A 121,340-nucleotide genomic window follows, 5' to 3' on the forward strand; every position below is an offset into this window, starting at 1 on the left:
CATCACGACTGGTCTGCCGACGTAATTGTCCGAGGTGGTTTCAACAGGCTTTTCCATTGCGACGTTTCTGAATACCCATCTGCTAATTATTAGCTGACTTATCGGCTGCTATCTAAATAAATATACCGGACAATTTTTTTATTTAATTTTTTTTATTTTTTATTTTTTTTCCTGGGTCACTATATCTATTTTGCCAATTGGATCGATCCCCTCTACCACACGGAACCCCACTAATCTACCGACGGAAACGAACGAGGTGACAAAAAAAATAAAAAAAATGAATAAAATAAAATGTAAAAAAAATAAAAAAAATAAAACAGACCTCCATCCTATGTTATCTTGCTACCGATAGCCAGCTACCCGGCCAGCTGTCTGGATCGCCGTGCCCCCAACCAACCTCTACTCACTGGACCCTTATGATCACTCGATTAAGCATGCCTCTCCTTAATATAAATATGCCTTGTCCATTGCTGTTCTGGTTAGTGTTTATTGGGTTATTTCACTGTAGAGCCTCTAGCCCTGCTCACTATATATCCAACCTCTCAGTTCCACCACCCACATATGCGATGACATCACCTGGTTTCAATGATGTTCCTAGAGACTATATCTCTCTCATCATCACCCATTACCTAGGTTTACCTCCACTGTATTCACATCCTACCATACCTTTGTCTGTACATTATTCCTTGAAGCTATTTTATCGCCCCCAGAAACTTCCTTTTACTCTCTGTTCTAGACGTTCTAAACGACCAATTCTCATAGCTTTTAGCCGCACCCTTATCCTACTCCTCCTCTGTTACTCTGGTGATGTAGAGGTGAATCCAGGCCCTGCAGTACCTAGCTCCACTCCTATTCCCCAGGCGCTCTCTTTTGATGACTTCTGTAACCGTAATAGCCTTGGTTTCATGCATGTTAACATTAGAAGCCTCCTCCCTAAGTTTGTTTTGTTCACTGCTTTAGCACACTCTGCCAACCCAGATGTTTTAGCCGTGTCTGAATCCTGGCTTAGGAAGACCACCAAAAATTCTGACATTTTCATCCCTAACTACAAGATTTTCAGACAAGATAGAACGGCCAAAGGGGGCGGTGTTGCAATCTACTGCAAGGATTGCCTGCAGAGTTCTGTTTTACTATCCAGGTCTGTTCCGAAACAATTTGAACTCCTACTTTTAAAAATCCACCTCTCTAAAAACAAGTCTCTCACTGTTGCCGCCTGCTATAGACCACCCTCTGCCCCCAGCTGTGCTCTGGACACCATATGTGAACTGATTGCCCCCCATCTATCTTCAGAGCTTGTGCTGCTAGGCGACCTAAATTGGAACATGCTTAACACCCCAGCCATCCTACAATCTAAGCTTGATGCCCTCAATCTCACACAAATTATCAATGAACCTACCAGGTATCACCCCAATTCCGTAAACACGGGTACCCTCATAGACATCATCCTAACCAACTTGCCCTCCAAATACACCTCTGCTGTTTTCAACCAAGATCTCAGCGATCACTGCCTCATTGCCTGTATCCGTAATGGGTCAGCGATCAAACGACCTCCACTCATCACTGTCAAACGCTCCCTGAAACACTTCAGCGAGCAGGCCTTTCTAATCGACCTGGCCGAGGTATCCTGGAAGGATATTGATCTCATCCCGTCAGTAGAGGATGCCTGGATATTTTTTAAAAATGCCTTCCTCACCATCTTGAATAAGCATGCCCCATTCAAGAAATTTAGAACCAGGAACAGATATAGCCCTTGGTTCTCTCCTGACCTGACTGCCCTTAACCAACAGAAAAACATCCTATGGCGTTCTGCATTAGCATCGAACAGCCCCCGTGATATGCAACTTTTCAGGGAAGCTAGAAACCAGTATACACAGGCAGTTAGAAAAGCCAAGGCTAGCTTTTTCAAGCAGAAATTTGCTTCCTGCAACACAAACTCAAAAAGGTTCTGGGACACTGTAAAGTCCATGGAGAATAAGAACACCTCCTCCCAGCTTCCAACTGCACTGAAGATAGGAAATACTGTCACAACCGACAAATCCATTATAATTGAGAATTTCAATAAGCATTTTTCTACGGCTGGCCATGCTTTCCACCTGGCTACCCCTACCCCGGTCAACAGCACTGCCCTCCCCTCTGCTACTCGCCCAAGCCTTCCCCATTTCTCTTTCTCCCAAATACAGTCAGCTGATGTTCTGAAAGAGCTGCAAAATCTGGACCCTTACAAATCAGCCGGGCTAGATAATCTGGACCCTTTCTTTCTAAAACTATCTGCTGAAATTGTTGCCACCCCTATTACCAGCCTTTTCAACCTCTCTTTCGTGTCGTCTGAGATTCCCAAAGATTGGAAAGCAGCTGCGGTTATCCCCCTCTTCAAAGGGGGAGACACTCTAGACCCAAACTGCTACAGACCTATATCTATCCTACCCTGCCTTTCTAAGGTCTTCGAAAGCCAAGTCAACAAACAGATTACCGACCATCTCGAATCCCACCATACCTTCTCCGCTATGCAATCTGGTTTCAGAGCTGGTCATGGGTGCACCTCAGCCACGCTCAAGGTCATAAACGATATCTTAACCGCTATCGATAGGAAACAGTACTGTGCAGCCATATTCATTGACCTGGCCAAGGCTTTTGACTCTGTCAATCACCACATCCTCATCGGCAGACTCGACAGCCTTGGTTTCTCTAATGATTGCCTCGCCTGGTTCACCAACTACTTCTCTGATCGAGTTCAGTGTGTCAAATCGGAGGGTCTGTTGTCCGGACCTCTGGCAGTCTCTATGGGGGTGCCACAGGGTTCAATTCTTGGACCGACTCTCTTCTCTGTATACATCAATGATGTCGCTCTTGCTGCTGGTGAGTCTCTGATCCACCTCTACGCAGACGACACTATTCTGTATACTTCTGGCCCTTCTCTTGACACTGTGTTAACAACCCTCCAGGCGAGCTTCAATGCCATACAACTCTCCTTCCGTGGCCTCCAATTGCTCTTAAATACAAGTAAAACTAAATGCATGCTCTTCAACCGATCGCTGCCTGCACCTGCCCGCCTGTCCAGCATCACTACTCTGGACGGCTCTGACTTAGAATATGTGGACAACTACAAATACCTAGGTGTCTGGTTAGACTGTAAACTCTCCTTCCAGACTCACATCAAGCATCTCCAATCCAAAGTTAAATCTAGAATCGGCTTCCTATTCCGCAACAAAGCATCCTTCACTCATGCTGCCAAACATACCCTTGTAAAACTGACCATCCTACCAATCCTCGACTTCGGTAAAGTCATTTACAAAATAGCCTCCAAAACCCTACTCAATAAATTGGATGCAGTCTATCACAGTGCCATCCGTTTTGTCACCAAAGCCCCATATACTACCCACCACTGCGACCTGTACGCTCTCGTTGGCTGGCCCTCGCTTCACACTCGTCGCCAAACCCACTGGCTCCAGGTCATCTACAAGACCCTGCTAGGTAAAGTCCCCCCTTATCTCAGCTCGCTGGTCACCATAGCAACGCCCACCCGTAGCACGCGCTTCAGCAGGTATATCTCTCTGGTCACCCCCAAAACCAATTCTTCCTTTGGCCGCCTCTCCTTCCTATGGTTTTATGCATGCCAGCAAAGCCACTACACAACACTAAACCATACATTAATTGTACTATAATGGTGACTGTACACCAAGTCAGAACCGTAGGATACATAAAGGGTGCATATAAGCAGACAATGAAAGCTCTTACAATATTAAATTATGACATTTCTCTAAAACAGGCTATAGGCTATATGTGCACCACCAAGTCAGAATAGTAGGCTAAATTATGAGGGGAAAAGGGACCAAATTATTAGGGTGAGGCACATGGGCTACTAACAGCTTACTACACAACAAACACTTAGTATTACTTTCTTAGCTACAGTATATATAAATACATACCTGTAACAAACACAATGGGAGACAGAGAGCTGGTTTCAACCGCAGGGCGCAGCAGGTGTTTATTGTAAAGGACCACAGGAGGAGGCAGGTAGCTGGGTCCAGGGTCAGGCAGAAGGTCATACACAGGGGGTCCAAAAAGGCAACAGTACAGTACAGTGAAAAGGCTAGTAACATCATCCGGGAGATCAGGCAATAGGTTGATAACAAGAAATCCGATGGGCTAAAATGTAGGCAGGGAATAGGCAAAAGGCGTCATTAGAGAGGTAGACCAGGATTAAATTACGGGAAAAACAGAACTCCGACTAGAAGTGTGTCACAAAACAAACAATACGTCACAATGATGGGGTGCAAAGAACTGAAAAAAATACTGTGCGATAATGACATACAGGTGCGTGAACAGGTGATCAGAATTCAGGTGATAGCGATCTGGAGAGTGAGCTGCGTTCAGGGGATCTATGTGTTTGAGAGTGTGAGTTGGAAGCAGATGTTACACTACATGGCATATTACATCATTTATACAACAGTATACAATACATTTTTGGACTCACCTTGTTGTGCTGTGCTCACTTGATCAAGAAGGTGGTGTGGCAGTCCTTCGTGGGTAAATTTTGTCATAAAACTTTGTCATTAAAGTCTGGCATTATCTGGATTTATGGTGCTTTCAAGACAACTGGGGAAAAAACACGGTTAAATCATGACATCAGTGATCTTCAGGTCGGAGCTATGGAAATAGGCTCGAGTTCTCGACTTGGAATTCTGAGTTGGATGACCGTTCAAACATATTTTTTCAGAGTTCCCAGTTGTCTTGAACTAACTTAAGTCTGAGATTTCCCAGTTCCGAGTTTCCAGTTGTTTTGAACACAGCAGAAGTCATGCTGGATTGACAGCATGGCCAATGTTGAATGTTTATCCTTTTAAGCTTGGAAAATAGACCCTTAAACCCAGACTTGGACCACACACCCACTCCACTGAATAGCAGGCTAGTGATTGCTTTGTAATGCTTGCAGTTAGCTACTGATTCCTTACAAACCACTCATGGTTGAATTTACGATTTCCAACTTGTTCTGTAATGTTTATGTCCAATGGCCAATGAGAACCGATCCGTTTTATCTATAAATTATCTTCATATGTCAAGGATTGAAAAGGACTTGCCAGTAGATTGTCGACTTGATTCATGATGATGACTGCTAGCTTGCCATCTAAGATTTTGAAAGTATGAAAGTATCAGTCCAATCAAAGCTACGGTAGACATACGGTACGTACTTTTATCTGTTGCCAATGACCTAGAGACTTCTTAAAGTAGCATGCAAAACAGGCACAGGCTATGCCCCACCTCACCACTGTCATCATGCACGGATATCAACAACAAGTCCATTTGGTGCAAACACAACACTGATGGGAAAAGGTGCATATTTTCTCTATGCGGATTTTTAAAAATCTGTCGCAAATTGGATGGAAACCTAGCTACTGTCTCTAACCAAGTTTCCATCAAACTTTTTTTATGCAAGTAAAGTAGGCTACATGTCAAATAAAAAAATGTCAAGACAAGCCTGATATAAACAGCAAATGTGTCTGTAAACTTTCCTAATGTCAACAAAACAAAATATGCTAGACAAGGTGAGGTGGGATCTTTTTATGTTGGTAAAATTAATTATGTGAGAAATGGCGGTGGAAACGCCAAATATTGCAAATATTGATATAATAACCATCATATCGAAGTAAATTTGGAGTCATGGATGATATGTTGTGTGGTCCTCCCACTATGACTCGGGAAAGCATGCAGTTTATTAGGCTACAGTTGTGGACCACCCATCATAGTGGTGAAGGTGCACGGTGATGAGCTTGATGTTCCTTTTCAATAAATATCAAATGTCTTATTCTGGTGACTGTCACGATCGTCATCTGGAGAAGGAGAGGAGGACCAAGGTGCAGCGTGGTAAGTGTTCATTATTTTAATTAAAATATGAAACACTTGACAAAAAAACGATAAACGAACAGTCCTGTAAGGTGAACACACAAAACAGAAAACAACCATCCACAAACACAGGTGGGAACAGGCTACCTAAGTATGATTCTCAATCAGAGACAACGATAGACAGCTGCCTCTGATTGAGAACCATACCAGGCTAAACACATAGAAATACAAAACAAGGACAACATAGAACACCAGACATAGAATGCCCACCCAAACTAAAGCCCTGACCAACCAAAATAGAGACATAAAAAGGATCTCTACGGTCAGGGCGTGACAGTGACATGATGATTGATGCTTGGCTGCCTTTGGACAAGTAAAAGATAATCGCTCTCTTTTGTTCATATTAATCTCATAATGTATGCTATACCTACACTGTATCTGCAAGCCAAGACCAGAGTGAGCACATAACCTATAATGCACAATTTATTGTGACAAAACTGTTAATAGAGTTGATAATGGGATGGAAAGCCATTTAACTTGTACTTTCTATTCAGGAATTTAACCACAAAAGGTATTTTTATGTGCACTTTTATGCCATCACACACAGCCTTTTATCAACAACAAGTCAATTTGATGGAAACACATCTCAGGTGAAAAAAGTCAAATTTTTTAATGCAGATTTTAGAATATTCACACGAAAATCGGTCCTGAATATAATTTTTTAAACAAAATAAAACAACTCTTGCCATGTTTTAACAATTACACATTCAATGGTGTTAGAATAATGTGCATATTCTATGTGAATTGCCCACAAATATTTCCTGAAGTTTCTGCAATCATAGGGCTCCATTCAAACCTGTATTGCAGCATTTAGGCTGTTTTCTGTGGTCAAATAAAATCATAGACAAGTGCAAAAGTATCAAGAGCAGTCTTCTCACAGATGCTTCTGTTCTTAGAATAAATAATAAAATACTTGTATTGTACAGGTATAGTGTCTTGCGCCCTGACTCTAGTACGGGCAGGTTGTGTAAAGTAAAGATACTGCATAAACATTGCTAAGGCAGATGTGACTGAATCTGCCACCTAGTCTCCATGGGTACTAACTCAAAAAAAGCCACTTTAACAAGTAGCAGAAGAATCCGAATAAAATCCTATTCCTATCTCATTTTCATCATGTCTAGATGGTAATTACCACAAACCAGGAGGTGATCACTCTTATGTGGACATGACCTTTCGATTACTCAGCAAATACCCGTGCAGTAACAAATTAGTAGGCTACTGTGGCCTAATCAATGGCAATTGCCTGTTAAACAAAGTCTTACATTCTTGTGCTTCTTGCTTTCACAACAGCACTGCCCAACTTTGTACCATTTCATTGGGCAAAAACTTGTTGAATCAACGTTGTTTCCAAGTCATTTCATATATTTTTTTAATGTGATGACATTGAATCAACTTGTTTTGTATTTGCTAAAATTGTATTTGCTAAAAGTCATAAATGTAAGGGAATGTAGTCTTTTTTCACCCAACTTCTCACCTAAATCCAATGACATGATACATGTTTTTGTTGATTTTATATTGAATTGACATTAATTGACAACTCAAAATGTAAATTCAAAATAGACGTGCCCAGTGGGATGTGTTGTGTGGAGGAAATGGGAAGAGAGTGATACAACAGTAGCATGTGTGAGCTCCATTTTCCCGTTCCATTTCTCACAGACAGTCTAACTCCTCTTTAATGTCACTGACTGCAGAACTGTTTCCTCCATATCAACTGCTTGAGGGTAAGAGGAGGGAGAGAAGAGAAGTGCTTGGCCATGCTCATAATGCATTAAATGAGTATTCAGCAGCACAGGTATTATTCGAGACATGTTATGTGAATGTGGAGTAAATATGGCCATCCGTGAGGCTTGACATTTGCAGCCATTTCTTTATCGAATGTTCAGCAGTCTAATAATGAATGACGAGGGCAGATATAAATTATTCACATCCCCACTACAGTACCTTTTCATTAATCTATGAGGACTCTTCCAGCACTTCACCTTCGCCTTAGCTATTAATAGCTCCTTACAAGAAACGGGGTGGTGGTACAAAGGTCATGAAGAGAATGTATTTTATAGGTGAGGTTTTGGTTTCACTGAGTCTGTGGAGACTGTTCAACCTAGATAAGAGACTTCTGTTGAGAGTCCATTTGATTTGCACAACAGCATACCAAAGAGGGATGGAGCTGACGCTTGACTTAGGTAGTCCTGATGTGACCCATTCTTCAGTATCCTTACACTTACTCCTGAAGTTTGGAAGTGCTTCCTCACTATCAAAGGTATAACTGAAAGCATACCTTTACACAAAGCAATCTGTTCCCCAGCAAGGTCTAGTCATTGTCTGTTTCTCTGTTCTTAGTGGACAGATGTTCCAGGGCCATTCAGCCTTTAGGAGGAAAGCTGGCCCACTTATTACGACATAGCAGTTCTATTTCAAAGATTGTAAATGGCTTCAGTTGCTTTACAAAAGGCAAATGGACTTCTTGTAATTAGGCATAAAATGTGCTTTATTAAAATAAGCAAATATTTGCAATTGAAGCATTAAATATTTTTAACATGTCCCTTATTAGCATAATTGGTCATTTGTTACTAACACCAGAATGACAATGAAGAACCAAAATATAAAAAACACTAACTAATGCATCACACTATGTGCAGTTTGGTGATTACTTATGCAAATTAGACTTCAGTGAACTGGGCAAACAGGCATAGCAAATGATGCTTGTGAACTGTGGGTAGACTAGATACAGTCCCTTAAATACTGTCCCTTACTGATGTGATATGGAATGTTTACGGCTGAACAATGAATGAATCATGGTACTGCCAGGAACCCAAGTACTTAGACCTCTGTATTTGGCGCTGGTGACGAGGTGATGCTGGAGTGGAAGGAGGGACATGCCTGACAACAGCAGCGCTGTTTTTGCATGTTACCGCTGAAGTTTGTTCAAGTCAGTTATAATTAATGTTCTGTCAACACATCATTTAAAAAGGCCCGAGGCCCCCTCTCCTGTAAGATATATCATTTGAGGTTTAGGCTGGATTACTTTGCTGCTCTGCTTCTTTCATAACCACGCATTTCTTTGTTCTTTCATTTCCTGAGCTGGCCAGAGCTCCCTCTTGGTTCGGGAGCTCTTCTCTAGGTTGACACTGTCCCTGGTGAAGGAGTGATAACACCATAATGATTAACTTCAGAGAAACACGAGAGGAGAATGGAGTGAGAACACATTCTCATTTACAGCAACAACCTGGGGAATAGTTACAGGGGAGAGAAGGTGGGATGAATGAGCCAATTGGAAGCTGTGGATGATTAGGTGGCCATGATGGTATAAGGGCCAGATTGGGAATTTAGCCAGAACACCAGGGTTAACACCCCTACTCTTACGATAAGTGCCATCGAATCTTTAGTGACCACAGCGAGTCAGGACACCCGTTTAACATCCCATCCGAAAGACGGCACCCTAGACATGGCAATTTACACATTCACTGCCCTCGGACATTGAGATACACAGTGCCTTCGGAAAGTATTCAGACCCCTTGACTTTTTCCATATTTTGTTACGTTACAGCCTTATTCTAAAATTGATTAAATAAAAAGATTTCCTCACCAAACTACACACAATACCAGATTATGACAAAGTGAAAACAGGTTTTTAGAAATGTTTGCAAATTTAAAAATGAGAAATACGTTATATACATAAGTATTCAAACCCTTTGCTATGAGACTCTAAATTTGAGATGATGTGCATCCTGTTTCCATTTATCATCCTTGAGATGTTTCTACAACTTGATTGGAGTCCATCTGTGGTAAATTCAATTGATTGGACATGATTTGGCACACACATGTCAAATTTGTTTTTTTTACCTTTATTTAACTAGGCAAGTCAGTAAAGAACAAATTCTTATTTATAAAGACGGCTTACCCCGGCGACGCTGGGCCAATTGTGTGTTGTCCTATGGGACTCCCAATCACGGCCGATTGTCATACAGCCTGAATTCAAACCAGGGACTGTAGTGACGCCTCTTGCATTGAGATGCAGTGCCTTAGACTGCTGCGCCACCCGGGAGCCTAAAACACCCGAGGTCCCACAGTTGACAGTGTATGTCAGAGCAAAAAGCAAGCCATGAGGTCGAAGGAATTGTCCGTAGAGCTCCGAGACAGGACTGTGTCGAGGCACAGATCTGGTGCAGGGTACCAAAAAATGTCTGCAGCATTGAAGGTTTCAAGAACACAGTTGCCTCCATCATTTTTAAATGGAACCACCAAGACTCTTCCTAGAGCTGGCTGCCCAGCCAAACTGAGCAAATCGGGGGAGAAGGGCCTTGGTCAGGGAGGTGACCAAGAACCCGATGGTCACTCTGACAGAGCTCTAGAGTTCCTCTGTGGAGATGGGAGAACCTTCCAGAAGGACAACCCTCTCTGCAACACTCCATCAATCAGGCCTTTATGGTAGAGAGGCCAGATGGAAGCCACTCCTCAGGAAAAAGGCACATGACAGCCCGCTTGGAATTTGCCATACCGAATCTCATACCATAAGAAACAAGATTCTCTGGTGTGATGAAACTAATATTGAACTCTGAAGAATGGTGGTGGCAGCATCATGCTGTAGGGATGTTTTTCAGCGGCAGGAACTGAGAGACTAGTCAGCATCAAGGCAAAGATTAACGGAGCAAAGTACAGAGAGATCCTTGATGAAAACCTGCTACAGAGAGCTGAGGACCTCAGACTGGGGTGAAGGTTCAACTTCCTACAGGACAACGACCCTAAGCACACAGCGAAGACAACGCAGGAGTGGCTTCGGGACAAGTCTCTGAATGTGCTTTAAGTGGCCCATCCAGAGCCCGGACTTGGATCCGATCGAACATCTCTGGAGAGTCCTGAAAATAGCTGTGCAGCTACGCTCTCCATCCAACCTGACAGAGGATCTTCAGAGAAGAATGGGAGAAACTCCCCAAATACAGGTGTGCCAAGCTTGTAGCGTCATACCCAAGAAGAATCGAGGCTGTAATCGCTCCCAAAGGTGCTTCAAAAAAGAAAAGTACTGAGTAAAGGGTTTGAATACTTGTGTAAATGGGATATTTCAACAATCTATTGTGTGTAGATTGATGAGGAAACGTAACAAAATGTGGAAAAAGTCAAGGGGTCTGAATACATTCCGAATGCACTGTGTATATATATATATATATATATATATATATATATATATATATATATATATATATATATATATATATATATATATATATACAGTGGGGAGAACAAGTATTTGATACACTGCCGATTTTGCAGGTTTTCTTAAAAATCATACAATGTGATTTTCTGGATTTTTGTTTTAGATTCCGTCTCTCACAGTTGAAGTGTACCTATGATAAAAATTACAGACCTCTACATGCTTTGTAAGTAGGAAAACCTACAAAATCGGCAGTGAATCAAATACTTGTTCTCCCCACTGTATATATATATATATATTTTTGACCACAGGAAAGAGTGCCTCCTACTGGGCCTCCAACACCACTTCCAGCAGCATCTGGTCTCCCACAATCAAGTTTACATGAAAATAGCTAAAAAGCAACACATTTGAAGTTTTGGAATGGCTAAGTGAAAGTCCAGATCTAATCCCAATTGAGATGTTGTGGCAGGACTTGAAACGAGCAGTTCACGCTTGAAAACCCACAAATGTCGCTGAGTTCCCATGGAAGAGTGGGACAAAATTCCTCCACAGTGAAGTGAGAGGCTGATCAACAACTACAGGAAGCGTTTGGTTGGAGTCATTGCAGCTAAAGGTGGCACAACCAGTTATGGAGTGTATGGGGGAAATTCATTTTTCACACAGAGGCATTGGGTGTTGCCTAACTTTGTTTATGAAATAATTGAAGTATGTCATAGTTGTATTATTTGTTCACTCAGGTTCCATTTATCTAATATTAGGTCCATAAAAATAACAAGACGTGGGTACAAAACCCGTCGCGCACCAGTCAACACGTGCACAAGCACTTACAATAAACAATCTCACACAAAGACATGGGGGGAACAAAGGGTTAAATACACAACAAGTAATTGAGCGATTTGAAACCAGGTGTGAGGAAAAACACGACAAAACACATAGAAAATGAAAAGTGGATCGATGATGCCGGCCTCGGGGACGACCCGGGGGGCGGGGCGCAGGGCGATTCGGACGGAGACGGTGGAACTCCCACAGCATTGAAGGGTCCAACACGTCCTCCACCGGGACCCAGCACCTCTCCTCCGGACCGTACCCCTCCCACTCCACGAGGTACTGAAGGCCCTCGCCCAACGTCTCGAATCCAGTATAGAACGAACGGAGTACGCTGGGGCCCCCTCGATGTCCAGAGGGGGCGGAGGAACCTCCCGCACCTCAGACTCCTGGAGCGGGCCAACCACCACCGGCCTGAGGAGAGACACATGGAACGAGGGGTTAATGTGATAATCAGGGGGGAGTTGTAACCTATAACAAACCTCGTTCACTCTCCTCAGGACTTTAAATGGCCCCACAAACCGCGGACCCAGCTTCCGGCAGGGCAGGCGGAGGGGCAGGCGGAGGGTCGAGAGCCAGACCCGGTCCCTCGGTGCGAACACCGGGGCCTCACTGCGCTGGTTTTCTGGCGCAGCACGGCCCGCTGGAGGTGAACATGGGCGGCGTCCCATGTCTCCTCCGCGCGCCTGAACCAGTCGTCCACCGCAGGAGCCTCGGGTCTGACTCTGATGCCAAGGCGCCAGAACCGGCTGGTACCCCAGTACGCACTGGAAGGGGGAGAGGTTAGTGGAGGAGTGGCGGAGCGAGTTCTGAGCCATCTCGGCCCAGGGCACGAACGCTGCCCAGGGCATGAACGCTGCCCACTCCCCCGGCCGATCCTGGCAATACGACCGCAAAAACCTGCCCACATCCTGGTTCACTCTCTCCACCTGCCCATTACTCTTGGGATGAAACCCCGAGGTAAGGCTGATCGAGACCCCCAGACGTGAATCCAAGATGGCGTAGCAGTGTAGACGTCTTTGTCCTGTCGTGTCCCGTGTCCCTTGTATATATCTTTTTACATCTTTTTCTTCGCATATCTTTTAAAAATATTTTCTTAAACCTCAACTTCTAAATACTCTCCTGCAACCCGCCTCACCCAATGTGGCGTGGATCTGCTTTTTTCTAAAGTATTTCTATTTACTTCTGATCTGGAATCCATCTACTGAAGATAGCCAGCTAACTGCCTACCAGCTATCAGTTAGCAAACCATTGCTAGCGGTCATCAGCTAACCTTTAGCTCGGAAAGCTCTCGCTAGTTCGAACAACGTGACTAAAACCAGAGCATAACGGACCTATTTCTCTCCATATCCCCGGATTCCTACCGCAAACTCTGAACATTTTCATCTGGATCTTCGCAACTAGCTAACCACAATCCCGGGTGACCACTCCTGGCTAGCATTTCCATCCCGGAGCAAGCACCAATTAGCCTGAAGCTAGCCCGGCTAGGGCTCCTGTGCTACCACTGAAGCCCACTCCTGGGCTACAATATCCGGACCCCTTTACTGCCGGTACGGAGCACGGAACCCCGCCGATCCTCTACGACTGGAATACCGACATAATCTGCCCGAGGACTCCAACAGGCCCCTCAGGCGTGACGCCCGCTGAAGGCCCATTCAGCTAGCGCAGCCAGGAAGCTAGCACCAGTTAGCAAACACAATTCTACAATTCACAACCTCTCTTTCGCCATCGCCATCCGGCTTGGATTCTCTGTCGACACGACCACGTCTGGTCTGCAGACGTGCCCTCAACCGGTGCCCTCAACCGGCCTCCGTCTGAGCAGACCCCCTCCGTCTGAGCAGACCACCCCCCGGGCTACTAACTTTAAACGCGTGCTAGCTTAGTGGAGGCCTCACTGCTCCATCTACGGCTGCCCCCTGGACACTATGATCACTTGGCTACATAGCTGATGCCTGCTTGACTGTCCATTAATTCACGGTACTCCATTCTGTTTATTTGTGTTTTATCTGTCGGCTCTGTGCTTTAACTCAGGATCTGTGTGTAGTTAATCCGACCCTCTCTGCCTAGTCGTTGCCATTTTTACCTTCTGTTGCTGTGTTAGCTGACTAGCTGCTGTTATCTCACCTGTTGTTTTAGCTAGCTCTCCCAATCATGACCTGCAATCACTTTATGTCTTATTGTATGTCTCTCTCAAATATCAATATGCCTTGCATACTGTTGTTCAGGCTAGTTATCATTGTTTTGGTTTGCAATGGACCCCGTAGTTCCACTCTCCGTACCTCTGATACCTCCTTTGTCCCACCCCCCACACATGCGGTGACCACACCCATTGAGACCAGCATGTCCAGAGATACAACCTCTCTTATCATCACCCAGTGCCTGGGCTTGCCTCCGCTGTACCCGTGCCCCACCATACCCTGGTCTGCACATTATGCCCAGAATCTATTCTACCACGCCCATAAATCTGCTCCTTTTATTCCTTGTCCCCAACGCTCTAGGCGACCAGTTTTGATAGCCTTTAGCCGCACCCTCATCCTACTACTCCTCTGTTCCTCGGGTGATGTGGAGGTAAACCCAGGCCCTGCATGTCCCCAGTCACCCTCATTTGTTGACTTCTGTGATCGAAAAAGCCTTGGCCTCATGCATGTCAACATCAGAAGCCTCCTCCCTAAGTTTGCCTTACTCACCGCTTTAGCACACTCTGCCAACCCTGATGTCCTTGCCGTGTCCGAATCCTGGCTTAGGAAGGCCACCAAAAACTCTGAGATTTCCATACCCAACTATAACACTTTCCGTCAAGATAGAACTGCCAAAGGGGGAGGAGTTGCAATCTACTGCAGAGATAGCCTGCAAAGTTCTGTCATACTTTCCAGGTCTATGCCCAAACAGTTCGAACTTCTAATTTTAAAAATTAATCTCTCCAGAAATAAGTCTCTCACTGTTGCCGCCTGCTACCGACCCCCCTCAGCTCCCAGCTGTGCCCTGGACACCATCTGTGAATTGATCGCTCCCCATCTAGCTTCAGAGTTTGTTCTGTTAGGTGACCTAAACTGGGATATGCTTAACACCCCGGCAGTCCTACAATCTAAGCTTGATGCCCTCAATCTCACACAAATCATCAAGGAACCCACCAGGTACAACCCTAAATCCGTAAACATGGGCACCCTAATAGACATTATCCTGACCAACTTGCCCTCCAAATACACCTCTGCTGTCTTCAATCAAGATCTCAGCGATCACTGCCTCATTGCCTGTATCCGCCACGGGTCCACGGTCAAACGACCACCCCTCATCACTGTCAAACGCTCCCTAAAACACTTCTGCGAGCAGGCCTTTCTAATCAACCTGGCCCGGGTACCCTGGAAGGATATTGACCTCATCCCGTCAGTTGAGGATGCCTGGTCATTCTTTAAAAGTTACTTCCTCACCATATTAGACAAGCATGCTCCGTTCAAAAAATGCAGAACCAAGAACAGATATAGCCCTTGGTTCACTCCAGACCTGACTGCCCTCGACCAGCACAAAAACATCCTGTGGCGAACTGCAATAGCATTGAAGAGCCCCCGCGATATGCAACTGTTCAGGGAAGTCAGGAACCAATACACGCAGTCAGTCAGGAAAGCAAAGGCCAGCTTTTTCAAGCAGGAATTTGCATCCTGTAGCTCTAACTCCAAAAAGTTCTGGGATACTGTAAAGTCCATGGAAAACAAGAGCACCTCCTCCCAGCTGCCCACTGCACTGAGGCTAGATAACACGGTCACCACTGATAAGTCCGTGATAATCGAAAACTTCAACAAACATTTCTCAATGGCTGGCCATGCCTTCCTCCTGGCGACTCCAACCTTGGCCAACAGCCCCGCCCACCCCGCTGCTACTCGCCCAAGCCTCCCCAGCTTCTCCTTTACCCATATCCAGATAGCAGATGTTCTGAAAGAGCTGGAAAACCTGGACACATACAAATCAGCTGGGCTTGACAATCTGGACCCCCTATTTCTGAAACTGTCCGCCGCCATTGTCGCACCCCCTATTACCAGCCTGTTCAACCTCTCCTTCGTATCATCTGAGATCCCCAAGGATTGGAAAGCTGCCGCTGTCATCCCCCTCTTCAAAGGGGGAGACACCCTGGACCCAAACTGTTACAGACCTATATCCATCCTGCCCTGCCTAGCTAAGGTCTTCGAAAGCCAAGTCAACAAACAGATCACTGACCATCTCGAATCCCACCGTACCTTCTCCGCTGTGCAATCCGGTTTCCGAGCCGGTCACGGGTGCACCTCAGCCACGCTCAAGGTACTAAACGATATCATAACCGCCATCGATAAAAGACATTACTGTGCAGCCGTCTTCATCGACCTGGCCAAGGCTTTCGACTCTGTCAATCACCATATTCTTATCGGTAGACTCAATAGCCTCGGTTTTTCTAATGACTGCCTTGCCTGGTTCACCAACTACTTTGCAGACAGAGTTCAGTGTGTCAAATCGGAGGGCATGTTGTCCGGTCCTCTGGCAGTCTCTATTGGGGTACCACAGGGTTCAATTCTCGGGCCGACTCTTTTCTCTGTATACATCAATGATGTTGCTCTTGCTGCGGGCGATTCCCTGATCCACCTCTACGCAGACGACACCATTCTGTATACTTCCGGCCCTTCCCTGGACACTATGCTATCTAACCTCCAAACGAGCTTCAATGCCATACAACACTCCTTCCGTGGCCTCCAACTGCTCTTAAACGCTAGTAAAACCAAATGCATGCTTTTCAACCGTTCGCTGCCTGCACCCGCACGCCCGACTAGCATCACCACCCTGGACGGTTCCGACCTAGAATATGTGGACATCTATAAGTACCTAGGTGTCTGGCTAGACTGCAAACTCTCCTTCCAGACTCATATCAAACATCTCCAATCCAAAATCAAATCTAGAGTCGGCTTTCTATTCCGCAACAAAGCCTCCTTCACTCACGCCGCCAAACTTACCCTAGTAAAACTGACTATCCTACCGATCCTCGACTTCGGCGATGTCATCTACAAAATAGCTTCCAATACTCTACTCAGCAAACTGGATGCAGTTTATCACAGTGCCATCCGTTTTGTTACTAAAGCACCTTATACGACCCACCACTGCGACAAGTATGCCCTAGTCGGCTGGCCCTCGCTACATGTTCGTCGTCAGACCCACTGGCTCCAGGTCATCTACAAGGCTATGCTAGGTAAAGTGCCGCCTTATCTCAGTTCACTGGTCACGATGGCTACACCCACCCGTAGCACGCGCTCCAGCAGGTGTATCTCACTGATCATCCCTAAAGCCAAAACCTCATTTGGACGCCTTTCCTTCCAGTTCTCTGCTGCCTGTGACTGGAACGAATTGCAAAAATCTCTGAAGTTGGAGACTTTTATCTCCCTCAACAACTTTAAAAATCTGCTATCCGAGCAGCTAACCGATCGCTGCAGCTGTACATAGTCCATCTGTAAACTACCCACCCAATTTACTTACCTCACCCCCATACTGCTTTTATTTATTTACTTTTCTGCTCTTTTGCACACCAGTATCTCTTCTTGCACATGATCATCTGATGATTTATCACTCCAGTGTTAATCTGCTAAATTGTAATTATTCGATTTATTGCCTACCTCATGCCTTTTGCACACATTGTATATAGATTCTCTTTTTTCTACCATGCTATTGACTTGTTTATTGTTTACTCCATGTGTAACTCTGTGTTGTTGTCTGTTCACACTGCTATGCTTTATCTTGGCCAGGTCGCAGTTGCAAATGAGAACTTGTTCTCAACTAGCCTACCTGGTTAAATAAAGGTGAAATAAAAAACAAAATAAATAAAAAACGTTCCATGAACGCCTTCCAAACCCTCGAAGTGTACTGGGGACCTCGATCAGACACTATATCCTCAGGCACCCCATTGTACCGGAAGACGTGCGTAAACAAGGCCTCCGCAGTCTTTTTTAGAGAATACTGGGTTCTGAGGACCAAAGGGGGAAAGTGATCCTGAATAGCCTGCCATATGAGGTAACAATGTCAAGACAGTCAGGGCTTTAAATACCTCTCTTCAATCACTGTGTCATGGAAGGATAATTACCATCATCATCCCCACCATTTAAGAGGAGAAGAACAGACAAGGAAAAATACTGATTACATAAGTCTGCTGTTAACTGCGGCCATATTGATATAGCACGCAGTGAAAGGTATGCTGCTTGTAAGTAGGCAGACATTTGTGACATAAATGTTCATATAAATGATTCTCCATAATGTGTCATCTCCTCCAGCTTGGCTAGCACAATTAATTGTCCTATTTAGGACAGAGATGAGGAGGCATGAGCCATCACAGACATCTACATCAGCCTGTCAGTCAAAAGGAGATTTCCCTAAATGAATATAATTAAAGGTCCAATGCAGCCATTTTATCTCAATGTCATATACTGTCTGGGTAACAATTGAGTACCTTAATGTGATTGTTTTCAATTAAAATGGTAAAAAAAAAAATAGTAGAGCAAGCAATAATTTGTCTAGTACTGTATGGGTGTGATCTGAGTGGGGAGGAGAAAACTGAAAACTAGCTGTTATTGTCAGAGAGGTTTGGAACTCTCATTCTTATTGGGTCTAACTAATTTACAGCATGATCACCAAAACAGGCTGAAATTTCAAGCGGTCTTTTCAAACAGCTCTTACACTAAAAGGGCATTATCATAATGTTCACAATTTCACAGTATTATTCGAACCTTATGGTGTGGAAATATATGCAAAAGACATGAAAATCATGTTTTTGACTGCCCTGGGCCTAGTCCCTTAGCACATACAACTGTCAACGGGGCTGTAACTGGTTTCTGGTTCGAATCCCTGAGCCAGCAAGGTGGAAAAATCTGTCGTTCTGCACTAGAGCAACAACAACTGCTCCCTGGGCGCCGTGGATGTCAATTAAGGCATTCCTCCACACCTCTCTGCGGAAGACACATTTCGGTGGAATACATTCAGTTGTGCAACTGACTAGGTGTCCCCTTCCCTCAATATGTAAAATGTATGCTCTTTAAATGTGTCTTTATATGATAGTATTTCTGAGTATCATATTTAGCAGTGCACAATTGTTACAATTCTCCAGCTTTCGGATGTAATATTTCCGTTTTCACTGAATAGTCTATTTTGATTTCTCCCTGTCTGCATGTCTGTGCTGTGTTATCCAACAGGACACATGCTGTGCCATGGGGTTACACAGCAGTCAGATATTATATCACAGTGTGATTCATCAACCTGACCTAGGAGTGTGAGATAGGCCCTAAGGGCACCTTAGCCATACTAAGCTCAGTGCAGTGAGCACATCTCTCTCTAAGCAACTCTGCTCTGTATTATGCAATGGTTTCTCTCTCTCTCACACACAAGTTTTCTGTTAACTGTTGTCTCCAGACCTGAACAACCTGTCCATCAAAAATGCTTAACTTAGAACCAGAGATGACAATATAGGGCTGATCCACAGCCAGTTCAAATGTCCACACAAGTGACCTAAAGTTACACTATGGTGCCATCTGGTGGATGTATTTTCCAATGCTCAATTCTCACATGGACAGTTATACGGGCCTTTTTGGCCCTGTATGGAGTGGCTGTGGATCCAACTTCTCTGGAACCCTCTTCCTGACAGCAAAGGTACAAAGCTTCTGCACATGTGTGGGATGCTCTACTGTTCACACAGGGAGAATCTCAATTGCATACTTCTCGTGTCCTTGCTCCTCGCCTTCTTCCCAAAACCAATTGGAGGAGAAGGCCAAAGGGGAGGGATCTGTGGCTTTCTCATCCAATGGGTTTTGAGAAGAAGGCGTGGAGAGAGGAGTATGCAATTGAGATTCTCGCACAGTCTCTGCTCTAGCCAACTGTTGGGCTGCCAAGAGAACAGGCTATTCTGACAAATGTTGCTTGTTTAATAAAGTTAGATCAAAGCTGAATCAATGTCAATGATAGTCTCCTACATACTGTAACAGAGCCTCGGCCTAAGGTCTGTACACGTGTCAGCAATTTCCTTATCCTGCAACCCTGGCTGATATCCTATTGAGTACAATGGATATTTTGTAGGAATTTTTATCCTGTGTTAACGTTCTCAAAATCTACAGACCTACTACCTACTATGCAACAATCTTGTGTTGGCAGATTTACTGTATTTACTGTATCTTCCCAGTACACAACACAGGCCTAAACTGTTGCATTGACAGCATGGATTGATTATTGCTGTGCAAATACATTAATTATTTTCTTTATCTCGTAAAATCAGGTTTGAATAGGCATCTGTAGGTACTAAGCATTGTCTTCTGTCCAGTAGAGACTGCTCTGGTACAGTTGTGGAAAGCATGCAACCTGGACTCAGGGGTAGACTTAACATAGTTTAAAAAAAATCCAGGATATTCAAATTAGTATTATATGTTACATTTGGTATGGTATGTATTCATTGTGGGATGTCCATCATCCATTTCATATGATACACTATATATACAAACGTATGTGGACCCCCCTTCGAATTAGTGGATTCGGCTTTTTCAGCCATACCCGTTGCTCCAGCCATGCAATCTCCATAGTCAAACAGTGGCAGTAGAATGGCCTTACTGAAGAGCTTAGTGACTTTCAACATGGCACCATCATAGGATGCCACCTTTCCAACAAGTCAGTTTGCCAAATTTCTGCCGTGCTAGAGCTGCCCTGGTCAACTGTAAGTGTTGTTTTTGTGAAGTGAAAATGTCTAGGAGCAACAACAGCTCAGCCACAAAGTGGTAGGCAACACAAGCTCACAAAACGGGACCGCCGAGTGCTGAAGAGTGTAGCGCGTAAAAATTGTCTGTCCTTGGTTGCGACACTCACTGCCAAGTTCCAAACTGCCTCTGGAAGCAACGTCAGCACAAGAACTGTTTGTTGGGAGCTTCAAGAAATGGGTTTCCATGGCCGAGCAGCTGCACACAAGCCTAAGATCACTATGCGCAATGCCAAGCATCGGCTGGAGTGGTGTATAGCTTGCCACCATTGGACCCTGGAGCAGTGGAAGCACGTTCTCTGGAGTGATGACTCACCCTTCACCATCTGGCAGTCTGACGGACAAAGCTGGATTTGGCAGATGCCAGGAGAAAGCTACCTGCACGAATGCATAGTGCCAACTGTAAAGTTTGGTGGAGGAGTAATAATGGTCTGGGGCTGTTTTTCATGGTTTTGGCTAGGTCCCTTAGTTCCAATGAAGGAAATCTTAACGCTACAGCATACAATTATATTCTTGATAACTCTGTGCTTCTACCGTTGTGGCAAGTTTGAGGAAGGCCCTTTCCTGTTTTAGCATGACAATGCCCCCGTGCACAAAGCGAGGTCCATACAGAAATGGTTTGTCGAGTTCGGTGTGGAAGAACTTGACTGGCCTGCACAGAGCCCTGACCTCAACCCCATCGAACACATTTGGGATAAATTGGAACCCCGACTGTGAACCAGGCCTAATCGCCCAACATCAGTGCCCCACCTCGCTAATGCTCTTGTGGCTGAATGGGAGCAAGTCCATGCAGCAATGTTCCAACACTCTAGTGGACTGCATTCCCAGAAGAGTGGAGGCTGTTATAGCAGCAAAGGGGGAATCAACTCCATATTAATGCCCATAATTGTGGAATGAGATGTTCGACAAGCGGTTGTCCACATACTTTAGGTCATGTATTGTATGTTACGAATTGCAATTCATACAATATGTTACGAATTTGTAATATGTTGGATATTTCTTGTGGCTAATGTTAACTAGCTGGCTTGGTGGCTAACGCTAATGTTAGCTAGGTGGCTAACATTAGTTAGACTAGGGGTTAAGGTTTGGGTTCAAGTTGGGTAAAGGTTAGTGGAAAAGTTAGCTAGCATGTTAAATAGTTGTAAAGTAGCTCAAAAGTAGTAAGTAGTTGCTAATTAGCTAAAATGCTAAAGTTGTCCGTGATGAGATTTAAACACACAATCTTTGGGTTGCTACCTGTTTGTGTTATACACAGTCCTTCCATTTTTGCCATAAGTAACCTTCTGTCTTATATAACCATACCACTTCACTGTTGTTTAATGGGCATTTAATTTCTATTCATGATACTGCCCATCTTTTATATTTATTCTTCTGGAATGAAACACATGAATGCTAAGTCGCAGAGAAAGCTATTTGCTACTCATGCTACAACTGCATTTTATGAGTAAGCCTAGACAACCATAGGCCTATAAGCCTACAATCATCATTGTGTTTTGATCCACAGGCAGAAGAATTTGAGTATTCTCAAGAACTATGATCATCAGCTGGTAAATTATTAGCCAATTTGTTATCTCTTAAATAGCCAACTGTTTTATTTTAACACAATCTCTTATTGATATCAATGCTGCATTATTTCATGATGTGACCCTAGCACTTTGTGCCCACTTGTCCTCACAGGGTAACCTCAGGGCAGATAGCCCTTTCCCAACCTATGTGCCAGTGATCTCTGACCATCTCCCCAATACCACCAACCAAATGTTTGGCTCTGGGCAGGGAGCTGTTGAGAATGGATTAGCTCTTAACTAGCAGCTATGGTAAGTGCAAGCAGGGTACAGATAAGCAGCCTTGCTACCATCAGCAGGACATAAGACTTTCCCAATATACTATCAGCCACACCTTCCTAAAGAGTGCATATCAGATGGCTATGTTCCTTGAATTGAGGTTTTACTCATATTCTTTGGATCCTTGCTTGACAGTAGGAGCACAACTTTTATTAATTTCTTCAATAAATCAATTCTAACTGATAAATGTGTTTCACCAGTGAATAGTTTGCAAATTGCCAAGATATATATTATAGACTCTATGTTGCTCAGAAAAGTATGCAATTTTTGTAACATTTCTGTTATATTCCTAAATAGATCAACCAGCCATATGCTTCAACCTGAAGATAATGTATAGGCAATATTTGTAATGAAATTAGATGGTGCTATTTTCCACATTCATTTGGGATTGAGGCATACCTGGAGTTACACAACAGATGATGAACTGAATTATCAATGGGCTTGTAAATGATGAACACATCAAAGCTATGTGAACATGATGAGCTATCTTGAGTAGCCATCTTCAGATACAGTAGAACATACGTAGACTCATCTGACACTGCCTGGAGATAGCGGTCTGCAACTCAATAAACTGCCCCTGCATGTTGTTCAGCTGCCCCTGCATGTGGGTCATCAACTAGTTTAAAATGTTCAGCAGGACCTGAATCTCCGGCATAGATGAAATCAGGTGGCTCAACAGATTTAGATGAAGACAGAGGCTTAATGTCCATTTGACCATCTTTGGGATTCTTTCTCACTTTCTCACCAATCAATAATCTGGTGCCTCTGGCTGAATCCCAAATCACCCCATCCGCCTCGGCCCACCATTTGCGTGTCTACGCGCGCATATGATAAGAGCTGAGGGGGTGAACATTTCCAAAGCTGGGGGGGTGAAAATGATCGAGGTGGTGTAGGGGGTAGTTAGACCCTCAGATAGCTACTTAGACCAGGCCAGCAAGGCTTCAGAGCAAAGTGCTATCCTGACACGCACTGCGATATGTTTGGAGTTTGCGCAATTTCATATAAAATGGAGAGGCGTGTCTAATTAAATGCCGCGTGGATTTTTTTATGTCTGATTTCGAGACTTGACACATGTAACAGATTAACTACCTCCCAAAATAAATGTTAAAATCAAATCAAAGTTTATTTGTCACGTGCGCCGAATACAACAGGTGTAGTAGACCTTACAGTGAAATGCTTACTTACAGGCTCTAACCAATCGTGCAAAAAAAAGGTATTAGTTGAACAATATTTAAGTAAAGAAATAACACAACAGAAAAAATAAAGGTTATATACAGCAGCGAGGCTATAAAAGTAGCAAGGCTACATACAGACACCGGTTAGTCAGGCTGATTAAGGTAGTATGTACATGTAGATTTGGTTAAAGTGACTATGCATATATTATGAACAGAGAGTAGCAGTAGTGTAAAAGAGGGGTTAACTGTTACTGATGTTGATATTGTAATGATACAGCCGGGAGCAGGTCCGGCGCGCTATCGACTATGCCGCAAAAGCATACTCGTGCGGCAGAGTCGATTTCCGCGCTTATAAACCCATGGTCGTTACAATATCTTCTAAAACGATAGGGGGATTTGATCATTTGAATTTCATGCTCGTTTTATTATTTAAAAGTGGAACATGAATTGCATAATTCAAGTCAGGAGTGTGTCCCGAAGTTGATGGGTTTATTGAGCCCATCGCCACTCTCCGGAAGTCACCCTATGAGTTTCGTTAGCAACATGTGACAATGTAGGGCTCTCTGGTAGGGGCAAGGAGGTGGTTTCGGATTCACCCAAGGGGCCAGGGTCAGTGTTGCTAACTAATTTTCAGGGTAAGTTGCTAGAGGCAGGTTGATTTGTTGCTAAAAGTTGCTAAATTACGTTTTGATGTCATTGCGTGATAACTTAAACTGCGTCATTACGTAAAATACACAATAACGTTACTCAAATTGACTGGCCATCTCAGCGAAAAATATGATCTGACATTTGTTCAGGTACAGACTCCCACTCTTTTCTGTACAATTTTGATTCAGACATGTTGATTGATGTTGTAAATTCTGTTCAAGATCAAACATTCGTGATCAACTATATTCATTGGGTTTGGCTCGTCGAACAGTACTGCTGCTGCAGTCAGCCAACAATGATTTGCAATTTGCTGAAATTGCTGCTGGCCTGCTGCTGACGTCACTCACAATGCACTTTTGCAGCATGGCACGTGTGTTGTGACGGAGAAAATCGTTTTTGTGTCATTTAGAAGGAAAATGTGTGCATTTTAGCGTTTGAGTCACTTTTCAAAAGATGCTAAAAGTTCAAAATCCATTTTTAAAAGTAGCTAAATTTGTCGCTAGGTGCTGTTTGAAAAGAAAGTTGCCAGGGTAGTCTGAAAAGTTGCTAAATCAACCAACAAAATTGCTAAATTCGCATCACTGGCCAGGTTTCAGGTCTGGAAGCACGGTTCGGACTGCTCCTACAGTTTTGCTTCAGTACTGCATTTTAACTGACGCCAGGCCCAGAAAGACAATTTCCATAGATGGCCACATAGAGAAGTCAGATTAGAAAATTCCAAATAAGAATCTTTAGTCAACAGTTTTATGCACAAAACATTAATTGAATTATTAAAATAATCATCGCTGAGGCCGATTTTACTCCATCACACACCCGAAGATATTAATATTTTATATTCACCCAATGTCTGACATGTTTTGGATGACGTGAAGATGTAATTTCTGCTAGCGGTGCTGCCTGTGTGCACTGAGTGCTAGTGCGCATGTGATGTTGGTCCATATAAACCGGATGCAACCCGGATATGAATCAGTGAATGCGAACATGAGTAGATTACTTTCAAAACAACGGTCGGACATCTTGGACCCAGTCTCCAGTTCTTATCATATTGTACCTCAGGGGATTCACCGCTTGAGTACTCACAGGAAAGGTATCCATGATGTTCAGTCAATGAGCATTATGGGTAATGTAGTCAGATTAATGGAGTGACTGGCAAATGCTGATTTTGGACTGAGACCCAGCCAGGATTTATGCCAGGATGAGCCAAATAGATTATGCATAAACGCAATTCATCAATCAGTGTCTGTGTAAATATCTATCTCCGTGGTGGGAGACCAGTCAGGCCACCTATCCAGGTCGGAATATAACGTTGCAAATATGGTAAACTCAAGTTCACTGAATTGATTAATTACAGAGTTCGTTTTTTGACTGAGTATTCCAAACTAAAAGCAAAAGTAGGCAATGGTTTGTCTTGACAAATCCCACTGGGCACAGACATCAGTTCAACTTCTAGTTTTGATTTACATTTGTTTGAGTTGTCAACTAACGTGAATTCAACGTGAAAGCAACAAAACATGTCACCATGTCAATGGATTTAGGTTAAAAGTTGGGTGAAAAAAAGACAAAATACTATGTTGATTACTTTTTTGCAAATCCAATCAGTTCTCCATGTTGATTCAACGTCCTCACATAGTTTTTCTTGGTTGAAATGGCGTGGAAACAACAATGATTCAACCAGATTTTGCCCAGTGGAATGCTTACCTTGCCAACTCGCAGTGTTGGAAAAATCACTCAAGTGTCATCTTGATTAAAAGGAAAGATACCTTAATAGAAAATTACTCAAGTAAAAGTGAAATACTACTTGAGTAAAAGTTTTTAAAAAATATCTGGTTTTAAATGTAATTAAGTACAGGGGTGGAAAATCACAAAATTGTCATACTTAATTTTTTGGTCTTTTACCCCCTATTTTGTGATATCCAATTACGATCTTGTCTCATCGCTGTAACTCCCCAATGTGCTCTGGAGAGGAAAAAGTCGAGTCATGCATCCTCCGAAACATAACCCGCCAAACTGCGCTTATGAACACCCGCCCGCATAACTAGCTGCACCAATGTGCCGGAGGAAACACCGTTCAACTGACGACCAAGGTCAGTCTGCAGGCGCCCAGGCCACCACAAGGAGTCGCTAGAGCGCAACGAGCCTTGTAAAGCCACCCCAGCCAAACCAACCCCTAACCCGGACGACACTGGGCCAATTGTGCGCCGCCCTATGGGACTCCCGCTCATGGCCGGTTGTGACACAGCCTGGGATTGAACCCCGGTCTGTAGTGACGCCTCAAGCACTGCCTTAGACCGCTGCGCCACTAGGGAGGCCTCTAAATTGTCATACTTGAGTAAAAATTGAATGTAAAAGTAAATACTATACATCAAATTCCTTGCATTAAGCAAACCAGATGACATTCCAACAGTCAAAGAAAATTTACAAACGCATTGTTTGTGTTTAGTGAGTCCGCCAGATCAGAGGCAGTAGGGATGACAATGCATTAAATTGATAGGTGCATAAATTGGACCATATTGCTGTGTTGCCTGAGAATTCAACATTTTAAAAGTACTTTTGGGTGTCAGGGAAAATGTATGGGGGAAAAAGTACATATTTTGTTTAGAAATGTAGTGGAGTAAAAGTTGTCAAAAATATAAATAGTAAAGTACAGATAACCAAAAAAACTACCGAAGTAGAGCTTCAAAGTATTTTTAATTAGTTATTTTACACCACTGCTGACGTGTATTCACACCCCTTTACTTTTTTCAAATGTTGTTGTGTCACTTGCCTACACACAAAGAGATGAGGAATAGAGCTAACACAGGCTAAATCCTAGAGGAAAACCTGGTTCAGTCTGCTTTCCAACATACACTTGGAGACAAATTCACCTTTCAGCAGGACAATAAACTAAAACACAGGCCAAATATACACTGGAGTTGCTTACCAAGACAACATTGAATGTTCCTGAATGGCCTAGTTAGTTTTGACTTAAATTGTCTTGAAAATACATGTCAAGAGTTGAAAATGGCTGTGTAGCAATGATCAACAACCAACTTTACAGAGTTTAAAGAATTAAAAAAATAACAATATGTTGTACAATCCCAGCTCTTAAGGCTTGTTCACATTGAAATTTTGCAATTAGCACAATTAGATTTATGAGGTAAAATTGTTTTTCTTTATCCTTATTATAGTTAAGGAAAACGAGCAGCACATTCTCCCCCCAAAAAACAAAAGTCATCAAGAATATTAACAATAAAAAAACTATGAATATCTTTCCATAATTTCTTTACATGTAGACAATGCCAAAATAAACCAATACTGTTTCTGGATGCTCAACACAAAAAGTACAGTTAACGTTAATGTCTTTTTTGAGTTTCTTCAGGTAATGATTCGCAGGGTAATACTTTTGGATCATTCTGAAAGAGAGCTCTATGAACTTGTTAACAAGCATGTATTTTTGTGGTAAAAAGAGGGTGGTGACATCTGCAAGCTGACATGATAATATCTCTGTCAGCAATAGAGATCCCTTTTATATCGTTGGATTTAACAAAACTTGTAAGACGTTGGTTTGCAAGCAGGAAGAGGTAAGGCGAAATTGGGCAACCTTGCCTAATTTCTCTTATCAAATCAAATCTAGGAGAAGTGCCATGCTTTAATTTTAATGGAACTGTTCCCATTCATATAAAGAGTTTTAATAGTACCACAAAATAATTTGCCAAAACCACATTTCTCAAGGGAAAGAAATATAAACTCATGTTCCACTGTATCAAAGGCTTTATAAAAGTCTAATAAAACAATTAAACTCTTCGGAGATTAGATCAGAATAGTCAATAATGTCTTACACCACTCGGATATTATTAGATATACACTACCGTTCATAAGTTTGGGGTCACTTAGAAATGTCCTTGTATTTGAAAGAAAAGCAATTTTTTTGTCCATTAAAATAACATCAAATTGATCAGAAATACAGTGTAGACATTGTTAATGTTGTAAAAGACTGTTGTAGCTGGAAACAGCATTTTTTAAAGAAATGTTAAAGATCTGTCATTCTCATTGAAAGCAAGTCTAAGAAGGATAGATCTGTTCTATGTTCGCTATTTATATGCTTCCCGTTCTTGAATTTCATTTTTGTGCCTTTTACTTTCGGGTTGTGTACACCAGCTTCAAACAGCTGAAAATACAATATTTTTGGTTATTGAAAATATATTTCACAGATGGTTCAATGATGCTTGTTTTGTGACAAAAACTGAAATTAGGCAAACTATTAGAATTTTAGCAACCAGGAAATGGCAGAGCGATTTTTGCTTATTGCACCTTTAATTTGTGGATGTCCATCATCCATTGTGTATGATATGTTGCGAATTACAATTCGCATGATATGTTACGAATTGCAATTCCTACAATATGTTACGAATTTGAAAATGTATGAAATGTTACCAATTCCAATTTGTTGTGGCTAACGTTAGCTAGGTGGCTAACACTAACGTAAGCTAGGTGGCTAACGTTAGGTAGGCTAGGGGTTAGGGTTGGTTAAGGTTAGGGTTAGGAGTTAGGTTAAAGGGTTAAGGTTAGAGTTAGGTGTTAGCTAACATGTAGTTGTCTGAAGAGGTTACAGAAGACATAAATGCAAAAACTGTCCCACTTTTTCTGAATTCACTCAAATAACACTACTAATGACAGTATTACAAGAAAGAATTAACAGGATATAGTACTACAAGATACAGAGCCCTGACTAACCTAAGTACAGGGGGTCCCTTATGTAAACTGGATCTCTTTCCTTCATTGGAAAAGCCTATAAAATTGTCCCACTTTATCTACTCCATGCTGTCCTACTTTAGCTAGCTAAGGTTGGTAAAGTGGGACAACAAAAAATGACAATTACTAAATATAAACATAATATTGGCAACTTGTTTATGTATTTTGATGCACCAGTACATAGTATGTACATTTACATCACAATTTGGGACAGTGCATTATTTATGACAGTTTTATAATCTTAACATCAAAACAGAAAAAAAGCTATGTCACTGATCTTACTGTGAGCTTCCTGAAGTGATGTGGCTTGAACATACGGTTTAGTAACAATAGTTTAGTAACAATAGTTTTGATTTGTTAGACCAAAAAACAAATGGGTCAAGATTAAGCTGTCACTGTTTATATGATGTCCCACTCTTTTTGAATTCATCCTAGAGGTTTGATTGATGTGTGGTTGTGTTCAACTCCCCACTCTGAAATCCATAAAAAGGCTTAAAGCCCATCACGTTCCACATCAAATTGAATTGAGATTACATGTACTGCACCACTAAAACTACAGTATGTAGCCTACATTATCCTATGAGGATCATATTTCCAATACCAGAATCATGGCAATGGAAAACACAATTAAAACACTGAGTGTACAGTAGACTTTGAAATCCACTGTAACACAATACAATGACTAATTAAAATGTATTGAATAAACCCCCTACATTAGGCTACAAATAAAAAAAAATTCTGAAAGAGTGTAATTAAATTATAATTGTCTGTTTGAACGATGCTGAGTGAATGACGTTTCAAGCGTCTCTGCCTCACACTAGAAAACAATTAGGATTTTCTGATTGAAAAATGTGTATACATTTTGCGCAAAGTTCATAATATTGGAGAGAGAAAATACTCTCCAAAATATCGATTTAAAGCCACCGTCTACAATATTCATATTAATTAAAATGATAGGTACCAGTAATTATAATAACTTTCAATTTCTAAATTTGTTTTACTACGGATGGGATTTGGGGTAAAAACAAACAAACATAGGGGTGGGGTAATGTGTGCGGAAGTGAAATCAAAACTCCGTGCAAGCCACCTCGATCCTGTGATAGTTAGTAGTCGTTAGTGATCTGTGAGCCAAAGGTCGATAGATCTTCATATAATTGTGAAATCATGGAATCAGACAAGTTACTACATGCCGCTAACTTTAGCACACTGTTTGTGTGCATGGTGCTAAAGTTTCCGCAAATATTTGTTTTGATGCGCGCGAAATCGACAACGGGTGTCAGCCTCAACAGTCTTCTGCTGGAGCTAACCGGGTATGTTTTACAAAGCAGCGCATGGTTATATTATACTCCGTCCTAATATCTGCCTTTTTAGGTTCTATTAATGTGTAATTGGTTGTTGATTGATGTTTGCATGGTGGTTTAATTGTAGACTAGAAATCTAATTATATGTGATAATACATAATTGCAACGCTTGCGGATACAGTGTAGCCGACAACATCATGCATAAATTAAGTTGCATTGTATCGAGTAAACCCATGATATGCAATAAACTTCCTGCGTTCTATGGTTGACTCATGTAAGATGAAAGTAAATAGACATTCAGAAAAATTACAACAAACCATACATGAAATCATGATGACTGTACAGACCATGTTGCAGTGTTGCTCTGAATTGAAATATCCTTGTTGCGGGCAAGTATTTATCAGATTTGGTTCAGGATCAGATTAAAGATGGCCCAGGGAATTTGACCTCATCCACCCAGATGGCAGTCTGCCTATTTTGTGATTAAAAAATCTGTGTGTTTGCTTGTTCTAATGGACATGGAGAAGCTCTATCTTTGTGAGACAGTAAATATATAAATGTGAAGAATATCAGTTATCATCCTCCACAGCTCACTGGATCCTGACACTCTGCCAGAATTACACTGGCTCTCAGGCATGGAAGGAGTGGTAGGCCTTCAGCATGGGTATTTTACCGTCTGCCTGCTACTTTACATGACTCATCATGGTTTGTTGACGTTGCAGTCCCTAATCTCTCCTTTTAGCAACACATCCTTTCACTTCTCTCATATCCTGTTGGCTCGAAGCTCATTGCACCATATCACGATACACACCTAACTTTGTTATTGTTCTAAGGAACATTCTCTAATTTGGATCCTGAAGCATTATCGTATGAAAATGCCCTTAAATACAGCGCATGGTTGGGTCAGGTGTGAATATTCCATCATCAGGTTGCTCCCTTGCAGATCCACGGCTTGCTTGTTCACTTTGTGTTCCCTGTTGTACCTACACGTAATTCTTTATCTTCCATACACTTAATAACACATCTTGTTTTAGGTTCATTGTGTTTGTCACCTACCAGATGTACTATGACTACCCACCCCCAACCTACTTGGAGTACCCCATCCTCATTGCTCAAGGTGGGCCATCTTTCTACCCTTTGGTAAAGATGAAATTTCCTGTTCATTCATTTAATGAAATAGTCCTGTTTCCCTGTTAACAATACTCTCCAGAGTTATTTTGCATCCCTTCGGGGTTGTTGCTAACCACAAATGGTAAAAAATTCAGATAATCTATTGTGGTTGTAACTCCGGGTATTCGTCCCCCAAACCTACAGTGGGCGACAATGCACTAGCCTTGCATACCTGATCTCTGTATAAGTGTGTTACACAGTGAGTTACAGCATGTTCTTTTAATCCTGTTGTGTACCATTATTTGTCCCAGATGTCATCCTCCTGCTCTTGATTCTACATTACAATGGCAGCCTGAAGCAGAGTCTGATCTATGCAGTTGTGTATCCTTCCCTGCTCATGCAGCAAAACAAAACACACACACACGCCTGATTTACATAATGCTAACCTTTTGGAAATTGGTAGCAGATCCTTGACATGGCTTGATCAGGTTTATGGGGGGCTGGCAACTACTCACTGTGCAGAAGTGGATAATTGATTTGGCCATGGTAAGTAGAAGACTGAGGAGAGATGTGAAAAAGAGCAGTAGGTTATTCAGACAGTCAATTTCCACAATGCCAGAAAGAATATTGTATTATGAAGAACAGCTTGCAAAGGACTCTTACTAGAGTCACATTGATCAAATTGTTTCCATAGCCAAATATAGATATAGCACCAGTCAATGATGAAATAACTTGCATCATGTCGAAAGACCTTTCAATGTTATCTTAATCAATTGCTTACCTTTCCATCTCTCTCAGAGCCTGTGTACATTCATCAGTGCTGGCAGTAAGTTTGCCCAGCTCCAATGCCTGTGGCAGTCCAAGGACTCAGGCCAGGTTAGCGCCCTCTCCTGGGGTATGGCTACCTACACATGTTTTGGTGAGTGAACCATTCTAAACCATACACACACATAGGCCGTAGCCCTTACAGATCTGTAAGGATATAAGTATGAGCAATACAGCAGCAAATTGGAGCTATGACCAAGTGCCTGCCTAGGTGATCTCGCAACCACAGTGATGAAGATAGTCATGGAATGTAATAATGTTAACTGTCTTGTTTCAGCAAGGATTTACACCACCAGTGTGACAACTGGAGACATGCAGGGTAAGTCAGTCCTGCCACTGCAATTATCAGGTGTTGGCTGGAGAATGAAAATGTCTGTTATTACCCGTCATTACATTAGTGTGCAGCAGCATGTGTTTCTAACATCTGTTTTGTCTTCCGCTGTCCACAGTTCTGGTGCGATTTATTGTCATGGCACTGCTGAATTCATGGGTGCTAGCTACAGTCTTGTACTACAGGAAAAGGTCTGGGGAAGTACAGAAGAAGCAGGATTAAGTCTCCTGTCACAAACAGTTATTACCTCCAATGTCTAAAACTGGACAATTTGTCTGCACTCCCTTTTTCAATGTATAATTTCACCCAGACATGAAGCTGAAGACTGTGTGTGACAAATGGACAGGTGGCAACCCAACCATTTTGATATCAAAAGGGTTATTTTCTAAAAAGTTTGGTACCATTCTTTTTAACATTAATGCTGGTTATAAGCCAGACAATTAAACATTCCATTTGACAACAGGTCAAGTTAGTGCAAAATATTAAAAAATGTGTTGAGCTAATATATTGGGTGTGTTAATCCTTTCTGTTGAGATGCAGATGTTTCTCAGGATAAAACATTAAACAGCTGTAACTTTCAATTTATTTTCTAAAGATTTTAATCAATAAACCATACCACCTTTGAAATAGTGGCCTTCTGTTATTAGCGAATATCGGAAAGCCAAATTTTTCACCATATCTATAAAACTATTTGACTGGTATATGCAGATATCACACAGGACAGTGGTTAATAACTTATTTTTGGTATCAAAAAGACAACATACACCTCAATGACCTAAACCAGAAGGCACATACATTTCTTTATTGTAGCAATATCAAACATGCATTCTGGATGAAGCGCCTTAATACAAAGTGGACAGGGCAGTATAAATAATACAATGTGCACTGTATGTCATGTAAAATACTGTATATTAATATGTATAAAACGTGCTTTTCAGAAGCTTGAATAAAGGAGAGCACACCATCACTCTCCACCTGAAATATGAGCCAGATGCACACCACGTGCCAAGAGGAATTCTTTACAAAAATATCAGAAACATTCAAAAAGCTTCCATTACACATTACTGTTCAATACTTTCAGCTTGTGAATGAATACATTTGTAGAGACTTTTTCCATCTTTATTTAAACAAAGATAAGTAAACTTGATGTTCCCCTCTTCCATGGAGAAAAATAAAAATCTTACTCCGGGTGGACTTCCCAAAAGGCATGTAGGCAACAGCACAGAGACGATTTTGAAGATGGTAGGGGCACCCTCCAAGTAGATTTTGAATAGAAAATAAACAGCATAATTTCTAAGTCATACAATACTCGTGCTTCATCTCTGGTTTGCTCAGATGTACATCCAAACAATGAAGGAGTCAAGCTATGGTATTAATGCTGCATTCAGCTGGTGCATTAAACATTTCCCTCTTATAAATTGTCATGCTGCAAGTACATTAAGGCAATGCCAGGGTGAAGTGCTATTAGGTAAATGTTAGCATCTGAACTTCAGCTCTATCCACCTACCAGTTTACAGTATAGTTCTCCTTGTGGGCATAGTGTTCTGCACTAGATACTTACGATGGCTTGTAATCATCAACTGTATTATTGAAAGAATTGTCTTTGCCACGAACATTCAGGTTGGCAGATCACCTCAAACCTCATCTCTTGATCTCTGCTTTTTCCAATGTGGATTTCTTAAGTGTTGTCAAGGTAAGTGCTTCAGCCCTCTGCTCTCACATGCCGTTTGGCTTAATTGAGGCTGCTGTTCTGTGTTGAGTGAAAATCGGGATACAAAGTCCAAAGCCAAACCCCTTCCCATGGCCTCGACATCCCCTGGCCTCACCCCCTCCTTAAGGAACCTGGAGAGAAGTTGCTCTTCGTATGCACACAGACGACAAGTAGTTGTGTTGGCACATTGTTCTCGGGAGACTAGCAGTTGAAGTGACTGGCAAAAAAGACAAGGCGGAAGTGGAATAGATAGAGAAGTCTTCTGGAAGAGTGAAGTGCAATCAAAGTTGTGCATGGAGGAAATGCCAAGTGGAACATTGTTATCAGCCTTTTGATTGTGTGTTAGGAGGAAACACCCACCACCTCGAACCAGCACCACATTCCCAAGTAAGGTTAACTGGAGAAAGAGAAAGAGGGGGAAAGTATTAGTTTCTCTAAAACCAACCCACAGCTCAGCAACATTGCCTGCATCAGCATGCAGCTGTCACACATACAACCACCCATAGTCGCAGAATGGATCTTTTGATTGCATGTTTTATTGCAAAACGTCAGTCATCGTAAATAAACATACAAACCATCATATTATAACACTCTTCTACATTAAAAAGACTAGTCAATCTGAAACACACAGAGAATATGTAAGTCATGTCTCAATGGCCACTTTTGGAGTCTTCTCGTTGCATCCTGGGGGCGTCGGCTCTAGGGGGACTGAGGTCAAAGGGAAAAGGTCACACAGGGTTCAGTAGGAGGCTGATATAAGAAATAGGATATCCAGAAAGGAAAGAGTTTTAAGGGTCCAATCATAGGAATCAGATCCAGTAGTGTGGTAGGGTTCCTGGAAACCTAAGTGTTTGTAATATTTCCTGACATATTCAACTATGAAGACAAGAGAACACTTGCACATTTAATTTCTTAAATTCAGGTACACAAACCTCTTCCAGAACACCAGGCAATAGATTAGAAAAATATAAGAATAAACAATATTCAGCTGAGAATATCCGAGTTCTATTCCAATACAACCAAACTCACTGCACAACATGCCTTTCTGGGGATTTACCTAGGCTTTTACCCTATCTGCTCATCAGAAATCAAAAGCATCATCATCATCGATATCATCTAACTCCCAATGCCAGTCCTGTAGGCCAAAGTCGAGCAATCTGAAAGAGGAAAGTGGTGTTGAGCATGGCCCCTAACCACAGAGCACTAGTCACATCCTTCTCACATAAGTATTTAAAAGGTGTAAGGTTACCCCTTTTTCTGTCCACCAGAGCCCTAGCTTTACGGTTTATGTCTGGCCTTTGCTTTTACCTGTTCTTGCTTGGGGGCAGCTGTCTGCTGGGCCGCCTCATGGACTGGCTGGGCTGGACCTTCATGGAGACACGGGGTGAGGAGCGGGCAAAGTGCTCGGGGGCCGGCGGCTTCTTTGGGATCTTCTTGACCAGTCGTCCCACCCACTCTTGCTGCTCCTCCTGCGACACAGCCAGCAGCAGCAAGTTCTTGGCCATGGACACATCATAGTTCACTGCAGGGGGACAAAAAGGGTTTATATTGTGTTTAAGACAAAGAACTGTGCAAACAAACTTACGAAACAGCGCTGCACACCTCAACCCCCTAACCATCCCTATATATGCCCCCGACAATGTATTTTTATATGATTATACAGTACCTTCAGAAAGTATTGATACCCCTTGACTTATTCCACATTTTGTTGTGTTACAGGCTGAATTAAATATTTCTCTCACCCATCTCCACACACACTACCCCATAATGACAAAGTGAAAACATGTTTTTTTTAAAATTGCACATTTGTTCAAAATAAAATACAGAAAGCTCATTTACATAAGTATTCACAACCCTTTGCTATGACACTCCAAATTGAGCGCAGGTGCATCCAAATTCCTTTGATCATCCTTGAGATGTCACTGAAACTTGAATGGAGTCCACCTGTGGCCAATTAAATTATTCTGAGAGAAACACCTGTCTATATAAGGGCCTACAGTTGACAGTGCATGTCAGAGCAGAACTATATCATGAAGTCCAAGGAACTGTCCATAGATCTCCGAGATAGAATTGTGATAGTGTAAATCTTGGGAAGGGTATAAAACTATTTGTAGAGTGTTGAAAGTTTCCAAGAGCACAGTGGTCTCCATCATTGGTAAATGGAAAAAATATGGAACTACCCAAACTCTGACCTATTGCTGGCCGTCCGACGAAACTGAGGAACTAGGTAAGAAGGACCTTGGTCATTGGACAAGAACCCAATGACCACTGTGAGAGAACTACAGAGTTCCTTGGCTGAGATGGGAGATCCTGCCAGAAGGACAACAGTCTCTTCACCAATATGAGATTTATGGGACAGTGGCCAGACGGAAGCCACTCCTGAGAAAAAGGCACATGACAGCACGGTTGGAGTTGGCAAAAAGGCATGTGAAAGACTGAGACCATAAGAGATTCTGTGGTCTAATGAGACACATGTAACTCTTTGGCCTGAATGCAAAGCGCAATGTCTGGAGAAAAACAGGCACAGCTCATCCTCCGTCTAACACCATCCTTACAGTGAAGCATGGTGGTGGCAGCATCATGCTATGGGGATGCTTTTCAGCAGCAGGAAGACAGGTAAGGATCAATGGGGAACAATAAATGGAGGCAAATACAGGCAAATCCTTAATAAGTGCAAACAAATTTAGACTGGGAAGAAGATTTATGTTCCAACATGACAATGACCCCAAGCATACAGGCAACGCAACACTGGAATGGCTTCAGAACAAGAATGTGAAAGTCCTTGAGTGACCCAGACAAAGCCCAGACTTGATTCCTATTGAAAATCTGTGGAAAGAGTTGAAGATTGCTGTTCACTGCCGTTCCCCAGCTAATTTAACAGAGCTTACAAGGAAGAATGGGAGAAAAAAACCCAACTCCAGATGCTTCTACAAAGTATTGACCCAGGGGTGTGTATACTTATGTAAATGAGATATTTCTGCATTTAATTTTAAATAAATTAGCAAAAGATTATAAAAACATGTTGTTTTCACTGTCATTATGGGGTAGTGTGTGTAGATGGGTGAGATTAAAAAATACAATTTTGAATTTAGGCTAACAAAACGTAGAATAAGTCAAGGGGTATGAATACTTTCTGGAGGCACTGTATGCAAACCTGCTCTGCAATAAGTAACGACACCACCCTCACCCCAACACCCCTACCTTTGCAGGGCGCGATGATCTCCTCCTTCTTGTCCATGTGGTCCTTGTGACACTTGATGTGGCATCGCCTGCATTCCAGGGCAGGAGGAGGCTTAAACATGTGCCACAGGGGCTTGGTGCACGCCTCACAGTTGGTGGGGAAGTGGTAGAGTGTAGGGATGAACTCATGGCCCTTGTGGCAGATGTAGCTGGACTTCTCTCCACTTGCCAGCTCCACTGGGAACTCAGGCTCCTTCTTACACTCTCCCTCGTTGGCATACAGAATCTGAGGAGAGAAGGAAGAGACCATCATGGTCGATGTCAATCTTTACCATCAACAGTATGAACTAGCCCCATCACATGAATCGTTAAATAAATGCATGAACAAAGAGCCATAAGAAGCAAGGGACCTGGAATATCCTGGGGATCTCTTTGGCGTCAGCACGGTAAACATCTGTTTGAGTGACAGGTCGCACGTGGAAGAGTTTACTGAAAAGGGAATAGAACAAAACGTTAAGGCAAAATATTTTTGGGGACTACAGTTATCTGCATTAGCATGATCATTTAAATGTAAATAAAAGGAGCAGGTAGATAGTCGTTACTCACTCGATATCCAGCACCATGTAAGGGTTGGATAGCTCTTTGTCCTGTTCGCTGTTATAGAACAGAATCTTCTTGCTGCTCACAACCACATACTAGAGACAATTAAAAAAAAATTAACTGTAGAACATCAACAATATAAAACTACAATGTTTGATCAGTAAGCCAGGTTGAAAATCTTTGCACCTTTCTCTCCCATCCAAACTTCTTTGTGTTGTTCCTCACCGGCAGTGAAAGCCATCCCTCTAGTCTCATTTCTGAGAGTGAAAGAGGGGGAAACATTAAAACAGCAGGGCAATGTTGTGATAGATCTACACGCTTCAGTTTGTACATATTCCCAGGAAACATAGCTTTTTCTATTTCAGTCCACAAAAATGATGTAAACAGCAGATGCAGAAAATGTCCACAGCAACTCTGCACACATTATGGATGGACTCAACTGCAAAACATGCAGGTTTAATAGCTGGTGTTTCAGCTGCAGAGAAGTTTTCCTTCATAAATGGACAAAATATCAGTCAACCAGTCAAATAAATCAATCAATGTATCAATCACGCAAATCATCTGAGTCATTAGTAGCCTATTAAAGTGATCCTGTATACATACTGGCAACTGGACAACAAGTCAAAAACCATCACATGCCAAAGACAATAGGAAAGATAGCTGGCACTACAGGACAAGAGAGCAAGTCACCTCATTTCCCCCCCATTTGTTTTTGGCCATGTTCAATAGAATAAAGGCGCAATCTTTCGTGTACTTAAAAAAGGGTGGTTACAGAAGGACTCTGAAGACAGCAGATAGAAAGGCCAAACCAGACTCCAAGTACTAAAACTGTCCAGAGAGATGGGGGAAAAGGGAAAGAAAGGATAAACGAAGACAATAGAAAATGCAAGAGGTATAGAAACATTACTGTAAAAGGTTAAGTGTAAAAATCATTGAGTGAATAAACTGTGAAGACAGAAGCTCAAGTGGTCTTAGTTCTTTATTAAGCAATAAGGCCCAAGGGGGTGTGGTATATGGCCAATATACCATGGCTATGGGCTGTTAGGTGCTCTAAGGTAGCCCAATTATTGTTTTCACTAATTGGTCTTTCGACCAATCAGATCAGCTCTGAAAAATATTTGATGTGATTGGTCAAAAGACCAATTAGTGGAAAAAAAGATGATTTAAACACAGCCTGTTTGCCTACATACTTCAGTCAGACTGTCAACATTGAAGTTGCTTGTGGTGAATAGCAAATGACGGGTGTTGTACATAACAAAGTCATCAGCGATTGTATCATCTCTTACCTATCAGAGAATCAAAGCAAATGGCAAGTTTTCAAAACACTGCATACCCACGTGTGTTCTGGCATTGGCCCAACCCATTGGGTTTTGAGAACAATCAGAACGGTTCGAATGTGTTTGTGTTCTATAAATCGTTGGGGAAGTACTCAGATCCAGCCTGGCGTAGCTTTTGGCCGGAGCAAGGAGTCTGGGTAGCCAGGCAACTGTCCCTAGGCACCACGCAACGCGGACTGCCTGGATACAGCTCTTAGCCGTGGTATATTGGCCATAAACCACAAACTGCTGAGGTACATTATTGCTATTATAAACAGGTTACCAATGTAATTAGGACAGTAAACAAGTAGTTGTGTCATACCCGTGGTATATTGTCTCATACCACGGCTTTCAGCCAATCAGCATCCAGGGCTTGAACAACAGTTTATAATTAGGCTTAGCGTTAAGAAAATAACCGAAAGTAAATTTAAACATACATGTGAGGTACAAGGCTATTTGAACAGGACCGCTTGTACATTGGGTTTTGCACACACATACAGTATAAAATGGGTACTCCTTACCTGTGTAGGCGTCGTCCGCATCAAAGTCTGGTCCACTGTTGATACTGGCTGATTCCAGGGAGGAAACGTTGGCAGAGCTGAGGAGGTTACGTAGCTGCTCTATGTCACTATCCTTACTGTCCAGGGCCATCTGCAGCTCAATGCGTACCTGACTCTCATCCGCTATTTGCTATTTGACACAAACAGGGAGAAAGGAAACATACATATGAAATGTCTGTATATTGTATATTTTGAGGCCCCTGTTAGCTTAGTTGATCTCTCTTGGTGTGACTGACCACCTGCACGTCATTGAGCTCTCTCTGGTAATTAATGATGGTGCTATACAGGTGGTTGTGTAATAGATATGTGACAGTTAGTATAAGGTTGTGTTGCGCTTGGACTGACCGCCTGCATGTCGTTGATCTCTCTCTGGTACTTGATGATGGAAGAGTTGAGTTTCTCCTTCTCCGATCTCAGCTCCAGCTGCAGCTTCCTATTCTCCTTCTCCTTCCTGCGTACGTCAGTGTCGTTGCCGCGCCGACTGCCTGCCGCACGTACCTCCTTCCTGTTCATGATCTCCGCCAGCTTGTTCACAGCCTGATGCACACAAGATAAATCAATAGTCATGATGAAAATTAAAACAATAGACAATAAAGACAAGTGTTTTCAACACGATTTCCTTGCTGTGCAACATTGTAAAAACTTGGAAGAAATGACATTAAATCTGCCTTACCTGGGTCTTCAGTGTTCTCTCTGATTGGAGCTGCTTCTCAAACGTGAGCTTCACCTGGCTCATCTGCTGTTCGTCATCCTTGGACGTCTGCAGCTCTGAACACATGGCAAATAGAATAGAACATTATCTGATGTTGAATGGAAATATAGTTTACGCTTTTTAACCAACCACATGCACACCCGCCCACACAGGCTGGATGCAGAAACTCACCTTCAAGCGTCTCCCTGAGTTTGTTGTTGAGCTCCTCCTTCTCATTGGCTAGGTTAGCCACGTCGCTGGTGAGGGTTCGGTTGGCCTCCTCCAGCTGGGCAGGAAAGAACAGACAAAAAGTGAGACCAATCCAATAGTATTTAGCTGCAGAAAGCATCCTCACGGCCCAGCAGGTGTCCCCTCAGTCAGACTCACAGATCTATTGGTCACAATGCTCAATTACGTTGTTGTTTACTCCTGGCCCTGGCTATAGTCCCAGCCCAATACTACAGTAGCACACAAGCAAACCCGATTAAGCTTATCAAGTTCTTGATGATTATTCAATCAGTTGAATTCTGTGTTTTCTAAAGCACTAAGCAGGGACAAAAGCCCAATCCCACTGCAGCCCTCCAGGAACAGGACACCAGGCAGGGTTCGTACAGACAGTGGCAAGTCAAATTCAAGGACTTTCAAGTACTTTTTCAAACGCTAATATTTATTTTCAAGGACCATCAATTTGTAATAGTTTCTATTGTGCAATTGTTTTTAGTCACCAACAGATGGCAGTATATCTCCACAACCTCATGAAAAAAAAAACTGATGATGTTGATTGATTTCCTAATATGAACTGTAACTGAGTAACATCTTTGAAATTGTTGCATGTTTCGTATATTTTTTTGTTCAGTGTATATAATATTAAATTGACTTCATATTTAAATTGTCTTTATACTGTATTTCACTACATTTTAGGTCCCACAGGCTGTCCCAACACATAATGGCATGAAAGTGAATTCTGACAGTGTAAAAGGACCTCAGATTACCCTAAAATGTTGTATTCTATACCCATTTGAAGAGAAACGAGTTATTAACGTGTTTGATTTAAAACTCTCAGGGGACGCTATTTACATTTTAGGGGACCCCACATGGGTACCAGATCCCAAGTTTGGCAACCACTGTACTACTAACCTCTCTCCCTTCTTGCTTCAATGCTTCCTCTCTCTGTGTATCTCCTTTGCCTCATTCATTGCAGCCTGACTCAGCACTGTCTGTCTCACTACTCTCTATAAAGGAAAGGTATTTTGTTAGGGTACGATAAGTTCTCATTTCTTGATTATAGCTAGCTTAATTTCAGTCAACTGCTCTTGCTGAGTCAGGCTCCGTTCAACGTTAGCTTCTAACTTTATCCTTCTAGCCAGCTAGTTATAGCTAGCTACCTGGCTAATAGCCAGAGCTCTTGAGCTACCTTGCTAGCTAGACATCTGACTGACATATCAGCAACCAGCTGTAGCAGTATTTATTAGAGAGGGGTAAAGAAAGATTTTGTTCGGGCGCCAGGCAGTTATTAACCATGCCGAAAGGAAAAGAGTAGAATAGAGAGAGTACCACTACCAGACCCACACACATCAGCAGAAGAGACTGCCGAGAGTGTAGCCTGTTTACCAGATAGCCAGTGGAGAGAAAAGAGAATACACACATCACAGCACAGGGGTAACCCACCAAGAATACCTCATACAATAACAATAATAATAATAATAGCAGAGCATTGAACAGCAACTTCATACAAGAAAGAACCCAGTCATCAACAGAGGATTGGCAATAATCTGTATTATCTTCCAGTGGAGGAGTGCAGAGGGTTTGAATGTGGGGGGTGTTCATAGACACAACAAAGGCCTTAAAAATGTCCACAATCTTCTCGACCACATGTCATTAGTACACCCCACCTCAATACAGTTCAAATAACAATACACAACTTACAAACAACCTCCCTTTTAACTAAAATGTCCACCCAAATAATTCTGTCAGGGCAATAATAGTCCAGCTCCAATGAACTTCAATGGGAAGTGCATTTGAAAAATAGAGAGTCTGATTGCAGGGTAAAGCACTGGAACGATAGAGGGAAGAGAAAGAGAACTAGAGAGATCTTAGCTGTGGTCTTCAGGCGTGCCGGTGTACTGTATGACGCAATTAGAACTCGGATCAAGATGCCTTATGAGCATTTATCAACGCTGGGAACGCAATAAGTGGGTAAACAATAATTAACAAAATAAAAAAGGTGAATAAACGCTATTTCATAAATAAATAAAATCCCTGGTTGGTCTGGCAAAACCCATTCATAAATATCAATATCCTGCCAGGCAGCATCGAATCTACATTTGCCTGCCATTTTACCTATGGATGTGACGTATGGATGTGACGTTCGGCGGCGCCTAATCAGGCACTTCTGTACCTGCCTGGCTAAATAGCAGTGTCGGTGGAATGAGCGAGCTCACCTGGCAATCAGAGAGCGAAACACGTGAGGAAATAAAACTTGGAGGTCTGCCTGGAAATTAATTCGCAAGACCAATACATTTTTCTAATATTTTTCATATTAACATAGTGGATCATTTTCCGTTCTCCTCCTCCTTTTCAAGTACCAACTTGAGAAAATGTCTGACTTTCAAGGTATTCCAGTATATGAATTTCAGAGTGCCAAATTCAAGTACTTTATTAAGTACCTTGTGCAAACCCTGATCAGAGTAACATGGACCACTGCCGACTCACCGAGCCGATGGTGATGTCCTTCTCGCCCAGCTCCTGCTTGTGTCGTGCCATCATCTCCTTGAGCTCCAGCTCCTTCATGATCTTCTCCTTCTCCAGGTCTGAGTACTGCTCCTCAGCGATGGAGCGAGCCAGCTGCTCCGAGTCTGCTTTGGTCAGCGTGATCTCCAGCTGCGCCGCCAGGGAGTCCCTGGGGGGGGTCAAATATAACGATATTCATTTCAAGAACTCCGTAAAGAGGAAGAAGGCTTAAACCAGGCCCTAGAGAAGCCCATCCTCTTCTGGATATCTGGTCAGATGTTTATAAGTTCAGCAGGACTTGAGTTGTAGACTAATGTCAGTAAACAGTGTAGGGCAACACTACTTCCTTGTACTCACCGCTCCTCTTGTAACTCCTGAAGTGACTGCTGTATGTCCTTGTAGAGCTTGCTCTTCTCTTCGCATTCCTCCTTCAACTCCCGCACCTGGGTCTTATACAGCGTCTGGGCAACACAAAGAGATGGGCATCTTCAAAACACAAATTCACACTTCAAGTGTAAAGGATGCATACAAAGGGTGCAAGTTATCTCAAGTTAGGATTCCACTGTCAAAAACCAACCATTAAGTGTTATAGCTGCAGCAGACCTACCGAAAAATACTGCTCAGCCTCTAGCTGGTCCTGAAGTTCCTTCATTTGGCCATCTGAGTCCTGCCTTTCTCTGTGGTCACAAACACAAATGAATCCTTCGAGTTTGTTTTATTGCTATGCCATTTTCTGTCTGCATTATTATTTGCAAAAAAAGTAAAACATGAAAAAAGGGGAGCGAAAAGAAAGTCAGAATGTTGACTGACTTGCGTAGCTCCTGGTTCTGTTTCTCCAGGCTGCGTTTGATTTCCAGCAGGTGGTTGGCCTCCTGTTTCAGCTGCTTCTCAGAGGTCTTCAGGGCATTTAGCTGCTGGTTCTGGGCCTTCAGGTCGTTCTGGGTAAGACTGCGCTTCTGGGTCTCCTGCTCGATCTTCAGGGTCAGGTTCTTCACCTCCTCGGTGAGCCTCTCCTTGTGCCTGCGAAGCTCGTCTAGTTTCTGCAGGGACTGCTTGTAGTCACAGTCCAGCATGCTGCTGTGTTTCTCCAGCTCCAACATCCTGTTCTCCACACGCAGCTTAGAAGACCTCTCCTCCTGAAGCTTCTGCTCCATATCTGGGGGAAGAGAGCAAGAGAAGTGATTTATTTAATTAGATTTGACCCTGCTAACCAGAGTCTAGTTTCTTTACCGAAGACTGATTCCTGTCCTTTGTCATACCTGAGAACTCAGGAATGGTCTTACCCTTCATGGCCTCAGACTTGGCGCCTTCGATCGACTCAATCTTGCTCTTGTCCGCGAGCCGTGCCTTGGTGGCTTTGTGTGATGCCTCCTCCTGCTCCAGCCCCTGTTGCAACACCTTCAGCTTGTACGTCATGTCTATCTCCTTGTTGTTCTTCTCCTACAGGAGTGAATATGAAAGAGGGTTAAAAAAGTAATAAAAAGTATGGAAATGATAGATGTAGTGATATGAATCAGTGTGGATGTTTACCTTCTCCAGATCAGTGAGTTTCTCCTGTAGTTGTCTCTTCTCGGTCTCTGCCTTGGAAAGGGCCTGTCTCACCTGCCAAACCTCATCCTCCAGCCCCGAGATTCGCCCTACAGAGAGAAAAATGTCACCAAAGACCAAATCATGCTCCGAGAGATGTACATGTGAATACATGCACAGTCTCTCCCACACAAACAAAATCCCCACTCACCCTGCATGTCTGTGATGGTCTCAGAGCCCTGGCTGTGTTCTCTCCTCTCAGCCTCCAGTGCTGCCTGCAGCCCGATGAACTCCTTCTCCAGCGTGAGCTTGGAGCGCTCCAGCAGGCAGCACTTGTCCTGCAGCTCTCTGCCCCCGGCCTCCAGAGCTTGCAGCTGCTTGCCTGTTTCCGTCTGGGCCTTCCTCAGCCTTGTGGCCACCTCCTGCTCCGCACGCAACAGAGCATTGGCCTCGTCCAGCTGAAATATTATGGAGAACACGTCAGTTAGTCACTTGGTAATGTGCATTCCAATCACACACACAAACACATTCACATAAACACTCAGTATACATACGTGGACATATGCACATTACCATATACAAACAGACAAGCACTTAAACACACACATTAAGCCATTTTATCCTAAAGCAGAAACACACACCTGTCTTTGTAAGTGAATGTTCCTCTCGTTGGATATGTGCGAGTTCTGATTTCTCTTCTTCATTTCGTCCAGCTGGTCTCGTAGGCTGTTGACTGCAGACCACATCACAAGTTAGATATGAAAGTATACAGTGTGTGTGTGTGTGTTTTCAGCCAGCGATCCTCACCCTCGTTCTCCAGGCAGCGTTTCCTGTCTGCCTCGCTCTCTGCTTTGCGATGGCTCTCCACAGTCTTGTGCTGCAGTAGAGCCTTTTCTCTCTCCAGCTGCCTCAGACTCGACTCCAGAGCCTTCCTGCTACTCATCTGTCAACGTACCACCACAAAGGAAAGTGTTGGAATGGAATAACTCGTATTCTTTCTTGGTTGCCATTTTTCTCAGTTGTGTGCTATAGTTGTATGCTATATTGCTACTGTAGCTCCAAAGTTCTCACTTCTTCATCAAGATCTTTGGAGGTTTTCTCTAGACGACTGGTGGCAGTTCTGCAGGAAGAGAGTGCATGTCAACTTCCTCATCTCCCACGATCATACATGTAACGATAATGGTTTTTAGTAAGTGTGTATAATGCTTACCTGCACTTGTGCTCCAGCTCATCTTTGGTCTGCAGCTCATTATTGAGCTGCTCTTCCAGCTGGTGGAGTTTCTTCTGCAGCTTGGCTGACTGAACAAGGAGGAAGATGAGGACGGAAGAGAAAGCACAACCGTTACGATACACTTCACCTGGACTCTGCTCTGACACTATAGCGTATCATTTTACCACAATTTGTTCAAAGCCAATTGATTTCAAAACAGAGATTTGAGTCAAGAAAGAGAATACTTACCATCACAATATCCTGCAGCAGATGAGAAATTAATTAAGTTAGTTCGGCAAAACAATTTCAGTCAGCATAGAAGTCAATGACTTCTACAACAGCCTTTCCAGGATTAGCTTGTTGTTTAGCTTCTGGAGGAAATCTCCTTAAAATGTGTCAGCATCGCTAAGAACCTGATAGATTGTGTACAACTCCTCAGCTCAACTACAGGAATTATACTATTATGACCAGTTATGACATTGTTTTTATAGCTTTGCATTAGATTAATACACACAAAATAGAAATACCCACCTCTCCTTTCAAGGCTGTTGAGTTCACAGTCACAACTGTTGAGTTATTCACACCGCTTAGTAACCTGGAGGAAACACATTGGTGTTTGATGAGGAACTAACAGCTCATACACACTTTCATACTCCTTAACACAATCAAAGCTTGGTGAAACTTAGTAACTCATGTGTAGTGGATGGCTGAGGTCAAAATATTGTCCATGATGAGGACGGGGGTGTGATAGGGGGACATGCATTTTCAAGTCTTACTGGTCCTCCTTGAAGTATGTGAAGCCGACGAAGGGAAGCTGGTTGCCCACAAAGGCCTTAGGAGTAGGGAAGGTCTCCACGTCACCCTTGTCATCTTCTATCTCATCAAAGTTACTGGTGTCAATGTCACTGCTCAATTCTGGAACCACAGGAGCGGCCGCTGAACAGTAGCAAGACGGGAGATGGGAGAGAAAAATATATATATATTGTTTGTGTTATTCATGTAATTTCTAAGTATCCATATGTAATATATTGTGTATTGTACCAGGATGATAACATTTGTATGATAAAATAATTACATTGACTTGACAGAGACACCTACTGTTTCTAATGCTGTCAAAGTTCCATTGGTCATTCTTGAAAAAGGGGTGTCGTTTGATCTCCTCCACCCCGTTGCGGCCCAGTCGAACCTCCCTAAACGCCAAATAAAGGGCCATGGACTTCTGTTATGAGAGCTGGGACAGTTCCGTCTGAATACAGTCTGGATATTGGTCGGTTTATTAGGACTACAACAAAATTATTTTTGCAAACTGTAACTTAGTTTTTGTAACTGTGGTTACTTGATCATTTTTTAAATCATTACTACCTGTCTGTCAAGAAGGCACAGATTAAGTTTTTGGCATCTTTGGAGATCTCTATGTCATCTGGAAAGTTGAGGGAATTCTTGTGGTCCATGATCTTACTGTAGGTTCCAACAAGGGAGTCGGCGTAGAACGGTGTGTCACCTAATAGGAACAAACACAGAAATGAGGTGCAAAATAATGACATGTTCTAAGCAATTTGCTTAGAAGTTCTCTAATATATCTTTATAGGCAGACTTTAAATATTTTAGTTCCAGATAAACCATCCAGTAAAAGACTTCAGTTAGTGGAAATGGAGATTGAATCATTATTTTTGAGGCATAAACAAAGAGCGGAAACACACACACCAAGAAGTTAGACAACACCAACTCACCGACTAGCATCTCGAAGATGAAGACCCCTACAGACCACCAGTCACACTCCCGTCCATAGTAACCATCTCCACCCTGTGACTTCAGAACTTCAGGAGAGATGTAGTCTGGAGTGCCAACCGCTGTGTCACAGTGCACCATCCCGGTCTGTAACCAGTCAATCCCTCAGTTAGATACACTATCTCAAGCAAACCAGGTCTAAATCATCAAGTATATACAGTTAAGATATAAGTGTTAACTTAAAGCACAGCGAGACACTAGAGATATTCCACTGGAAGTATTGTGAGTAATGCTCTCTTTAGCACATTGCACAACTGGAACAAGAGGAAAATATTGCCCTTACCGAGTCCATCTTCATGCAGGTTCCGAAGTCGGCCAGTTTGAGGTGTCCGTGGCGGTCCAGGAGCATGTTGTCAGGCTTGACGTCGCGGTGGATGAAGCCCAGGGAGTGGATGGCATCCAGTGCCATGACCACCTCGGCCGTATAGAACCGGGCCCATTTCTCAGGCACATCGTAGGTACTGGTGAGGTTCACCAGGTCCCCTCCAGGCATGTACTCCATCACCATGTAGAGGTAACGGTCGTCTTGGAAGGCACAGCACAACTAGACACAGACCGGGAAGCAAAAACAATACAAGTTAAAGGGTTCTCTTACATCACACTTTTCTGGTTCGATTTGGTTTGTGCAGATTGTTTTGAGACATGTTTGTCTTATGTGATATATTATATAGTCTGTGTGTGTGTGTGTGTCGTGTCTAGGGCTGTGGCGGTCACAACATTTCATCAGCCGGTGATTGTCAAGCAAAAAACTGCCAGTTTCACGGTAATTAACAAACACATGTTAAGTACTGATCTGACTATACCATATGGCTGTGGGCTACATTAGCTCATTTAGCAGACAAGATTTGCTTAGAATTCCGTTGCATTATTTATAGTATGAAGAATACAATTGAATGAAATAGGATATTTTCTCCAAACAATTTAAGGGAGTGTGCGCATGCAGCTATTTTTTGTTGAGCGGTTAACAAAGAAACAGGTACTTCTATACTGTATGCTTCATTTAGAGATATTAATTTAACTTTAGGTTGTTCTACAAACATTGGGCTATACATTTAGATTTGTAATACATTGTAAGGCTGCATGATACGACTATGATGATTTGAAAAAAAGTTGCTTGAAAAGCTTGAGCTCTGCTTTGTTTTTTTGCGCAGGCTGTACACACGTCATCAGTCTCTCATTCACAATGTGACAAGCACTTGAAATTGCCTAGAATTTCCCAGCAGCATCCCCTTTGTGGACTACAGAAAAAGGAGGGCCGAGCACGCCCCCCATTCTCATCGAAGGGGCTGTAGTGGAGCAGGTTGAGAGCTTCAAGTTCCTTGGTGTCCACATCACCAACAAACTATCATGGTCCAAACACACCAAGAGAGTCGTGAAAAAGTCACAACAAAGCCTATTCTCCCTTAAGAGACTGAAAATATTTGTCATGGGTCCTCAGATCGCCAAGAAGTTCGACAGCTGCACCATCGAGAGCATCCTGACTGATTGCATCACTGCCTGGTATGACAACTGCTCCGCCTCCGACCGCAAGGCACTACAGAGGGTAGTGCGTCTGGCCCAGTACATCACTGGGGCCAAGCTTCCTGCCATCCAGGACCTCTATACCAGGCAGTGTCAGAGGAAGGTCCTAAAAATTGCCACAGACTCCAGCCACCCTAGTCATAGACTGTTCTGCTACCACATAGCACCGGAGCGCCAAGTCTAGGTCCAAAAGGCTTCTTAACAGCTTCTACCCCCAAGCCATAAGACCCCTGACCAGCTAATCAAATGGCTACCCAGACTATTTGCATTGCCCCCCCCTCTCTTTTACACTGCTGCTACTCTGTTTATTATGTATGCATAGTCACTTTAACTCTACCTACATGTACAGATTACCTCAATTACCTCAACTAACCTGTGCCCCCGCACACCGTAGCCCCTGTATATAGCCTTGCTACTGTTATTTTACTGCTGCTCTTTAATTAGTTATCTATTTTTTTACTTAACACTTATTTTTCTTAAAACTGCATTGTTAGTTTTAAGGGCTTGTCAGTAAGCATTTCACTATAAGGTTTACAGCGGTTGTATTCGGAGCATGTGACAAATACAATTTGATTTGTGTGGCCGTAATCACCCCTAAAAAAAATCCATGACTTTTGCGGCCAGTGGCCGTTGTGCCCTTAGGTTGAATATAATCATTATAATTCCCCTCTTCCTGCATGCTCCGAAGCACCGCTCTCTCACAAGGCTCTCCGTCACATGACTGGGTCTTTCTCACAGGCGTGAAACAGACACATCGGGGACTTAACTGCGTGCACCCGTATCCAATTCTGAGGAGCATATTAAAGATATTGGAAGAACTGTCCATTTTTACTTTGTCAGCCAACAAGATGAATAGGCCTAACAAACAGCAAAAGGATTAGCCTATGTCAATCTACTATCCCCCATATTACAAGAGTTGAAATATTCCAAACAGTTTAGGAGTTGTGGGATGCGATAGATCCCAAATTAATACAACCACCCTCATCAAAAAAACAGTTTTAAGCAATGAGCCTGATGCAAGTTGAGAACGTTTAGCGTAAAATGTTGATAAACTATTAAGCCATTTTTTTAGATTATAATCGCAGTAATGCGCTCATGGCAGTAGGCTATATGCACAAATGTTCCATTATCAACATTGTCAAGTGACAGTAAATGTGATTACTCTTGTAATACTTTCATTATAAAAGGTGCATTTTTTAATGGAGAAAATGAACTTCTCCAAACTTCAAATTCACACTCTGCGTATGTATGCCAGTTAGGCTCTACACCCGTTTTAAAGTGGATTAATGTGCTTCCTTTTAAGAAGTTATTTGGCCACTTTAGTTGTGATACAAACCTTATCAAAACATAAAGACCTATTGCCTATTGCACTATATGTGGTGTGCGACTATGATTTGAGAAATAAAAAAGGTACGCAATCTTTCTTGCCTCACGCTGGGCATCATTCACAAGTGATAGGCTAATTTTGTCACCCATCAGACGATTCTTGATTTAATCTTGTCTACACATACAGTGGGGAGATTTGTATTTGATACACTGCCGATTTTGCAGGTTTTCCTACTTACAAAGCATGTCTGTCATTTTTATCATAGGTACACTTCAACGTGAGCGACAGAATCTAAAACAAAAATCCAGAAAATCACATTGTATGATTTTTAAGTAATTAATTTGCATTTTATTGCATGACATAAGTATTTGATACATCAGAAAAGCAGAACTTAATATTTGGTACAGAAACCTTTGTTTGCAATTACAGAGATCATACATGGAGGTCTCCTCCATTTCCTCTCCTTCAGACTCCTCCTGTTGCTGGTGCTCTGTGTCTGTCTGCTCCGGCTCCTCTGATAGCCCTGGTGTTGCTCCTGTCACATCGGCCTCAACAGTTGCCTTCCTCAGCCTCTCCCAGTTGGCGTCACTCACCGGCCTCCCTTTAAATCTGGGGTCCATTGCTGTGGCCTCATGCAGGAAGGCTTGAATGTCCTCATCCCGATTGCGCTCAGAGGTTCTCCCACACCTTCTCTTTGATGGTTGCCACAAACGTATCTTCATGGTTCACAGTGAAGTGCTCTTCCAGTTTTTGAGGATGGGTTTGATCTGTCCACAGGTGGCATTCTTTTCACATGACACACAGTGTGAATGTATGGAGGATTCTCATGAACTGGACAAACTCCTCAGCCTTATGGAAGTCCTCGTCCTTCAGACGGTCCAGGTTGTCCTTGGACATTGATTTTCGCAATTGTGGGTTCAACGCTGCTGCTTGGATCGCTGGATACTGCTCCATGAATGTCTCTATCATTCGATAGAGCTAGTTCCATCTGATCAAGGATGAGTGAGTATTGCAGATGGCCTGAAACAACAAAAAACATACATTTAATTACCGCAAACTTCAATATTGAATTAAATAGTTAAATGTGGGAATTTCAAAATAATACTTTAATAAATTGAACTGGCTTCTTACCAAGGAGCTGATGCTTTTCCCTCAAGACTGTTTTGGACATCGAGGATCTCTTGAACCACACAACCACTGCTCTGATTCGGGCTGCCCATTTATCAATTGAAATCATTTTGTAGATTTTCTGTGCTGCCAGATTCAATGTGTGTGCAAAGCATCCTATTTTTAGGATGTGTAGCCTCTTGATGGCAACATCCATATTGCCAGCATTATCAACAGTCACAGCTACAATCTTGCTCGGCTCTGTCTCAAACTCTTCCAGAATGTCTGAGATGTCGTCTGCCACTACTTGTACACTGCCCTGGTGTGGAGGACCTTCTGTTTTATACTGCCCTGGCTTGTGTAGTGCACTTTAACAGTGAGATAGTGGTCCTCACAGAGGCTGGGCCACCTGTCGGATGTGATAGCCAGCTTCGGCACGTCCTTCAGCTCAGCGATCACGTTGGCCTTTTCTACACCCTACCAGGTAGGAATTAATGTGTCACTGAGGTAACTCCTGGAGGGAGGGGTATACAGTTGAAGTTGGAAGTTCACATACACCTCAGCCAAATACATGTAAACTCAGTTTCACAATTCCTGACATTTAATCCTAGTAAAAATGCCCCGTCTTAGGTCAGTTAGGTTCACCACTATTTTAAGAATGTGACAATTCAGAATAATAGTAGAGAGAATTATTTATTTCATCACATTCCCAGTGGGTCAGAAGTTTACATACACTCAATTAGTATTTGGCAGCATTGCCTTTAAATTGTTTAACTTGGGTCAAACGTTTCGGTTAGCCTTCCACAAGCTTCCCACAATAAGTTGGGTGAATTATGGCCCATTCGTCCTGACAGAGCTGATGTAACGGAGTCAGGTTTGTAGGCCTCCTTGAACATTTTCTATAGGATTGAGGTCAGGGCTTTGTGATGGCCACTCCAATATATTGACTTTGTTGTCCTTAAGCCGTTTTGCTACAACTTTGGAAGTATGCTTGGGGTCATTGTCCATTTGGAAGACCCATTTGCGACCAAGCTTTAACTTCCTGATTGATGTCTTGAGATATTGCTTCAATATATCCACAATTTTCCTCCCTCATGATGCCATCTATTTTGGGAAGTGTGCAGTTGCAAACCGTAGTCTGGCTTTTTTTTAATGTCGGTTTTGGAGCAGTGGCTTCTTCCTTGCTGAGCGGCCTTTCAGGTTATGTTGATATAGGACTCGTTTTACTGTGGATATAGATACTTTTGTACCGGTTTCCTCCAGCATCTTCACAAGGTCCTTTTGCTGTTGTTCTAGGATTGATTTGCACTTTTCGCACCAAAGTACGTTCATCTCTAGGAGACAGAAAACGTCTCCTTCCTGAGCGGTATTGTGGCTGCGTGGTCCCATGGTGTTTATACTTGGTGTTTGTCCCATGGTGCATACTATTGCTTGCACAGATGAATGTGGTACCTTCAGGCGTTTGGAAATTGCAGGTGTAGATGAACCAGACTTGTTGAGGTTTACAATTTTTTTCTGATGTCTTGGCTGATTTCTTTTGATTTTCCCATGATGTCAAGCAAAGAGGCACTGAGTTTGAAGGTAGGCCTTGAAACACATACACAGGTACACCTCCAATTGACTCAAATGATGTCAATTAGCCTATCAGAAGCTATGACATAATTTTCTGGAATTTTCCAAGCTGTTTAAAGGCCCAGTCAACTTAGTGTATGTAAACTTCTGACCCACTGGAATTGTGATACAGTGAATTATAAGTGAAATAATCTGTCTGTAAACAATTGTTGGAAAAATTACTTGTGGCATGCACAAAGTAGATGTCCTAACCGACTTGCCAAAACTATTGTTTGTTAACAAGAAATTTGTGCAGTGGTTGAAAAATGAAAATGAATGACTCCAACCTAAGTGTATGTAAACTTCCGACTTCATCTGTATTTGGGGTTGAGTGCCTTGCTCATCTCCCTACAGTAAAAAAAAAAATATTTTAATGTGTTGAACTAACATGGGACTAACATACAACCCTTTTATACTACTATATCCTAAAAATGAATACAACTCAATATATACTGACAGACTGTTACTTAAAGCCCTTGGACTCCACTGTTGCAAAGTGGTGTAGGCCTTTCACTATGAACTTGGTCACGGCTAGGTGGCACTCATTCACCCTCTCCTCAGTCATCCTCCAACTAGCTGCCAGCGTTAAGGGGCTTTGGGCTTGTCTTTGGCTTGGACCAGCGGTATTACAGGCAGAAGTGGGTTGGTTCATTGTAGATGCAACTTTAACAAAAAAGTAGCAAATGAATTTCTGAATGCACCCATAGCTAAACAATCAGCTGGCTATTGGTTACTTTTGATCAGGAACCCATGTTCGCATAATTTAGTTAACTCCGTGTGTGGGCTCTAGGCTGCTAGCATACATACCTAATGTAGATCAGGCAACGAGAGATGAACTACGAGCTAAGCAATCTAAAACTGTATTTCTCTGCCTGTACATGATGCACTTTCCATAGATGTTTGGACAGGTTGCTCGTGTTTCCACCCTTACAAGCAAAAGTCTTTTTGCACTTGTGGCAACGAGCTTTGTCAGCATCGACTCTGGTGAAGTGTAACCACACTTTTGAATGTTTAGTTCTCTCAGCCATGGTCACTAATTAAGAGCAGGGTGCTGTGTGTGCTGTAGCGCCAGAGAGATCTCTTCTGGATTGGGATTAGCAAAAATGCATCATAGACAAATGTCTTAATCTCATTGCAAATTAGAAACGGTTGGCGAGATAAAACGTGCAAGATAACATTCATGTAGCAATAATATATAGGAAATATATTTTCTTAATTTCTCCAGTACCGAAAGCAGAACCGATAACGTCAGAGCTTAACCATACTACAGTCTTTCATAATTTAGCCCCGGGCCCCGTTTAATACCAGGTTTCCGTACCCATCCCTATCGATCTATGTACTTAAATAGCGAATGGAGGTCGCTTTCCTGTGGCTCATTTTCATGCCAGCCAGGTAGGCTGTACTCCTGTTGTAAAGAGAAGCAATGTGCTTAATATTAGGAAAGTTGATAAATATAGTAGTCCTAGCCTATAGAAAGCTGATGGGATCCTCCTCTTTTTAATAGAGGTCATCACTCTGTTTTCTCACACAATTGCATAGCCTATAGAAATGTTTGATTAGATTTGCATTGATGTTAGAGTGATTAGAGAGACAATAGAGTGCTGAATACCAGGCTTTTAGCAAGCTTGTTAGGCTACTAATGACCATCAGCAGCATCGGAGCGTGGAGAAGCCTAATTATCATGACTAAACGGTCACGTGGAATTTGACTGCTTTCATGACTCGTGAAAGCCAGTGCGGCGGTAACATGGTCACCGTAACAGCCCTAGTCATGCCTTACTTGTACGACCCAGGGACTGTTGGCGAAGGCCATAATATCCCTCTCCTCCCAGAAGAAGGCAGAGTCAGATCGTTTGATCATCTCAAACTTGCTCAGCAACTTCATGGCATACACTTTCTGAGATGCTTTGTGTCGAACCTGGGGAAAACAAAGGAATTAAAGTGTCAGAAAGAGAGACGGGAAGACAAAGACATAGGGGTAGAGTCAAAACTAAGTGGTGTAGTGAATACGCAGGTCCTTAACATCTATGAAATACAAAAATCTCACCAGCTGAACCTCACCAAACGCCCCTCTGCCGATCACCTTCACCCTGTCAAAGTCCTCAGACCTCATCTGAAACTCCCGTATGTGCCCCATCACCTTCTCATCTGCATGGAGAAGAGTCAGTCATCCATTACACACATTCACATGAACTATTATCAAACGTATACTTACATCTGTTTAAAAATGTTTCTATGTTTTTGTTTTTCCGTAGGGCAGGGTAGTCCAGATCTAGAACGAAGGCATTGATAGAATCCTGAAAGAGAGAATGAAAACAAATTCATTGGAAAAGAGAAACCAACATAAAACATGCGATCAAGCAAATATAAAATGACAGCGTTATTTTTAGGGTGCAATTAGATTTTGTCCCCAAAACAATTAGGACACTTAAGTGCCACATTGGATAACATGTTTGTCCATTTCAATAAAAGTCATTCAGGAATTGGGCATATAATATGATCAAATAAAGAATTCCAGAACTTTGATTTGGTGAAGTGAAATTGACATAACTCATAACAGGCTTAAAACACAGAATGCAGGGCAATGGATTTGTCACCTGTCATTCTCTAAACACCAACAGAGCTGTGTCAACCTCTGTTGAGGTTTGTAGTTTGTTCCAAGAATAACATTACAACAAACCTTACTATAACCTCTCTGATCCTATGTGTGTCTGTTCCTCCCCCTCTACTCTGCAGAAGTCAGTGTACACTGTACAGCTTGCTGCCAGCGGTTTCATCATCTCTACTCCACTTCCCAATAAAGGACGTACCTCACACAGAACTACTATTTAAGGAGAAAAAGCACATGCAGACACACTCACACACACAATCTCCCTTAGAGCACAGCAATTCAGGACATGGTCCACCCCGCCCAGTACTCTGAAGATAATGTCATTGTGTCATGAAGCCAGTCCCTCAGTGTGCAATTCATTTCCTCTTTAGAGAGACAACTCTACGTAGCCCGGCTATGGGCCATGAGAAAAAAAGAACTTAGGCTACACTTTTTAAATAGCGGACTGTAGAAGTTGTATTAGTTGGCATATATTTAGAAACATCACGGTAAAATGGCCGATTGTGGTAATGACCAATCACTTCATTTTGGGTTAATTGAAAAATGTAAAGGTGCAATTACACAAAGCACCTGCATGACAATGAAGTAGTCTACAGGTACCAGGAGGAGCTGCATTTACTTCATAGACATCAACAGAAGATTCCATTATTACCACATGTCCTATGGAACACCAGTTAAAACAGGACTGTAAACACTAAGTATCGACCTTTCTGGGGGGAAAAAGCGACCTACTTCTCAGAGCATCTTCTCAGGTGCAAAGCAGCATCCTGACTGCTCACTCAACATGTCAATCATACATAACTGGACAGGCATTGGACAAGAGCCATCCATGCCCCGTCCCCATTGCAGAAACTAGAAATACTTTGAGTGTGAATGTCCATTCCATGCGTGTTTGTGGGCAACACCTGGGGAGATTCAGAACCCTTCTTTCAGACTACAGTGTGTGTTCAGTGTGCCCGTGTGTGTGTACACGCCCGGGCCGTGTCTGTGTGTGCGCGCGCGTGTGAGTCCAGAGGTTATTGGGGGCTGGGAGGACTGAAACCTTACAGAGCATAAAAAAGGGCCATGACCCAAACATTAAAAACCACAGAGAAATGGGGTAGAAACAAAAATAGGACCCAAACGTGAACACCTAGTACTTTGTTACTTGCGTATATAATCTGAATTTCTTCATTTCCACACATCTTTATAACTCCTAGAGATAGTGTATTAAACTATAGACACAAATTGATTGACTCTCAGGAATAGGTCAATGTTATTATGAATAGGTATGAACTCTTCAGACAGTGCTGCTAAGGCAGGGACACCGACTGACTCACTGCTGCTATCTTATCAGTTCTTTCTTATCGGTCTGAACCATATCTGAACTACAGTGAAAAAACACTGCTGCTTGGGAGCACACTGCAAACCTGCCAACGTATTGGGTTGCATGGCAACATCTTAGAAACATGATTCAGTGAGTGACGCAGTGAGAACAAAGTTGGTGACAAGCGACAAGTCAATATCTACTAAAATACAACACAATTATCAATCCTACCATCTAACAAAATGTATGCACACCAGCTTGTAGAAGAATACAATGCACATGTCAAACTTGAACACTGGAAGGAGGAGCTGAGAGAAAAGGATGAAAAGTAAGAATAAAAGGAACAACAGTTTGTTGGTAGCAACTGCACACCAGTTAGCAATAGCCTACTGTATTTCCACGTTTTAATTTTATTAGTGGTTGATTTCCCTGGGACTTTCCTGTTTGGCAACACAAAAATAAAACATTGAAGGGGAGAATGAACAAAAAAATTCTGATACAGTTTCATTCAACTACATGGCCTACTCCCAAACAATGCCGTCGGGGGTACGCCAAATAAAAATGTGATTCACATTTTCAAATGGGGCTATACATTTGGGTAATGTTTTTTTCCTTGCGGGAGTAGCCTCGTGACTGCCAAAAATAAAATGTAACTATATAGTGTTCGTCGAAATAACAAATGTCAAATACAGGTAGCCTAATCAAATAATTAACATCCAATTACATTAACCATTACTCTCTCACGCGAACTCCACTAACAGTTCGTATGTAGCCAAACATAGCTGCTGCTCATTCCGTTTGCTCGAAAATTGATAAATGTTTAAAAGAAAGTAAGGCCCGTGTCCATAGACACATACCAGCTCTACTGGTAGTACTGCTACTACCAGCAGTACAACACCTACACCTGTCAACGACACAAGTTGTTCTGCTTCCACGAGCACCTCCAATGCTAGCATCAGTAATTCTACATTTGTTGCTAGCCCAGGTAGCATGGACACTGACAGTTGTGAATCTGTTGCAGCCGAAGAGCTACTGCCCCCTTAGCCGGGAAAGCACCGAACAGACAGGGACGTTGAACCATCGAAGAGGCATAAATATGATGAGAACTAAATTGATTTCGGGTTCACTTATATTGGGAGTAGTGCCTTTCCTCAGCCACAGTGTGTTATGTGCAAAAGTACTCACAACTATGAAATCTTCACTCTTCTGCAGACATTTAGAAACGAAACATGCCAATTTGAAAAATAAACCACATTAGTTTGAGCGAGAATTAAGAGAACTTTCGAGTAGTAAGACATGTATAAAAGCAACAGATATTAATAAGAAGGGGCTAGAAGCATCTTATATGGTGAGCTACAGAATGGCTAGGACAGACGAGCTCCATACTATGTGGAGGACTTAATTCTTCCTGCTGCCGCAGATATGTCTGGGACAATGCTGTGAGGAAAAGGCCCCCCAAAAAACTACACAGACAATGCCTTCATCAAACAACAGTATCAAGACGCATCAGTGACATGCCAGGAGATGTTTTGAAACAATAACTGCTTCGCATACAAGCCAGTGAATTCTATGCGTTACAGATGGATGAGTCAACAGACATACCAGGAGCTGTGCCAGACCCACCACATGTCTGTTACATTTATGGGGGGGTCAATTAAGGAAGGCATCCTTTTCTGCAAACCACTGGAAACCAGGAGAGGATATTTTTTAAATACTGGACAGCTTTGTGACATCAAATGGACTTGGGGTCAAGATGTGTTAGTATCTGTACTGATGGTGCAAAAGCCATGATAGGGAGACATAGTGGAGTGGTAACGCACGTTTCTCCTGACACCACTTGGGTACACTGCAGCATCCACCGAGAGGCTCTTGCTGCCAAGGGAATGCCTGACAGCTTGAAAGATGTCTTGGACACTACAGTGAAAATGGCTAACTTTGTTAAATCAAGGCCCCTGAACTCTCGTGTATTTTCTGCATTATGCAAAGATATGGCAGCGACCATGTAACGCTTTTACAACATACAGAAGTGCGCTGGTTATCAAGGGGGAAAGTATTGATACTTTTTTAATATTGAAAGACGAGCTTAAAGTTCTCTTTACTGACCCTAATTATGACTTGTCTGACCTCTTGTATGATGAGTTTCTCACACGACTGGCATATCTGGGTGATGTTTTTTCTCGCCTGAATGATTGGAGTCTTGGATTACAAGGACTCCACGCGACTCAACAAAAAATAAACAGCAACTGCGTTTATTTTCAGCAAACGTAACATGTGTAAATATTTGTATGAACATCACAAGATTCAACAACTGAGACAAACTGAACCAGTTCCACAGACACGTGACTAACAAATGGAATAATGTGTCCCTGAACAAAGGGGGGGTCAAAATCAAAAGTAACAGTCAGTATCTGGTGTGGCCACTAGCTGCATTAAGTACTGCAGTGCATCTCCTCCTCATGGACTGCACCAGATTTGCCAGTTCTTGCTGTGAGATGTTACCCCACTCTTCCACCAAGGCACCTGCAAGTTCCCAGACATTTTTGGGGGGGGTGGAAATGGCCCTAGCCCTCAGATCCCAGATGTGCTCAATGGGATTGAGATCCAGGCTCTTCCCTGGCCATGGCAGAACACTGACATTCCTGTCTTGCAGGAAATCACGCACAGAACGAGCAGTATGGCTGGTGGCATTGTCATGCTGGAGGGTCATGTCAGGATGAGCCTGCAGGAAGGGTACCACATGAGGGAGGAGGATGTCTTCCCTGTAACGCACAGCATTGATATTGCCTGCAATGACAACAAGCTCAGTCTGATGATGCTGTGACACACCGCCCCAGACCATGACGGACCCTCCACATCGATCCCGCTCCAGAGTACAGGCCTCGGTGTAACGCTCATTCCTTCGACGATAAACACAAATCCGACCATCACCCCTGGTGAGACAAAACCACAACTCGTCAGTGAAGAGCACTTTTTGCCAGTCCCGTCTGGTCCAGCAACGGTGAGTTTGTGCCCATAGGCGACGTTGTTGCCGGTGATGTATCGCAGAATCTCACCAGACAACAGCCCTAAGTCCTGCCTCTCAGCCCATTGCGGACAGTCTGAGCACTGATGGAGGGATTGTGCGTTCTTGGTGTAACTCGGGCCGTTGTTGTTGCCACCCTGTACCTGTCCCGCAGGTGTGATGTTCGGATGTACCGATCCTGTGCAGGTGTTACATGTGGTCTGCCACTGCGAGGACGATCAGCTCACTGCCCTGTCTCCCTGTAGTGCTGTCTTGTCCGTGCTGTGAGACGCCTATTACAATTTATTGCCCTGGCCACATCTGCAGTCCTCATGCCTCCTTGCAGCATGCCTAAGGCACGTTCACACAGATGAGCAGGGACCCCGGGCATCTTTCTTTTGGTGTTTTTCAGAGTTAGTGTCCTAAGTTTTCATAACTGTGACCCTAATTGTCTACCGTCTGTCAGCTCTTAGTGTCTTAACGACCGTTCCACAGGTGCATGTTCATTAAATTGTTTATGGTTCATTGAACAAGCGCGGGAAACAGTGTTTAAACCCTTTACAATGAAGATCTGTGAAGTTATTTGGATTTTTACAAATGATCTTTTAAAGACAGGGTCATGAAAAAGGGACGTTTATTTTTTTGTTCAGTTCATATTCGATGTGCGGGACAAAATTGAGGCTAAGTTGGAGCTCCTCTGTCTGCATTAACAAAGACAACACACAGGTCTTTCCATCATTGTATGATTTTTTGTGTGCAAATGAACTCAAGCTTACGGACAATGTAAAATAGCGAATCACCTGAGTTAGCTGGGTGCGCAATTATGTAGGTACTTTCCCGAAACAGACGACACAAACTGGATTCGTTATCCCTTTCATGCCCTGCCTCCAGTCCACTTACCAATATCTGAACAAGAGACCCTCATCGAAATATCAACAAGAGTTTGTGAAAATTAAATTTAAAACCAGAAGCCACTGCCAGATCTCTGGATAGGGCTGCGCTCAGAGTATCCTGCCTAGGCAAATCAGCTGTTAAGACACTGATGCCCTTTGCAATACAGGCACAGACTGTCTGTGGAAAATAATATAAGACCGACTCTCTCCAATACAACATTGCAGAGTTATGTGCATCCTTTCAAGTACACCCTTCTCATTAACCTGTGGTGAATAACAAATAACGTTTTATATATAAGATGGCCAAGAGCAAAATTATTGATTATTATATTATTTGTGCCCTGGTCCTATAAGAGCTCGTCACTTCCCACAAGACAGGGTTGTGACAAACTCACACTCATTCTTATGTTTAATAAATGCATTGTGTAGTGTGTGTGTGACAGGCATACAACATTTGAGAGTGCGCTGACCCTGGTGCTAGAGGGGGTATTCAGCGGAAGGTTGAATGTTTGAAGGGGTACAGGACTAGAAAAAGTTTGGGAACCACTGAACTACATGAACACACCTAAGACATGGAGTAATGCAGTTTATTATTATGATCCGTTTCATTTGAAACCTTTTCTTCATCGGGGATGTTAATTAGAACCAATTCTCGTTAGTTAAAGCAATAGATCTGACAGGGACCATCCCCTCCATCTCCCAAACCCTCCTGTCCGATCCCATCTCCAGGCATGTGGAACAGAAAACAACAGCCTCTGGACTTTAAAAAGGCTTGAGTAGAAAGCAAATGTTTTTTTCAAATTCCAGATGTTTAAAAATAGTTGTTGGGAGAAGCAGAGCCGGAGCCTAGGCGGAGTGAGGGGTATGCCAGGCAGAGCACATAACTCTGGAGTACTGGAACAGCCAGAGCCATAGTCTCATAAATAGCAAGGCCCCATGTCATACTGTGACACATGGAGGGAAACAGACGAGCACCACGTCTGTATTTTGTCTAACTGCTGATGGATGTCATGCCTGATATGTTTTGTTATTTAAAACAGATATGTTGGACATCAGAGAAATTAAACAGAAATTTACCTCTCCTGTTCAGGCATATCAGCGAGTGTCAATAGGAGGCTTGTGGTGTTTTTGTTTTAGGTGGCAGTGAACGTGGGTAGAGCATCCCTTTCCCTTTTCCCCTACATCGGCTCGGGAGCACCTCCGTGGTTATGGGAGGGCTGCCAGTTTCTGGTTGTCTTTTCCTCTCCACTGGTTTTGTGTGCATAAAACCCCACCACATGTGACTGCACGAAGACCAGGGCCAGTTAGTTAGTAGTTTTTGGAGGATAGTGGGGTGTGGCTCCTGTCCTTGAACCCAGATTGACAGCAGGTGAGTTGTGTTTTTTTGAGCATTTTGTAATAGTTGTATTGGTTGAGGAAAATGTCTTCCATTTTGTGTAGTTTTGTTCAAGCTCCTTCAGAGGTAGCCTTAGAGTTGTGTACTAAGGAGCAGTTAATTGAAATTGCTGAACATTATCAGATTGAGATTGTTGATAAAAAAATTAAAGAGACTGTTAAAACTAGCTTAAAGCAGGGTCTTAGGGAAATGGGTGTTTTTGGCGGTCAGTCTGCTAGTAGTGAGGGTGCAAGTTTTCAGTCTAGCCCTTCATTAACTTTTGAGCAGCAGAGGGAACTGTTGCAAATGCAATTAGAGATAGAGCGATTGAGAAATGCTAATAGACCGGAAAGACTACCACAGTTTGATGTTTCACAGAATCTTCGTTTGTTGCCTAAATTTGATGAGTCAGATCCAGACACATACTTTACTTTATTTGAGCGTATTGCGGAAGCTAGAGCTTGGTCAGATTTGGACATGACTATGTTGTTGCAATGTGTACTTACAGGTAAAGCACGTGAGGCTTTTGCAGCACTGAGTGTAGCTGACAGTAAAGTTTATGCTAAAGTTAAATCAGCAGTTCTGAAGGTCTACGAGCTTGTGCCAGAGGCATATCGTCAACGTTTTCGTTAAAGGAAAAAGTTAGATTTACAAACCTATTCTGAGTTTGTTTGTGGTTTGACTTCTGCATTTAATCGTTGGTGTACAGCTTCTGAAGTTAGTAGTTTTGAGGGTCTGTCTAATTTGATTGTGTTAGAACAGTTCAAAAATTCTGTGTCTGACCAGGTTGCTACATACATGAATGAACGTAAAGTTAAGTCTCCAAGTGATGCAGCAATCCTTGCAGATGAGTACAGGCTAACACATAAAAGCCATTTTGAGTCAAACAGTGACATGTACCATGAAAATAACTTTACTCCTAGGAATAGTAGGTCACCTTTTTTGGGGGCTTCTTTCCAAAGGCCTGGGCAGAAGTTTAAGTCTGGAGGACTTAAAGGACCGGTTAATGCTAATACCTGTCGCTACTGTTTAGTTGAAGGACATTGGAAGAAAAATTGTCCTCTGCTTAAATCAAAACAGTCAGTTCAAGTTAAACCTGTTGTGATGGCAAGTCCTGTTACAGCCTCTGACCACCAGGGTGAGCTGTTTCAGCCACTAGTTGAGTTTGATTCTCAGTTTTCCCGCTGTGATTTTTCAGCCTTCATTTCAGATGGTGTAGTGTCCCTGGTAGATGGCAACCAGAATGTTAAAATCAAGATCCTAAGAGACACTGGAGCTTTAGATTCTTTTATTCTGGAATCTGTTTTGCCGTTCTCTAAAGAGTCTGATACTGGCCGTTGTGTAATGGTATGTGGTATGGGTTTAGTTCCATTCTCTTGTCCTTTACATAAAGTTACCCTAAAATGTGGTCTGGTAGAGGGTGATGTAGATGTTGGGGTTAGACCTCAGTTGCCAGTAGAGGGAGTACACATGATTTTGGGGAATGACTTGGCAGGTAGTAAGGTGTGGGCAGATGGCAAATTAAACATCTGTAAGAAGCAACCTTCAGTGTCCCCTGCAAGGGAAACTCCGGATCAGAACTGTGTGTCTCCTGAGGTATTTCCAGTTTGTGCGGTTACCCGCGCAGCCTCTCATAAGGAGATTGAGAGTAAGCCAGAAAGTCTTGAGTTGCCAGTCAAACTCCAGACAGAACAGTTGACTAGTTCTAGAGATTCATTGATGGCTGAGCAAAAAGCCGATATTACTTTGGCTGATCTGTTTGATAAAGTGGTTCCTGATTCAGTGGTGAGGAATAGTGCTCAGTGTTATTTTCTTCTTGATGGGCTGTTGGTCAGGAAATGGGTTCCACACTATGATCAGGGTCTAGGAGAACCAGTCTTTCAAATAGTTGTACCTACTACTTTGCGAAATAAAGTGTTGCAAACTTCACATGGTGATGTGGCAGGTCATATGGGTGTTCGTAAAACGTATGATCGTATACTTCGTTATTTTTTCTGGCCACGTTTAAAGCGGGATGTATCTCAGTTTATTAAAACTTGTGATACGTGTCAGCGCACAAGCAAGCCAAATCAGGTTGTAAAGCCTGCACCGTTGTATCCAATACCAGCCGTAGGGCAACCTTTTGAGCATCTTATTATCGATTGTGTTGGGCCATTACCAAGGTCCAAGTCAGGTCATAGCTACTTATTAACTGTTATGTGTCAAGCAACCAGATATCCGGCAGCTTTTTCCTTGCGTACCATAACTTCAAAATCAGTAGTTAAAGCTTTAACTCAATTTATTTCAACATTTGGGATTCCAAAAACCATCCAGTCAGATCAGGGGTCTAACTTTACCTCTCATTTATTTGCTCAGGTTCTCAAACAGCTTAAAGTTAAACACAACAAGTCTACTGCGTTCCATACCCAGAGCCAGGGAGCTTTGGAACGTTTTCATCAAACTTTAAAATCCTTGCTTCGTGCATATTGTACGGAACTGTCTGCGGACTGGGAGGAGGGGTTACCTTGGCTGTTACTAGCTGCTCGTGAAGTAGTGCAGGAAAGCACAGGGTTTAGCCCAAATGACTTAGTGTTTGGCCATAAGGTGCGTGGGCCTTTAGCAGTGTTGCAGGATGGTTGTTTGCCTGAGGAACCACCTCGGAACCTTATTGACTATGTAAATGGTTTTAGGTTGAAGTTGTATAGGGCTGGTGAACTAGCGAAAGAAAAACTAAAATGTTCTCAACGGAAAATGAAACTGAAATATGACGGACAGGCTGAGCTGCGTGAGTTTAGTCCCGGTGATCGGGTACTTGCTCTTCTGCCTCTTGTAAGTTCACCTTTTCAGGCAAAATACTGTGGTCCTTTCACTGTGTTGCGTAGTGTCAGATTTGAACTATCTTATTGAAACCCCTAGTCATAGGAAGTCCTCTAAATTATGCCATGTGAACCTGTTAAAATGTTATCACTCCCGTGATCTAAGCAAAGTTGAAGGCACTCCAGCAGTGAGGTCAGTGGTGACTGCTGCCCCAGTCCCTGCATCTTGTGGCTTTAATTTGGTGGAGGGGGGAGAAGAGGAAGTTAAAGTTTCAGATGAGGTCTTACAAGGACGGTTGAAAAACTCCCAGACTTTGCAAAACCTTGGGGTTTTGGTAGATCATTTAGACTCTGAGAAACGTGATGAATTGGTAGCTCTTATTAGAAACTACCCTGTTTTGTTTTCTGACACTCCATCACAAACCCACTTAATTGAACATGATATAGACATCGGAGATGCTAAGCCTATCAAACACAGATTTTATCGTGTATCTGAGGAGAAGAAACTAAAACTGGAAACAGAGATGCAGTCTATGTTGGACACAGGTATAGATTTGGCAAAATGTGAGTTTGCCAAAGCTACAGTCACATACCTAGGCAAGGTTGTTGGTCAGGGATTTGTCTGTCCCGTAGAAGCCAAGGTTCAGGCTGTGAAGCAGTTCCCACAGCCCTCCACAAAGAAAGAACTGATGCGCTTCCTGGGAATGGCGGGGTACTACCGTGCTTTCTGTGTAAACTTTTCGGTAGTAGTGTCCCCACTGACCAACCTGTTGAAGGCCAGGGCTGAATTTATCTGGTCCACCCAGTGTCAAGAGGCATTTGATGCAGTTAAGACTCTTTTGTGTTTGGCACCTGTGTTGGCAGCACCAAATTTTGGGAAACCTTTCAAATTGCAGGTAGACGCCAGTCAAATCGGTGCTGGGGCTGTGCTTCTCCAGGAGAATGACGACAAGGTTGAGTGTCCAGTCAGTTTCTTCTCCCGAAAATTTAATAAGTATCAGAAAAACTATTCTGTAATTGAAAAGGAGGCTTTAGGTCTCATTTGGGCTTTACAGCACTTCGAGGTCTATGTTGGTTCTGGTTTGACCCCTTTAACTGTGTTCACTGACCACAACCCACTTGTTTTTCTGAGGTCCCTGCAAAACCCCAACCAGCGCCTGATGCGTTGGGCTTTGTTCTTGCAACCATTCAACCTTGATATTAGACACATTAGTGGTAAGGATAATATCATTGCTGATGCTCTGTCCCGTGCTCCTTTAACCTAGCTTGTATCTTTTCTCTGCTGACCCCTACGGGCTGTCTGCGCCTCTTTTCTCTTAAATTGCTCCCCAGGTACCAGGGCTGCTGAGTTTGAGGGGCGGACAGTCAGCTGGGGGACACGGGGCTACTGCTAGGAGCCGGGATTGGTATTTTTGTTGTTTATTTGTTTTTGGGAAATTTGAATTATTTTGAATATGTTGGAGGAAGTTGGGTTGAGGGTGGGACCCTCATTTTAAGGAGGGGGGTGTCACGGCTCCTCCTCTGCCGTGCAGGGGGTGGTTCCTCCTGCAGGCAGAGGAGGGTCGTTAGTGATTGGAGCCACCTGGGCTCAGGGTATAAAACTGCTTACTAATCACCTCTCTCTTGCTCTCTCTCCCTCTCTGCTCCTCCAGGTATGCTCATGATTTGTTTGTTCCTTTGTAGTTTTGCATAGTTTTCACTCAGTCATGTTCACACACACATATTCACGCATCCATGCACTTTACATACACCTTACATTATGATACATCCACACCTCATTCCTTTTTCTTAGTTTAAGTTAATAGTTTGTTTAATAATAAAGAATACTTTTAAATTGGCCTATACCTGTTGTTCGTGTCCTCTCATTTGTCACAGGCTATGAGCCGGCTTGTGACAATATGTTGTCGACTTATTATTCATTAAGTAAATTATATACACTGAGCTAAAATATAAAAACGCAACAATTTCAAAGATATTACTGTTACAGTTCATATAAGGAAATCAGTCAATTGAAATAAATTCATTTGGGCCCTAATCTATGGATTTCACATGACTGGAAACACATGCATCTGTTGGTCACCGATACCTTATAAAAAAAAAAGTAGGGGCAGGGATCAGAAAACCAGTCAGTGTCTGGTGTGACCACCATTTGCCTCATGCAGCGCAACATCCTCCTTTGCTTAGAGTTGATCAGGCTGTTGACTGTGGAATGTTGTCCCACTCCTCTTCAATGGCTGTACGAAGTTGCTGGATATTGGCGGGAACTGGAACACACTATCGGCTACGTCGATCCAAAGCATTTTAAACTTGCTCAATTTGCTCACATGTCTGGTGAGTATGCAGGCCATGGAAGAACGGGGACATTTTCAGCTTCCAGGAATTGTGTACAGATCCTTGCGACATGGAGACGCACATTATCATGCAGAAACATGGTGATGGCGGCGGATGAATGGCACAACAATGGGCCTCAGGATCTAATCACGGTATCACTGTGCATTCAAATTGCCATCGATAAAATGCAATTGTGTTCGTTGTCCGTAGCTTATGCCTGCCCATACCATAACCCCAACACAACCATGGGGCACTCTGTTCACAACATTGACGTCAGCAAACCGTTCGCCCACATGACGATATACTGCCATACAGATCGCTGTCTGCCATCTGCCCGGTACAGTCGAAACCGGGATTCAGCCGTGAAGAGCACACTTCTCCAGCATGCCAGCGGCCATCGAAGGTGTGCATTTTCCCACTGAAGTTGGTTACAACGACGAACTGCAGTCAGATCAAGACCCTGGTGAGGACGACGAGCACACCAATGAGCTTCCCTGAGACAGTTTCTGACCATTTGTGCAGAAATTCTTCAGTTGTGCAAACCCACAGTTTCATTAGCTGTCTGGGCTCAGACAATCCCGCAGTTGAAGAAGCTGGATGTAGAGGTCCTGGGCTGGCGTGGTTAGATGTGGTCTGTGGCTGTGAGGCCGGTTAAACGTCCTGCCAAATTATCCAAAATGACGCTTATGGTAGAGAAAGGAACATTCCATTTTCTGGCAAGAGCTCTGGTGGACATTCCTAGAGCCCCTCAACTTGAGACATCTGTGGCATTGTGTTGCACATTTTAGAGTGGCCTTTTATTGTCCCCAACACAAGGTGCACCTGTGTAATAATGCTGTTTAATCAGCTTCTTGATATGTCACACCTGTCAGGTGGATGGTTTATCTTGGCAAAGGAGAAATGCTCACTAACAGGGATGTAAACAAATTAGTGCACACAATGGGAGAAGCTTTTTGTGCATATGGTACATTTCTGGGATCTTTTATTTCAGCTCATGAAACATGAGACCAACACTTTGTGTTGCGTTTATATTTTTGTTCAGTATATTTTTCCATAGGTGATTTGGCTCACTACTTTAGAAAGGAGTGTGCATGTGAGCGTGTGCGTGCACAGCGTTTGTGTGTCTGTATGGGAAGCTTTCTTTTCCCAGGAAGTGGTCGTGAAGTTGTGATGCTGAAGGCAGATTAATAGAATGGTACACGAGTAGGCGGAACGCTTCACCAAAGTCCTTTCTCCTCCCATCCCTGACATGTCTTCATGCCTAAAAATAAAGTCTGACTCTCCTCCCCACAAGATTCAGTGCTTGTAGTTGCAATATATTTTCCCTTCTCCCTCAGATGCCACAAGCCTTGCTCATGCCCCCTATAAGGGCTACACCAAACAAGGCAAAAAATACATCTAAGACTAACTACCTTCAGTTGTTAGGCTTAGCCCCTTGACCAACTATTCCAGCATACACTGCACTACATTTGCATGACCAGCAGTGCAAACTAGCTAACAACCTTCTCACAATGATAGAACTGCATTCTGCACAGGAGCTGGGACTTCCACAGCTAACGGAGAATGGAGGAGGAGGAATAGGGGAGGAGAATGAGAGGCTGTCTCAAGAGAGGAGGTGTGCATGCTTGTTTTGCTAAACTTGGCCCTGGCCACCATCACACCACCATATATGGAGTGTTTCTCCCCACTGGCCAATGCAGCTAGCGAGCGGTCACACTTAGAGACAAATTTAACAGAAATTCAGCCTCTGAGGAGTCAGAGCAGAGCAGCAGTTCCATGTAACACTGGATTTCCCCCACGACTGGAAACAGGAGGAGCGAGAGAGGGAGAACGAGAGTCAAAAGATAAATGAATGTGGAAACAAATGCAATTGGTTTTTTATTTTACACTACTTATAGGCAAGTACAGAAGTTTAACTTCATTTTAGCAATCTGCTGGGGTAAAAGCCTCTAACTTCTGTGCTTCGCAACAGCTTCACTGTGTTTGTCTGCCCTGGATAACACACTACCATTCATCTTGGACAAAGTACAAACTTGAACAGATCAATTCAAACAATGTCTCCTATCCACAGAAACATCCTAATGATCAAATCAGTCAAGTCCTCTTGTTAGCACTAGAATGACTCCATACGAAACCAGGACAAAACAAATACCATGATTGTGGGGATTTTCACAAAATTGAATCCATAGATAGAATGGTCCTTCGGGGGAAAGGATTGTTGACATACTGTACACTCAGTGTACAACACATGAACACCGGCTCTTTCCATGACATAGATTGACCAGGTGAATCCTAGTGAAATGATCGCCTATTGATGCCACTTGTTAAATCCACTTCAAATCAGTGTAGATGAAGGGAAGGGTACAGGTTAAAGAAGGATTTTTAAGCCTCGAGTAAAAGCAAATACATTTATGAATATTGGAAAAACACCATTTTGGATATGGCAAAATGTTTAATATATTGTTGAACATAATACCCTCTACGGGCATATGAAAGGTCCAGGGTGGGATCTCAGCTACTGTAGGACTTATGATCCAATTTGTAAGCATTACCAACAGAGTGAATGTGAAAATGGGTTCAAAATGGTCACCCCCTGCTGATAATTTGCAGGATGTGGAATGATACACGTAAAAGGCTGGCTGTGATTGGTAACATCGCCTACCATTAGGGACATCGAACGTTCAGGCTGCTGCACAGACATGATGGTGGCTCATCTAAAGCGTTCAGTTAAATTGTGTTTGAGAGCATTTTAAAACTCTAAAATGGTTAAAGGAGTGAGAAATAGGTGTAATTGTTGCATTAGCTTGTGAGTGGGCAACATATACTATTATCCTAAATTGACATTACTTATTTTTCCACATTAAATTATTGGCTGTGGCTGCAAATACTGAGTTGTTGCTCGTGGTCAAACCCCTCCTGTCCCTCCGGAAACCTCTTTCTCAAAGCTAAGGATCCGGATCATGTTCTGCACATGTTATTTAACACACACACTACATAGCTGCTGCTCACACTCCCGTTCCCTTTAGGTGTCTCTCTTTACTCACCCTATTCTGCCAGACTGTCTGCCTCATATTTCTTTAACAGCTCAAATAAAAAACCCTGTGGCGATCTGAACAAACAATCCCCAAAACATTTATTAAAGGCTATAAAACCTTCTGTCTGTTGTAATGGATATTGCATTTGCACATGCAGGACGTAGTCCCTTCACATTGCATTTGGAGCAAAAACAAATCAGCGTTGCGTGTGATGTAGGCTAATCTTTATAGTTGCTGCCATACAGCGCGCACCATTATTCCTAACGTCGTTTGTCAAGTACTGCTTTCGACTGCCTACTATTTGTGATGATAATCTTCATAGTTATGCTCATATCGTAATGAGTGTGTTATGTGTTAATAACATTTAGACTACGTTACCCAGCAGGCTATGCGGGTGCAGGAGATGGTAAAAGAATGCCTTGCATGGCTAAACATGGAGTTTTCTAGCTTAAGTATATGTTCATTAAAAGTAGTTAAACCTACGACCCCGGTTTGTCATTATAAGGAACAAACATAACAATGAGTTGCTGAAAAAAGAACTAGCCAATGTTTGCAATCATAATTCATCGCTATTTTGACTGTATGTGTCTTGCTTTGTTTGATATGCTTGCTTAAATATACACAAATGCGCAGAAATCTCCGTATCAATAGCCATGGCAGGTCGAGTTCGAACCGCAGCTACTATGTAAATAATTGTATATTGCACTAATTTCCCTAATGTGGACAGTTTGTGTTACTACCTTACACAAGCTTGTATTTTCACCACATAAATTAAGTGGAATTACAAATCCTTTTCACCTTAAAAGAAAAGTTTGTAGTCATAAAGATGATACTAAATCGATTGCTTTAAAAACAGATAAATAGCTTTGGTTTGGCACCGTTGATTTTAATCATATGTGCCTGTCCATAGCATTTTCAATCTCAAATGGAAAGGACAAAATCAGGGAGGTGTCTTCAGAAAAGTCACTGGCCACAAACAAATACATCGATTTGCCAGTCAAAATATCACTCAAATGAAAGCCAACGAGTCACTATGTAGAACTATATCTGTGAGGTGATTATTCATTCAAATTATCCAGTCAAAGTGTTGCGTTAACTTTTTTGTATTGGCCATCTACCATAAACATTGTGGCACTACAGGTTCTCATCTATCGATAGGTACAGTATATTCAAGTTCGTTGTGGTTAGTCTTTTAGAAGAGCACAAACTACATGTCCCTGCGGTTATTGTCCCAGTTCCATTGATTCCTATACAATATCGATGTGAGTGATTCATTTGTGCACGCTATTGAAAACAGTAGAACAAGCTAATCAAATCCAGTTTAGAGTGGCCGCTTGGTAAATGTTTGTGTGTGCAGTTTATAAGGTAGCTACTAATTTAGGAACATATAAGTAATCTAAACACGTGTGACACATTTATGTGTAGCAGAGGAGGATGTGCTCATTGTAATGGCTGGAATGGAGTCAAACGTGTAGTTTCCTTAATGCTTGATACCATTCCATGAATTCCATTTCAGCAATAACAATGACCTATCCTACTATAGCTCCTCCCACCAGCCTCTTCTGATGTGTAGGGATTATTTTTTGGTCTTCAAAATATTACAACCAATTTAAGCATATTGATTATGAATTTGAACATTTAAAACTGGTGTTTCAAGACTGGGCTATAAAACAAAAACCCATGACAACAGGAAGTAGCAACAGTATAACTTTTAAAAAAAAACGTGTTTTAGGAATATAAATGATACTTCTAACATTAAGTCAAATTAATCACATAGGAACTACTGAATAAGCCAAATAACATGCTATGATTTATTGAAATCGTGAAAATGTGTTTGTCAATGCCAGTTTCTCTGTATAAAATGGGCCATAACTTTAAAACTAGCAGAGATCCGACTCTGGAACTCTGATATACTTTTTTTAATTTAACTAAGCAAGTCAGTTAAGAACAAATTCTTATTTACAATGACAGCCTAGGAACAGTGGATTAACTACCTTGTTCAGGGGCAGAACGACCGGGGATTCGATCTAGCAACCTCTCGGTTAGTGGACCAATGCTCTAACCACCAGGCTACCTGCCGCCCCAAATGTGTTAAACAACATAGACAAATTTCCAACATAATTTTATTTAAAATATATATATATATATATATATATATATATATATATATATATATATATATATATATATATATATATATATATATATATATATATATATATATATATATATATATATATATATAGATAGAGATAGAGATAGAGATAGAGAGAGAGATAGAGATAGAGATATATATATATACATACACACGTTTATATTTTTCGACATTAATGAATTAAATGGGGAAAAAGTGTTTAAAATCTAAATATTACTCATATTACAGAGCAAGCAGTAACACGGAACCCAAACCGGCAGCACGCGTGCACAATCGTGCATACATGTATTTAGTCCCCCCACACCAAACGCGATCACGACACGCAGGTTACAATATCAAAACAAACTCTGAACCAATTATATTAATTTGGGGTCAAATCGAAAAGCATTAAACATTTATGGCAATTCAGCTAGTTAGCTTGCACTTGCTAGCTAATTTGTCCTGGCATATAAACATTGAGTTGTTATTTTACCTGAAATGCACAAGGATCTCTACTCCGACAATTAATCCACACATAAAATGGTCAACCGAATCGTTTCTAGTCATCTCTCTTCCTTCCAGGCTTTTTCTTCGCTTGACTATATATTGCGATTGGCAACATTCATAAATTAGGTGCAATACCACCACCGACCTCATTAGTCTTTCAGTCACCCACGTGGGTATAACCAATGAGGAGATGGCACGTGGGTACCCGCTTCTATAAACCAATGGGGAGATGGGAGAGGCAGGACTTGCAGCGTGATCTGCGTCAGAAATGGAACTGATTTCTATTTTAGCCCTTGGCAACACAGACGCTCGTTGACGCGTGCGAGCAGTGTGGGTGCAATAATTGAATAACAGATTTCTAAATGTATTTTGCAACACGCGAGCGGTGTGGTCAGCCTATAAAGCTTCATGTGACACCAATTGTTTTTTTGTAGCACCTACAGATAGAGGCCTGGGTAAGGCTAAAATGTAATAAATATGCCTACTTTGGTCAATTATTTCTCAATTTTGCTTTTAGATACAAATGTCAAATACATGTCAACAATCTTTCCTCCTAAGCACCAATCTATGGATTACATTGTGAAAATCCCCACAATCATGGTATTTTTATGTCCTGATTTCATATGGAATCTCTCACTACCAATAACATGGCGCAACATCAGAAGGGAGAATGGCAGTCTGCTACTAAACATACACACAAATTTATTCTCAATACCCAAACAAAGCTCATTGAAGATAATACTAGCCTCCAGATGGCACCGCCTATCCCAGCATATGCTAAGCTCACACCATACCAGACCCAGAAATCAACACCGCCATTCTCACGGGTGTGTGGTTCCATTCAAATTAACCCACAGAGATAATCAAAACAAGCAGGCAACTAATACTAAACACAGAGGTAGTGGCACTAGCAGTGTTAGTGAATACATAAAAACAGTATATGGCTTTTCTTGGGCATCAGCATGATTTGACAAGAACTAGATGAAACCTCCAACGGAAATTTAAAGTGCCAATCAGACTCACAGCACCAGAGAGAAGCTTGATAGGAACAGGCATGGAGAGCCCTGCTCTAGTCTAGAGAGCTACCTTCCTGTAGGGTCACTCCAACCAGATTTGTAACGTGATTCAGCTCATCAATCAGCTAATTATTAAATTCAGGTGCGCTAGATTAGGGTTGGCATGAAAGCCTACAGGACCATAGCTCTCCAGGAACAGGGTTGAGAGTGCTGGACTAGAGTAACCAATACACCAATATTCTCTCGCTAGACTCCGCAAGCGACACAGAGACTGAGGAGACTAATCATTTATACAATTCCATAATTTGAATGTTGTCACTCACAGTGGAAGTTGAAACTTGAAGCTAGGTGCCGAGTCCAGCTATCACATTTGAGACTTGTGAGCATAAAAAAAATAACAATAGTTCCATGTCTGTTGTGGATGTGATCATGTCCCAAAGGTTAAGTAACAGTTGTGTAGGTGCATGTGGGCAATTCCATGCAAACATACTGATGCTGAGACTAAGATATTTCATTTTAAAACGTATGTCAAACCAAAAATCAATGATAAACAAAGTTAAACAAAAACCATACAACTCTATGCACAAAGACTACTTAACAATTTCCACTGAACATTTTACAAAAACACATTTACTTGAACAGTGCAGATGCAAAGTTTGTGCTGTTTGTGCCATCATTTTGTTACCAAACTAACTGAACTTCAAGTAAGTGTTTTAAAATGTTCAGTGGAAATTGTTAAAAGTAGTCATTGTGCATAGAGTTGTATATATGTTTTGTTAAACTTTGCAATCATTTTTGAGGGTTTGATAAACATTTTAAAAGGTCATAAAAAAAAAAAAAAAAAATAATAGTCTCAGCATCACTCGGTTAGTGGAATTGCCCATATTTCCAGCAACACACAAATTAAACAAACATTGAGAAGAATGAAACTCTGCAGTCAGATCTAAGTCACTGGTGTTGATCTAACTTTGAAAATCAAATATTCCATTTGAACCGGTGAGAGAGAGATTGAAGGGAAGCAGTTATATCAAGAGAAAAGTGAAAGGGGAAAGAGCAGCAATTTAGAGGGACTTTCAGCCCCATATATAGCTCCAACTATTTACTCAATGAGGTCATTTCCTTGAGGACAGCAAAAAGGCTGCTCATGCAACTGAATCAAGTAGTTAGGCCTACCTAGAGAAATGCCATCTCTTTAATGCTGCTATCCCAGAGGGGCTGTTTTGGAGTCAGTATAACTTCTGCCTGACGCTGGAGACTGAAAAAAAGTACCCAGTCAGCAATGGTGCTCTGCCAACTAAATGGGATCAGTGGGGCTGGGGCCTGGGGGAAAATACTGCCATCATTGATGTTTTGCTTCAAGCTTCTATGATACAGTATGTCTGATGTGCCCAAGCTGAGCACTACTGAAATTTAAAAGGGTGTGCTCTGGGATGTTATTAACATTATACAGTGCATTCGGAAAGTATTCAGACCCCTACACTTTTCCCACATTGTTACGTTACAGCCTTATTCTAATAAAGGATTCAATTGTGTGTTTTCAGACCCTTTGCTCAGAGCTTTGTTGAAGCACCTTTGGCAGCAATTACAGCCGTTAGTCTTCTTGGGTATGATGCTACAAGCTTGGCACACCTGTATTTGGGGAGTTTCTCCCATTCTTCTCTGCAGATCCTCTCAAGCTCTGTCAGGTTGGACGGGGAGTGTCACTGCACAGCTATTTTCAGGTCTCTCCAGAGATGTTCGATCAGGTTCAAGTCCAGGCTCTGGCTAGGCCACTCAAGAACATTGAGACTTGTCCCGAAGCCACTCCTGTTTTGTCTTCGCTGTGTGCCTAGGGTTGTTGTCCTGTTGGAAGCTAAACTTTTTCCCTAGTCTGAGGTCCTGAGCGCTCTAGAGAAGGTTTTCATTAAGGATCTCTCTGTACTTTGCCCCGTTCATCTTTCCCTCGATCTTGATTAGTCTCCCAGTCCCTGCCACTGAAAAACATCCCCACAGCGTGATGCTGCCACCATCATGCTTCACCGTAGGGATGGTGACAGTTTTCCTCTTTGATGTGACGCATGGCATTCAGGCCAAAGAGTTCAGTCTTGGTTTCATCAGACCAGAGAATCTTGTTTATCATGGTCAGAGACTCCTTTAGGTGCCTTTTGGCAAACTCCAAGCGGGCTGTCATGTGCCTTTAACTGAGGAGTGGCTTTCGTCTGGCCACTCTACCATAAAGGCCTGATTGGTAGAGTGCTGCAGAGATGGTTGTCCTTCTGGAAGGTTCTCCCATCTCCACAGAGGAACTCTAGAGCTCTGTCAGAGTGACCATCGGGTTCTTGGTCACCTCCCTGACCAAGGCCCTTCTCCCCCGATTGCTCAGTTTGACCTGGCGACCAGCTCTAGGAAGAGTCTTGGTGGTTCCAAACTTCTTCCATTTAAGAATGATGGAGGCCACTGTGTTCTTGGGGACCTTCAATGCTGCAGAAATGCTTTACTACCATTCCCCAGATCTGTGCATTGACACAATCCTGTCTTGGCGCTCTACGGACAATTCCTTCAACCTCATGGTTTGGTTTTTGCTCTGACATGCACTGTCAACTGTGGGACCTTATATAGACAGGTGTGCCTTTCCAAAGCATGTCCAATCAATTGAATTTACCACACGTGGACTCCCAAGTTGTACAAATATCTCAAGGACGATTAATAGAAAGAGGATGCACCGGAGCTTAATTTTGAGTCTCATAGCAAAACAGTCTGAACACTTATGCAAATAAGGAATTTTTGTTTTTTACTTATTAATACATTTGCTAAAACTAATCCATTGTTGTAACAAAAATGTGGAAAAGGGGAAGGAGTCGGAATACTTTCCGAATGCACTGTATAGGCCTATTAGAGAGAATCAACAAACTCATACACGCACACCCTCATACACGCACACCCTCATACACGTGTGACGCTGGGCCAATTGTGCGCCACCCTATGGGACTCCCAATCACAGCCGGTTGTGATACAGCCTGGAATCGAACCAGGGTCTGTAGTGACGCCTCTAGCACTGAGATACAGTGCCTTAGACCACTGCACCACTCGGGAGCCCGAGTGGCCTGGGGAGGCCAGCATTGTAAATAAGAATTTGTTCTTAAATAAAAAGTACCCATCAATCCAAGCCACCAGCGTATGTCAGACACAAGCGCAAATATTTATCCTCTCCTTAAAATGTATTTAAAAAAACCTAGGCCTACCTTAGGCTTTCCTGAATGTAGGCTATAATATAATGAAAGTGTTAAGGGGACAGCTTTGCCATAGTATGAAGATGAAATTGACAATCATTAAAATAGAAACAAAAAAATATAACATGTCCATAGCCTATTTATCAGCGACCCTGATCGAGGGGTAGAGTTTGGGAAAGATTTTTAATTAGAATAGACGTAAAACACTTTTTTTTAAAGTCACACACTTCTTTGACAGTGTGAGGTGAACTAAAAAAGGACTGAGAAGCCCAGATGGGCACTTTCCTACATTTGACATTTGTGAGAAGCAGGCCAGGTACTTCAATGCGTGTGTGCTCTATCAACATTAACAGGACAGAGAAACCACACTCAATTACTCACGAAGCATGTAAATGGTATGAAATAAACCAAAACTTGTTTCTCACAAGTGTAGGTTTAAAACTCTGGCATATCGGCCAGGACCAGGCCTGATCAGCGTTGATTAGACTATAATTTTTTTTTTAAATCTGCATCAAATTCTACCATGCCAGGTTGGGGAGGATTAGCGCATTGTCCATTTGACACAACATTAGCGCATTATAGGCCTCAGAGCCAGAACAACCATGTTTCTTGCTATTGAATAATTAATGAATAGTCAGACACATTCAGCCTTTTTTAAAAGACAGATTTATATATTTACTAGCAAGCAATAAACACGTGCATTGTATAAAAAAGTCCACATTATTATATATTTTTTTTACAGAAGTGCCAAAGCTTATTTCGCTCTACACCCACCTCTAGCGGTTAGCTGCTTGAGCATCAACGGAAAGTTGGATAGAGATGTACAAAGTTTTTTTTATAGAGACTAAGTTAACCAGCCAATTGCTTAATCATTAGTAAAACACTCCCGCTATTAGGTAGAGTTTATTTACATTAAAATAAAGTTAATAATTTACAAAAATCTAAATTAATGTAGGCCTATTTAAAACGGTTTTGACGGTTATTTTATTTACATATCCGTCTTCATCCATTACCGTCAGTTACACGGTTATTCAATTACCATCACAGCCCTATCCCTGACCCAGTCTGTAATATCTATACGTTTAAAGCAAACCATAGAGTCCCTGTGCCCAAGAACACCAAGGCAACCTGTCTAAATGACAATCGCCCTGTAGCACTCACATCTGTAATAATGAAATGATTTTAAATGCTGGCTCAGCCACACCATCGTCCCAGACACCCTGGACCCACTCCAATTTGCATGCTGCCCCAACAGATCCACAGACAATGGCGCCGGAGGTGATGGCTGCCGTTTCACGGGCTCCTATCCAACGGTGCAATTTTGTGTTTTTTCGCATTGTGTGAAACGTATTTTGTACATAATGTTGCTGCTACCGTTACTTATGTCAGAAAATAGCTTCTAGGTATAAGAACAGCGATTACTCACATCGAACTGGATGAAGATTTTTTCTTTAGTGAGTTCGACGCAAAGAATATACTCTTTTCCCGAGACAAGGACCAAATCCCAGCCATTCGCGTGAAGACAGATGTACAGGGGGCGGAGATCGGGGTGGCTTGTGAGAATTTGTTGGCAAGTGTGTAACCCGCCTCAACCATCTGTTCTATTGGTCAACATGCAATCACTGGAGAATAAACTGGATAAGCTCCGTTTGCAACTATCCCAGCAACGGGACATTAAAAACTGTAATATCTTACGGTTCACCAAGTCGTGGCTGAACGACAACACAGATAATATACATTGGCAGGACAGAACAGCTATGCCCGGCAAGACAAGGGGTGGTTGTGTATGCATTTGTCAATAAGAGCTGGAGCGTGATGTCTAATATTAAGGAAGACTCGGGGTATTGCTCGTCTGAGGTAAGGTACCTCATAAGCTGTAGACCACACTATCTATATCTTTTGTAACCGTCTATTTATCACTAAGACCGCACTCAACGAGCTGTACAAGGTCATAATCAAACAAGAACATGTTCATCCGGAAGCAGCGCTCCTAGTGGCCGGGGACTTTAATGCAGAAAACTTCAATCTGTTTTACCAGCATGTCGCGTGCAACCAGAGGAAGTAAAACTCTAGAAAACTTTTGCTCCACACACAGAGACGCATACAAAGCTCTCCCTTGTCCTGCATTTGGCAAATCTGACCATAATTATATCCCCCTGATTCCTGCTTACAAGCAAAAACTAAAGCAGGAAGTACCAGTGACTCACTCAATACGGAAGTGGTCAGATGACCCGGATGCTACGCTACAGGACTGTTTTGCTAGCAGACGGGAATATGTTCCAGGATTCATCGAATGGCATTTAGGAGTATACCACCTCAGTCACCGGCTTCATCAATAAGTGCATTGACCCCCCAGTGACCTTACGTACATATCACAACCAGAAGCCATGGATTACAGGCAACATCCGCACCGAGCTAAAAGCTAGAGCTACAACTTTCAAGGAGCGGGACATTAATCCGGATGCTTATAAGAAATCCTGCTAAGCCCTCAGACAAACCATCAAACAGGCTTAGACACAATACAGGTCTAAGATTGAATCCTACTACACCGGCTCGGACGCTCATTGGATGTAGCAGGGCTTGCAAACTATTACGGACTACAAAGGGAAACTCAGCCACGAGCCTACCAGACGGGCTAAATGCCTTTTATGCTTGCTTCGAGGCAAGCAATACTGAAGCATGCATGAGAGCACCAGCTGTTCCGGACAACTGTGTGATCACACTCTCCGTAGCCGATGTGAGCAAGACCTTTAAACAGGTCAACAATCACAAGGCCGCGGGGCCAGACGGATTACCAGGATGTGTACTCAAAGCATGCGCGGACCAACTGGCACGTGTCTTGACACTGAGATTTTCAACCTCTCCCTGACCGAGACTGTAATACACGTTTCAAGCAGACCACCATAGTCCCTGTGACCAAGAAAGTGAACGGAACCTGCCTAAATGACTACCGCCCTGTAGCACTCACCTTGCTAGCATGAAGTGCTTTGAAAGGATGGTCATGGCTCATAACATCATCCCGGAATCCCCATTCCAATTAGCATACCGCCCCAACAGATCCATAGATGACGCAATCTCAATCCACACTGCCCTTCCCAACCTGGACAAAAGGAACACCTATGTGACAATGCTGTTCATTGACTACAGCTCAGTGTTCAACACCATAGTGCCCACAAAGCTCATTACTAAGCTAACGACCCTAGGTCTAAAGACTTCCCTTTGCAACTGAATCCAGGACTTCCTGACGGGCCGCCCCCAGGTGGTGAGGGTAGGCCACAACACATCTGCCACGCTGACTCTCAAGACGGGGGCCCCTCAGGGGTGTGTGCTTTGTCCCCTCCTGTGGTCACACATGACTCCAACACCATCATTTAGTTTGCTGATTACACAACGGTGGTTGGCCTGATCTCCGACAACAATGAGAGTCTAGAGGGAGGAGGTCAGAGGTGTAGTGCCCGGACAACAACCTCTGCCTGGCACTACAAGGGGATCTATCATGGTCCAAGCACACCAACAGTCGTGAAGAGTGCACGACAACGGCTTTGGCATGGGCCCTCAGATCCTCAAAACGTTCAATAGCTGCACCATCAAGAACACTGACTGGCTGCATCACCACTTTGTATGGCAACTACTTGGCATTCCACCGCAAGGTGCCTCAGAGGGTAGTGCGTAAGGCCCAGTAATTTACTGGGCCGGGCTCCCTGCCATCCGGAACCTTTATACCAGGCAGTGTCAGAGGAAGGCCCAAAATATTATCAAAGACTACAGCCACCCAAACCACAGACTTATCTCTGCTACCACATGGCAAGCGTAACCAATGCAGCAAGTCTGGAACCTGAACAGCTTCTACACCCAAGCCATCATACTTCTAAACAATACTGCTAAATAGCTAATCAAATGGCTACCCGGACTACCTGCATTGACTGTTTTTTTTCCACCAACTCCTGCACACACACACTGGACTCTACCCACACAAAAAAGTATGTGGACACCCATTCAAATTAGTGGACTCTATTAGCTATTTCAGGCACACTTGTTGACAGGTCTATAAAATCAAGCACAAAGCCATGCAATCGCTATAGACAAACATTGGCAGCGAATGCCCTTACTATTTAACAGCACATGGGGATCTCTCTCTTGATATTGTTGTAACAGTTAAGTTTTTTATGGCTGTGTGCAATGATCATGAAGTGTGCAACAAGTTGGCTACTTGCAGAGGATATCATATAGCTTCAAGTTGGGCCTATTAGAATATTTGATATTGGATTTAACATCTGGTCTCCCAGCAGCCCCATCACACTTCTGACACTAGCGTAGCGATTTGGGGGGCTAGTTCAACTGGGAATTGAACCTGTGACCATCAAGCCAACACCTTGTTACAACAATACGTTTCAACCCCTTGATGGGTTGCCACATCATTTTCCACCACTATGCTAGAAAGGCTAATGCTTCCTGATGTTTCACCCTGTAGTCAGCCAGGGGTAAAAAGACTGCTGCAACCTGATTAGCTGAACACAGGGCGCACCATCAGGAAGTAGCATTCCTAGGCTTTAGCCACTCTGGCATGATGGTGGAAAATTGTGTATCATAAAGAAAGTACACACATTTTCCCGTTTTTCCCCCAGCCGTCATTAAATCTAGTTAAGACGGAGGGGAGGACGGCTCATAATTTCTGGAATGGAGCTAATGAAAAACCATGGTGTTTGATACCATTCTACAAATTCCGCTCCAGCCATTACCACAAACCCATCCTCCCCAATTAAAGTGCCATCAACCTCCTGTGGTGGAGAGCCATAAAGTCCATTAGCAGCTGCTCAGGCTAGAGGTAGACATACTGTATGGCTTTCCTTCGATGTTGATATTGCTCCCAGTAATTATCAGCTATTGGTGGTGTTGTTTTGGTGCATTGTGTTTATGCGAATGCATGTAGCTGTGCAGGCCGATGTGAAACCCACATAGTTTGCTACATAAGGGGCATTACTGGGAAGGGGGACCCCTACTGGTGGGCTATTAAAGTGGGTAGTAGTTCACTGTGGGATAAGAGCCATAGTGTGGCGCTATAGACCCGCAGACGGCACCTACGGTAGACCTACATACACTAGATATACAAAAGTATGTGGACACCCCTTCAAATTACTGGATTCAGCTATTTAAGCCACACCCGTTTCTGACAGGTGTATAAAATCAAGCACGCAGCCATGCAACCTCCATTGATAAACATTGGCAGTAGAATGGCCTTACTGAAGAGCTCAGTGACATTCAATGTGGCACCATCATAGGATAGCACCTTTCCAACAAGTCAGTTCGTTACATTTCTGCCCTGCTAGAGCAGCCCTGATCAACTATAAGTGCTCTTATTGTGAAGTAGAAATGTCTAGGAGCAACAATGGCTCAGCCGCGAAGTTCCAAACTGCCTCTGGAAGCAAAGTCAGCACAATAACTGTTTGTCGGGAGCTTCATGAAACAGATTTCCCTGGCCAAACAGCCGCGCACACAAGCCTAAGATCACCATGCACAATGCCAAGCGTTGGCTGGAGTGGTGTAAAGCTCACAGCCATTGTAGGGCCGCACAGCCCTCCATGTGCTCACCAGAGGTAGCCTGACTGCCATTAGGTACCGAGATGAGATCCTCAGACCCCTTGTGAGACCATATGCTCACATTTGTGGCCTGCTGGAGGTCATTTTGCAGGGCTCTGGCAGTGCTCCTCCTTGCACAAAGGCGGAGGTAGCGGTCCTGCTGCTGGGTTGTTGCCCTCCTACGGCCTCCTCCACGTCTCCTGATGTACTGGCCTGTCTCCTGGTAGCGCCTCCATGCTCTGGACACTACGCTGACAGACACAGCAAACCTTCTTGCCACAGCTCGCATTGATGTGCCATCCTGGATGAGCTGCACTACCTGAGCCACTTGTGTGGGTTGTAGACTCCGTCTCATGCTACCACTAGAGTGAAAGCACCGCCAGCATTCAAAAGTGACCAAAACATCAGCCAGGAAGCATATTGCCTATAATTTCCACCTTTTATCTATTCCATTTGCACAACAGCATGTGAAATTTATTGTCAATCAGTGTTGCTTCCTAAGTGGACAGTTTGATTTCACAGAAGTGTGATTGACTTGGAGTTACATTGTGTTGTTTAAGTGTTCCCTTTATTTTTTGAGCAGTGTATATATATTTATTTATTTTAAATAAAATCGGCATCGGCTTTTTTTGTCCTCCAATAATCGGTATCGGAAAATCATAATCGGTCGACCTCTAGTCTCAATTGTCTCAAGGCTTCAAAATCCTTTAAACCAGTCTCCTCCCTTTTATTTACACTGATTGAAGTGGATATAACATCATTAAGGGATGATGGATTGACCAGGTGAATCCAGGTGAAAGCTGTGTCATGGAAAGAGCAGGTGTTCCTAATGTTTTGTGCACTCAGTATATGCCAATGTAATTCTTACTCTTTTTTTTTTATTCAGTGTATTTATTTCTCGTGTCACTATTTCAATTGATCTTCTCTTTAACTCTGCATTGTTGAAAAATGACCCTTAAGCATTTCACGGTTAGTCTATGAAGCATGAAACAAATAAAAACATTATTTGAACACCAAATGATGAAATTTCTCATGGAAGAATGGTGCCATATCCCTCCAAAAGAATTCCAGACAATTGTAAAATATATGCCAAGATACATTGAAGTTGTTCTGGCCAAACGCCCTATTAAGACACTTTATGTTGGCGTTTCCTTTTTTTGGGCAGTTACCTGTACATAGAGTGCAAAGCAAGAAGAGTACAGGATGAAAAACGTTTACAGTAAACGAGGACATAAAATGGTCCAGGCATTGTTCTGCTGAGGCAATTAGTCTTATCCAGGATAATTACAGTGCATTCAGAAAGTATTCAGACCCCTTCCCCTTCTGTTATGTTCAAGCCTTATTCTAAAATGGATGAATATACATCCCTCAATTTACACAACACCCAATAATGACAAAGCAAAAACAGGTTTAGACTTTTTAAATTAAAAAAAAAATGTATTGAAAATAAAAAGCAGAAAACCTTATTTACATAAGTATTCAGACCCTTTAATATGAGACTTGAGCTCAGGTGCATCCTGTTTCCAATGATCATCCTTGAGATGTTTCTACAACTTGATTGCAGTCCACCTGTGGCAAATTCAATTGATTGGACATGATTTGGAAAGGCACACCTGTCTAGATAAGGTCCTGCAGTTGACAGTGCATGTCAGAGCAAAAACCAAGCCATGAGATGGAAGGAATTGTCCGTAGAGCTCAGAGACAGGATTGTGTCGGGGCACAGATCTGGGGAAGGGTACCAAAAAATGATGCTGCATTGAAGGTCCAACATAGTGGCCTTCATCCTTATTAAATGGACGAAGTTTGGAACCACCAAGACTCTTCCTAGAGCTGGCCGCTTGGCCAAACTGAGCAATGGGGGGAGAAGGGCCTTGGTCAGGGAGGTGACCAAGAACCCGATGGCCACTCTGAAAGACCCTCTGTGTAGATGGGAAAACTTTCCACAAGGACAACCATCTCTGCAGCACTCTACCAATCAGGCCTTTATGGTAGAGTGATCAGATGGAAGCCACTCCTCAGTAAAAAGCACATGACAGCCCGCTTGGAGTTTGCCAAAAGGCACCTAAAGGACTCTCCGACCATGAGAAACAAGATTCTCTGGTCTGATGAAACCAAATTTGAACTCTTTGGCCTGAATACCAAGCGTCACGTCTGGAGGAACCCAGGTTCTCAGACTGGGGTCAAGGTTCACCTTCCAACAGGACAACGGCCCTAAGCACACAGCTCAGACAACGCAGGAGTGGCCTCGGGACAAGTCTCTGAATGTCCTTGAGTGGACCAGCTAGAGCCCGGACTTGAACCCGACCGAACATCTCTGAGACCTGCAAATAGCTGTGCAGCGACACTTCCCATCCAACCTGACAGCGCTTGAGGATCTGCAGAGAAGAATGGGAGAAACTCCCCAAATACAGGTGTGCCAAACTAGCGTCATACCCAAGAAGTCTCGCTGCCAAAGGTGCTTCAACAAAGTACTGAGTAAAGGTTCTAAATACCTATGTAAATGTGATATCAGTTTATTTTTAATACATTTGCAAAAATTGCTAAAAACTTGTTTTTGCTTTTCATTATGGGGTATTGTGTGTAGATTGATGAGAAAAAACAATTGAATCAATTTTAGAATAAGGCTAATGTAACAAAATGTCAAAAGTGAAGGGGTCTGAATACTTTTAGAATGCACTGTATATGTAAGAAGCTTTTATAGGTGTTAATGGATGTCGATTACTGTGTTCATAATTCACCATTAGGCAAAGCTTTTAAAGAGAAAAATGGAGGGGATGCCGGGGGTCTGAATGTGTGCTGCTGGTCAGAACATGTAGAAACAGGTCTGAATATGTGCTGCTGGTCAGAACATGTAGAAACAGGTCTGAATATGTGCTGCTGGTCAGAACATGTAGAAACAGGTCTGAATATGTGCTGCTGGTCAGAACATGTAGAAACAGGTCTGAATATGTGCTGCTGGTCAGAACATGTAGAAACAGGTCTGAATATGTGCTGCTGGTCAGAACATGTAGAAACAGGTCTGAATATGTGCTGCTGGTCAGAACATGTAGAAACAGGTCTGAATATGTGCTGCTGGTCAGAACATGTAGAAACAGGTCTGAATATGTGCTGCTGGTCAGAACATGTAGAAACAGGTCTGAATATGTGCTGCTGGTCAGAGCATGTAGAAACAGGTCTGAATATGTGCTGCTGGTCAGAGCATGTAGAAACAGTCTGACTGCATCAATGCAATGCCTGATGCTTGTCCTCTCTGCCTTCTTCATAGCATGCGATAACAGAGAGCGAGGCACTAAAAATGGCTTGGGAGGCGAGAGGGCTAGAGGATCCAGCCTGTTCAAACCCACGCACTCTTCCCACTCAACTTCAGTCTAGAACAGTCATCTAGCTTTGATATCCACCTCCTACTCATTCCCAGGAAATAAACAGCTGAGGATTCAGTCACTGCATATAAACTATATTCATTCTGCACTTTTAAACAGATTTTAACTGGCACTGTAGAAGTTTAATTCAGGTTCAGAAACTGCTTGACATAGCCTCTATTGTAACTGCAGGAAAATCCACTGCTAGGCCTTCAATTCAGTTCTGAAAAATGTCTGAGGGAGATTTAGATGGAAATACTTACATTTGTAAATGATGAGTGTTTAGGATGTAGGTGTGGCTATTTCAGTCTGGAACAACTATTATCACAATAAGTTTATGCGGAATGTTTTCAGGCCTATTAATTAACAGATGACAGTCCTCTCGACATTCCACAGCAGTGAGTATGCCTGTCTGGGTAAATGCTCCTCAATCGTTTACTTGTTATTATCCTCTTAAACAGTTGGCTGAGGTCTACAACCCAGTCCTCTCTTTGGCAGCTACTACAACGCATCTGTCTGTATAAGAGACAAGCGCGCATGTGGCATGCCGTTGGTAGTGGTACCCGTCTGGTGCATATCCCATATAGTAGCCCAATCCCTTGCCAAGTGGAAGATCGCTCAAGGATTTGAACGGAATAAATGTTTCCATAGAAGTAACCTACAACGATATACACCTTTTCCACTATTCCCTATAATCTTCAAACAGACAGTTAAAGGCTACGGCTATAGTTAAAGTATGTTGTCTGCTGCATCAAATGCTCTCATATGTCACTAGAAAACTAAGGGCGTAATTATTTTCTATGACTGTCCTTATACCCTTACATAGGCTTATGTAGCAACTATTATCGTAACTTTACCGGGAGTAATTCATTATAGGCCTCGTCTGCATGTTATCTGAATAGCCGGGCAATTACTATTAGCATATTGGCTCGGCTACACATTGTCATAGAAGGATACACATGGTGCGGTTATCGGTGCTAAAATGTAGGCTAGCGATAATGTGCAAATACAGTTTGTTAATCTAAAAGATATAGTGCAATAGGCCTATAATATCTCAAGTGAATGCTGTTGACCTGCAAAGGCTTTGTGGAAATTCGGTTACAATGTATTATCCGAACATCAAAATGTCTACATATCTTGGTTAAAGGTGTAAGACGTCTCCTTATTGCTATGTATTTTGTCGGTTGCTTCAAAATGCGAAAACATGGGACCTATTAATAATTAATAAAATATTTAAGCAGACTTACCAGTAAACTTTCTAAGTTTATCGCAGATCTTGGATCTTTGATCATGGCCTCCAGCTTTTTCAACCGGTTTTCCATCCTTCTCTCTGCACCAAGCGACATCTTTGCGATTGATTAATGCCCGTTTCGTTTACATATAAGACGAGCCTTATGAGAAGTCTTAAGAGTTTACATGAGAAAAAATATTTTTGTTCTTGAGCAATCGCGGTGGGCCTGGCAGCCTCCGACTCACCGCCCTCTGAAATCGCTTCGGAATTACAGTGTCCACAGTGAAGGGGAAAACATAATCCACCGTGAAGGGAGAAGCGCCGCTCCTCAAACTTGCGAATTAGTTAGGAGATGTCGTTAAACGCAAATGAAGGTAAAAACGTATGGTAACATATTCAATATAAATGTTCTCTACGGTCCACATGGCGATTAAGTTAACATTTTTAGAAGATTCAGCAACAGGGCGTTTTCTTTGACCCCCCTCCCCTTCTCTTTTTGGGCGCTCCGAAATGCTTTGCTTCAATTTCAAAAATATGTTTCTAAAACAGTCCGCAGTGTTTAAAATCCAACCTTAGAAACTCTCAAATGACATGGATTTTGTGACTGCCTCACAGTCATAGGCAAATGTACAGGGTAAGAATGGCGTTCTCCAAAATAGCTTGCGTGATGAATCGTTACACTTTCTATGATCAGTTCTTCTCCCATGCACTACATGGGTATTTATCCCTGCATGCCCAAAAACAAAGGTTTGTCTGAATGGCTAACTGCAGTTAGCCACCGTGGATTCCTCGTACACTACATACTCCACTTCCAGAGCTAGATCTCTCTCCTCCCTCTTCTGATATCAACATGCAAACACAGCCGCCTCATTTACCCATAAGTCTCCTCTTGTCTATATAGCCTGCTGTTCAACGTGGGAAGCTGCATGATGAACCATAGGAAGGCCAATGTGATGAAAGCTCTCCTAAAGTTTTACAAATACGTTATTCACACTGAGTAATGATTCATCTGATTGATACATTATTTCCACTATTTAACAGCACATAGGTATCTATCTCTTGATATTGTTGGGACTTGAACCTGCGACCCTACAACTGTCCATGTGACTATCACGCTAACACCTTGTTTCAACAATAGGTTTGAACCTCTTGATGGGTTGCCACATCGTTTCCCACCACTATGCTAGAATGGGTAATGCCTAGGAATGCTATACTTCCTGTGTTTCGCCCCGTGTTCAGCCAGGGGTAAACAACAGACTGCTGCAACCTGATTGGCTGAACGCAGGGCGCAACATCAGGAAGTAGCATTCGTAGGCTTTATCCACTCTAGCCTGGCAGTGGAAAATTCTGTGTTCATTAAGAAAGTATGCATATTTCCCCCGTTTTTTTTTTTGCCTTTTCTCATTAAATCTAGTTAAAGAGGAAATCGAAGCCTTTGCAGCCTGAATGGAGAATGTTTTATGTACGAACCGGTCACCGGGGGACTCCAGTGTATTACCAGCAGTGCACATCAAGCCCAGACCATAGTGGAGATCACAGGAGGCTGCTGAGAGGAGGACGGCTCATAATAATATCTGGAAAGGAGTTAGTGGAATGGCATCAAACACCTGGAAACCATGTGTTTGATGTATTTGATACCATTCTACAAATTCCGCTCCAGCCATTACCACAAACCCATCCTCCCCATTTAAGGTGTCACCAACCTCCTGTGGTGGAGATCCATAAAGTCTATTAGCAGCTGCCCAGCCTAGAGGTAGACATACTGTATGGCTTTCCTTCGATGTCGATGATGATATTGCTCCCAGTAATTATAAGCCATTTGTGGTGTTGTTTTGATGTATTGGTACCTACAGTAGAACTACATACTGTACCTTCAGTAGAGTATCAGTATGTCACTCTGTGGTTGCACCAGTCTCTCCTTTCTTCATTATGCTGTAACGGATGGTGCAGACTTTCTGCTAATTGCCACCCCAAGTGTTCTGTGATGCGCAGTGAAGAATAAGACACAATGTGTCCAAATAATATTTGAGTATTTTGCGCCATGGTAAGAGAAGGGGAAATAACGTGTGTGAGCACGTGTCTGCAGTTTACATGAACGGATATTGACAAAGATGAAACAAGTTGGTGTGTGCCTCTATTTATTAGTCTCCATAAGCAATTCACTGAATAAAGCAAATACTGTTACAGCACAACATTATTATTTTCAAAGCAATCTTGGCAACAAGTTATAGCAACAACTTCATAATAAAAAGACAAGGGTTATTTCCATTTCTTGCAATTTTTTTTCACTTTAATTATAAAAGAAACAATTGACTCTTCACCAAGCATTGACATTTAAATAAAATGCCCAGTCCAAATAATGTAATTTTGTCAATAATAAATAATACTATAAAATGTACACAAAAAGGTTGAGAATTCACCATAAGATCAAATATAGAAGGGGTAGGGGGATGCTTGGGACAAGTAGGAGTTGTTGGTGCTGTAGGAAGAAGGGTCTTTTAGCTAAATGTGAGGGTTGGGTTTACAAGTCACAAAAAAAGCTGATCAGCTGTACATCAACACAACAAAGTTGTTTTTTTGTCTATTTTCTTTTGTACAAAGTGGGGAGTCTTACTAGCGAGCATCATCGTATGCACTGTGGAGTAGTACACAAGCGAGAGTTAAGGCAGCTTTTCTGTTCACGTTTGAAAAGTGACATGAAAAATGTCATGTTTTTTTTGTGTATTTCTACTCTGTCATAAAGATTTTGAATATGAAGTTGTCATTGCATATCTTAGGCTGTTGACCTAGCCTATTTAATTTCATTAGATGGGTGCTGAATGTTCTCTTTTATTCTTAATCTCTCCACCATAACATATGCAGATGACTTTAACCAAATACAATTTGCTTTCCACTTTATTCCTGTAAGCATTAGCAAGACTGATGATGCTGACACTGGAGGGTTGAATTGTCTTTTCGGTCACAACGATGAAGGTGATATTAAGGTGTGTGTGTGTTTTGCCGTTGTGTTTGGGTGAGTAGGTCTATGCGTCAGGGCCACTCAAAGGTATGTGGAAGTGTTAGAAGGGGGCTCTGCTAAAAAATAAATAATAATCATAGTTGTATTTTCAGGCCCACCGTGTTGGCAGCAAAGAATATCTACCCTGACACCTAGTGGCAATTCTAAGCATTACACATGGTTATTTTTCACTGAGATGCACCCAGATAAAGACAGCAATGGTCAGATGAGATCAATTCAACACGTGCATGCACACAGACCGGCACACACATTTCTGCAGTCAGACAGAAACCCGAACTGTTTCATTGTCTCAGTTTCAACTGTCTCCCACATCTGTCAAGAACCGTAGACACTACACGTGTCCAGTTTCAAGGCTATATTTGTCCAAGTATCTCTGGTTCACATTACATATGGTGGTGAAAGTGAATGAAGAAATGGAAATGATTCCTCAGAATTTATGTTTCTTATGTGATCTCTGATTTTGGTTGGAATCATTGAGAATTAGTCTGTACAAAATTGAATTGTTTGAAAATTAATTGCTACTCTTGGAGTGTGCACTATAATGACTGCAAAGGCTAGGTGGCCGAGTCTGGAAATATCAGACACATTCAAAAATATATATAAATAAATAATAATAAGCGAGAGACTGAAATTCAAGGCAATGATTACTGTGACACAGAATCTCTGTCTTGGCACGGGACAAGCAAAGCCTAAATGGCTGACTATCAACACGTGTCAGATTGTGTTGCAGTGCATATATTCAGAGTCAACAGACTCCAATATGAACATGGGCAAACACTACTGTCATCAGGAAGGGAGTCAAGAGAGAGGAGTTAGAACAACACAAGGATGGAGAGAGAATGAATATCTAAACTTAATTTTAGTTAGTGTATGTGCGTGTGAAAGAGAGACCTGACACCTCTGTGTGTAAATGCACACGTGTTTGTGTGTAACTCTCCCATTTTTGTAACAAAACATGCAACCCATAGCTCTGGAGGGTGTGTGACATGACATTTCCCATTGGTGTTCAGTGGAAGAGAAAAAAGGTTCAGACTCAAAGGGAAATGGAGAGATGGAAAAAGAAGTTGGCAAGAAGGTGGAGATTTTGGCAGGAGAAATTGCACATGAAAATCGAAAAAGCTAATTTGATGTTGAAAGAAGTCTATGGGGGAGAAATCGTTTAATCTTTGCACCAAAAGATTTGAAGACATACTAGATATACAAGATAATTGAGCAAACAATTCCTCTATGAAGCCATAGCAAACGTAATGACACCAAAACATAGTAAATAAATAGATGGCAAAAATGTTAGTGTCTACTGGCAGTATAAACTCCGATGAAGCAAAATAAACACTGACAAAATGTTATCATCCAGACAGATTAACACTGGAAAATGACAAAATGTAGAACAGGATGAAGGACAGGGAAGTGAGATGATTCCTCATATCGTAATAAAAGTCCAGGCTGCATCACATCCGGCCGTGATTGGGAGTCCCATAGGGCGCACAATTGGCACAACGTCGTCCAGGTTTTGCCGGGGTAGGCCGTCATTGTAAATAAGAATTTGTTCTTAACTGACTTGCCTAGTTAAATAAAAAATTAAATAACTGTTAAAAAAAATAGAATGTAAATATGATTATCTATGACATGTGTGACTGATTAAAGAATTGTTAAATTTATTTCAGTAGTTTGGCTTGACAAATAGTTTGGACCATTGTTTCCAGACAATTATCCAAGAATGACAAGCAAATTTGATTGTAAGAGAGAGTCAGCATCACTTGTCAATGGTAAATCCTAGTGCAGCATTACGACCCTGAACACTAGTGATGAAACAATTCTAATGGGTGTCGTCTCATCTCCTGATTGACACAATCCCTTAGCGGTGTGATGAGCAGCAGTCCTGTTTTTGCTTCCATGATGGAAGTCACTCCATTACCATAACCTTACTGTACACATCAGAGATGTGGCTGAAGATAGAGTACATCATTATCATCAATAGCATTAGGATGTGAAAAATGTAAATATATAAATTATGATAAGAATTAGAATTACACATCTGATTCGGTCTGACCAGGGGCTTGCAAAGATGCAAAATGGCCTCCACGATGGCAGAGATTGCACATAGTCCAAAGTTGCCCACCCTCCTTTGCTGGTGAGATCGCTACCCTGTTGTCCACAAATCAGTGAGTGAGGATATACTTGAAAATCCTTGTCTTTTATGACCATGAAACTCACTGAAGAGGAGCAGATCAATAGTGCCAAGGTCTCCTTTTATTGTGGAGATATCCCCATTGCTCTATCTACTAGAGAAAGGCTCTGTGGTGGCAGGGGGGCCCTGATATCTTCAGGGATGGAGTGCTACAGTCAGAACACAAGGATTTCACCGCTCCTCTTTTTCCTTCTTATTCCTGAACCCATGAGGCTCAGAAAATGTCTCCTTCTTATTGTTACCTTCCATCATGAGATGTCTCTTTTTGGTTACCAGTTAAAAACAAAAGTCCTGTTACTGTCAATGGTGGGATGGGGGTTGGATGTTAGCATTTTGTACTGGTTGTGATCATGCAAAGGAGGGGGGGGGGTGGGGTGACTTTAGCCTGAATTTCTTGCCACAAGAAAACTCCCCCTTTCACTGTGGAACAGACTGGCTAAAAATGCTACCTTAGGACTCTTCCAGCGAACATAAAACTGCTGGTAATCCTATTGGGTTAGCATTGTGGCTTCTCCGGTCGGATAGCAGAGATCTGACAGAGCATTTGCTTTGGAAGGGAGACGGGCAGTGTGGGTGGTCTGAGGGTCAAGATTAGGGTTACATGGCTAGTTGGCTGGGAGAGAGGTTCGTGGAGTGGAGGAGCGGATGGTTGAAGGCTAGTGTTGTCAACAGCTTCAAAAGCGTCCCTCATTCTGTTGGGGAAATACTGCCACCTGTCTGAGCTGAAATGTGAAACAAGAAAGAGGATCCAGAATTAGACATATTAGATCAGACAAAGGGAATCCCCATTCTACAGGTCTATTTTTCAACCAAACACATCTCTCGCTCAGATCCAGTTGATTTACTGCTGCATGCTTGACTAAAATAGCATTAGCTTTTTATCAACCCTAACTTCAGAGTATATCATCCCTGATGCTGGTATATTTCTGTCAGCACCCCTCTCAGATCAGGTCGATAGCTACAGCAAGGGCAGTAGTGAGAGGGAAACATTGCAATACATCTATGCAGACAAAAAAGGTCAGTTTATGCTTGATGAGGAAACTTTTCTATATATTTAATCAATATGATCAAACATCAGTGCAATTATATACATCAACATATGCTGCAAAGCAGCACAAACACCCTCCACAGAGTTAAATCAGACATCTTAATGTTATGAAAGCCTTTTTGTGTGACATTAACCAAAAAAAGCTGTCATTTCCACACCACCTGTAGTAGGGACAGGTACAGGGCAGAGATTATGAGAGGGGGACCTCTTTGGATCCTCAGTAGGGGGCTCCATGAGACCAACCTTTTCTGCCTCATTTGTTCTGATTGCGTATTCGCAGGCACCTCCTCTTTAACGGCGGCTCCAGCTCTGGGCTCCCTGACGCCAGAGGAGCGCTGATGCTATAGGACACAATGGCTGTCTTGTCGCTGGGCTTTGGCCCGGGCTGGATGACACAGTCAGCCTTGGGCAGCAGCAGTGCATAGGGGTGGTCGTCATCATCGTCCAGATCCATAAGGTCGCCGAAAGCTTCTAGCTTGCCTTCATCAGTCCCCCCCTGTGCTGCCTCGTCACTCGGGCCTCTCTTACCTGGTTCCCACTCCGCCACTGTGCAGCTGTTCTCCTTCAGGGCATCCTGCTCCAGCTCGCAGTTGGCCGGTTCGCCACCTCCTCCTCTCTGACCAGGGTCAGACTGAGGTGTGGGTAGCGTGCTCCTGCCGGGACTGTCTGTGGATTGACTGCTGCCGTTTACTATGACATTAAAGGGGGCAGCGAGGTTGCAGAGCTGGGTCTGTGGGGTGCCAGGGTGGTTTGTGAGCTGGGTGGGGTAGGAGTTTTGGTTTGGCTGGGGGGATGGGGATGTGGCCTGGCAACAAGATAGGGAGTTTGGCTTCAGAGAGACACTAATGGCCTCCCTGACCTCCTGGCTCATGTCCTCTAGGCTGCTGTCCCCCTTCCCAGAGACATCAAGAGAGGATGGTCCAGAGGGTGGGGGGCTGGATGAATCCCCTTCCGGTTCCACCTTCACCTGGACACTGGGCACCACCCGCTGGATGACTTGCTGCAGCCGCGATCGCTGGCCCAGAGTCAGGTCGATCACTCCCTCGGGGAGGGAGGCTGCGGGGCCACCAGAGAGCGAGAGTCCCAGGGTGGTGGCACTCTCCGGACTCTCAGTCTTCATGGTCAGGTCCACCACGTCAATCCTACTTCTCTCAGAGCCAAAGCGGTCCAGAGTGTAGCCAGGAAAGCCCAAGGAGTGCACCCCACAAATGGAGGCCCCCAACTTCAGTTCCCCTCTGGAGGAACCAGGGTAGAAAGGCTTGGGCTCCATCGGATCAGTGTTCTCCCCTGACGCACTTGGAATGGGGTCGTTGTTGTTGCTGGGGTTGTCCTTGGAGGTCTTGGGGTTGAAGGGGAAGGGTATGGGTATAGGGATGGGCACCGGCAGGGGCACGATGACAGGGTAAGGGACCAGCAGGGTTGGTGGGGGCACCAGGGGGGCGAGGGAAGGTATACTGAAGTTCATCATGTGCGGCATATGCATGGGCCCGTTTGGCATCATGTTGGAGGTGAAAGGAAAACCAGGTATGTGTAGGCCTGGATAGGGTGGCATCATCCCTGGAGGGTTCCCTCCAAGGTTGGGGTTGTTTGAGGGGTGGTGGTGGGGTGAAAACTGGGGCCTGTGCATAGGGCTGGATGGCGGAGCCAGGGTTCTGGGTGGTGGGGGTGGTGGTCCGATGCCAGGGATCATTGGGTTGGACAGAGGGCTGTTGGGGTCTGGGCGGTGGGGAGGTGGGCGGAGGAACGACGGGCGCATCTGCTGCATCATCTGATGCTCCATGAAGAAGGGCAGGGGCACAGGCCCCCGGGGCGTCATCACCATGGGGGGGCTGCCCGAGGGGACTCCCATGGGAGGGTGCAAAGAGGGGTGTGGGGGAGGGGGTAAGGTGGGATTCTCGTGGGGTCTGGGTGTGGAGTTTTTGGTGGACAAGGAAGAAGGAGAGCAGACAGTGCCTGTCTCAGAGGGAGAGGCAGCGGTGGAGCTGGAGGAGCCTGGCACAGAGGGGTTTGCCCCAGGAGAAGGGGCTTTGCGATGTAAGTCACCCAAAGGTGTGCCCCAGGAATCGGGGGTTAAAAGCTGCAACCCAGTGCTGCTCTCTGACTTGCCCTCCACAGGGCCGTGTCCTGGGTTACACAGGCCCCCTGGCAGCGCCGCCTGAGTCTCTTTGTAGAAGATGTCCATCTTGTACTGGTTCAGGCATTTGGCACTGCAGAACTGCAGCCTCCGTTCACCGGCACCAAAGTCCAGGTACTCCTTGGTGTGGCGGATGTGTTTGCACCAGTCACACACCTGTAACACAAAAAAACAAAAACACAAGACCAAAGACATCATCAGGTACAATGCACTACAGACACCATACATAAGCAGTTTCAAAGTCAGAAACACTACACACTGAGTGTACAAAACATTAGGAACACCTGCTCTTTCCATGACAGACTGACCAGGTGACTCTAGGTGAAAGCTATGATCTGTTATTGATGTCACCTGTTAAATCCACTTCGATCAGTGTAGATGATGGGAAGGAGAAAGGTTAACAAAGGAATTTTTAAGCCTTGAGACAATTGAGACATGCATTGCGTATTTGTGCCATTCAGATGGTGAATGGGCAAGACAAAAGATTTAAGTGCCTTTGAACGGGGTATGGTAATTTCTCCAGGCGCACCAGTTTGAGTGTGTCAAGAGCTACAACGCTGCTGGGTTTTCATGCTCAACAGTTTCCTGTGTGTACTGTATCAAGAATGGTCCACCACCCAATTGACATTCCGCCAAATTGACACAACTGTGGGACGCATTGGAGTCAACATGGGCCAGCATCCCTGTGGAACACTTTCGACACCTTGTACTCTAGAGTCCAGCCACGACTAATTGAGGCTGTTCTGAGGGCAAAAGGGGGGTGGAGCTCAATAGTAGTAAGGTGTTTGCCCTTTTGCCATGTTGTTACTCTATAACAAGGATGGGCAACTGGTGGCCAGTGGGCTCATGCCCCGTTTTGTAGGTCCACGGACCAATTAGATTCAATTAAAATTCAATACAAAATTCACCCTATGGCAAAATGTGTAGATTTGCTTTTTTAAAAGTTTTAAATCTTCGCTGTCATGAGGGGGGACCAATTAAATGTTTTGCTCGTTAGGTGGGGGGGAATGGATACGCAGAGTTCAGTTTTGGATCATAATGAAATTACTTGGTCAAATTCTGTTTCGTTACACCAAGTAAATAAAAGTCCATCTGCACTGCACCTGTGCATGTTTGTATCCTCGTTAGGAAAACCCATCTGTATTTTTGTGAAAACCCATCTGTATTTTTGTGCAAACCCATCTGTATTTTTCTTCCACTGCATAACGCTGCATACTCTACCCAAAATATGATCGAGTGTGTGTGAGTGAGACAGAGATTTTCATAGCAACTTCATACTGCTATGACCCTTGCGGTGCAAATACTGTCCTACACATGGTAACACCTTGATAAATACAATCTGAGGAAAATCCAGCTTTAGACTAGCTTAAGTGAGTGCAAATCTGGATGGGTGTACATAAAGCTTTTAAAAGGACAACACTTTCTCCAGACATGTAATTCCCATTTACACTTGCCATGGGGTTGTCACCTCTTAAACCTCCTCCATAAGGAGGAACCACTCAGATACACATTTAGCCACTGAGCCACGTGTGACAGTGGCCACAGGCACAGCACATAACAGCCTCAAGTAAAAGGCTTTCCCCAAGGTATGATCATGAGTGGGGGTACGTGATTGTGGTGGGTGGGTGAGATGGACAGACTGAGACAGTGGACAAGCTGCCAGTAGGGGACACAGAAGAGAGACTGACAGCTGGGCGGAGTTCTACATGTTCAGTTGGCTGCTGAGCACCACCTAGGAGGGTGCTATAATGCGTCGCTATTCACTACGGATGTGCAACTTTAGTATGAGTGTTTGGGATATTTTCATTACATAAAAAAGCCTCTTTGATTCATGAACTGACAGCATTAAAATATAATTTACAGCATTAAAGTGGAATTGACAGCATTAAAATGGAATGGGATCATCCAACCCTACCGCGGGGCCATTGCACACATTGGGCAGGGCAGGGGAGCAACCTAGCACAACTTTTCAATACTCTGTGGGAATTCAGGATATTTTCTATTGGCTACAAACATTTCCAAAATGCTCAAAAACACTGAACGTCCAATCATCACGTGGCCGTTCTCATTAGAGTACCTGAAATAATGAACGTGACCCTAGTGAGTGGAAGGCAATGGATGGGCCAGGGAGATGGGGCACACAACTCACTCTGCCAGCTCAGAGGGACGTGGCAGCGACTCACTCTGCCAGCTCAGAGGGACGTGGCAGCCACTCACTCTGCCAGCTCAGAGGGACGTGGCAGCCACTCACTCTGCCAGCTCAGAGGGACCTGGCAGCCACTCACTCTGCCAGCTCAGAGGGACCTGGCAGCCACTCACTCTGCCAGCTCAGAGGGACCTTGCAGCCACTCACTCTGCCAGCTCAGAGGGACCTGGCAGCCACTCACTCTGCCAGCTCAGAGGGACGTGGCAGCCACTCACTCGAGATAATTAAGGCATTAATCAGCTGTCAGACCCCTCAACGACGTCCATCTATCACACACACCCTAATCCCCTTTGCTGAATGCTAATACGTTGTGGGATGCTACTGGAAGACGACTATGATCCTACGCATTCAATCTTTCAGAGATTCACATATATGCCTGCTGCACTTGAGTCACATGTTGATTAGAACACGCACACAAGCACGCAGACACACACGCACGCCATGACAACTTCAAATTATAATGGTCATGAAATCTTCCCAAAATCAACATCAGCTTTGGGAACCCCCATCATTTGGCTTTCACAGTAACGTGGCACTCGTGTGTCATCCTCCTCTGAACCCTGGCCTGTTTCATTGATTTGTTCTTCATTTGTCACTCTAGTAGTTTAAGACCTACTGAAGTATCTACTCAGATCTCTGTTGATAGGCCGCCCTGATTCATTCACTCTCCCCTTTTATCTCTCTTTTCCATCTCTTCCCCCTGTCTGTCAATTGACAGGTCACGCATGTCAAAGCGATGGACAAATCAGTCAATAACAATCTTGTCCATAATGGAATTTTAATGTTAAACAGAGATCTCCTCCATCAGCAGATGTCAGTCAAACGGCCACTGTGGGAGAGGCTGTCATGATGTAGACATGACAATCAGACCACCTCTGCAATGTTCTGTTATAGTAGCCAGCATTACAGGGTTAGTGTTTCATGTACTGTGTTGGTACTGTTACAGGTGAGTGATCCATAGTCACCTTTCAGCGAGCGTTGATATCTGTAGTCTTCTTTTTAAAACTGTCTATTCGATCCCGTGGAACGCAATGAGCCATAGCAACAAAAAAAAGTCTGGAAAGTGCTCTGAGAGTTGGGTTCAATGATTGTAAGCCCGGATATTTTAAATTATAAGTGTTGAAATTTTCCTGGGCTAAAAAGAAGACAGATGGAGAGCACTTAACGAGTTTCTGCACCATGAGTGAAATTTCACTGTGCATTACCCTAATGGAGTTATTTCTCTCTCTCTCTAGTCTCTCCCGCACACAGATGTTTGCAGTTGAATATAATTATGGTCATTTATTTCAACCGTGGCCATCGTAATAGCGGTCGCTCCGGCTCCGTTTAACCATTTGCATTGCTGTAGGTATTTACCTAGCTACCTACCAAGTACACAAGGACATCATGGGGCCATTTATTCCTTGATTATCTTTCAAGGACCTGTTACACGATTTCACAGTCTTGTTTCTAGTGCTCTTGAACTGGAATTTACAATTCATAATAATATGGTATGATTAATTAAAGAGTAATTAATAGATCATTATTATGTTGTAACCACTTTGACATGACATTGTTTAAAGTACTTGTAATACTGATTTCTCATTTGTCTAATGAATTTAGTTTTGAAAATCCATCCATCTCGCTAACCGTCTGGTTAAACACTATGCAAACGGATCAGCAAGGGAACAGAGTATGATACTGTGTGTGATAGTACGCATTGGAGGAACAATATCTGATGGGGAGGACAGTATTATTCTGGACAGTATTATATGGGGACCAGTTTCTGATGGGGGAACAATTTTGATCATGATGAGTTTATGAAGCCTGCAAAAAAAGCATGAGTCTATTCCATCACAAATCACTTAAATGAATGAATTGAACCAGATACAATTCAAATCTAAAATGGCCATTATTGTAGAGCTAATATTTACATGCGAATCGTATGTCCAATTCAGTTACTGGATTGAAATGTATTGATGTCACCAAGCCCAAAATGGTAATGATCAAATTAGCAGAAAATTTCCAAAAATTTTCTATGGAGTGAACATAACATCTGAATCTAACACAGTGCAGAATGTAAATGAGAAAATAAAACAATTTGAATGAAAAAAAGTATGTTATTCACATTAAATCAATAATTTAAAAAAATGCTTTCAAATAATTGACTAACAGCACATTCTCTAAAAACAAACATCTTTACATTATTCAACACATCAAACAGTCATGAATATCAAAATATGCCATTACATTTCTACAGTTAGCCATTAAAAACTTTAACTATCTTAAGTTAAATGTTTTAGTCCTTACAAGCACATCGCTGTTTGTTTTGAAGACAAGCCTGGGCGTATCCTTAGAATAGCTGTGCTGGGGTAATTTCTCACCATGGCCGTCTTCGTCTCTCGCCTGAGGGGAGAAATAACGGCCTCTTTTTATGAACTGACAAAATAAACAGGTGGACAGAAAAGAAAGGAAAACAACATCAAACGTATGAATGGAAAGACACCGACAAAGGTGAAAGGGTGAGCATGCTTTGGGTTGCGGAATCATAAGCAAGTTCTTATTATCATAAATGAAAGCCATGTGGAAAAGTGTGTGTGTGTGTGTGTGTGTGTGTGTGTGTGTGTGTGTGTGTGTGTGTGTAACTATGGTTAAATGTTTACATTGACAGCTGAAGAGATGTTATATTGGCCTTATCATTATGAACTGTGAAAGAGGGGAATTCTAATCTCATTTAACCAGGGAGGCTGGTTAAAATGCTACATTAATCAGATTTAAAGACTTCCATGGAGAAACAATTATTTAACAGTGTCACAAAAATCAAGGTTAAAGGAAACAGGATAAGGGATTTAAAATCCACCAGCACTACTTCGGTACCAGACACCGTGTAGATACACATTGATAATAATTTGAATGTACCCCCCCCCCCCCCCTTACACACACACATACACACGCCATTGTGTCATTACCCAGTCTCCATTTTGTGCTGTGACCCTCTGGCCCTGTGCCAATTCATTTACATATAGTGCTAATGAGGTACTGGCACAGTGGATGAGGCATGAGGGGCACACACACACAAACAGAGAGAGTGAGACAGCGAGGGAGAGAGAGAGAGACAGCGAGGGAGAGAGAGTGAGAGACAGAGAGGGAGAGAGAAATTACCCAGCATGAAAGTTCAGTCATACAATGGGGACACCATGTCTTTTACTGTGAATCAGGCCCACCACTGTTGTATGAAGAGACTGAGAGCATGAAGGAAAACAGACTACCTGGAGACAAACTCAGACACAGGCTAAGAAAGTATCTACCCGCCATGGGTTAAAAATGTGTCCTCCAGAGATCTCAAATCACATTTTGAAACAACTTCCCATCCAAAAATCATTGGTCATCATTTTCTAACCATCAGTTGCTGTTGCAGTGATTATGGGAGATGTCCCACTCTCCACTTTCAAAAGTTAATCTTCCTCAAATTACTTCCTGGCTATTTGACATTTACTTTACGCAAATATTACCACAGTTGGTTCCCCTGAAATATTCAGTAACATGTCTTATTGATGGCCACACCATGTCAGCTAAATACAGTCGCAGTCCGGCTAAAGGGTCTGGTGTAAACATGGCATCACAGTTCCACGCCACTGGTATGTGTGCTCACTGGTGACTCCAATGCCCAGAGGGAGTGGTACAACAGCTGTCACTGTGAAAAGCTCCATCTGGGCATCTGTGCCTGCCCAGGTGTGTGTGCGTTTCACCTGCCAAGAGGTGTTTTACAAAGGATACTGACGGGTATACCCTCACAATTGTACACACACATACCCACAACAAGAAACAGACATTCACGGAGATGTCCCATTGCACAAATCCTCACACACATATAAGACAAATGCAGCATTTTTCACCCACCTGGGACAACACACATCTTTGCGCCAGCCCCCTCCTTCTGTCCTCTCATTAGATTACCCAGCTAACAGGAAATGTTCCTTGAACATTCTCTTCTTGTTCCCATTTGGTTGTGGGATAACAAGCTTGTTTACGATAGTCAAGTAACTTATGTACTGTAATGCCATTCTAAAAGTGGTCTTCATATCATAGTACAATGTTCCTCAGAAGTCAGTGTTTATTAAGCTGGCTAACAGATAAATAATGAAAATTGCTGATTGTTCCATCCAAGCCGCGATTTGTAAGGATCATCCACCTTTACTCTAGCTGGGCTAGTTAGACTTTCAGAAGGAGAAAGAGCATGATATGACCATCTCAGTGTAATGCAAGTTCAAGCTCCAGTTTCTTTCCTCAAACTCCTCTCAAAGTCACCCTTTCCCTTTTTTTTTGTATTAAATTGCTGTCAGCTATGAAATAATCACCTCCCTCACTAGGCTCTCCTGCTGCGACAAGGGGGCCTAGACTGAGTCACAATGCTGACAGTTTACACACACACCTCAATTATTCAGTGTGTCTTCTTTGACACTGGATCCAGAAGCTAAAATAAATTGCAGTGTGTCAGAGCAGTGCAGGCAACCGCTAGCCGGTGTGTAAAGATTTGTGTCTGTTTGAAGTGATGTGACAATACTGTGGTGACGTAAAGAAGCACTCTGCCCCCTCTTGCCTGGAGGGACCTCAGAGACAAAGACACAAAGTCTCTTGAGGTGTATGGAAAGATTCCTGAGCCATGAAAAAAAAGAGGCGTATTGCAGCGGAAATGAGATGTAAAATACAAGCTAGGGTCTCTTCACTTGGACTTTACCCTCCCTCTCTAGTGCTTTTACATGATGTGTGTGTGTGTGTGTGTGTGTGTGTGTGTGTGTGTGTGTGTGTGTGTGTGTGTGTGTGTGTGTGTGTGTGTGTGTGTGTGTGTGTGTTTGTAAAACATTTTTCACAACATCAGTTTTATTATTCTGTATTTCTTGAACGTCTATGTGAAATAAACCAGACTAGTCATTAGCTGAACTCACAACTGGATCAAAACTCTTCTACCCCAAGCCACCCTATCATATGTCTAAATGTTGGTATTATTCCTGGTGCACTGGATGGATGGTGTTGTGTAGTGGCAATGGTAGAAACTGAATCCTCCCCACCCTCTCGCCATAAGAGGAGATTGGGTTACGCGGACGAGGCATCTGTAGATATTTAGCGAAACTCAATGCGTCTCCACTGCCCACCCCTTTGCCATCCTACTCGCTATGTCCTAGCTCCCCTTTCAGACACACACAGACACAAGACACATTTTCAGCCATGCAATTTTTTGTTGTTGGAAAAACTGGAGGGTTTGTTGTTGTGGCCAACCTTGTGGGTGCATGAAAAAAGAAACATGTGGATATCACTTACACAAATGGCCTGCATGAATGTGAGAGTGTGAGAAATAATATAGAATCTGCACCTCCTCAGCAGACAAGGACTTTCTGTGCTCTAGCCATGTCTGTTTTCCTAATGTGGGAATTCTTGTCCCTGGATAACACTTCACTTTGTTCCTTACTCACTGAAATACAATATCTCTTCTGTTGTGCTTTTGTTTATATATACATACATAAAGCAATTATAGTGAGTAAGGAACTTAGATTTTAGAGTGAACTATCACTTTAAGACTAGCAATGCTTAGCAAACGTGTGAAGAAGCACAGCAGGCACAAGGCAACTCATGCTGTGAAAATAGATAGTTTGAACCGGAAAAAAATGGGTTCACGTATCTTGAAAAAATTAACATACATATGTGTACTTCCATTTCAACAGCTAGTAGCATACAGAGCTATGCTAAGTGATTATGCTTGGGTGAGACATGTCCTTTAGACAAACAAGGGAAAATAATAAAGACATATCATACTTACCCTGTAATTCCTTAAATATCCAAGCTTAGGTAGGTATAAGAAAGAAAGCAGAATATTTAACTTCAGGAATCAGGACAAACACTATTTAACTTAATGACTGTCTGCATTGGAACCAATGCATGTTTGAAAGTAAACTGATCTGCATAGGCCATGAGGGTTTAAATTACTGAAACTGTGTTTCTGGATATCCAATGATGAAACCACAGGCCAAGGCTGGATATTGGTTTCATGTTAATCTACTACAATGGGTACTCCGAAGCGAAAGGTCAAAACTCAGGAGTGAAATATCCAAAGAACCTAAACTTGTGGGCACCTTACCCAGCCAACTAGTGGAAATACTGTACAAAGCTGAAAGTTGGTCACTACAATTCCTAAGGTTTGACAAGTGTCTTACAGCGTCTTAATCTGAGATATCAGGAAGAGTGGATGTAGGGAGGAAGTGATGCATGTAGTACACATGTATTTATCACATGGTCTTGTGTGCACTTTCATAATTGGTTAAGTAATAAGGCAGGAGTGTTGAGAAGGAGCTTACCTTGTTTCTCTTGAAGTATGCTCTGCGGCAGGCGGCAAAGCACTTCTCACTGCAGAAGCTCTTTAGCTCAGTGCCCATGTTGAGGGAGTAGCGTTTGACGCCAACCTTCTGACACCATGCGCACATGATCTGGACGTTAGACACATCCTCATCTGGGGGACCACAAACACATGATCTGGACATTAGACACATCCTTATCTGGGGGACCACAAACACATGATCTGGACATTAGACACATCCTCATCTGGGGGACCACAAACACATGATCTGGACATTAGACACATCCTCATCTGGGGGACCACAAACACATGATCTGGACATTAGACACATCCTCATCTGGGGGACCACAAACACATGATCTGGACATTAGACACATCCTCATCTGGGGGACCACAAACACATGATCTGGACATTAGACACATCCTCATCTGGGGGACCACAAACACATGATCTGGACATTAGACACATCCTCATCTGGGGGACCACAAACACATGATCTGGACATTAGACACATCCTCATCTGGGGGACCACAAACACATGATCTGGAACACCCCTCCCCCCTTCCCCAACAATCTGACAGTCACCTGTCAAATCTCATCATGTGAATGATCCCACCAACAATGCATCCTGACCGTATTCCCCTTCCAGGCAAAATAGGACAGTGCTTCCTACCTCAAGGTTTTTTTGCTGCAGTCATGAAGGCAGTACGAGACATTCTTACCAGACAGAGATACCCGAAGGAATGTCTGTGGACAGAAATTGGTTTGCCGATTTTACGAAAATGTTTTAGCTGAAGTTTACCTAATTAAATTGCAGAGGGCTTCATTGGAAATTCATTCGAAAATGGAAACTAAACACTATTCAACCCTCCATGACATCAAATGGGTGTGTCATCTTAACAACGGCTGCTAGGTAATTGCCATTGGTTTTTAGCCGCTTAGTGTAGTACTATGTGGAGAGAGTTCTTCCTGTGAGACTTCCAATAACTTACAATTACCACATTATGACTATGTGTGTGCAAAGGTGAAAAACAATGTGGCCATTAGTGTTTCACCTCCGCTCACCCTTTTATCACACCGTGGTGGGTACTGGAAAGGCTTTTTCCCTCTTGTTAAGCTTAATGGATCTATAGTGCAAATCCTTTTCAAAGTAAAGACTAATTATCAATTAAGGGGAATAGCTCCCAGGAGGCCCAAAGTTAGCACCATGGCCACAGCATGCATATTATATGCTCCTTTATGCATGGTTAATCTTTTCCAGTGAAAAAGATAGATTTCTTTCTTTCAAGCAAATATTCCTGGGGAAGATCATTTTAGAACATTTATGTTAAAAAGTCCCATGGCAACCTTGCAGTATTTAAATAAAATGTACGGCATCAACACACAAGTTGAAGTGTTCATTTGGAAGTATCTCATTATTTCATACAAAAAGGTCACTTGAGGTGGTTTGTTTGCATTCAGATTTTTCTGGCCTTTTTCTCATCTCTCGTTATGCGTTCTCTCAAACAGCTCACGTCTGCTGGGAGAGAGCCTGGTACTGTAATTATGCAGCGCCCATATTAAATACCTCCATCATCCAGTGTACCTGCACCTCAAAGGACCCTCTGTTGCTCTAGCAGGGCATATGAATAATTCAAAAGGGGTACAAGTCGGGTGTTGAGCTGTTAGAAAGGGACTATACCATCTGTTTTTCCCGCTGTGCATTGCGAGGTTGTGCGAAGCTGTGGGTACTCCTCTAGAGTGATGCCAAGTCACTCTCCTCTCCCTATGCAGGCTGATGAGCCTCTGGAGTCTCACGGCACACTTGTGGTTCAATGAAGCCCTCTGTCTGGCCAGCAGGCCATGTACATTTCCACTGAGAGTTGACTGGGTGATACTGACACTTAAACAGCTGGAGGGGAAGCAGGTTTGTTTGTGCAAGTCTTTATGGAATGTGGGCCCTCATCAAGTGATTGTAAAACTGACCATGGATTTGAGCACTGAAATGGAAGTGATTTGTTAAATTTGTATAACACTGTTTTGTATATTTTGTACCAGATTGTTGGATACATTCAATTGGTCCTTAAAGTGCAGGCTTAAACACATGTCATATTTTTAGGTGTGCGTGTGAGAGGTGTTTTACCTGCTGGTGGCTTGATCATGGAGGGTGGGATCAGTGGGACTATGATCGGCATGTTCCCATGCTCCCTGGTGCTTGGTGTGGAGGTGGATGGGGTGGTGGAGGACTCTGTCACTCCGTTCCTCGATGTTGATGTAGAGTGGGAGCTATTGACTTGGTTATGGGAGACATCGCTGTTCTCCCCCGATCCTCTTGGGATTTTTGGCAAAGAGTTTTCTGAGGGAGACAAAAGTCAGTGCGTTGGTCTTTCTTGACTTATTGTATGTAAAGCAATGGAAATGGACATCATTGTTCACTGCAGCAGTACAGCTCTGGAAGATCTGCAGAATAGTTTGTTTCAAACTGTAAACATTGTTTTGGTGTGTACATGAATTCAAACAAATATGCTTTTAACACAAGATGGGTATCCTTTTTGTTACCCTGGAAACCAGGTTAGCAGCTTTGATTGGATAAGGCCCTATGTTTGTTCAATTACTGTCACGCCCTGCCCTTAGTTATCTTTGTTTTTCTTTATTATTTTAGTTAGGTCAGGGTGTGACATGGGGGATGTTTGTGTGTTTTTGTCTGGTATAGGGTGTTTGTATTGTCTAGGGGGTGTTTGTAGAGTTCATGGGGTTGTGTTCAGTGTAGGTGTTTATGTAAGTCGATGGTTGCCTTGATTGGTTCTCAATTAGAGACAGCTGTCTATCATTGTCTCTGATTGGGAGCCATATTTAGGCAGCCATAGTCATTAGGTAGGTTGTGGGTAATTGTCTATGTGTAAGTTGCCAGTGTCTGCACTTATTTGTTTGTATAGCTTCTCGGGTTGTTGTTTAGTTTGTTTTAGTGTTATTCGTCTTTCTTAAATAAATACATGGTGTATTTATATCACGCTGCGCCTTGGTCCTCTCTTTCACCCGAAGACGATCGTGACAATTACTGACGTGAATCTCTCAAATTTTATCCAGCATTACAATCAGGAGTCACCATGTAGAGATTCCAGAAACACCTGTCTAATCATCAATAGAAAAGCAAAGTGCAGTTTCCTGCTGAAAACAACTACACCATAATGACTGGATGAAACATCTAGAACAGGTTTTAATCTGAATAGCCTGACTGAATTGCCTCATCAATTCTGGTGAACTACTGCCAACCCACTGGAACAAACTGGTTGAATCAATGTTGTTTCCATGTCATTTCAACCCCCCAAAAAGTATGTGATGACATTGAATCAACGTGGAAAGCTTGGATTTGGAAAAAGTAATCTGCGTAAGGGAATTTAGTATTTTTTTTCACCCAACTTTAACCTAAATCCAATGACATTTCACATTGAATTCACGTTAGTTGACAACTCAACCAAAAGTAAATCAAAACTAGACCTTGAAAATATATCTTTAACCAGTGGGAAGTTGCAGCAGTATCTTCCTCAGCCTTTTCGTCACAACATCACTTGTATTACCACTTGTGAAACTTTCATTTTTTTGCCTCTTCAAAGAAACAACTGCAATGTCCAGATAATAAAATATTTATCTCCATGGTTATGCTCACCTTTCAGGACAGAGATGTGTTGTACCTCTCCATCTGGGTAGTTCCGTATGTCGATGTTGTCCTGGTCTCTCAGGTCTACCTTGTCATAGCCGTACCAGCCCAGCAGCTCGTTCATAGTGTTCTCTGCAAAACTCTGCAAGACAAGAGACACCATATTGGCCATTAGGATTAACAAGCATGAACCCTGTTTCACTATTACGTCACAGTGTTATGAGGGGGGCAATAAGGGATAAAAGGGTTTGGTAGCATATGATATGAAAATGGCTTTCCCCCCCAAAACACACAATAAAGGAAATGCAGTATTATATGTTTGCTATATGAAACCAAGCTGCATGTTTTTTTTTTAAATGGGTCTGCCCCATTTCCTGAACCATAATGCAATAATGTATAATATGTTCACAGCAGCAAATATTCACTAGTGGCAGAACCTTTACCAGAGATATGTGCACACGTATCAGGACAACTTGACAGTTGACTTATCCCAGACTGGTTTGATCAAGGCCTCAATTAATTATGTTTTTACCAGCACATAATCTAAGTTTTCTTTCATAGCTTCTTACAGTTGATTTCCAAAAGCAATCCATATGAGTTGCATGTAACTTTCCACAAATAGTCTATACTGATCACATTACAAAAATTCCACATTGTCTTATACAGAATTCCCAACCCATCAAACCACGAGAACTACCACAGATGTATTTTTACTGGACTTCCACTGCAAATCTACACAAGCAGTAACATCCAACCAACCCCACCTCACCTCCTCACATGTAAGGAGCACAATAATGTTCTTCTAATGAGAAAAAACTATCAGCCTATCATTCAGTAAACCTGAAAATCTCAGTAGCAGCAGAATCGTATGTAGAGAGAGTTTGGTCATCTTTAGAGGTGCTACTGTATGTTCATGTTGTAATTCTAACAGTTCAATTAGCTATCTGTGTTTAAAATTCACAAGATTATATGCTATTAGTGAATGTTAGGCAGTAAAGGAAACATTAACATGGCTGCCATGGAATTATGTGATGTTATGTAAATGGAATAAATACAGATGTTTGGCTGAAATCTCTCTATATATGGCTCAGAGTAGCACTATTGTCTCGCACGGACAAAGGGGCTCACCATGGAGTAGGGTGGGTTGCCATGGAGATCACCCGCCTTGCCTGCCCATGGGCGGGCCCGCTCAGCCCGAACCTGATGAGACATTAGTCATTTCATTACATTCTGGCATTGAACTGTCAATCAAATAGTACTCAATCAATCATTTAATTGTCAATTACGGGCTGCCCTGTCAATACCATTGTATCGGGGAAGTCATTTCATTACATGAAAGCATAATCAACATTAGTTATAACATCAGCTCTGAATCAAAAACTGCATGAGATACAAGTACAATTCAGAAACAGAAAAGGCAATCTTTAAGAAACACAAACACTGATATACTTCTATCTTAAACCAAGAACAGACTGAAACAATACTAGGCTACCTGTTACACTGCTATTCATGTACTGTATACATAATTTATACAACGTTTATAGTCACAACTATTGTCTAGGGTGGATTCTGCCGCACTGCTTCATTCAACAACTGCTGGGGTTTTGACATGTTACAGAAGAGCATTGACTCAGTCAGTAAGTGCTTGCTTGACTCAGATGTGACTGCATCACATTACTAAAACAAAATGAAAAGGTGTGAAGCCAGCAACAGTCATCTGTCTCTCTCTATCTTCAAGAACGTTTGCCCTCGTCTTTGCTCCCTGTTCCCTCTGTCACCCTGCCACTTCCAGAAAGAGGGAGTGGTAAAGAGAGTGGAACCTAATCTGTATGGCAGGTCATGAAAGCAGCACACAGGCTTGACTCAGGGTGAGGTGGGAGGCAGTGCTATGGTGCAGTCTGGGAGCAGAGTGTCAACTGTCCACTGCAGATGTGCAAACTTTCTGGACTGGACTCAATCTCCTCTATGGCTAACCAATTTATAATTGATAGACCCACAGTGTGTGTAGGCTTTTGTTTCTGCCCAAGACTTTTACACCCGATTCAACGAATCATCAACAGAGATCAAAAGTGACCAATGTATGAGCAAACTCTATTGATTCAAAATACCACCATTCAAACCTAATATCAGCTCTGCAAAACACCAACTTGCTGCCACTGTTCAACCCTGGAACAGTCTAAACTTTAGCAGTTTAGAATAATTATATTTTTTTGATAGATTAAATCAAAAGCAGTAGTTCCCTTATTTCCTTCAGTTAGCAAGAGGTGCTGCTGGTAAGGGTGAGCAGTGGGAATCCGATACCTTGTGTGCAGAAACCAGAGTAGGTCACAGTACACCATGATAAAATTCCCTAATCTGCATGCCAAGTTTCCTTGAGTGGGCCCTCCTTCAGACTCTCCTGGCCCACACTTTCCATTCCCTTGTTCACGCTCTCCTCTCTATCCCACTGCTCCGCTTCCATTTCCTCTACCTTCCTTGACATCTGATCCTGTGCAGACGCTCAGGTTTCAGTTTTTACAGCTTAGGCAGCCTATTGCTGTATACATTCCTTTCTCCCATGCTCCACTATCCTCTATCCCACCAAGTACAGCCCCCCTCTCCTCGATTACTTACTGTGGCTTATTTTACCATGGTGCACATTAAAGCGGCACAAGATGAAGGAAACACTGTCAGACTGTTTGGTTTTTCTGAGGTATGATCTCTCACAAGGGCACATTGTGTGGTGGGTTTTTGACTGCTTTTTCGAAACAGACAAGAGAGAAGGGAGAAAATAAATAAATAAAAGTATCAAACGGTTTAAAGTAGCAAACAGGCCTTCAGTCTCTGGTTTAGGGAGAGCGTTATACTGTAGCATGTTTGGCAGAGAATGTTGAAGATAGTGATTTTTGAGATAAATACTGTATCTTAATCTGAACATTAAACTAGGGCTACTTGGTCATCTGTATCCGCTAGGCTTATTGGTCTTTGTTCAAGAAGTAACAATTTTGTCATACTGACATAAATGGCGTACCTACATAATAAATCAGTGTTCATCAAATTCATGAACACATTCAGGGCCAGATTTGATTTAGTACCAGGTGCAGAGTTTGAACCTTGTTTTTCTAGGGGGAAATTACTGCATCTCAGACAAATAAAGTCAATTGTAATTGTGTGCCCATATGAGTCTTGTTTTAGAACAGTTTGTTGACATTACAGCACATTCTATGGCTACAAACTGTTTATGAACGCTACTAGTCTCTAATGACTATTACCGGCCTCCTTCATAATCACTTATCTGGATAGGCTGACATAGAACTTGAACTCACAGAAGTCATTGAAAGATATACATTGTGTTTAATGTAGAAGAAAGCACCTGTATGCCTGGGTGTATACAGTTGAAGTCGGAAGTTTACATACACTTAGGATGGAGTCATTAAAACTTGTTTTTCAACCGCTTCACAAATTTCTTGTTAACAAACTATAATTTTGGTAAGTCGGTTAGGACATCTACTTTGTGCATGCCACAAGTCATTTTTCCAACAATTGTTTGCAGACAGATTATTTCACTTAAAATGCACTGTATCACAATTTCAGTGGGTCAAAAGTTTACGTTGACTGTACCTTTAAACAGCTTGGAAAATTCCAGAAAATGATGTCATGGCTTTAGAAGCTTCATTTAAGTCAATTAGAGGTTTACCTGTGAATGTATTTCAAGGCCTACCTCCAAACTCAGTGCCTCTTTGCTCGACATCATGGGAAAATCAAAAGAAATCAGCCAAGACCTCAGAAAAAAATTGTAGACCTCCACAAGTCTGGTTCATCTTTGGGAGCAATTTCCAAACGCCTGAAGGTACCACGTTCATCTGTACAAACAATAGTAAGCAAGTATAAACACCATGGAACCACGCAGCCGTCATACCGCTCAGGAAGGAAACGCGTTCTGTCTCCTAGAGATTAACCTACTTTCCTAGAGATGAACCTACTTTGGTGCGAAAAGTGCAAATCAATCCCAGAAAAAGAGCAAAGGACCATGTGAAGATGCTGGAGGAAACCGGTACAAAAGTATCTATATCCACAGTAAAACGAGTCCTATATCAACATAACCTGAAAGGCCCCTCAGCAAGGAAGAAGCCACCGCTCCAAAACTGCCAGAAAAAAAGCCAGACTACAGTTTGCAACTGCACATGGAGACAAAGATTGTACTTTTTGGAGAAATGTCCTCTGGTCTGATGAGAAAAAAAAAATGTTTGGCTGAAATGACCATCGTTATATTTGGAGGAAAAAGGGGGAGGCTTGCAAGCCAAAGAACACCATCCCAACCGTGAAGCACGGGGGTGGCAGCATCATGTTGTGGTGATGCTTTGCTGCAGGAGGGACAGGTGCACTTCACAAAATAGATCATCATGAGGCAGGAAAATGATGTGGATATATTGAAGCAACATCTCAAGACATCAGTCAGGAAGTTAAAGCTTGGTCGCAAATGGGTCTTCCAAATGGCAATGACTCCAAGCATACTTCCAAAGTTGTGGCAAAATAGCTTAAGGACAACAAAGTCAAGGTATTGGTGGGGCCATCACAAAGCCCTGACCTCAATCCTATAGAAAATTTGTGGGCAGAACAGAAAAAGCATGTGTGAGCAAGGAGGCCTAAACACCTGACTCCGTTACACCATCTCTGTCAGGAGGAATGGTCCAAAATTCACCCAACTTATTATGGGAAGCTTGTGGAAGGCTACCTGAAATGTTTGACCCAAGTTATACAATTTAAAGGCAATGCAAACCAAATACTAATTGAGTGTATGTAAATTTCTGACTCACCTGGAATGTGATGAAAGAAATGAAAGCTGAAAGAAATCTCTACTATTATTTCACATTCTTAAAATAAAGTGGTGATCCTAACTGACCTAAGACAGGGAATCTTTACTCGGATTAAATGTCAGGAATTGTGAAAAACTGAGTTTAAATGTATTTGGCTAAGGTGTATGTAAACTTCCGACTTCAACTGTAGCAGCACCTCTGACTTTTGCTGTGTCTGGCTGCCAACAGATCTAAAGCTGTGTTCTTCAATGTTGAAGATGAATCATATTGGTTGTACAGGAGACATCCAGGATGCTCTACATATGGTGATAATTATAGATGTGTAACCTTCCACATTTTAAACTAAGCTCATTAACAAGGAGACGGAGCAGAAGATTTGGCAGCTTCAGAGAATGAAAATAACGATTGAGTCATTTTCCCAACAGTGCAGAAAACTTTTGTCTGTCTGTCTGACACATAATTTGATTGATGGAGACAACGAAACAAAATTACATACACAGAATACCATGATGTGCTAGTCAAAATAATTCCCAATTCAAATGCTTTTTTGTCCATAGTATAGCCTGTGTTCTTTCAATTTGAAATAACTGCTGTTTATCTTTATTTTGCACATGCAACTGCCTACAGATATGTCACTCATTTTTAACAAATGCAAATAAACCAATAAATAAATGGCATGCATTAGGGAGGAATGTAGCACACACGAGACCAATGTCCCGAAGGGGCAATATCTGTCCCCTTTATGGGTCCCAATGCAATGATTAATAAAACGTAAAAATGCAAATATTTAGCATTCCTCAAGAGAAAAAAATTGTTTCTTTGAAACCCAAGGCCAGTACACACACCTCTTGGACGAGAAGAGACATGATGCACACGGTGTTAGGCTTTCCTGACTATATTTGTTCATAATTCCTCTGAATATATACATCAAAATAAAAACCAAGCTCTAATAACAGGACCATATCTGACTTTGCTCGGGTAATTATTCTGTATTGGGAATTATTTTTCTCAACCCAGGCATATAATGTGTACAAACAGTGAACATATAATGAAACCCCGAGACAAAGCAACGATATCGTTAGGTTCCCTGCATGCCATACCCTCTTTTCTCCACAATTTATTTCAACACAGCTGGAAAATCTATTTCTCTCTGCAAAGTATTTATATTAATACATGACATGCATGGTTGTACCATCGGGTACGCCGTTACGCTTATACAGAACAGCATAACGCACGATAAACAATGGGCTCTTATCCGGGACATGTAGACACATCTGGAGTACACGTTTCGGGTCGTCCACAGCAGGACCATACACATCGTTTGGCTTACGTTAAGAATTTGAATGAAGTTTATTTCCTTTCATATATCTAAATAGTCTCCCCACGCGTTTTTATTTTAACTGCGTCGCCGTAGTAATAGTAATAGTGGCACTGTTGACGCCTTGACTGATGCACTGGATTTTCCATTTAGCTTACTCCAATGGAATCATCTAAAGAAAACTCCACAAATGACAATAAATGGGGTCCTAATTATCGATAATATGTTTCCCCATTCATTGACAAAAAGTACATGTAGCCTACTGGTATGTGGAACAACAAAGACGGTAGTAGCCTATAGGCTATAATGTTTAACGCATGGCAAGAAAATCGACCCTATCGATTTGTATTCAAAATGCGGTGGACATGGGACTAGGTTATGAGTGGGTTTAAATCATTGCCAAAAATGAATATGACAATTGAATTTGTTGGCTATTCATCCAACAAATTGCAGTTCAATGAATCCAATCTTCTCTAAATTTTGAAAGAGGATGCGCGCTTTACGTATCCACAGAAAATCACGCGCTTTAATGAGCGTTCTGTTTCCATACGTAATCCTAGGCAAGTGGTCCAATATCAATCACTTACCTTCATTTCTTCGTTGATTTCCCTTTTCACGGGGTGAGCCGGTTTTCTGCTTCTTTTATTTTCGGGGGGTCTGCCCTCTTTTTCCATCTCTGCCATTGTTTATAATAGCTCTGTCAATATTTGCGGTGGTGGATGGCTGGATAATGCGGGGCTGATTTAAAGTTGCCCAACGGCGAATGTCAAGCTTGGGAACAGCCCGGGTGATGTTGATGATGCTGTTGAGGGCTCGCGATGCCCGGTAAAGTCAGCCATCTTCTGCCCCTATTTTTCCACGGTCTGTGCGCAAGTTGGTGTGTGACTGCCTCTGAGTCAAATGAGAGGTTGAGTGAAAAAAAAATCTACAGGAGGAGGAGCGTCCACTGTACATAATATGACGTTGCTGATCAGAGGCGGGCTATTGCCATGTTCACGTGCTAGTCGGAATTAGGAAACTCGGAAATGTCCGACTTGTTAATAGGTTGTAGTTCAACCTGGTCTCAGAGCATTTCGTATTATTCTGTATGTAAAATCGAGACAATCCATTTAGTATAATATGTTACCTTTCGTATGGTAGCCTATGTATTCATTTGTGGATGACCATCATCCATTTCGTATGATATGTTACTAATTACAATTCACATGATATGTCATGAATTTGCTAAATGTACAATATGTTATCAATTTGCTAAATTTGTGATATGTTATGAATTCTAATTTGTTGTGGCTAACATTAGCTAGGTGGCTAAGGCTTACAAAAGCTAGCTGGCTAACGTTAGCTAGGCTAGGGGTTGGGGTTAAGGTTAGGAGTTAGGTTAACGGGTTAATGTTAGGGGAAGGAGAAGGGTTAGCGAACATGCTAAGTAGTTGCAAAGTACCTGAAAAGTAGTAAGTAGTTGATAAGTTGCTAATTAGCTAAAATGCTAAAGTTGTCCGTGATGAGATTCAAACACACAGCGTTTGGGTTGCTAGATGTTCATGTCATACACCCATCCAACCAAATCAAACAACCAACCACCCTCCTTTCCTTTTCCGTCTGTCTTATGTAACCATATCAAATGTAACATATGGTATTAATTTGAGTGTCCTGGATTTACATTTACTATGTAACCTCTAGTGTATGAGACCAGGCTGTGTAGTTTTACACATGCTGCACTCAACCTACAAATTTTCCACAACATTTTCACTTTGGGCCCTCCTCACCTCACCTCACCTCTGGTGTTGGACGCTGAGCTGTATTCAATGAAAAGCATTCTCACACAGGTGTCTAGGTGGGAGAGGGCAGTGTGGAGTGCAATAGAGATTGCATTGTCACGTTCCTGACCTGTTTTCTTTTGTCTTGTATTTATTTAGTTGGTCAGAGCGTGAGTTGGGTGGGTTTGTCTGTGTGATTTTCTATGTTGGGATTTTGTGTTCGGCCTGGTATGATTCTCAATCAGAGGCAGCTGTCAATCGTTGTCCCTGATTGAGAATCATACTAAGGCAGCCGGGGTTTCACGTGTGTTATGTGGGTGTTTGTTCCTGTGTCAGTGTTTGTGCCACACAGGACTGTTTCGGTTTTGTCACGTTTGTTGGTTGTTTTGTATTTTGAAGTGTTTTGTTGACTTTCATTAAATAATGAACACTAACCACTCTGCGTTTTGGTCCTCTCCTTCTGTCAGCGAGGACAGCCGTTACATGCATTGTCTGTGGATCTGTTGGGGCGGTATGCAAATTGGAGTGGGTCTGGGATGATGGTGTTGATGTGAGCCATGACCAGCCTTTAAAAGCAATTCATGGCTAGAGATTTGAGTGCTAGTCATTTAGACATGTTACTATGGTGGTTTGCTTGAAACAGGTCAGTATTACAGACTGGGTCAGGGAGAGGTTAAAATGTCAATGAAGACACTTGCTCCCTGGTCAATGCATGCTCTTTGTACGCTTCCTGGTAATCCATCTGGCCCGGGGCCTTGTAAATGTTAACCTTTTTAAAGGTCTTACTCACATTGGTGAGAGAGAGCGAGATCACAGTCGTCCGGAACAGCTGGTGCTTTCATTCATGGTTCAGTGTTGCTTGCCTCGAAGTGAGCATAGAAGGCATTTAGCTCATTTTGCAGGCTCGCGTCACTCGGCAGCTCGCAGCTGGGTTTCCCTTTGTAATTTGTGATAGTTTGCAAGCCCTGCCACATCCGACAATCCACTTCATGGAGGTATTTGTGCCCCATTCTGTCTGCCACTGCTGGATAGGTGTTTCTTATCTGTTGCCATTACAGATTTACAATATAAATTGTGCACGCCTCTGACAGGTCAGGTGGTCCCAGTCAAGTTATTGAGCTCTTCAGTATGATAGAATAAATGAGTTTGGGTAGAACTCAGTTACAGCACTGGCAAAGTCCTAACACACTTGCATGCCCACCATGATCTTTCTATGGTAAGACGAGGCCAATGCCCTCCTATTTCACATATTAGCTACATGACTTTCCACTTGGTGTATCTACTGTAAGGTGGCTGACTTCTCCTCCAGTAGGCTAGAATTTCTTTTACTATCCTCAGTGCAGATGAAGAAAAGGAGAAGCATCATCATCAATCCACAGAGGAGTCCCAAAAAGGGGAGCTCCTTGTTCTAAATAAATGTTCTTGAAATAATCTCTCTCTCTCACACACACACACACACACACACACACACACACACACACACACACACACACACACACACACACACACACACACACACACACACACACACACACACACACACACACACACACACACACACACACACACACACACACACACACACACACACACACACACACACACACACAGCTGGCAGTTCAATATTGTTCCTTTGTAACATGTTACATTAACTGAAATAAAATCATTTTAAACTTGTTTTTACTGTAGAATAGTCTAAACAAAATGTTATGTAGCACAGCTCTTTCCACTCCACCAAATCCTCCAGATATCTGCAATTGGTTGTACCACAATGTTAGTGTAATTACACAGCTATACGAGCAACTTTTGGTCCATGGCACAACGCCTCCAGTGATGATCCATGGCACGAAGCCTCCAGTGATGATCCCTGGCAAGAAGCCTCCAGTGATAATCCATGGTAAGAAGCCTCCAGTGATGATCCATGGCACGAAGCCTCCTGTGATGATCCATGGCACGAAGCCTCCAGTGATGATCCATGGCAAGAAGCCTCCAGTGATGATCCATGGCACAAAGCCTCCAGTGATGATCCATGGCACGAAGCCTCCAGTGATGATCCATGGCACGAAGGCTCCAGTGATGATCCATGGCAAGAAGCCTCCAGTGATGATCCATGGCACGAAGCCTCCTGTGTGTCTCTCCACTCCAGTGACGCCCTTCAGTCCGGAGCCTCCAGCGACGATCCCCAGTCCGGAGCTGCCAGAGCCTCCTTCCTGCCCGGAGCTGCCAGAGTCTCCCTCCTGCCCGGAGTTGCCAGAGTCTCCCTCCTGCCCGGAGCTGCCAGAGTCTCCCTCCTGCCCGGAGCTGCCAGAGTCTCCCTCCTGCCCGGAGCTGCCAGAGTCTCCCTCCTGCCCGGAGCTGCCAGAGTCTCCCTCCTGCCCGGAACTGTCAGAGTCTCCCTCCTGCCCGGAGCTGCCAGAGTCTCCCTCCTGCCCGGAGCTGCCAGAGTCTCCCTCCTGCCCGGGGCCCACTACAAGGGTCCCCAGTCCGGGGTCGGCGCCACCTGAGTAGGCCGAGCCAGAGGTGGAGCGGGGTCTACGTCCCTCGCCAGAGCCGCCATCGCGGAGAAATGCCCACCCAGACCCACCCCGCTCACCCTCCCCTATAGGTTCAGGTTTTGCGGCCGGAGTCCGCACCTTTGGGGGGGGGGGGGGGGGGGTACTGTCACGCCCTGACCGTAGAGAGTGAATTTTGTCTCTATTTTGGTTTGGTCAGGGTGTGATTTGGGTGGGCAGTCTATGTTCTATGATTTTCTATTTCTATGTGTTTGGCCGGTTGTGGTTCTCAATCAGAGCCAGCTGTCTATCATTGTCTCTGATTGAGAACCATACTTAGGTTGCCTTTTCCCACCTGTCTGTGTGGGTAGTTGTCCTTGTGTAGTTGCCTGTGAGCACTACGTTGGCTTCACGTTTTGTGAGTTTGTTAAGTGTGCTTCGTTTAATAAATAGAAGAATGGATTCTAATCACGCTGCGCCTTGGTCTACTCCTTTAAACGGCCGTGACACCTCTTCACTCTCACAGGTGAGGGAAATGATACAATGTATCGACTTTGCGCTGCTGATTCAAATGTAACAGCCCGAAATTGATTGCAAGGTTTTTGAATTTGTAATGCACAAATTGAATCATTGAATTCATAAATGTAACTTGTATTTATTTAAAGATTTGAAACTAAATTGAATGAATATTGCATTCAGTTTAAAAATTAAATGTACCTTTAATTGAATATTCAAATTCAATATGTATATTCCGTTTTAATATAGTAGATATTGCATTCATTGTCTGTGAATCAAGTTAATAAACTATAATTTCCAGCTAATTAAAGTTTTAAAAATTCAACTTATTAAAGTTTTAAATATTCATAACGGATGGAAAGGCTATCCTTAGAAGGGCTATGACAGGGCTATTCAACTATATTCTTATGGGGGGCAAATTGCAGTTTTTATCACACTCTTAACCATACGTCGGGACTGCCGGGCGTGGTGGCTCCTTGCTGTCCCCAGTCCGCCTGGCCTTGCTGCTGTTCTGCCTGCGGTTATGGAACCGCCACCTGTCCAAGACCTGTTGTTTTCCAACTCTTAATGATCGGCTATGAACTGAATATTATTCATGATTATTATTTGACCATGCTTGTCACTTATGAACATTTTTGAACATCTTGGCATAGTTCTGTTATAATCTCCACCCGGCACAGCCAGAAGAGGACTGGCCACCCCTCATAGCCTGGTTCCTCTCTAGGTTTCTTCCTAGGTTTTGGCCTTTCTAGGGAGTTTTTCCTAGCCACCGTGCTTCTACACCTGCATTCTAGCTGTTTGGGGTTTTAGGCTGGGTCTCTGTACAGCACTTCGAGATATTAGCTGATGTACGAAGGGCTATATAAAATAAACTTGATTGATTGATCTTAACTTGTCCTGTGTGGCATGTGAATATCATAGAGGGGAATAGAAGGGACGTCCATGTTCCAGAGTCTTAGCTTTTAGGAATGGGGTCATAATAGCTTATAGCCCAAACGGTTCAAATGCTAGAGCCAAATTCATAGGAAGAAAATACATTCAACATACCACATTGGCTTCAGAAACTGCCAGAAGCTTGTTTACCACAGAGAGCGTTTGATTGTATCTGTATCCTCACCCTTTCCTGGCTGGAAAAGTACCAGGATGTTGTCTCTGGTTAAGAACCTCAATTTGGAGAACTGAATTTGAAAACTGAATCTGAATGCATCTGAGAAGTTGAATATTTGAAACTTGGATAAACTTGAAATTATAGTTTGTAAAATTGATTTACAGACAATGAATGCAATATCTACCATATTGAAACTGAATATATAAATATAGAATGTTAATATTTAATTACATTTTAATTGTATTTTAAAACTGAATGCAATATTCTGTCACGTTTGTTGGAATAAATATCGGACCAAGCTGCAGCGTCATATGGTTTCCACATATTATTTAATTGAAAACGCATAAAAACAACAAAGAATAAATGAAACAAACAACAAACCGTAACAGAGGTGCAACTAACTCAAAACAATATCCCATAAAACACAGGTGGAAAAAATACTACTTAAATATGATCCCCAATTAGAGAACGATAGCCAGCTGCCTCTAATTGGGAGTCATACCAAACACCAACATAGAAAAACTAAACTAGAACCCCACATAGAAAATAATAACTAGAAAACCCGCCAGTCACGCCCTGACCTACTATAAGGGCTCTCTATGGTCAGGACGTGACATATTCTTTGAATTTTGTTTCAAATAATTAAATACAAGTTACATTTATGAATTCAATTATTCAATTTGTGCATTGCAATTTCAAAAGTATTACATTTAAATTCAATATCCTAATACAAATTCTAAATTATGGAATTCAAATACAATTTCCGTTGGCACTGAAATCACTCCATATGTGACACTGATGATTTCTCAGAACTGATGGTTTCTACAGTTGTGGATAGATGGAATACTGACTTGGCAGGTTAGGACAATTAACGTAGTGTGTTAGGATAATTCAAGTAGCAGGTTAGGATAATTAACATAGCTGGTTAGGAGAATTAGGTTAGGAAAAGAGTTAGGGCTCCTAA

At 42.8% G+C, this 121,340-nt stretch overlaps 3 protein-coding genes across 12 annotated transcripts; 1 reads left to right on the plus strand and 2 right to left on the minus strand.

The window, feature by feature from the left end:
- The first annotated feature begins 30,034 nt into the window (after window positions 1-30,034).
- On the plus strand, window positions 30,035-33,197 carry slc66a3 (solute carrier family 66 member 3). Of its 2 annotated transcripts, XM_055865156.1 has the most exons (8): window positions 30,035-30,313; window positions 30,894-30,968; window positions 31,339-31,421; window positions 31,726-31,795; window positions 31,903-31,960; window positions 32,213-32,333; window positions 32,517-32,558; window positions 32,689-33,197. In XM_055865156.1, exons 1-8 carry the CDS (start codon window positions 30,168-30,170, stop codon window positions 32,790-32,792), a joined length of 699 nt encoding a protein of 232 aa, XP_055721131.1. In that variant the 5' UTR covers window positions 30,035-30,167; the 3' UTR covers window positions 32,793-33,197. The 2 variants fall into 2 exon arrangements, with proteins under 2 accessions (XP_055721131.1, XP_055721132.1); XM_055865157.1 differs by lacking the exon at window positions 30,894-30,968 and having other exon boundaries at window positions 30,037-30,313.
- Window positions 33,198-33,341: 144 nt separating this feature from the next.
- Window positions 33,342-88,703, minus strand: LOC129813027 (rho-associated protein kinase 2-like). Of its 2 annotated transcripts, none has more exons than XM_055865155.1 (32): window positions 87,845-88,702; window positions 55,664-55,745; window positions 55,496-55,596; window positions 55,229-55,366; window positions 48,167-48,427; window positions 47,826-47,970; window positions 47,458-47,596; window positions 47,194-47,285; window positions 46,872-47,031; window positions 46,627-46,690; window positions 46,345-46,356; window positions 46,096-46,184; window positions 45,957-46,005; window positions 45,693-45,828; window positions 45,527-45,618; window positions 45,097-45,343; window positions 44,889-44,995; window positions 44,642-44,798; window positions 44,169-44,514; window positions 43,966-44,035; window positions 43,716-43,819; window positions 43,341-43,527; window positions 40,821-40,914; window positions 40,611-40,705; window positions 40,283-40,474; window positions 39,899-40,067; window positions 38,248-38,318; window positions 38,068-38,156; window positions 37,872-37,950; window positions 37,483-37,747; window positions 35,590-35,803; window positions 33,342-34,678 (listed from the first exon to the last, which is right to left on the minus strand). In XM_055865155.1, exons 1-32 carry the CDS (start codon window positions 87,941-87,943, stop codon window positions 34,675-34,677), a joined length of 4,149 nt encoding a protein of 1,382 aa, XP_055721130.1. In that variant the 5' UTR covers window positions 87,944-88,702; the 3' UTR covers window positions 33,342-34,674. The 2 variants fall into 2 exon arrangements, with proteins under 2 accessions (XP_055721130.1, XP_055721129.1); XM_055865154.1 differs by lacking the exon at window positions 33,342-34,678 and adding an exon at window positions 34,796-34,989 and having other exon boundaries at window positions 87,845-88,703.
- Window positions 88,704-89,949: 1,246 nt separating this feature from the next.
- LOC129813029 (sine oculis-binding protein homolog A-like) lies at window positions 89,950-115,427 on the minus strand. Of its 8 annotated transcripts, none has more exons than XM_055865164.1 (9): window positions 115,091-115,426; window positions 109,518-109,589; window positions 108,399-108,531; window positions 106,875-107,087; window positions 104,753-104,904; window positions 104,218-104,241; window positions 100,713-100,808; window positions 94,612-96,373; window positions 89,950-93,757 (listed from the first exon to the last, which is right to left on the minus strand). In XM_055865164.1, the coding sequence occupies exons 1-9, from the start codon at window positions 115,184-115,186 to the stop codon at window positions 93,723-93,725; spliced, it is 2,583 nt and encodes an 860-aa protein (XP_055721139.1). In that variant the 5' UTR covers window positions 115,187-115,426; the 3' UTR covers window positions 89,950-93,722. The 8 variants fall into 8 exon arrangements, with proteins under 8 accessions (XP_055721139.1, XP_055721133.1, XP_055721135.1 ...); XM_055865158.1 differs by having other exon boundaries at window positions 94,327-96,373; XM_055865160.1 differs by lacking the exon at window positions 109,518-109,589 and having other exon boundaries at window positions 94,327-96,373.
- Window positions 115,428-121,340: the final 5,913 nt, after the last annotated feature.

Source organism: Salvelinus fontinalis, chromosome 16 (assembly GCF_029448725.1).
Source record: "Salvelinus fontinalis isolate EN_2023a chromosome 16, ASM2944872v1, whole genome shotgun sequence".
NCBI lineage: Eukaryota > Metazoa > Chordata > Actinopteri > Salmoniformes > Salmonidae > Salvelinus > Salvelinus fontinalis.

Excerpts from the sequence above, each read along its gene's own strand:
- slc66a3 (XM_055865156.1), top strand. The coding sequence starts at position 30,168 with ATGGAATCAGACAAGTTACTACATGCCGCTAACTTTAGCACACTGTTT. Across the intron at positions 31,796-31,902 it reads AGTCTGATCTATGCAGTTGT|GTTTATGGGGGGCTGGCAAC; the intron begins GTATCCTTCCCT and ends TGGCTTGATCAG. Across the intron at positions 32,334-32,516 it reads GGCTACCTACACATGTTTTG|CAAGGATTTACACCACCAGT; the intron begins GTGAGTGAACCA and ends GTCTTGTTTCAG.
- LOC129813027 (XM_055865154.1), bottom strand. The coding sequence starts at position 87,943 with ATGTCGCTTGGTGCAGAGAGAAGGATGGAAAACCGGTTGAAAAAGCTG. Across the intron at positions 48,428-55,228 it reads ACAGTCCCTGGGTCGTACAA|TTGTGCTGTGCCTTCCAAGA; the intron begins GTAAGGCATGAC and ends GTCTGTGTCTAG. Across the intron at positions 44,799-44,888 it reads AACTCACTGATCTGGAGAAG|GAGAAGAACAACAAGGAGAT; the intron begins GTAAACATCCAC and ends TCACTCCTGTAG.
- LOC129813029 (XM_055865158.1), bottom strand. The coding sequence starts at position 115,186 with ATGGCAGAGATGGAAAAAGAGGGCAGACCCCCCGAAAATAAAAGAAGC. Across the intron at positions 104,905-106,874 it reads CATGATCAAGCCACCAGCAG|ATGAGGATGTGTCTAACGTC; the intron begins GTAAAACACCTC and ends GTGGTCCCCCAG. Across the intron at positions 104,242-104,752 it reads CATACTTCAAGAGAAACAAG|CTTGGATATTTAAGGAATTA; the intron begins GTAAGCTCCTTC and ends TACCTACCTAAG.